Source organism: Engraulis encrasicolus, chromosome 13 (assembly GCF_034702125.1).
Source record: "Engraulis encrasicolus isolate BLACKSEA-1 chromosome 13, IST_EnEncr_1.0, whole genome shotgun sequence".
Lineage (NCBI taxonomy): Eukaryota > Metazoa > Chordata > Actinopteri > Clupeiformes > Engraulidae > Engraulis > Engraulis encrasicolus.
The window spans coordinates 47574202-47718380 of record NC_085869.1 but is presented as its reverse complement, the minus strand read 5'-3'; the positions used below and the strand labels follow the sequence as shown (position 1 = coordinate 47718380).

Sequence of the window (144179 nt, the reverse complement as noted above, 5' to 3'; positions counted from 1 at the left end):
CGGTCGATCACACACTGCATGTGTGTGCTAGTGTAATGATTGGATTGGACGCCGCAAAGTGAAGTGAGGTGAGGTGAGGAGACACAGCGGTCAACAGCAGCCACAGCTGACATGGAAAAGGTTCGCTCTAAGTGACAGCATCTCAGGTTAATTGACCACAGCATGGCTATATAGCCAATCGATTGCTATGGGGAGCCGGGACCTGGGGGCCGTGGGCTCCCCCATCCCCTTGCACCTCAACCCCCACAGCCACGGTGGCTACGCTTAATGATCACATTCCTTTGTGTGCGGTGGCGGCGGAGATCCGTGAAAGTCAAAAGGTCAATAGGGAGTCGATGGCAATGAGTCGATGGCCCCCGTCTTTGTCTCTAGCGCTGTCTTAGCAACTAAGGCGACAACAGCGTAATGCAGACTTTTTCTTATTGATAGAGAGAGACAAGGGGTGACTTTCAATTAGCACTGGTGATTTACATCCACAGGTTTTTTCTTTGGGGGGTTCTGGTGGTATTATGTCAGAATGCTTCTGGCATTACGATGTTAAGGGAGAAGACATAGGAGAAATGGATGGACATTTTAAGCACTGTATGCAGTGCTTAATTTGAGCCGGATCATGCCGGAACAGGATCCCCCACCTCGTAATTTTGACCCCCCTGTGTTCCGGGACTTATTATGGCTGATCCGGAACCTCGTGAATGAATAAAAAAAATATATAGAGGCTATATATTGTAACGGACTATCTCTGCCTCCTCAGGAGTGAGAGCGCAGTATTATCCCATGTTCGCTACATTTCCCATCTCACCGAGCAGCCTATAGGCCTAAATTGGGGTTGAGACTGTCAGGATCGCAACAACCACAAGCCGAGTGAGCAAGCGAGAAGGAACCATGAAGTGTGCACGCAGAGAAGACCACCATTTCTGAATGCTAAAGCCAGACACTGATGTGCGCTGTTCCAAATTGAGACCGAGCGCGCAAGTCTGCAAACAAGGGTTTGCAAAAGTGCACTACTGAAAAAATGAGAAAAGATGTTCGTTGTGTTGATCTAAGTTCTTATGTGTTGGTCAGTGTTTTTTAATTCATATTTGGAAAGGTAACGAGGCTAAACCAAAGACAGTCTTATTGCTGCCTGACGCCCAACTCATAACCTTTAAAACTTAAAAATACCCTACAGTCGGCTGCACCGTTACAATATGGTAGAGCTGAAGGCACGCGCACCGACTGAAAAAAAAACTATCGACATATTTGATCGTCGCGACGCACGGGCATGTAAGTTATAATTATTCGACATATTGGATTTCCAATGGAAAACAAAGCCATCTCACAAAACTAGTGTATGAGAGTGTGTTTGTCTGAGTGAAAGGGAGATGATTCTGAAGTGCTTTTGGGGACTTGTCTGCAAGCATGGAGGAGGCCAAGTTAAAATTTAGCAACATTCAAGACGAAAGTCGCGACCTCCCCACTTTATTGCAGTAGAAGTCCAGCGTTTGCGTGGCTATTTTGGTGGAGGAAGCACAATTGGTAGCCTACTGCTTGTCCCATACATTTAAGAATCATAACTATAGATCTACTAGGCTACATTTCCATCCCTACTATCTGACTAAATGTAGGCTACGTGAAGTTGCCCCTCTCTTGTTGTTTGTTCATATGCGCGATGAGATGGAAAGCCTGGCTGTGCCAAACATTGTTTAAAAGTTTTCATGAAATTTTGGTCGGCACAAGGTTTTGGACATACTAATTTCTAGTGGCACCTGGGCTGCGTTTGGTGCATTGATCAGTCATGTAGCCTAGCGAAAAAGACAGCCTGGGTGAGAGGATGAGATCTTCCTCGGCTGGCGAGCGCTCAGCATGTGTGCGCGCGCGTTTCCTTCTCTCCCAAGACCCGACAGTTGCTTACAAGTCAATTTGAGCACGAAAACAGCAAAGACAAGGTGATATTTCATTCAAATAGGGCCTACACGCTCCAAATAAAACATTGGTCGGAGGGATTTTCAACCGGACCGCAGCGCGAGCAGACAGTCAGTGTGAAAAGTCAAGTCTACGGGGAAAATCGCCGCTCGCTTACCATCAGTGCGCGAGCCCAGAAAATCGCAGCTCGCTTACCATCAGTGCGCGAGCCCTTGAAACAGTGAAGTGGCATATCGCAACAGCACATGCGGATTACCCAAATTATATGCAACAAAGTCGCCAACAAAGCGTGGATTTAACGTTTAATAGGCCTACGCCAACCTTGTGTGAATACGGGAAAGGATAAGAATTGGACAGCCATGCACTGTCCTTTCAATAGGTAGACTAGTAGAAGACCGCTTCGGTTTCTTTTCACCTCATGGGGAAAGCATAATTTCCATGCACTGCACGAAACTACTAAGCATAAAGTTAGCGATCAAACAAAAAAATATTGGTTGTTGTTGTCATTACAGCATTTAATAGGCTATGGCTGTTGTTTAAAATAGCCATTGGATTGCCAACCGTCTTGTATTAAGAAACAAAAGTAGGCCTATGGGTATGAGCTGACATGGGACTCAATGTCGTTAAAATGTAGGGAATTGCATCTAATTTTTCCCCGTTTTATTCGTTTGCGTAATAATAGTTTTTCTGTGCGTTCCGGGACCTCTGTCCAACTCATCGTCGATGTGATGTCATACGTGTTTTGCGTTCCGGTACCTTAAGATTTACAAATTAAGCACTGTATGTGTATGCAGGGCGGGCCGAGGCATAAGCGAACTGTGCGATGGCTTAGGTAAGATGTTCCTTTGTGATAAATGGCTTTCTGTTTGAGATATTTTGCTCCTAGAAGTGCATTACATGCTGGGTACACAATCTACTTGTAGTCTACGTAAATCCTTAGCTCCTACCCCTCACTTGTGCAAGGAAATTAAACTTATGATGCATCTGATGCTGAGCAGGTGGTGACATGGGGGCCCCGGATGAAATTTTGCTTAGGCCCCAATAAGGCTTGGGCCGGCCCTGTGTGTATGTCCTGTCAAGCTATGAACTTGTTTTTTCCCCCCATAATTGGAAAGTGTGAACTCAATGCTTCCTTCCCACTCCCAGTAAACAGACACACTGGTAACAAGACCATTCTTTTTTTGTTTTTGTTGTGGGCTCACATCATGCTGCAGACTACTAGTCAACACACTCAACACCTACTCAACAAGACCCAAAAGGCAGGCCCTAAAATACCACCACCACTCAGTCCCAACACCCAGCATTTTGTCTTCTCTCTCACAGTTTGCTATTTGTCTTTCTGCCTCCAGCGACGAGTTCCCTCGGGTCCAGATCTGGCACGCTGCTGCATCTCAGTAATTAGAGCCTTGGCATCAATGGCCCTGTGAAGAAAAGAGAGGAGAAGAAAAGAAAAGAAAAGAGAGGAAAAGAAAAGAAAAGAAAAGAAAAGAAAAGAAAGAGGCGCCGATGCCCGTCTTCCTATTTACACTGTGAAGGTAAAAAAGGGAGTGTACTGTGCCATGCGCTGCTACGTGTAATCCTGAAGCCACTTTGTGTCACGTATCACCACCACGGCTCAATGTTTGTTTACACACCAAGCCGTTTGCCTATAATGATCTTGAGATATGAATACCCTAGCACAGAAGTTCCATCTGGTGTGTTTGTCTTCTTTCCTTTCAGTGGAAATATAAAAGACACGAGAAAGTGACGAATAGTTGAAAGATGAAAAGAGATGAATAGGATGAGGTATTTTACAAGCCAGCAGTGCCTCAGTGATAGGTCCTTCATATCTTTGTCTATTTTTTTGTTTAGAGAGAGAGAAATACAATTTACAGTCAGAAAATTGGCCCTCTTATGTTGTAAATCTCAGCCACCCACCCACGTCCTGGGCCTCTGTTTTCCCCTTGTCAGATATGGGCTGGTACTGCTGGTGCTGTGGTAGTGGTGGTGGCGACCACCCTCTGTGCTAGCTCATTAGGCCCACTCACAGGGCGATGTGTGCAGTCGGACGGGCAAGAAGGAGAAGCCTGTAGTGGGGTGGTAGTCAGCTTTGTGTGTCGCTCTCGACGGGCCAATGCCTTGTGAATTGAAGAAATGTGGAGTGGAGGGGAGTGAATGGGCGTTTCATTTGCCTCCACACCACGGGTCCACTTTATCTTGTCGGCCGATGAAGGACAGGGAGAAAAGAGGGAAGAAAGAAATAGAGGAAAGGAAGGGAAAGAAAGATGGAGGAAAGGAGGGAAGCATGGGGGGGGGAAGGGAAGAAAGGGAGGGAGAGGGAAAGAAAGCGTGAAACATGGAGGAAGGCCGTGAAGAAAGCGATAGAGGGAAGAGAGTGAAGGAAAAGAAGGGTATGATAGATGGAAGAAACGGAGGGAGGAGGCAAGGCGGGAGGAAAAGAAGGAAGAAAGAAAGGGAAGAGAGGGAAGGAAAGGGGCGAAAGAAAAAGTCAAGGAAGGAATGAAGAAAGAAAGAAAGAATAAAGACAGAAAGAAAGAAAGAAAGAAAGAAAGAAAGAAAGAAAGAAATGAAGGAAGGAAGGAGGGAAGGAAGGAAAGGGGGGAACGAAGAAAGAAAGGAAAGGAGGTAAAGAGCAGCGCGTGGATGAGGCACTGGAGGGGCTGGTCGCATATGGCACGGGAGGAGCAGGAGGATTAGGAGGAGATAATGGCACGAGCACCAGGGATGCTGTCATGCACCGGGACTCACATGCTTTATGGAAATACAATGCGGGGCTGGGCCAGCTACACACAGACAGACACACCCAGGGAGTGTGTGCAAGTGTGTGTGTGTGTATGTATGTGTGTGGGTGAGAGAGAGAGAGAGAGAGAGAGAGAGAGAGAGAGAGAGACAGACAGAGAGAGAGAGAGACAGACAGAGAGAGAAAGAGAAAGAGAAAGAGACAGAGAGAAAATGGAGAAAGGGAGACATACAGAGAGAAGACTTAAAGAGAAAGAAGGAAACATATAAATAGATATACAGATGGAGGGAAAGACAAACAGAAAGAAAGAGAGAGAGAGAGAAAGAGAGAAAGAGAGGAGGAGGAGAAAAGATGAAGAGAACAATCCCCTCTTCTTTACGCTATTCGTCTGGGGATATTGACGCGGGCCTTAGCGTATTCAATATTGTGCAAGCTGCAATAAACCACACGTCCGACTCCTACAGTGTCGTCGTAACTTAAAGCACATCAGCCAATCCAAATCTCCGCATCACACTACAATGAGCTGTAAAGTATACCAGGGCAGACGCGTGGGCTGGTGGGAATAAGACAGCACGGAAAGCAGGCCCAGTCGATAGTCCATCACCGTGACAGATCTGGCAGCACGAAGTGAAAAGCAAAGACAGGAAGGTTTTTCCATTTTATGGTCCGTGAAGCGCAGTAAGTGGCTCGAAGACAGCCAGCTATAGCCAGCCGCTGTTGCTTGGACGTTTGGATACGGAACCGATCTGGGTGCTGTGTTTTTCTCATGGCGTCTGGTCCCCACAGTGGGTCTCTTAGGGATCAGTGACTTCCACAAAAGCTGATGTACATCCGAACTGATGTACATCTAGCAAACTCATGTACCATTAAGCGCAATATACCAAGTGACCATTTCACTAGACGCTATTTCATGTAAAAGTTGTACGTTGACAGTTCTGACACAATATTTAAAAGTGTATAAAGCCTGGCAGCCTGATATTATATTCTGACAACAGATAATCAGAAGAATCCAAAATCAGTGAGGCCTTTATTATGTACTGTAGGTAAAATGTCATGTTGCTTTTTCTAAAAATGACCAAAAATCTCCTTTCTCATGTATGCAGTTGTGCACCAAACAAGGCAGCACACACTCTTGCCACTCATAAAACCACTCATAACCTGGGCAGAAATGTATTAAAGTACACAACATGCCAAATGTACAGTACATACATCTAAGTTAAATAAATAACCCAAATTCATTTACAGGTGTGGTGGAGTGGGCCAAACGACAAAGTTTCTTTCCACTCCAGAATACGAAAAGTAATTGTTGTCTCTACCGAATATGACAGCAGTGCATTTTGATGACTACAAGATACCATTACAGCAGAGACACATGACAGACAAAATGCCAGCGAAAAAAAGTAAGAAACTGGTTGCAAATCATTTCCACAAACTTGTGTCCTTTCCTCCATCCATCGACTTAGTGCCTCATTTCCAACTTTCACAAAAGTACATTTTATATTGGACTTCCATTTAATATTCAAAATTCAAATGTGATATCAAAAATCACTAGTTGTCAGATCCACTCTGAATCATAGACAAATGTCCTCATGTGCCACCATTTTTCCAGATACAGTACATCACGTCATGTTACTGTAAATGTTAAATGACAGCCCAATATCACATTTTTTTTTTAATTAAATGAATGGCCAATGTCACATTTTTATGCTAAATGTTAAATAAATGCCCAATATAAAAACTAACTTTATCAAGGTAGTCCTACGAGGTCAGAGCACAGAGGAAAGAACACAACTTTGGTGAAATGATTTGCACACATTAGCCATGTGCTGATCAGAGTCTGGCTCATAGCCTATTGCATAGCTGTTCATTCACTGGTTTTGACAGACAGACAGACTGACAGACAGACTTGTGGTATAGTCCAACAACTTTGAAGGAGAGGATTATGCACATCCCAGGAAAAGGTGCAGGACAAAGGTCAACTGTAGTTTTCAGAGTGAGAAGTCCGCACACTTAGAATCCTTTTTGTTGTATTTTTTCAGAGTGAGAAGTCCACACACTTAGAATCCTTTTTGTTGTGTTTTAAATACAACAAAAAGGATTCTAAGTGTGCAGACTCCTCACTCTGAAAACTATAGTCCAACAACTTGCCAACACATAAAGTCCACACGCCCACATACTGAGGCACTAAAAGTTGAGGTTTGGAGTCTGAGCGTCTGGCATGATGGTGAGTCACAAAAGGCTTTACCTTTTCAACAGAAACTTCTGTTAGAGCGATCCACAGTCATGTTCCAAAACCGCAGCTCAGACTATAATGTCGAGCTACTGTTGAAGTTAACGGTTTGGGTGTCACCAAAAAGCGTGATGATTCTCTTTGGTACTGTACATATTTGAATACAAAAGAGCAGGGGATCTGCAAGGCAAATTGTACAGTACAGCATCCTAGAAGAGTGGTTTAAAAATCTACTGTTTTAGCAGTGCAATAAATGGAGAGCCTACGGCTTGTATGGCCCTGGGGACCAAGGTTCGAGTCCTGCCTGGAACATTTCCCAACCTTTCCCCATCTTTCTCTCCCATTTATTTCCTGTATCCATCCTCGACTGTCCTGTCTCAATGGGGCTAAAATGCCCCAAAACAAAAATATATACAGTACATATAAAAAAACGAATAAAAATCAGTGGAGAAACAGGTTCAAAATAAGGTTTCGATCACAGTGATGGCATGTCACTATTTTCTATCACACGTAAATGAAGACTGACTTATAACAACACCTCCGGAGTCCATGCCAGGTCTTCTTGCCAGGACTTGACTTTCCACCCGTTGTCTCTGATGTTTTTTGCTCAAGCTTGGCTTTAGTTTCGGCGGCCGGTCGGTCAATAAATATGCCAATACCTGTAAGACGTGGAGGAATTAAGACACGAAATTACTCCCACAGGTCGATGAGGTTGAGGTGACTCACATTCAGGTGTCCTGCAGTCCTTGAATCACACTTACTGCAGGCTCCATCCCAATATCACTCCTCCAGTGGATTCCTACATCCTCTGTGTCACCACTCTTCCCTTGGAAGATACACAGGAGGAGGATGGGGGAATGAAGCACCACACGCAGGCCCTCTGCTGCTACTGTCCTGTCACCTTTTGATGTATTGCAAGGTCTTAGATGAAGTTGAGCCTTCAATCACAAGGCCAGAGGCAGCATCTGGAGACAGATATTGAGATAAAGCCAGAGTTCTATTTTCCTCAAGTTTTACAAAATCAGGATGGATGTTTTCTCCCTTTTTTCCTCCATAGACGCACAAACCGTGCCAAGATCACCTTAGATTTGTCTTAGGCTACCGCCATGTTCTGCGGAGTTGTGAGGCTTTTTTTCTCTCATGAACACATTTAGGTCCATAACTCCCCACATGTAGACAATGTTGCCTCATGTCATGGTCTCGCTTGCCAGGCTACTGTAAAAGCACAGTAGGAACCACTGATTGTGTTGTCCCATGCTGTAAAAGTACAGTAGGATTGTGTTGTCCCATGCTTTCTTCACTGCACCATAACCGCTTCTCACCAGGTCCAGCTTGACTAACCTTGGAAGTCCCATAGCAGTCGCATCAAAAGCACATGGAACGGAGGAAAGAAGTGGCTCTTACATTTTGTTGTTATAATTCAGCACATAGAGAGAAGACCTTATCTAGTGTTGATTCTTCTCCCTTAGAGTTGCATTAACACCGCAAAATGTCCCGTGTTCTGTACCTCACATGACGATGCAGCTTGAGGTTTTGTTTTTGCGCGCCTCTGAGGCAGACACGGCGGCCAGGCCGGGCATCTGAGCCGGCATGTGAGAGTTCCTCTTGGTGGCCTTGGCCGAGCTGGACTTGGCGCTGCCGGAGGGATGGTGGTGGTGCTTGGCTTTCTTGTGGCCCTTGGTGACACAGGCCAGCGTGGTCACGTGGAAAATGTCCCTCACGCTGTTCTCAGACTGCAGGGCCGAGCACTCCAGGTACGGCGCGGAGATCTGCTTGGCCGTGCTTGAAGCCTACGGCACAGAAAGTGCTTGATTGTAAACACTGTTTAAATGTGCCTGCTGTTACATGGTTTAATCACAGTGTGACAAATGATGTAACAATGACTGTAACTTGTATTTGCACTGTACCTCAGGGTTGGGGTTAGGATTAGCAGACATGTCAAAAGTAAAAGTAGACGTAAAATAATATGCTACAGTCTCCTTCCAATAGCAGTTCACAGAGTAGCTGGTCTACAGTTACTGTAGGCTACTGTGCAGTTTCCGTTTTATAATCAGCAAATTGTGAGCAATTTGGATCATATTGGTGGCAGTTTTTTTCAGAAACAATACACTCTATCTATTTCAGTGGGACTGAAGGTTTAGGCATGTACAGTGTACAGTAAGTACATACCGTAATACATGTTGACTGATACATAATAGTTGTACTAACAATTACAACATGAAATAAATAATGCCATTTATACTGTAAGTGGGTTTGTAAGTGTTATTAGGCAATCTCTGAATGGTCATGGAACTAGATATTCCAAGCCAGTCATACTCACCTGGTCATATGATACTGGTATCTGTTTGTGATTTGAAAGTTCGACTAATGTGGACAGGTCCGTGCGAAGGTCTGACTTGCATCCAACCAGAAATATCTGTGTGTTGGGGCAAAACTCTGTCACCTCAGGCTTCCACTAGAGAGAGAGAGAGAGAGAGAGAGAGAGAGAGAGAGAGAGAGAGAGAGAGAGAAGTCTGTTTATGTTTTGAGTGAGCTTCAGTGGATTGTCCAAACGTGTGTCCTAGCTGTATATAAAGTGCATACCATCAACTAAATAAAATACATGCCGTTTAATGTAGATCGTGTAACCACGCTAACGAAATGAAAATATACGTAGTTAAAAGCACTCAACAGGCAGCAAGGTCAAAATACAGTGTATATCTAAAAGAACGCCAAAAAAATGGCCTATTAATCACACTTGATAGTGCTACATTACTTACAGAAAAAGTTCAGAAGTAAAAAAAATAACCCACAATCATTACACAAGCAACAAGGCCAACAGAAGTTCATGCCAGACATCTCCGTAAGGATGGGTTATACGGCTCTGGGTTTATGTAAAAGGAGGAAGCGCTACAGCCGTTGGAATGCTCACCTTCTTCAGGACACTATCCAGAGTCTCTGCCTTGCTGATGTCAAAACAGAGGAGGACCGCGTCAGAATCTGGGTAGGATAGGGGCCGAACATTATCGTAGTAGGCCGAACCTGTAAAACACGTTACACACAACACACAAGGTATTATTGCGAGGACAATGTGTTGTGTTTGACCAATTATGAGTGAGCCTTTTGGTACACACAGTGTAACATTTTAATCTGGACTTGAATAGATATACGTGTATTCAAAGTAACGTCCCTGTGCACAACCACTTGTCCAGGTGCTGGTGATGTGCAGTAAGAGTAATCCAAGTAAATGAAGGATGAATCACCGCACACTGGTATCTTTGCTGGTAGTTTATTTGGTGAACAACGCGTTTCGCTACTGCTTCATCAGGTTCACGAAACGCGTTGTTCACCAAATAAACTACCAGCAAAGATACCAGTGTGCGGTGATTCATCTTTCATTTACTTAGATATACGTGTATATTGTAACAGTAACCCTTTAAAGTAAAGTGTTACTGGAAATAAAAAGTAAAATCTGCTGCCACAAATTTGATCCAACCAGATCAGAATCAGCTGACTGTGATACAGGTTCACTGGTATGACAGCCTGTTTTTGGAAACATCTGCTCCCTTGACTTGTTCATGAATGAATCATGCTAGTGACTGACTAATCATTTTGTGTCTGAGCTTCGGCCCCACAAATGAACTCCACTGCTTACTCATCCCAGCAGAGTTGAGGTAAGGTGAGGGGGGAAACGAAACGCAGATATCTAAAAATCATTTTAAGAGGCTTAAGTCGTAGCGGCATGCATGACTGCCATATTAGTGTGATAACTTAGCATAACCCCAACTGAACTACGCTGCATTTGGAAGGACGTGACCTGAGTGAATGAGAATTTTCTGCACAGACACCTATAAATAAGAAGCCATAGTTACCTCCGCCAAGGAGGTTATGTTTTCAGTCGTCTTGGTTTGTTTGTCTGTCTGTCTGTCTGTCTGTCTGTTTGTCAGCAGAATAACTCAAAAAGTTATGAACGGATTTGATGACATTTTGGAGTTGTTGGAAATGACAAAAGGAACAAGTGATTACATGTTGGTGGTGATCCGGATCACAATCCGGATCCAGGAATTTTCAAAAAAGACTTTTCACCATTGCGGGATAGGGCGGGAACTAAAAGAAGGCAGAAAGGCTTGGAAAAAAATATGGTGTAACATAGTCAAATGTTCTATGAAACGATCGTATTCCGATTGTAAGCTATATTATATTGCAGGCATAGGATTCGACAGCGTGTAGATGTTATGGCATCAGTTACCCCATGGCCTTGGGGGAGGTTTGCACTCTGTGAGTGCTTCAGATTTAGTAGCCTAAGTGATTTTTGTGAATGAACCACAATAAAAAAAAGAGCTTTGTTATGATTTTAATGAGAAGGATGATGATTTGGCCTGTTCATTATTTCTCTCTCTCTATCTATCTATCTATCTATCTATCTATCTATCTATCTATCTATCTATCTATCTATCTATCTATCTATCTATCTATCCCAGATGACTTTGAGGAGGGGCACATTTTTGCCTAAAAGCTCATTGACTCAAATCAGTGAAAGGTGTTTGGCTGAGTGAGTGTTCCGGCTGCACCACCTGCATCACTTTAAATTATTAAAGCTAATGGGGGCCAGAGGGGGCCCGTGGCGATACACATTTAGCGGATGATGCTGTGCCCAATTAACCGCTGAGCTGTGCGGCTAAGTGGATGCGCAGCTGACCACATGAAAGGCCACAGCCTGTGAGGAGTACGGCACTTTAGCTCCAGCAGACCTACTAGCCTATACCACCACGTTTTATACACCTGATTATTTTAAAGGGTATTTTTAAAAAGGCATTCCTTTGACTACTGTAATTAGTAGACCTTGGCCTATGTCACCAATAATGGAATAGTGTGAGTATAGTACAAGGTAGGCTACTGTGGGGGGGAACAAGATGTTCAGTCTAAATTCCATCTCCTCTCACTGAAACACAAATTAGATTAAAAATAAATAAATAAAATAAACACACACACACACACACACACACACACACACACACACACACACACACACACACACCAATAACTACCCTAACCCTAGGCATATCCTAGCCTTTACATCATTTGAAATAACTGATGAATCTGCAGTGTTGTTCCGAATCCATTTACGCAATTCTGGTTTCTGAAATCCTGGCATTGTTTCAATACAATGTCGACAGGGGTGACATAGGCTACAACATACCTATCCTACATCACAAGCTTCAAAAGACAGTCTGCATGCTAAGAAATTGTTTTCCACACCGACCAATTCAGTTAGCAAATGTTTCAGCCACCGATGTGGTCCATCAAAGACCTGCTACACACATGGCTTTTACATTTCAACTATGCGCAACAGAGACAGTGAACCTACCTGAGGTGTCCCACAAACTAAGTTCAATTCGCTTTCCGTCGATGTCAAAGCTGGCAGTGTAGTTCTCAAACACTGTTGGCACGTAGCTCTGGACGTGAAAACAAACGTGAACACGTGAATTTATATTCGTCCCAATACATTGACTCAATGCGGCGTCTTTAGGGTAGGCTTTATTTATTAGGCTATACAATTAATGATGAACCAATGCACAGTTATAACGCACAGCAATATCCACACACGTACCATTTATAGTTGGCTATAGTTATAGACTATGGGATAAGTTTAAAAGAGTTTCATTAGGTTACTCCAAGATGTAGGCTATAATCCGAAACCACTGCATGCAGCATTCCAAGTCCAACATTCCGTGAAGGTCAAAGATTTTAAAGCGGTAGCTTACCTCTGGAAAACTGTCTTTTGCAAAGATGTGAAGCAATGAGGTTTTTCCACACTGACTGTCCCCGACCACCACAATTTTGTATTTGACATTTTGATTGAGGTCCATTTCGTGTTGCCTTGCTCCTTTTTTTTTTTTTTTTTTTTTTTACAGTGTCTCCGGTGCGCATTGACGACGCAAAGAACTCCAAAAAAATGTAGATATACAGTCAACGAGCGCCTCGTGCCAACCGCTCATATGGCTCTTGCTGGGGCAGGTGAAACCCTCGCGTGGTTGTCAGCAGTGCGTGAATGTCCGCGCCGCTCGAATCTTGTTTACAAATTGGCAAGGATTCAATTTTAGGCAGAGGACCAATCGCGTTTGAGTTACAGCTCTGAGACGTCAACCCTCCTCGCTCGCTGTGTGCGACTGACTGGACACAATAGATCTCCCTAAAAAGCAGGTGCCACACTTACGAAGAAAATCCATGCCATACATATTCGAAATAGCCTAAATGAGTATTGCGAGGCTTGCACTACATTTAGACACACATCTGAAGGGCAAAATCTTTCAAGGCAGTTGGTGTGTTCATACATATCAGTTTAGCAATCAATGTATATGTTTGCATGCGTGTCTACTGTATGTACGTGTGCGCGCGTGCGTGCGTGCGTGTGTCTGTGTGTGTGCGTGCGCGCAAATAGCCCCCAATACCTCTGTAGGCGATGGATGCCCCACATCTTACTATGATACATTTTATGATTAGGACGCATTAAATAAAACAAAGATAATACAAACAAACAAAAGCAAATAGGCCTATCATAACAAGCCTATGTCATATCCAAAGCATATTTTGTGACCATCCTCCAAATTATGAAGGATACGATTAAGACTTTAATCTCTGAAACGCCATATAGCATATCTGAGCTACTGTGGAGATGAAATCCACTGGGGCTTTCTTCTGCATGACTGAACTCCTCGGCCACCATCCATTAGCGCATGATTGCCGGTGGTGGTGGATGGTAGCAGATCCAGTGACGTCACTGTGGCCCCAGGCTGCATCTTCCCAGCACTCACAAAGTTGCAGTGTGAATTCAGCACTGAATAAAGACTGGGATCGACACAGAGAGTGTAAAAATCAGCTCGCTGAGTGTTGAAGTATCACTGCAGAATGTACGGATTGGGTTTATGTGCAACTGAGGTGAAATGAGAGAGAGGATCATCCCTTTAGTTCCACTGGGCCACCACATCCAGACAGACAGGGTCACGCCTTCTCTCTCTCTCTCTCTCTCTCTCTCTCTCTCTCTCTCTCTCTCTCTCTCTCTCTCTCTGATATGACTCAGTCACTGATTCATAGTAAACACATTAAAGGGAGAACAGCATAGAATTGTGTGTGTGTGTGTGTGTGTGTGTGTGTGTGTGTGTGTGTGTGTGTGTGTGTGTGTGTGTGTGTGTGTGTGTGTGTGTGTGAGTGAATCTCATACTTTGTACTGGTATAACGACAATAAAAGGCTTTGTACTTGTATTTGTATTTGTGTGTGCACACACACCTAACAACCATTTTGGGGGCCATACTGTATGTCCCCACTAAAGTAGTAAAATGGTGAAAAATTGTACTGTTTGGGGCCCACATTTTGGGCATCACAAATCAAATAACGTTTTTCTTGGTAGTTTTGTTGTTACTGGTAAAAGTAAAAGTATAAAAACATTCCCTCACTGACAGGTTAAAGTTAGGGATTGTTTTGGTGGGCACATTTTAGCATTCTTTAGCTATTGTTAGGTTTAATGAATGGAAGTCGATGGGAGGAACCCACAAAGATATTGGATTTGTGTGTGTGTGTGTGTGTGTGTGTGTGTGTGTGTGTGTGTGTGTGTGTGTGTGTGTGTGTGTGTGTGTGTGTGTGTGTGTGTGTGTTTAAGTAAATCTGTCATTGTCCTATTCTGACTGTATGTGCAATGTGTGACTTACAGATGAAAGCAAAGCTTATTGGAAAGATTATTACATCACAAATCTTGTGAAACTATTATGTTTGATTGAACAATTTTCTTTACCATCCACTGTGTAAAAAAACACAATCTCTATAAGTTGGCATTAAGCCTCCTCCTCGAGAGTATTCATACTCACTCAACTCTGTAGCAAACATCAATCTGCCCAAATCATGTCAGCAAATACTCTCTTCTCTCCTCCAGCACTCTCTCCGCTATGCAGCTCGGGGCTAGTAGTATTGGCTAAAAACACGTGCTTGTTGATTGCACCATCAGCAGTGAAACAAAAAAGCCTGCGGTCGTATGGAAGTAATGAACCTTTGAAGAAAATCAATTGCTTCGAAGTCTTACCTTCCAGCCAGCCAGCCAGCCGGCCAGCCAGCCAGCCAGCCAAGCAGTGTTTGATAAATCACACCATATTAGCTAGCTCTGATTCTCAACACCCAGACCCCTTGCATTGGTCGTGGATCTTTTGTCTCCAGGGCACTCCATTCAAAATGCAGCCAGGTCTCATGTCCAGGTGCACAACTCTGATTTTGTTTTATTTATTTATTTATTTTTAGAACAATGCTTTCTTTTGGAGATTCACATTAAGAGCCTTTAAAATGGACTAGGCTTATTGATGGCATTTTTAAAAGAAAGAAAGAAAGAAAGAGAAAAAGAAAAAAAAATTCAGGGTTTCTTTTTTTTTCAGTTTTCAGGGTTTGGATATCTGGTAGTAGGCTATGTGACTAATACAGTGGCCCACTTTCAATCATTCTGATGCAGGCCTATTGTATGATAGAAATCTTGGTTTATTTACTGTGGTTTCATTTTCATTCAAACGCTTTTGTCTTCACCATACGTACGCACGCACGCACACACACACACACACAGCACATCTTAGTGTTGTCTGGCATGACTAAAGCAGTCTTTATTTAACAAACAAAGCATGGAGGAGGACAGTGTAATTACTGCTATCAATGAGGCGGTCAGTGCAATTGATGCAGCCTGTGCAGATGCTCTTCCTTTTATTAGGTAAGCTTGAATCAAATGGCAACTACAATGATAGGCATTGCATTGATATCTGTATGTAAAGAAAACATCCTATACTCTATTCAAATGTTCAAAGAAGCACCATCATTGTACAAAGTAATTGGTCAATATAGTGTATGCAATTTACTTTTTAAATATTTAGATTTCAGTAGCAAATTAATATTTATTTTGTGTTTCTCTTTGTTTAAAACTATTGTCTCCCTTTCTGCACCAAAGTCTTCATCTTGCTGTGCTGTACAAACCAGCGATTTGTCACGGACAGAAGAGGACCCAAGAGCGCAAGTTCAAATTCAGAGTTCTTTATTGAAGGTTTCAGGGGGGAAGAGGAGTGAGATGATTGTGAGGTCTTGGGAGGTTCCGGTTCCAGGGGTGCTAGGAGTGCCAGGGGTGTCAGGGGTTCCAGGGGTGCTTGGGGCTCTGGGGTTTTTCAGGGTCCTGTGGGTTACCTGGGCTCCGGGGGTCACCAAATGTCCGGGGGTGTCCAGTCCAAGTGCTTAGTGTGTGTGTCCCCCAGTGATGGAGCGGCGTATCGGGCTGAGGGTGGTGAAGCGTCTGGGCTCGCTCATCTGGTGGTCGGAGACCTGGGGGAACACACACACAACAGCAATATGAATGGCAGGCAGAAGTACAGATCAGGGCTGGGCAAATATCGTGGTGAGAGACAGAAGGCAGAATCGAGTTACCGGAGGGGCTGAAGATCGGAGAGTAGTCGAGATCCAGAAGGCAGGTCGGGATAGTCGGGGCAGTAGAACAAGGAGGCAGTCAAGAAAGGATCGGTATCACAAACAGGAGTCAGAGCGCAGACAGGCAGGTTACTGGTCCGGGTTTGAAGACGATCTGACAGGGCTTGGCTGAAAAACAGGGCTTGATATACTGGGAGAGGTTAGTGGGGAAATGCAGTGCAGCTGGCAGAGTAATTAGAACATAGTGAGGCAAGGTGAGGATGGTGAGTAGGAAATGCAGTGCAGCTGGCCAGGTAACAAGAGCAGAGCAGGGCGGAGCCAGGTGGAGCTCGTTAGGCAGAGTAGGGAGAGAGTGAGCAGAGTGGCAGAGAATTGAATGCAATTAAGGTTGCTACCAGGGAGAGAGAGTGCTCATGACAGGACCCCCCCTCCAAGGGACGGCCCCAGAAGTCCCAAGAACAACATCATGCCGGGAGGGTGGAGGGGAGCAGGCGGCGGGTCAGAACTCCTCCGAGCGGTCCGAGTGAATATCCTCATCCTCAGAAGGAGCTGGAGGGTCACGGTCGGGAGACAGGACAGGCACTGAGACAGGAGCAGGGTCAGGCACAGGACAGGAAGCAGGGCGGGCAGGACGGCTAGGGACCCCTCTTGGACGGCCCCTACGGATTGCAGGCTGATCAGGATGTAGTCGGTGGAAGTCAGTGATGAGGGTCCGGTCCACTATCCTCCTGGCCGGGATCCAGGTCCTCTCCTCTGGACCATATCCCTCCCAGTCAACGAGGTACTGGAGACCCCTACCCCTTCGCCTAGAGCGGAGCAGCCGCCGGACGGTGAAGACAGGACCGCCATCTACGAGGCGCGGAGGAGGTGGCGCCGGAGCTGCAGGGACCAGGGGACTTTCATGGACCGGCTTGACCTTGGAGACGTGGAAGGTGGGGTGGACCCGCATGGAAGCGGGCAACTGAAGCCGGACTGCCGTTGGACTGATGACTTTCTGCACAGGAAAAGGACCAATGAAGCGAGGGGCCAGCTTTCGTGATTCAACCCGCAGCGGCAGATCCCGGGCAGACAGCCAGACCTTCTGACCAACCCGGTAAGTAGGTGCTGGGGTCCTCCGTCGGTTGGCACCGACGGCGTAGCTGGTTCCAGACTTCAGGAGCACAGTGCGAGCCTGGGCCCAAGTGCGGCGGCAGCGGCGGGCATACGCAAGAGCAGACGGACAGGTGGCATCCGCTTCCTGGCTGGCAAACAGTGGAGGTTGATACCCGTAGACACACTGAAAGGGGGAGAGCCCGGTGGAGGAACTGGTGAGTGAATTATGGGCATATTCCACCCAGAGCAGGTGTTGAGCCCAGGCCCGGGGATTTTGGGAGGCCACACACCTGTGCCTTCTCCAGCTCCTGGTTCATGCGTTCAGTCTGGCCGTTTGACTGCGGGTGGAATCCAGACGATAGGCTGGCGGTGGCCCCAAGGAGATGACAGAACTCCTTCCAAAAGGTTGCTGAGAATTGCGGGCCCCGGTCTGACACTATATCCTGGGGTAGGCCATGGATACGAAACACATGTTCCAAGACCACCTGGGCGGTCTCCTTAGCAGAGGGTAGTTTGGGAAGGGGCACGAAGTGGGTCATCTTACTAAAGCGGTCAACAATGGTAAGGATGACTGTGTGTCCGTCAGAGGGCGGAAGGCCCGTAACAAAGTCCAGTGAAATGTGGGACCAGGGTCTCTTGGGTATGAGTAGGGGTTGCAGCAACCCAGCAGGAGGCTGGTTGGGGGTCTTGTTTCGGTTACAAGTGGGACAAGCTCGGATGAATTCTCGGACATCCCGTCTCATCCGCTGCCACCAGAACCGCTGGCGGACCAGATGAAGGGTGCGAGTGATGCCGGGATGACAGGCCAGACGGGATTCGTGCCCCCACTGAATCACAGGTGACCTGAGATTTGCTGGAACAAACAGACGGTTGGGGGCGCTGGTGCTTGGGCCTGGCTGGTCCCGAAGAGCCTCCATGACCTGCTTCTCGATCTCCCAGGTGAGGGCCGCTACGACAAAGTGGCTGGGAAGAATGGGGGCTGTCATGGCGGTGGTCTCGTCCTTCTGAAACATCCGGGAAAGAGCATCAGGTTTGATGTTGCGAGATCCCGGGCGGTAGGAGAGCGTGAAATTGAAGCGCGTAAAGAACAGAGACCACCGCTGTTGACGGGAGTTCAGCCTCCTGGCTGTTTGGATATACTCCAGGTTTTTGTGGTCTGTCCACACTACGAATGGTTCCTTTGACCCCTCTAACCAGTGCCGCCATTCTTCAAGGGCGAGCTTGACAGCCAACAGCTCGCGGTTCCCAATGTCGTAGTTGCATTCGGCAGGGGTTAGCCGACGGGAGTAGAAGGCACAGGGGTGCATCTTGCCATCCTCAGCTGCTCTTTGAGAAAGCACTGCACCCACTCCCACGTCCGAAGCATCTACCTCCACCACAAACTGCCTTGCTGCATCTGGCATCTGGAGGATGGGAGCAGAAGTGAAACGTGTCTTGAGGATATTGAAGGCCTTATCAGCAGCTGATGTCCATTGGTACGGTTGTTTAGTGCTGGTTAGCGCCGTGAGGGGTGCAGCCACTGTGCTATAGTTTCTGATGAATCTCCTATAAAAGTTCGCAAAGCCCAGGAACTGTTGCAACTTTTTCCTAGACTCAGGAACTGGCCAGGAAGTGACAGCCGACACCTTCGTGAGATCCATCTGAATGCTGCCCTCAGTCACCACATACCCCAGGAATGAAACGGTCTTGGCATGGAACTCGCACTTCTCTGCCTTCACGAAAAGAGAGTTCTCCAGCAGGCGGCGCAGGACCAACTGGACGTGGTGCGTGTGTTCTGACAGAGTCTTTGAGAATATTAAAATATCGTCAAGGTACACGAATACGAACGTATTTAGCATGTCCCTGAGGATATCATTCACTAGGGCTTGAAAAACTGCTGGGGCATTGGTGAGGCCGAAGGGCATGACGAGATATTCATAGTGGCCGGTTGGTGTGTTGAACGCTGTCTTCCATTCGTCTCCCTCCCTCATCCGCACCAGATGGTAGGCATTGCGAAGGTCCAGCTTTGTGAATACGGTGGCTCCCTGCAGCAGTTCGAAGGCAGACGAAAGTAAGGGCAGTGGGTAGCGATTCTTAACCGTGATGTCGTTCAGGCCCCGGTAATCTATGCACGGACGAAGAGAACCGTCCTTCTTGCCGACAAAGAAGAATCCCGCTCCTGCGGGGGAAGATGACGGTCTAATTATCCCGGCGGCAAGAGAGTCATTAATGTAGTCCTCCATGGCCTTTCTTTCCGGGGCTGACAGTGAATACAGACGACCCTTGGGAGGTGCTGTGCCAGGTAGGAGATCAATCGCGCAGTCATAGGGTCTGTGTGGGGGTAGAGATGTCGCCTTGGATTTGTTGAACACCTCTTTCAGGCTGTGGTAACAGGCCGGAACATTGGATATGTCGGGGGTAGCGCTAGGTCTTTCCCGGTGAACGGGCAGGGTGGCCCCCCTTAAACAGGTCTGGTGACAACTCCTTCCCCACTCACGGACTGTTCCTGTCTCCCAGTCGATGTGGGGGTTGTGCTGACGGAGCCACGGGTATCCAAGAATGAGTGGTTGGCCAGGTGAGTGTAGGAGGTGAAACTGGATGGACTCCTGGTGGTTTCCTGACAGCAGGATTGTCACAGGGGTGGAGATATGAGTGACAGTGCCAAGATGATGCCCATCCAGGGCTCGTGCAGGAATGGGTTGTGTCAGTTGATGATGGTTCACGCCCAGTTGCCGTGCAAGCTCAGGGTCCATGATGTTTGCTTCGGCTCCGGAATCCACAAGGGCGGCCAATGTATGAGTCTTGTCAGAAAGCTGAAGGCGGAGATGAAGCAGGGTTTTTCGGATGGAGGGAGACTGAAGATTTGTTGAGCTCACCCGGATCTCCCCTACACCTGGTGAGCTGCGGCTTTTGCCGGACAAGTGGCGACACGGTGATTTTCACCACCACAGTAGAGGCAAAGGTTGGAGCTTAGACGGCGCCGACGCTCCTCGGGAGTCAGAGAGGCACGGCCAATCTCCATGGGCTCAGGCTGATTGAGTTGGCTTTGGGACTTGACAGGCAGGGGCTGGACAGAGGCGGTATCGACCCGAGTGCGGATGGCAGGTTGACTGAGACGGCCCCTCTCCCTCCTCCGGGTCTGTATACGGCGGTCAATGCGGACGGCAAGGTCAATGGCGGCATCAAGCGTTGAGGGCGGGTCATGGGGAACAAGCTCGTCTTTGATATAGTCCGCCAGGCTATGGAGGAAGGCTTGCACCAGTGCCTCTGGGTTAAACGAGCTTTGACTGGCCAGGGTACGAAAGTCAATGGAGAAGTCTGCCACTGTCCGATTGCCCTGACGGATGGTGAGCAGAGCTTGTGACGCTTCGGCTGTTGGCGAGCCTAGGTCAAAGACCTTTAACATCTCCTCCTCAAAGGCACTGAAGGAGGCACAGGCTGGGGTTTGCCGGTCGAATTCCGCCGTTCCCCACAACCGAGCTGACCGGTGAGATGTGTGATGACATACCCCACCTTGGCTCCCTCTGTTGAGAAAGTCCTGGGCTGTAGTGCAAACTGGATTCGGCAGCTGCTCAAGAATGGTCTTACTTGCTTCTGGTTGCCATCAAAACGTTCCGGGTTCCCAATCTTTGGTTCAGGAGTGTGGGGATCTGGTGGCAGCACTGCCAGGCCTGCAGCATTGGGACCTCGAGCGGAGGGATGAAGGAGTGTCGGTGGTACAGGAACAGAAGGACCAGGGGGGGGTGCAGGTGGAGTAGCCGGGTTTGAGAGTAGTTGCAGGGCTTGGGCTAGCTGTTGTTGCTGCAGTTGGAACTGTTGCTGTTGTAGCTCAAACTGTTGCTGCTGCTGCTGAAGATGTTGCTGTTGCTGCTGGATCTGTTGTTGCTGCTGGTTGAATTGCTGTTGTCGTTGGTTGCCTAACTGGAGAAGGGAAGCGATGTCGCCAGCCATCCGATTTATGTCTCCCTCAGAGCGTTCCAGTCGCTGTAGGGCAGTCATCTCTGGCTCTTCCTCCATAGTGGTCAGGGGGTGCGCTGGGTCTATGATGGTCAGATCGTTCTGTCACGGACAGAAGAGGACCCAAGAGCGCAAGTTCAAATTCAGAGTTCTTTATTTAAGGTTTCAGGGGGGAAGAGGAGTGAGATGATTGTGAGGTCTTGGGAGGTTCCGGTTCCAGGGGTGCTAGGAGTGCCAGGGGTGTCAGGGGTTCCAGGGGTGCTTGGGGCTCTGGGGTTTTTCAGGGTCCTGTGGGTTACCTGGGCTCCGGGGGTCACCAAATGTCCGGGGGTGTCCAGTCCAAGTGCTTAGTGTGTGTGTCCCCCAGTGATGGAGCGGCGTATCGGGCTGAGGGTGGTGAAGCGTCTGGGCTCGCTCATCTGGTGGTCGGAGACCTGGGGGAACACACACACAACAGCAATATGAATGGCAGGCAGAAGTACAGATCAGGGCTGGGCAAATATCGTGGTGAGAGACAGAAGGCAGAATCGAGTTACCGGAGGGGCTGAAGATCGGAGAGTAGTCGAGATCCAGAAGGCAGGTCGGGATAGTCGGGGCAGTAGAACAAGGAGGCAGTCAAGAAAGGATCGGTATCACAAACAGGAGTCAGAGCGCAGACAGGCAGGTTACTGGTCCGGGTTTGAAGACGATCTGACAGGGCTTGGCTGAAAAACAGGGCTTGATATACTGGGAGAGGTTAGTGGGGAAATGCAGTGCAGCTGGCAGAGTAATTAGAACATAGTGAGGCAAGGTGAGGATGGTGAGTAGGAAATGCAGTGCAGCTGGCCAGGTAACAAGAGCAGAGCAGGGCGGAGCCAGGTGGAGCTCGTTAGGCAGAGTAGGGAGAGAGTGAGCAGAGTGGCAGAGAATTGAATGCAATTAAGGTTGCTACCAGGGAGAGAGAGTGCTCATGACACGATTAGCCTATTGCCGTAATTCGCAATGATAGTACCAAACATGAAAATAGGGAGAAGGCCCATTGTGATACCTCGATTAGATGGTTATTGTAGTTTTATGAAAACTTTTATCACACCACCTGGGGCAAGCCTCTTGTGTGGATATTATCTATCTCAGAGTCTCTGCGTCTGCTGAGTAGGAACTGCATTTCCTCTGGATATTTTTTCTTCTCATGATCCAACTCTAGACTTCCCCGACCTATTATTGAACTTTTGGCTTTGCTCTTTGCCTCAAAGCACCCGGTGTCTCCTATCTTCAAAGTAAAAGACCCTGATGTGGGAGTGCAGCTGTTTTACGACAGGTCTGCATGGAGGCATGTCTGATTTGGCTGGCATTACCTCACTGCATACATATCAAACCATACGTTTTTTTCCTCGACTTGAGTGTTAACGGCAATAAAAGGAGCATGAAGGGGGATGAAGTTTCAGAGGAGGATGAACTCACATTGAACTCACGCGTTTACCTGAGCAAATAGTTTCAGTATAGTGACTGAGGGTGTTTAAAATCTATTGCCCCTGGGGGTTGCTGTGGTGCGATGCGCTTACACATCCTTGCCGTATATGGGCAGCATTGGCCACGGGGAAGCAGGTTTGAGTTTGGACTGGGTCATTTCCCTACATACTAACCATTCGCCATCCACGGTACCATCTACTATATACTGTCATATTATAAGCCCCCCCCCCCAATTAAAATTAACATTTAAAAATCAATAAGCAGGAAAAGCATTTCCTCAACATGGCTACTTATTTTTGCTAGCATATTCCTGTTCAGTCATGTCTCCCTCATTTGGACTACTTGCTCTCCTGCCAAAGACTTGATGCTGGGTCTTTCATGCAAGTTAAGAAAAACTAATGGAAATCCCTACACGCCACATAGCAAAGAAGCTGTCGTCTACCTATCAAAACATCATGTTCTTACAGTATATCACGAAAGTGAATACACCCCTCGCAGTTTTGCAGATTTTTGAGTATATCTTTTCATAGGAAAGCATTACAGAAATTTCACTTTGACACAATGATTAGTGACCTTTTAACAACATATTTAACCGCTTAAATTTCTTGTTCACTCAGAAAAAAATAAAATACAGCCATTAATGTTTGAACATGTGCTCACAAAAGTGAGTACACTCCAGATTAAAATCCGGTAGAGAAGGGGCTATGTTGGCTCGAATCGTCTCGAAATGAAACAAAATGAAAAGGGATGACAAGGGCAACAGCATCAGTGTGCGTTTCAACCTTTCTTTGCATTGAACTTTTAAATTTTGAGTCTGCATCTGGCTTAAATAGATTGGTGTGAGATTTGAATGCAATCCTATGGAGAATATCATGATCTGCTTCAGTAGTCACAGTGCATGTTGACATGCATGTTTCTTTTAGGTGTATTTCAGATTGCCAATGTTGACAGCATTCATGCATCCCCAAACCATGTCAGTCCCACTACCATGCTTGGCTTATGAGAGGATACACCTTTTTTGTAAAACTCACTTGGTTATCACCACACATGCTTGACACCATCTAAAGCAAATTTGTTTATCTTGGTCTCTTCAGATCACATGACATGGTTCCAGTGATCCATATCCTTGGTCTGTTCATCTCTCTTGAGACCAAGATAAACAAATTTGCTTTAAATGGTGTCAAGCATGTGTGGTGGTAAACAAGTGAGTTTTACAAAAACGGTGTATCCTCTCATAAGCCAAGCATGGTAGTGGGACTGACATGGTTTGGGGATGCATGAATGCTGTCAACATTGGCAATCTGAAATACACCTAAAAGAAACATACATGTCAACATGCACTGTGACTACTGAAGCAGATCATGATATTCTCCATAGGATTGCATTCAAATCTCACACCAATCTATTTAAGCCAGATGCAGACTCAAAATCTAAAAGTTCAATGCAAAGAAAGGTTGAAACCCACACTGATGCTGTTGCCCTTGTCATCCCTTTTCATTTTGTTTCATTTCGAGACGATTCGAGCCAACATAGCCCCTTCTATACCGGATTTTAATCTGGGGTGTACTCACTTTTGTGAGTACATGTTCAAACATTAATGGCTGTATTTTGTTTTTTTCTGAGTGAACAAGAAATTTAAGCGGTTAAATATGTTGTTAGAAGGTCACTAATCATTGTGTCAAAGTGAAATTTCTGTAATGCTTTCCTATGAAACGATATACTCAAAAATCTGCAAAACTGTGAGGGGTGTATTGACTTTCGTGATATACTGTATACAGTAATAGAATACATGTATGTGTGTGTGTACCATCCAATTTAGCGCTACATCTGCAAGTATACGAGCACTGTTGGCTTACCTCATGTTGATATGGACACTTATGTATCATATGGATGTTGTGTCAAATATTGCCATATCATTGTCACATACATTAATGTACTGTACTTCACCTTGAGACCTAATGAAGGATAATATACTGTATACATGAGAGGCGGAAACGGATTTGAAATCCTATAATGGAGTCGTTGAGTGTGTGGTTCACACGGGACAAGGAGACAGTAAGGGCCTCCGAGTTAAAAACGCAGGAGCCTGACCGAAATAGAAGTAAGCCAGAGCAGTTTTAGGGAGAGAGAGAGAGAGAGAGAGAGAGAGAGCTATACGATTACAGCTATTCAATTCAGCACAGGAGAGTGAGCAGTGGATGATGTTCTGACATGTGCTTGCTTGGCTCCAGTCAAAGTATCAAAGCCAGCCAGACAAAACAAACACATACATCACACATCATGTGCCAACTAAAGCCACAAAAGCTTTAGACTGAGAGTGCCCCCGCCTCCACTTTCCATGAAACACAAACCACTTCTTGAATTACAGTTTGTATTGACACCAGAGACAGGGAAAGACCAAAAAAGGAGGGGAACCGGGTCCAAAGAGCAGAGGCACTCTGAGATTTGAGGACAAAAAAGCCTTTAATATAACATGGGACAGGGAAAACTTTTGTCATTAGGTGTGTGTGTGTGTGTGTGTGTGTGTGTGTGTGTGTGTGTGTGTGTGTGTGTGTGTGTGTGTGTGTGTGTGTGTGTGTGTGTGTGTGTGTGATAGAGAGAGAGAGAGAGAGAGAGAAGCAGACACAGAACAAACACGCCAATCTGTTCAATGTCAGTCACGCTTGTCGTCCAACTGGCAAAGCAGAGAGCGGTCAGTGACCTGCCCAGTTCAATCAATCCATTTGATGATGTTGTGGTTTGGGTTTTTGTTTTGGCACATGGCTGGTTTTAACAGTGGTCTGCACCAGGGCTTGACATTAACTTTTTCGCTTGCCGGCCACTGTGGCTAGTGGTTTTTCAGAGTCACTAGCAATCCAGCTATTCTACTTGCCAAAAATTAGATTTTTTTTGTTTGTTTATTATGACGCTGTCGCTAACCTCAGAAGATGAGGTGCGAAAGCAAGAAGAGGAGTGCATATAGTAGCTTTCTACATGGAAATAAATCAGACGTATAAAAAACTGAGTGACTGAGCTTTCTCTTAAACTTAAATACAAACAATTGAAACACAAGGGGCAAGGTGCAGAATATCGGCTATTCCGATACGCCATACCATAGAATAAGCTATACCTGCCAAATTGGCTAGTGACACTGATCTTGTTACCAGCCACAGCCAAGTTTTACCAGCATTTGGCCGGTTGGCTGGTGCAAGTGTCAAGCCCTGGTCTGCACTATATGGACTACTATGGAATGTCAGAGTAAGTTTGTTTATTTGCCCCTGTTTTTGTCAAGAGGGAACCCCTGGGGCGTCGGAATTCAACAAAAGCATTTTCCTTCTTGACAAGAGAAAGACAGAGTATAGGCAAGACAGAGGTGTGTGTGTGTATGTGTGTGTGTGTGTGTGTGTGTGTGTGTGTGTGTGTGTGTGTGTGTGTGTGTGTGTGTGTGTGTGTGTGTGTGTGTGTGTGTGTGTGTGTGCGTGCCTGTGTGCGTGTGTGCGTCTGTGCGTGCGTCTGTGCGTGCGTGTGTGTGTGTGGTTGACAGTGTGTAGCAGAGAGGGCATTATAGGCCTAATAAGTTTGATTTTGTATATTAATATTGGTCACAAGGATTTATGTCCGGGGCTGAGTTGAGTACACAAAACAAATCACAGGTTTGACAAAGTGCACCCGCACTTCTCCTTCTTGTCAAACATTTCCAATTAGGCATGGGTAAGTGGCGAAGCCCCTTTATGAGCAGTGTTGACCTTTGTACATTTGTCATTCTGTGTGCAGGGCAACGTGAGCTTGGACACACACACATACACACACACACGCACACACACACACACCACGGATAAACTCACTGGCCAGGAATGTCACCGCAGCCGGGAGAGGGGCAACATTCCACAACAGCATTCCATGTGCAGCTGGCCAGCCGTACTCTCTGCTCCGAGTTCATCCCACCAGACACTCAATACATGACACATCAAGCCCCCACATGTGTTTACATTTATACTGGAGTCTTGCTGGCTTTCTTTTTCTCTCTTTCTCGCCGTGTTTCTTTTTTTATCGCTGTGTTTCTTTCTTTCTTTCAATCTTTCTTTCAGCTTTTACATCTTTCTGTCTTTGTTATATTATTTTCTCCCTCTAACTACCATATGCCAAACATTCAATATGGACTAGGAGTGAAATTGGTCATATTCCTATCAAGGTTCATGTGGTTGGTGGGAAAAGTACATCTTTAGGCATTATCATCATCCTGTAATGCCATTCCTGTTATACCATGATGTCATTCCTGTGTTATTCCATGATGTCAATCCTGTTGTTTCACGTGAAACCTTTTAGTTAGATACAAACATGATCATAACAGTTCCTGTAACTCCTCCTGACTCAGCTGACACATGAGCTCATCCAGGACACATCATCTCAAACGAAATGTACACGGGCTACTGCACACATGTTCAAAAATATCATCATCAAAGCTTTTGTGTTTGTATGTAAATAGAGATTTGACAGCTCTGTCCAATCAATATTCTATGACAGTGATTCTCAAACTGTGGGCGGGACCCACTGGTGGGCCCCCAAGGTATTTCAAGTGGGCCTTGAAATAATTGTCTAAAATCAAAATGATATTTGTGTGTGTTGCAGTTGATTATTTATTTGAGTTTTACTGTTTATGTGGTCAGAGGTGGTCCCTGAACATTTGTGAACATTTAAAGTGGGCCCCAAGTTGATAAAGGTTGGGAACCCCTGTAATGTTATTCCGTAACATTCCATCATACTAACTAAAGCCTTGATAAAACATCCAGGCATTAAAAAAAAAAAGAAAAACATTTCCCTTTGTGTGTTGCCATAACAGTTCTTGTAACTCCTGACTAAATTGTTCTCAGTTGTGAGAGGCATATGAGCTCATACTAAGGGAGTAAGGGGGGGAGGTCACCTTTGAAGTTGCCCCCAATTGAGTTCCAACAGCAGGCCAACACCTCACTGTCTCCCATCTCTCAGCATCCTGTGCATCCAACTGTAAAACATCAGTGTTGCATCATCTGCCAACATGGCAGTGATTACGCACCACATACCTCCTTGATTTGTCTGCTTCCGGCGGTGCTTTTCTCTGTAACTGTTGGGCTGTAAACAGTAATATAACAGGTGTAGGAAAGAAGACTTTGGAATAAACAAGACAACGAAAAAAACATGAACTGAGATGGCTGTAAGCTGGTCAGTAAGATCACTATGAAAAAAATGAAAGGTTCCTTGAAGAACTCTCAGTTGCCACTGTGGGGGGAACTCCTAAAGGCTCTATGATGATGAAGAACCCCAATACAAGGTTTTCTAAAGGATTCAGAGAATATTTAGGGGCTCTTAAACAGTGGCATGTAACAGGTCACTGTCAGCAGCAAAAGTGTAGGCCCTACCTTAACTCATTTTAGCTTAGGACACCCGCAAAAATGCCTGCTAAATGCCTAAGCCCTTTTTGGGAATAGGTGCCCTCATCCTATACAAATCTAAATATCTCATCCTTCAAAACACATCAAAAAATGAAAAGCGTTGCATTTAACAGCTGTGACCCTCCTCTTGCATTAGAATGTGTTCATTCAGCTCTAACATTCCTACATTTTTAATATTAAATCTAAAATCTATTGAGCCTCAATGCTGTGTCTATGTCACTCCAGGTGCATCCAGCATCAATGGGTTAACAGAGACCTGTGTGTCATTCATCTCCCTGGAATCCCTTCTCAGTGTATTGGAGGACTGGCTATATGGAGCTCCACAGCATCCGCCCAAAAAACGCTTATCTTTTTTTCCCTCTAGCTGAACTTTTCTGTGAAGCAGAGTCCTAAAATAACCTGTTTCTGGAGAGTCTACTCTACTCCCTGCTGTGCTGTGCTGTGTCAGTCAGTATACATGCTGCATGGATCTCAGCTATGTTTTTAACAACAAACAATGGGATGGTTTCTTTATTCAACTTCTTACTTAATACCTTATCTTCAGTTTTAGTTTTATTTCACTTTTGTATCGTCTTAGTTACTGCAAACATCATATTACCCTGGGGAGCATTTTAAAGTAGGTTATAAAAAAACTAGCCTACTTTAAAGACAAAATGAACCATGATAAACAATCAATGCAAACACCTCTGCCTTTATAAAAAACTTCATGATGCCAATGTGATTTGACTATTGCCTCTGACTTGCTTCCAATGTAACAGTTGAGCAGTGCAACACTCGAGTCATATGGACTTTGATTCAGGCAGAACGTTCCTTTATTCTTCTCAACCTCATTCTTCAAAGTCTCAGAATGAACACCAAACCAACAGCTTCAACCTCCCTGCGGACTGTTGGTCCACACTGAGACATGCCCTGTATGACAGATTACCCACCCAGTCCTCAACCTCATTCTTTGCAAAAAAAAAATGAGTCTCAGTATAACCACATTTTCTCTGAACAGTAAAACGACAGTCAGCGCCCATAACACTAACAATCAGTCCTCAGCTCACACTTCAGACCTTGCACCACCGCACGGACCAATACCATGGACCCACATGGCACGGCATGGGGTCCGCTTGCAAAAACATAATCTCGACCTTGAGGGAGCGAATCAAGCTTGTCTGTAATTGCGATCTGATTGTGTTTGAAAGGCAGCAATGAGTTGCCTGGCAGGCTGGCTGGCTGGCTGGCTCTGCTGACGGAGTGTGAGTGAGAGTGAGTGAGGTCACTGTTGTTCTAGCGACCCGCACCCTCTCTCCTGCGCGGAGTTAATGAGGCGCTGTAGTCACTTACTATAAACGTCCCGGCTCTGCTTGCTCTGCCGCCCCCATGCAGCCACCTGACTCCCCTCACCTGACAAATGGGCTGGGCTGCTGATGGAGATATGCCCCCCCTACACTGTGCTGCTGCTGCGCTGTGGCTGGGTGTATATAGTACAGTACAGCTGAATGGGGGGTTTGCTGAGAGCGGAGGTGTAGCCTAGGTGGTGGTCTGAGAGAGAGAGAGAGAGAGAGAGAGAGAGAGAGAGAGAGAGAGAGAGAGAGAGAGAGAGAGAGAGAGAGAAAGAAATTGAGTGTGTGAGAGAGGGAGATGTTTTTGTGTGTGTGTGCGTGTGCGTTGTGCGTTTATGTGTGCGTGCATGCATGGGTGTGTTTGGTGGGTTGGGGGGTCCTGCAAATGGAACCCATCTACAGTACAGTAAACTTGCCTCAGACTGTTAAGGTACCTACTTCTGGAATGATGTAATGTGTTTCATAGAAATGCTTTTGGCACCATTTGCCATAGATTCCCATGAATAAAATAGCCTCCAAAATAAGTAATGAATCTGTTTTATACAGTTGGTTTCACTGTATGTTCATGTCTTTAAATACATGCACTTCAATGGTTGGGTAGATGTCTCTCTGTTTTCAGTCTCATTCACTGTTCTCCGATGTGTTCAGGACTGTGTAGTCCAGTGAGACAACCAGAACCACTTTGTTGTGGCTTCCTCCCTGGTGGCATAGCACAGGCAGCATTCAGTAGTAGTAGTAGTTCTTCGAGCCAAACTCTAATGCCTCAACTACACCGATCAATACGCCCTGAAACGTGCAGCTCTCTCAGTCAGGAAGCCACTATACGGTCCATTCATTATTCATGTTAGAGAGCCTTAAATCACTGCTGAGTGATTTACAAAGACGGACAAATAGACAATGAGAGAGACGAATGAATAATTGACGAGGGAGGGGTGGAAGTTCTGGCCCAGGATGTCGGTTTCACTGCTGTTGTGTTTTGATGAATGGGGGTGGTCAGTACAATGAGGCATTAATGAACCTCCCTCCACCTGTGATGGGGAAAGACAACTACTGTGGGGCATCACAAGGATGGAGATGGTTCTATTCTACTGCACTGTGGGTTGAATTGGTACCTATAGGGTCTTTAAAAGAATGTTTGACCTGATTTTGGATATATTGCAGGCGGGTTGAATCTACTTGGGGGTCTTTAAATTACTTCAAAACTTCCTGTAGCTCAATTTACTGGCCAAAAACTGCTCTTGTTACCTACTGATGAAACCAACAAGTTTTCGGGCCTGCGCAGTCATTGCTCCCAAGATTAGAAAGTATTATATAGATTAAAAATGTTTAAATCCCAAAAGCAGAAACATAATTATGGCAAAAATGCCATATCTTTCTCATATCTCATTCATCTGTAGCAGTAATAAGCAATGAAATCACCCAGCATATGTCTGTGAAATAGCACTCTACAAAATCTACTTTCTCCCTGTGCAGTGCTCCAACTTTTTTTTTGGAAGTACAGGTACTGGAATGCTGCGGCTGTCACTTTACCTATCTAAAAATGAGATGTTGCCACATCAGAAAAAAAATGTCTGCATCAGCAGTCACACAGCAATGCTGAACCATAGCACCCTCTAAAGGTTAAATATGTCCTAACAACACTCAGAAAACATCGACATGCTTTAGAGCAGTGTTGGGATAGTCTTGGGACCCACAGTTAGTTGTCCATGTTCATTGACGTTATGTTGTGACCCAATATTTTGTCGCACCATTGGAATCTACAAATAATTATCAAAAATATATCCAAGCATTTGATAATATGCATCAGCATGTGCATTGTATCAATTAGTGGAGAGGATATATTCACCATGTTTCACTCTCTCTTTGTCTTTGACATCAGTCATCTATTCAATAGGCCTACCGCTTCTTCTTGTAATTTTGTGGGTGGCAATACAAGGGTCAATTCAACCATTGTTACACCACAGTGTCGAGACCCACCCAGGACACCTCTGCTAATGCACTTTTTACAAATGTACTTTCACTTTTACTAATGTACTTGTTGTTTTTAACAGAGACATTTCTATTTTCTTTAACATCACTTTTTTTATCTATCCTACATATACTTTTTAACCTCCTGGTCCTGTGTTGTATATATGCTGTCTACTGTCTTTGCACAATCTGTATGTTACTGCTGCAACAAATGAATTTCTCCATGGCGGGATAATTAAAGGCATACTATACTATATACTATATATATACTATACTTGGAGAGGAAATGCTGATAGTATTTACTGGATACCTGGAAAGACATGGCATCCATAAGCACTTGGAGAAGAGATGTATGGAGATGTATGGAGAGCATTAATACAATGTTCTATCTGTCTTTTGTTCTTTTTGTTTGTCTTTTTTACTTTCTACTGTGTTGCGGTATTTATTATTGTGATATGGATCTAGAGTCTAGAATTAATAATTGAATTGAATTAAAATGCCAAACAATAACCATAACAGTACCAGTCAATAACTTTGATACATATTGATTTAAGTGTTGTTGTTGGGGTTTTTCATTTGATCATTCAGTAGTAAAGGACTACCTGTATACTGAACAAGCAAAGTAGAATACATTAGTTTGTGTTACAACATCACCACCTAGTGCTCAGTTCTCTACACAGCATTTAACGGCAATTAAAATATGGCTAATGTGAGAATAACTTGAGATAATGCGTTTTTCTTGACAATGTTGAAGCGCTATACAAGGAGGAGTGGCTTTAAGCATTTTATTTTTTGTATTATTCATATCATGATTATATCTGAACAATGCACTGAATAATTAATTACATTCTACATCTACAGGCACTAGCAGACCCCTGTGCATCCATTGCAAGAATATTTTAACACATTATTAATTGAATAAAATATTTACATTAACTATTGTTTGTCCTTTTTTACATCATCCAGAGTAAAGAACCATTCCCAGCTCCTAGGTGATAGACATGTGATTTATTTTTCTTGCATGCAAGAGTGGTTTCCATACAATGATACATGATGGCATGGCAAGAGTACATTTATGACCTACACCCAGATTCATTGCTTTATTATAATTCTAATTTATTCTTAATACGTTGCTTACCAGAACAAGAGAACGATACCATATAAGGATTATAGTGTGATTACAGTACTGTAGTAAAACCTAACTCGGTACACATTTTCAGTGCAATACACAGATTAAGTTTAATAACAATTCTCCAAAGATGATTCCCTGTTATCTTGTGACTGAATCTAAATATGCATGGAAAAATATTTTCCCTTCACATTCACCATATCCTGATTTGTTTTGTGCCAAAGGCAATTACTTCAGGAGTCAATTCCAAGTTCAGAAAGAAAGAAAGAAAAAACATGCCACAAATTTGATTCCAGGCCTATCCAGAGACCACATGATAAGGTCCTTGGAGGTACAACAGGATCACATGGCCAGTCAGAGTTGGAACTGCCCTACAAAGGCAAAGTGCAGTAACTACATATTTTGTCAGCATTGAGTTCCAGCTGAAAGTGCTCTTCATTGTACCTCCTTCATCTTGTGACAAAGCCTTATGGCCCAAAGGTGTCCCGTTCCAGAGACATTGCCATGTCAATTTTGCTGTAAGTACAATAGCCAACCTAATACCAATACTTTTACGGCATTCTTCTCACGAGTCACTTTCAATGCTGGGGTAGTTGCTGCACTTTGCCTTTGAAGGACAGTATAAAGCACAAGTAGAAGTACAGCAACAAATGTAATTACTACACTAGTAGTATGATTTCACGTAGGTTCTGTACTGTTGTAATTATTATGATCATAACAGTACTTCTGTACTCTGCACATGGTCAGGTCCTCTGTGGTATAACAAGATCACATGGCCGTGTCCTCAGTGAAGAAGGCCTTGGCCTCGTTACCATGGGCTACATACTTGATGCTCTCCACCTCTCCTCCGTAGTTGCTGGGCTTCTGGAAGTGGATCTCCAGGTGGTCCTGAAGGTCCTCCTCCTCCATCACGTCCTGGATGCCCCTCAGCAGGATGGAGCGCACCGGCGCACCACAGTACGTCTGGAAGTGCATAAACACGCACACACACACACACACACCAGATATTACGTATATGGAGATTACACACAACACAGATAGCGGTATACAGAGATCAGAAACCTCAGCAAGATGGAGCGCACTGGCGCACCACAGTACGCCCTGGAATGTGTAAAAACAAGCACAGATATTATATACATGAGCTCTCTCTCTCTCTCTCTCTGTCTCTCTCTGTCTCTCTCTCGCACGCACGCACGCACGCACGCACGCACGCACGCACGCACGCACGCACGCACGCACGCACGCACGCACGCACGCACGCACGCACGCACGCACACACACACACACACACACACACACACACACACACACAGGACCAGATATACAGAGGACAGAAACCTCACAGTGCACCAGGGTGCTGCAGTACACACAGTACTACCACACACACAACAGATATTATATGGAGATCAGAACACTATACATTCAGTAGGCCTACAACACAATAGGCTTTGTACTATGGAGATCAGGACGTCATCATACATACAGTACCATAAAAAGTAGTCTAGAGCAGGGGTGTCAAACTCAAATTGGCAGAGGGCCAAAATCAAAATCTGGAGCGAAGTCGCGGGCCAAACTCAATATATATTTTTTACATAAATGGACTGAAATTGCTCGTGTTTAAACAGATTCCCGTCATAGTTCAAATGTGCCTCCACATATTCTGTTGCATTTGAGTGTGAGTTGTTTCAATGGCCTGGGCCCACTCATATTCTTGTGATATACGCATTTTCATGTTCAAATCTTAATACTACTTGTGTATGGGCCAACTGTAATGCACATTTGAAATGATCTCGCGGGCCAAATAAAATGGCTCCGCGGGCCAAATTTGGCCCCCGGGCCTGAGTTTGACATCCCTGGTCTAGAGGAACTTACCTGGAACTTTTTCAGCTGGTAGCTGTAGAGAGGCTTGACGTCCACCATCATTTCTCCCATGCCAGTGTCCAGAGGATGTCTCCGTTTCAGGGCCAATCTCTCAGCAACTGAGAAACAAAAAGATGATACCCGTTTACTGTAATATTGATAGTGACAGTGGTGTACTCAAGGATCAAGGCATCCAAATAATGAAATTTAAAAACAACAGAATTTAGGTCTAGAAAATATGAGCAATGTTTTGGATGGATATATCATGTTACATGAAGAGTTGATGAATATTTCTGAGCAGAAGTGCCCACTCAATATCTTGCCCTGTGCAGAATTCGTTTCTGATTTGTGATTCCAACTAGGGAAAAAAATCTATTGCTGGAACATCAGCAAGGCAAGAATAATGCGGAGAAAGCGTAAAGACGCATGGTTGCTCTGTTCCGCTGCTAACTGGAAACAGCAAACCCACAGTTGAAAATGCTTCAGATCCAATGAGTGCGTATACATGCAGTTCAGTATCCCGAGTTTGATCAGGATATTAAGTATGCCGAATTTGCGTTTGAGCATATAAACACTTCAGTATCCCGAATAAGCCCTTATTTGGGATACTGAGAAATCGGGATATGCTAGGTGGAGTATTCCGAAAGAAGGGATACTGACGCATGTAAACACCTGATGGGGTCATCAGCTCTGCATCTTAAAAATTAAAAAATAAATAAATAAATAAATAAAAAATAATAATATTGTTTAAGATGCAGAGCTGATGACCCCATCATCATTTCACTACAATTTCCATGTATGTGACAAATAAAAGTACTTGAACTTGAACTTGAACTTGAACCTTATCCCGAATACAGGGGCTTCCCACAGAACGCTGTTGCTGGTATGCAAGCTACACATATTTGAAGAGAATTCTATTACGGCCAAGAATGTAGACTGGGACATAACGTTCTGTGCTCATATAAACACCTTATCCCGAATATGATCATAACCGGGATATGCTGCATATTCGGGATACTGAACTGCATATAAACGCACTCACTAATTGTAAATGAATTGAACCCCTTGGTGTCCATTCTAATAGCGCTGCGTGGGGGAGGGTGATCTGAGCAGTTCCTGTGCTCCTGTTTTTAGAGACAGTTATTTCTCAAAGTTAAGTGTTCTAGCTTTGCTAATGCCTGGTAACGCTCATTCTTTGCTTATTTCACCAAAGAGTATCCAGTGACTAGTCCTCAGTGTAATTAGTAATTGGATACTAAAAATAGGCGCTGCTCACACTAGCAAGGCTAGAACACTTTACTTTGAGAAATACCCAGTCTGATCTACGACCACCTGCCAAGCCATTAGACCAGTGGTTCCCAAACTGAGGGTGGGGGGCACTGAAGGGGGGGTCGACAAAAGGGAAATTGGGACGGGAAAGCCACAGGTTGACAACTAACAGCTGATATAATTGGAAAAATGGAAAATCTTGCAATATTAATGGAGAAAACATGCCTAGGGGACATAGCCATTTACCTCCAGTGTTGAGGAAGGTGATCTGAGCCGTCCCAATGCTTCTGTCGTAAGAGACCCTCTCGACCTCTCCCCCTCCGAGGCTGGGCTTGGAGAAGCTGATCTCCAGCCTGTCTCTCATGCGCTCGTCTGGGAGGGCGGGGGGGATCTGAGTGACTTGCACAGTCCTCTTGGACACAATCAGGTGCACCTGCAGTGCACACACACACACACACGCACATGCACACGCACCAACTCGTTCAGTCTTTTGTCTAGAGTTGTGCTAAATCTATTGCCTATAGAGTTCTTTTCCCACTTAAACCACAGAGCAAATATTGTCAGTTTGGGAAAATTAATAAATAAATGCTGTACTGTGCTGCATTACCGCTTTTCAACGCTTTGCAATGAATGTCACATTCATACACTGCTGGCCCAGCAGTAGTACATGAAATGCATGTACTACATACAGTATATAAAGAAGTATATGAAATTAACTAATAACTAACATTGGGTTTACAGCCAGGGCTTGACACTGGCACCTGCCAACCGGCCAAATGCTGGTAAAACTTGGCTGTGGCTGGTAACAATTTCAGTGACACTAGCCAATTTGGCAGGTAGCTTATTCTATGGTATGACATATCAGAATAGCGTATATTCTGCACATTGCCCCTTTTGTATCAATTGTTGGTACAAAGTTCAAGAAAAAGCCAGTTTCTATTTGTTTGTTTTATTTCCATGTAAAAACCCATGCACTCATCTTCTTGCTTTAAGCACCCCATCTTCTGAGGTTAGATGTACAGTGTCATGATTAAAAAAACAAAAAGAAAACAAAAAAACAATTGTGGCTAGTAGAAAAACTGGATGGCTAGTGAATCCAACCACTAGCCACAGTGACCAGCAAGCGAAAAAGTTAATGTCAAACCCTGTTTACAGCAACAAAAGCAACCGGTGCTAACTAGGACTCTATGGCCAGGCTGTTGGTGGTCAAAGCAGTACCTCGAATTTGGCCGAGGGCTCCAGGTTCATGCAGAAGGGCTTGATGTCCATCTTGGCTTTGTCAAGAGACACGGAGCACTTGGCCAGGCGCAGGATCTGCTGAGCCACTGCGAACAGAGCAGAGCAGAGCAGAGCAGAACAGAGCTGGTCAAACTGGATAGATCAACAATAGACTACACTTCATTAGCCTGGGAAATTCCCATACTGCTTTGCATGTAGTGTTGGTTACAGGCAACATACACACAATGATGGACATTCATAGTGCCCAATAAACAGCCACGGACATTAGTAAACCACACCTCCCCAATGAAATAACGCCTTTCATTTTTTGGACGTCGCATTGTGATTGGTTGGTGCCGGTTGTGCCAATCTTACAATGAACAGCGCTACACCAACTTGCCAGGCAAAAACTGAAATATTTTACAGAAACATTTCTATTTTAATAGTTTACTAGGCTTATTATTTACCTTTCTCCTCCTCAAAGGTGATGAGCGCCTCCCCGCCACTGAGTAGAGTGCAGGGCCTTTGGGTGATGGTGAAAACCCCTTCAGTGTCACAGCACAGGCCATCCCTCTCTGCTTTCTCCACACCACAGAACTTAATGCGCTTTTCCGGGATCGCAGCTCTGATCTGAGGGAAAAACACGACCATCTCACTTTTACTACAAAAACACCAGTCAATACCAAAGTTCAACATGATATATTCAAAATGACTTGTTTTTATGACACCCTGTGGATAATGCAACCATATTTGGACTAATTTAATCTAATGAAGGGTCATTTTATGAATATGAGAAACTTGCACCTCCACATATTCACTGATTCCATATGTTATGGTAATATCTTGTCTTGAATAAAATCAACAACAGCAATGACGCCCCTTTGTCAGATGCTGGTTTAACCCATTGTGTCCTGGAGCGACATATACGCTGCATTCAAGTTCTTGAGATTTGGGCTGTTTTATTAAAAATGTGGGCATGTTAGAGCTGAATGAACACTATACTACTATACTAGTGCAAAATGAAGATTTTAAATGTAACCTATTTCATGTTTGTATGTGCTTCGGAGGCTGAGATATTTAGGATTTAAAAGGCAGAGGGCACCTTTTCCCAAAAAAGGTTCAGGCTAAAGTGTGTTAAACTGTACCTTAAACCTCCTCTGAAGGCAGTCTGTTTCTGCCTTCTTTGCTTTCCTTTCTTCACACAACCTCTCCAGGTTACTTCTCAAGTGAGCACTGTCCTTCTCAATGCCTTGGATTTGTACCTGTGTGGCATAGTATCACAATCATCACTATTAGAAACTTAGGTTCTGCTGACCATTCAAAAACAAAGAAAAAAAAGCAATTCTTGACATGCTTTAATAAATCATGTTAAGAAACACAGAAGAGGTTTTTTTAAAGAATGTGCCACTGACAAGTTGTGAAATCTTCATACAATCCGTTTTAATAATCTTCATTAGCAAATCACACCTGGCCTGTAGGCCTACAAGCCTACAAGATGCAGACACATACAGTAAGTATTATGGTCATATAGAACTCAATGAATTTTATCCATACCTCAATCTCCTTCATTTTGTTTGCGACTTCTAGAGCAAGTCGGCCCTGTGCATCCATGAGCGAAGTGACAGCACTCTGAGCTTCTTTCTTCCTCTCATCAGTGTCCAGTTTGTCCAGGGTCAGCCTTGACTTTTCATCATCTGCCTTCTCAAGCTTGCTCTGAATTAGAATGTGGAGACAGTGTTGTGATTTTAGCTATGGAAGACCATCATTAACAACAACCACCACCACCACCACAAACCAACTACCAAAGCAACAAGATATTGCATGAAGTTCAGGCTACTGCACCTTCCATTGCTCCAGCTCTGCCTTTGCCTGGACGAGAGCCTGTTCATCATCAGTGCAGAGAGGCTGAAAGAGGAAGAACAAAGACATACCATCAAGAGGCTTTCTTAATATCAAAGGGATTACATGACACAAAAAACATGCAGCCTATTATGCAGAATTGTCCGCAAGGGCCACTGCCGAATAGGCCTATTCGTTTTACAGTATGGTATCAGAAATATTTGTAGGTAGTCTATAGGCGGTAGTAGCCTACTAATTTGTCATGTCAATTAATCTACTGCATGGCCTATTCTAATCGATCTGTCACTCTCACTCAGTAGCCTACGCGCTAAAACGGGATGGGGGGGCGCAACCAATTTGACTATAGCCTACGACGTATGCCATCGATTTGATATGACCAAAGTTCAGCCTCGACATGTTGCGGCTTGGTAATTAACATAGCCTGTACACTACTAGGTAAAATTTGTAAAACGTGTAGTTCTAAGGTAGCCTATTTAATACTTGCATGTTTTTGTAATGTGTCTACAGATGGAGCAGCCTATAGGCTATGAAGTTGAGACGCCAGAGAGGGCTCGGGGAACAAAAGGAAAGAGGTCAGAGGGCTACGGAGAGAGTTCAGAAAATGTCATCACAAAAATATAAATTAACAAAAATCTATTTAACCAACAAAGTTCAAAACTGGCCTACCTGCCCGTCAATCGAAGGATCTGCCATCGCGAAATCGAAAGTAACCTTGCCTCGACGCGCTTGGACTGTTCACCCGATTTCCTTCTCGACGATAGCCTATGCCTATTGTAGAAACTGTTCGCAAATCAGACGAGTTTATTGCCTTATTTTCATTCCGATTGTTTCCGCGTTGTTGTTTGGTTGTTTCAGCTGAAGGACTGGCTGCCTCTGCTTCCGATAGATCACATGGGTTATCCTGTTCCTGAAGCAAAAGCGAAACTGTCAAGCTGACTGCAGGACAGGTTGGGCATTTAGGTGATTCCCGCATACTCCGACAACCAGCTTCCAAAGATCAGAAATTCAGCAAGGTGGAAAGAATACGGACGCATGTAGGCCTAAGTCCACCTGTTGTCCCACTAAACCAAACTCGACGGAAATGTCTTAGCATCAGAAATATTGGTGCGTAAAGAGACAGTTATGGCCGAAACGATACTAGAACTCGATGGTCTGCCAGACGAATGCTGCAAAATTGAATCAAAGTTGAAATTGCATTTCCAAAATAAAAGAAAATCCGGAGGACAAATTACAGAGCTTCGCAAACACCCAACAGATGTCAAAAAGGCTTTACTCGTCTATCTGGAAGGGGAAGGTAAGGTTCACAGTATTTTAATATTCTGCTGTTGTTAAGTTGTCGATCAATGTGCTGTTGTTGTGGCCTATGGACGCATTTTGCTAAGTGGCATTATGGCATGAGAGCCAGACAACTACAGACGACTCCTAATGTATTTTCAGACGCTAAGAAAGTAATTGAAAAAGGTGTGCACAAGATTAAGATTAAAGATTTTGGAGAAGTGACGCTCACGGTGAAACCCTATAATGATGAGGAGGACGTTTCCACGCCAGTGGAAAAGAAGCCCCCTCCTGTTGCACCTCGTCCCAAGTGGACACCTGGGTCACCAAAAAAGCCAACTACTCCCTCGCCGGGCAAGACGGTATGTAATGTAACCCATAGGTTTTTGTCACAATTTCAGGGTTGCTTTTGCTTTTACAATATTTAGAAAACTGGGTAGACGACCACAAGCTACAGTGTTGCACCCGTCTCAGTAGGCCTAGGAATCCATCACTTGGCCTAGGCCTACTTGGAATAAAATGGCATTTGGATGTGAACATGGGCAATTCGATCAGTAGCCTATCTTGTGCTTAAAAGCACCTGTCGTAATAAAAAAGGTCGTCAAACTTGTTTTTCACACAGCATTTGGAAGTCTTTCACTTTCTTTTTCTCTCTTCTCTTTTTTTGTCAATGATTGGCCTCCCACAGATGACCAAGGATGGCACAGGTATCATCATCAGACATTAGTAGCCTATTTTATTTATTAGTAGGCCTACATGAATATAAAAATACTAAAAAACAAAACAAAAAAACACACAAATACTCATATGCTAACATGCCTTCCAAATCACATTGCTACAGGCACACACAATCTATCAACACACACAAATAATACTTTCTGTAGATAACACATATTTGCTTTTGATATTTATTGCTTTTGGTATTCATGCTTCAGTATTGCCTTAAAACTGGTGAGTGTTGAAGAATGCATTTCTCTTTTAGTTATTTCCAACCTGATAATGTTGCATCATACTGTATAGGCCTACTCTATGGATGCCTCAAACATTTATTATTTATGGCGTTTTATTTTAGATTCTGCAAAGCTGCCTATCCAGAAGACACCCGAGGAACCGTGCCATGATGATGAGGTAATAACGGCCACTGACAACGTCAGAAGTCGCTATTTGTAGTTTTTAACATGGTAAACAGGCCCGTCACTAGGTTTGACAGCCAGGGGGACCTAGCCCCAGAGGAAGAAAATGTGCGCCCCAAAGTTTTTCAGCTCACCTGCTAAGGTTTTGTCTATGAATTCATTATTTTAAGAGCAAAGAAATTCCGCACACTGTTCATTCCACCAACAAACTTTAATACATTGTTTTGGTCATCCGACCTTCTTCATGTTATATTAAAGTTTGTTGGTGGAATGGACAGTGTGCAGGATTTCTTTACACTTGAATGACAACCCCACTGGGATAATATCCTACGCACCTGCCCACCTACAGAGGTGTGCAAAAGCGTTTTCTTGAGCAATTATTTTAACAGCACCATACCATACCATACATTTTTAAACACTAGTTACATTGATTTTTTTTTAAATTCACATTTTAATGAACATTCCTTATATGTAAGCTAAACAAAATATTTCAAAATCGTTCAACTGATGAATATTATGTACGGAAGTTTAAATGATTAGATAAAAATGCAGACAGCATAATTTACACAAGGACAAGGAACTTTAAGTAGTTACTAACTGCGCGTCTCCAGAAGAAGCAGTGGTCAGGAAGCGATTCATTCAAACAGGTTCCTTACTTGGAAAACTATGCATCCCCGGCAGATATTAGGTAATTTTTACTCCATTAGTTGCTATTTTAATCAGTTCATGTGTGTTTTCAAACTGTTAAGACAAATATTAAATCTCAACTATAATTTCAAGACAATGTCAAAAGGATTTATTACACGGGTATTGTGAGTGAAAATTGATACTTTGGGTTGTAGTTCAGCGGATGGGACACACAAAAGGGCCTTATCGTGCACTTTTGAGTAAAAGCATGAAAATCGGTACACATATCCTTCTTGATATGCTGATTAATGTTAGCGTTGGAGGCGTCACGAAAAATGCATCGTTTCCAAGATGGCCGCCGAATTCAATATGGCCAACCCATATTAATGAATCTACCTGATATTTGGTAGTAAAAGCATGAAAATCGGTACACATATCCTTCTTGATATGCTGATTAATATTATCATTGGAGATGTAGGGAAAAATGCATTATTTTCAAGATGGCCGCCAAATCCAGTATGGCCGACCCATATTAATGAATCTACCTGACACTTGGTATTAAAAGCATGAAAATTGGTACATATATCATTCTTGATATGCTGATTAATATTAGCATTGGAGGCGTTGTGAAAAATTTTGCATTTTCAAGATGGCCGCCAAATCCAATATGGCCCACCCATATTAATGAATCTTCTTGACACTTGGTATTAAAAGCATGAAAATTGGTACACATATCATTCTTGATATGCTGATAAATATTACCATTGGAGGCATTGCTAAAAATGCTGTATTTTCAAGATGGCCGCCACATCCATTATGGCCAACCCATATTAATGAAGCTACCTGACAGTTTGTAGTAAAGGCATGGAAATTTGTGCACAGTTACTTTTTTTATATTTTGATTGATAAAAGAACTCGATACTTTGCAAAAAAGTTTACATTTCAAGATGGCTGCCAAATCAAATATGGCAAACGCATTTTAATAAATCCTTCAGGCACTTTTAGTAAAACCATGGAAACTGGTGCACATTTACTTCTTGATGTGCTCATTAATATTAGAAATTGAGGCATTGTGGGGAAAAAACACATTTTCAAAATGGCCAACTAAGATAGTGTTTATAAGAAAATACATATTTTTCTACAAAAATATTTTGGCATTGCATATAATTAACACTCACAAAATACCATTGAAAAGGATTAAACATTATTGGCATGTTATCAAATGAAGTGATGCATATGTTATGGTTTTGCCCAAACTGTGTCTGCCACCACCACAATAGATTATTTTCTGTAATGTGATAACTTTAGAGTAGGTGCAAGAGTTTGCACCACCTCTTGTGTTGTACCTCTCTATAATAGGTACATGAACTTAAGCGTTAAAGCCTTACACTTTGAAGATTGTTGACTTTGTTTGCATTATAGGTTTTGTACAGATGGACAGATATGTATGAAATGTTCTCTGCTAATACTCTTCAATCGGTACACTGATTGCATTCTTGAGGCCTCAAATAGGTAATACGGCAGTAGCGTTATGTACAAATCCAAGGCTTTTGAGGGGCTTGTGGGATGTACAGCACCTCTAGCGCTTAGTGATAACTGCATAGGCCTTGTACAAATTCCAAAAGGGCCAGGATTTCAAGATTGCTAGACAGAAAGTTAACTTGATTTGTTAATTCATGGACATTGTTATGATTGCTTACTTTAAAGAAACTAATAGTTGATGACTACTTCTAGCTGCACAAGGTTTTCAAACTAACTGCAATCCTGCACCCAATGCAAGTTGTATGGTAAGCTTATATCTTGCCTGGTTAACACAAGTTGATCTCACAAGTGATATAATCTGGTGGTTATGCAATTTCTCATAGTAAAGTTGTGATTTACGATTGCCTATGGCAGTTTATAGGTCGTTAAGAATGTGGTATTTGGCATATGTGTAGCCCATATCCAATCATGTCAGTTGTATCTATTCAAACAAACTGCAGCCATCGCCTTTACACCCCTACTCTTTCTCCTGATTGCACCCCAAGATCTGTTACCCTCACTGAGGGATGGTTACATTTCAGATCAGAACAATTGTGTTAAGTAGTAGGATTTCACAGGCTATGGTATATACTATGGCCAACATCAATCAAACTGCCAATAATGCCTAATTAAAAGATTGACATAAACTTTGAATAAATGGTGAATGGCACAGTTGGAACATGATGGCCATCAAAAAGTCAACTCAGGGTATGTAAAATATAACTTGTGTGTGAAAAGTTTATGTGTACAGTATTAGGATTCATTTCTAGACCATGATAATGATGTGAAGATTTGGTGTGTGTGTGTGTGTGTGTGTGTGTGTGTGTGTGTGTGTGTGTGTGTGTGTGTGTGTGTGTGTGTCTGTGTCTGTGTCTGTGTCTGTGTCTCGCGTGACAACCGGTGCCGTACGGCAGTCTGCACACTGTGCACAGCTGGTGTGTGAATGTGTATGTATGCGTGTATGTCTTTTTTCAAAGCGCTTTGAGTAAACTTCATAGTTGTGATACTGTGCTACATAAATACATATTGCAATGTATTGTATTGTAATATGGGTCAGTCATATTTGATTTTTGTTCATGGCCCCTAATATGAATAAGCATCTAATGTAAAGAAGTAACTATGTGTACCAATTGTCATGCTTTTACCACAAATTACCAGCTAGTTAATATTGGCTGGCCATATTTGATTTGGCGGCCATCTTGAAAACATTTTTTTTTTCCGCGAAGCCTCCAATGCTAATATTAATCAGCATATCAAGGATATGTGGACCGATATTCATGCTTTTACCACCAAGTGTCAGGTAGATTCATTAATATGGGTTGGTCATATTGGATTTGGCGGCCATCTTGAAAACGATGACTTTTTTGTGACTCCTCCAATGCTAATGTTAATCAGCATATCAAGAAGGATATGTGGACCGATTTTCATGCTTTTACCAAGTCTTAGGTAGATTCATTAATATGGGTCGGTCTTATTGGATTTGGCGGCCATCTTGAAAACGATGAATTTTGCGCAACGCCTCCAACGCTAAACTTAATCAGCATATCAAGAAGGATATGTGTGGCGATTTTCATGCCTTTACTACCAAGTGTTAGGTAGATAGGTAGATTCATAAATATGAATTGGCCATATTGGATTTGGCGGCCATCTTGAAAATTAATACATTTTTCATGACGCCTCCAATGCTAATGTTAATCAGCATATCAAGAAGGATATGTGTACCGATTTTCATGCTTTTACTACAAAGTGTCAGGTAGATTCATTAATATGGGTCGGCCATATTGGATTTGGCGGCCATCTTGAAAACGCAGAATTTTTCGCGACGCCTCCAACGCTAATATTAATCAGCATACCAAGAAGGATATGTGTACCGATTTTCATGCTTTTACTCAAAAGTGCACGATCAAATCACCCATCCGCTGGACTATTGGAAGATTTCATCCGTGTAAGTAATTACAATTTTCTCGAGGTGTTAGTCACAAAGCACAATCCTCTACCTGTTTCCACCCGCATAACATATTGCTGTGCACCCTGCTTTTATTGCTGTGCAGTAGGATATAAGTGGCATTAAACACTAAATAAGCAAACAGGAACTTGTATTCAGATTAACTTGCCCTCTTGGTGGTTGGTATTCAGTGCTTTACTGTATTTATTTTTGGAAAAATGTAAAAAATAATAATAATAATAATAATAATAATAATAATAATAATTTTGTTATTTGGCAATTTTAGAAAATAAATACATTAATTTGACTTTTGGAGTTTTTGATTATTTTGACTCGGATTTTGAACATTCAAGAAGTGTAGACCAAGACGTTGAACTTCAACGTTCAACTCACTGTTTTCTCTTTTTCCACACAGCAACTACAGCCTGAAGGCCTCAACAGTGAGTGAAACATCCATTATCCAATAAGAAATGTGAATTCATTGAATTTGTGTAAATTAGAGTACACAGCATTTCGTGTATATAATATACTGTATGTATATTTCATTCTTCACTCAGAGTCAAAGAGTGAGAGCAATGCAATAACTGTGACCAGCACTAATGGCATTGACAAGGAGACCCTGCGCATGTATCTCGAAGAGTTCTCAGATCATTTTCACATTCAGAGCAAGGGAAAGGCACAGTGGATTGTGAAATTTGATGACAAGTCAGGTAAGCCTGCAACTCCTGACAACATATTTGGCAACATCACATGTGTTCATTCAGCACGAGTGAAAAGAAAATGTTTTTTAAAAACCATAATACTTTGAATACATTTCGACCGATGAGGAGAAGTTCACAGACTTGAAATCCTTCTTCTTGATCCCCAGAACAGTCTTTTTCCAAATGTGGGGACTTTATCTTAATCAGAACTCAAATCAGCCTTTGTCCTGCAAAAAAAACAAAACATCTGAACTTCATGACTTTTAACCTCCCACAGTTGTTCAGAAGGTTCTAGCAAAGCAAGAGCATGACCTGGGCATCTCAGTGGAGGTGTACGATGAGGAAGCTGTGCGGAGGAGACAGGACCCTCGCCGCTTTATCCTAAGTGGATTTGATGAGAAGTGCCCACTGAAGGTAGTCAAATAAATGCACATCATACTGTGTACATACAGTACATTAGAATACATGCAGGGCTCTAAATAAATAACCTGCCAAATGCTGTTGAAATTTCAGTTTGGCTGGTAGAAAAGACCAACTTAATAGCCACTTTGACCCATTCATTTGGTTAGTAACATCTACGAGACATTTTAGCTAGTGATGAAAACAGTTTATTTAGAGCCCTGAATATAGTATGTGCAGGTATACGTGCATACTTAACACACTTAACTGTATGCCCTTACTGCAGGTAATCAAATTATACATCAATAGCTGCTGTAAAGGACAGGAGAACAAATGGGAGAGTCTGGATGATGACAAGATACTGGTGACCTTCAAAGATGACATGGGTGAGGTCAAAGTATTTTGTTGTACCTGTACAATGACAATAAAGACAATCATTCACTACTCTAGCATTTGTGATTTATATACGTATATACCGTATCTTTGGGTCTGTGCACCAGTTTCCCTCTTTAATAAGTAGACAGAATGTAAACATTTGTAGAAAAGCTTTATTCTAGAGCAATAATGTAAAAGCATGGTTATCTATAGATGGTGAATTCTACATGATTTATAGGGATTATTCTGAAATTGTTGCCCATTATAAATAATCTAAATGTATCTATTATGAATAATCTACAGTAGAAGTTACTGAAGTATGTATCTGTCTGCCAGATGTACAATCCTTCCTGACGAGGTGCGGCAGCAAGAAATGTAAGGATGCGGAGATCACAGCCACGTGTGTGGAGCACACGGACTCAATCCTTGTCCAAGGCGACATGAGTGAAATTTCAGAGGACGCGCTGCTTTTGTACTTCAGTAACAGGAAGAGGAGTGGAGGAGGTGACTACGAAGACCACAAATGGCTTGAGGAGAAAAAAAGCCTTGTAATCACTTTCGAAGATTACCACGGTAGGTTTGTGGTGTTGTGGAGATTCCAGGAAGGTGTGTTGTGTTGGTCAACATGGCAATAACAAATGAGTATGAGTAAAATGTATGAAACCTTGAGCCACAATCAAAGCAGTACAGTAATAAAACAGTTCTTTTGATTTCGAGAGAAGTGACAAGCTCACCTTGCTTACTATTTCCTTGTGGACAGCTGTCTTGCTTCTGTTACGTAGAATAAGGGATTGCGCAATTGCTATCAAGTAGCTCAGACAGTAAACCATAGGTCAGACAATAGTCATGGGTTTTATGGTGCTGATATAATGTGTCCTTGGATGAGGCTTTTTGTAAATATTAATTCAATCCTGGAATTCTTCCATACAAAACAGTCCACAGCCCACAGCTCAGAATTCATAAGGGATCTGTTTAGTTCCAACAAATTGCGTTTGTGTGTGTCATTGTGTGTTGGTGTAACTGATTACGCTTGAACTGTGTATGTGTTTCTTTATACTGTACTTAACCGTGTGTTAATGTACCTACAAAAACTAACCCTACTTAGCATCTGCACTTGTTGTTCTGTATATTTCCTGTGCACTTTGTTTTTACTACTGATGTCAGCTATGATTATGTCCTCGATTGTAAGTCGCTTTGGTTTAAAAAGCGTCTGCCAAATGCATTGTAATGTAATAATGTACGTAATGTAATGTAATGATTACAGTAGTTGCTCATACTGTGACTGTGCTTCAACTATGTTACAGCTTGTCCTACAACTCTTGTCCTAATTGGTATTGCGGAAGTACACTTTCATACATTACAGTATATCACCCCTGTTGTAAATAACATCTGTGAATCTGTGTTCCCTTTCTTTGTACAGTTGTCAGCAAGCTAATGGAGAAAAGGCACAGCGTCTATAACAGAGATCTGACAGTGTCACTGTTCTACCCCAGTCTACAAAAGCCACTGGTGGGAATAGCCCCGTCCTCACTGGTCACCCCCTCCGACATCACTCTCCCCATCAACCCCACCCTGTATGATTACATCATACGCAACGAAGTGTGTAAGAAGGAGATGATGACTGAACTCTGTAAGCTACACAGCAACGTCGCCTTTGACGATAGTGCAGAGACGAGTCTCATACTGAGTTTTGATGCCGAGCCGCAGACACTGCTTGCCTTGAGGCTGGGGTCCAAGTGGGAGGCCGAAGCCAAGAAGGCAGCCCAGGTCCTTTTGGAGAAGTACAGCGTGAGCGAACTGCCCGTGGAGCCAGATGTCTGGACTCGGATCGAGGATGATGCGGTGAAGCTGAGCTCCCTGAACGCCACCGTGCGCTATAGGAAGGAGGCTGGCGAGGTGGTGGTTGTGGGTCTTCAGGGGGATGTCGAGGGTTGCGCAGAAGAGATCGGGAAGATCGCAGAGACTGCTCTCAATCAGCTGGAGGTGGAAAGGAACACTATCGAGAGGGAGGTCAAAGTGCACTCCAGGGAAGAGCTGGACTTCATATGGGAACGTTGGCACACTAAGATCACCAATGTTCACCGATGTGAACTTCTGAAGGATGAAACTGACTTGGCTTTTGTCCTCCAGGGATTGAGGGAGCAGGTGACGAAGGCAGAAGAGGTCCTGACCAATGTTAAGCAAAATGTGGTCAATCAGTCTCTTCAACTCGAACCAGCCCTTTTAGAGTTCATTATCAAAGTTGGTCCAAAGAAATTAGGAAAAGACCTAGCTCAAAGCAACATATTTGTTTCCTTGCACAGCCTAGAGGAGACGATTCAGATCATTGCAGATCAGGGGGATGTGAAGACGGCCGAAGACAAACTTGCTGAGATACTCAAAGAGGAAAAGATCCCTCTCAATCCGGAGCAGAGTATGGTCACCCATGGTGAGGACTGGAAAGACTTCTATGAGAGCCTGAAGAACGAGGTGAAATCCAGCAACAACATACTCAATCTCAAAGTTACAGAAGCTGATATCCAGGTCTGTGGCTATTCGGCCGTGGTGGCGGATGTGTCAAGGAAGTTGAAGGGATATCTGGAACACAACAAGCCAGCAACGGAAGAGGTAGCGTTGACGTCAGTGAGAGAAGTGGAGTTTGTCGACTCCTGCATGAACCTCTCCACAGCTCCGGAGCTGGAGCGTCTTTATGTGACCATATTGCCCAACTTGACTCAGGCCTCACCAAGTCTGAAGATCACTGCACCAAGCAGTTCCATCAAAGAAGCCGTGACTGTGGTGGAGAATAAAGTGAAAGCAATTGTGAAAGACACTTTCCGTTACCCCAAGGCAGGACAGTCCAAGGTCCTGGAGAAACACAAGCACAGCCTCCAAACTAAAGCCAAAGACATGGGCTGCAAACTCTACTTTGATAAGAAAGCGGCCTTTCTCCTGCTACCTCCTGTGGCTGCTCCTGCTACCAACCCTGCTGCCGCTCCTGTTGCTGCTACTCAACAATCTGTGAGTTCCCGCAAACTTCACCGTTTCTGGAATGCTACCAGGCAGCCTTGTATTCATGTCCATTATCTGTCATGGCATCAGAATGCTCATGCATGTAGTTTGTGCATGCTCTGATGGCTCAGACCAGAGGTGTCAAAAAAACAGGTTTCAAAACCCTGCCACAGTTTGTTTCCAACACAGGTGACGTCACTGAGTAACTGTGTACTCATTACAACCAGCTGATTCAGAGCTGGTTGGATCACATTTGTGGCAGGATTTTTAATTTCTGAACTCAGAATTGACACCTATGGATCAGACCGTGACTAACGTGGTTTGCTGTGCACCATAATCCCAGCAATGGCAGGAATTATTAACACCTTAACTGAGTGATGAACTTAAATTAAGTTGTCTTATGTGATTGCCCTAACTTGCCTACGTGAAAGCAGATCCGCTGACTTTTGCTTGTCTGTGTGCAGGCCGGGCCTGGAGGACTGTCTCCAACATCAAGTTCAGGAAAAGGTGACTTGAATAGTTTCTCATACATAGTGTATACAGTTTGTAATTTAAATGTTTTGGTGCTGTGACATAAAAGTCCATGGATCTCACTAAGTGTTCTGTTGTCACTGCATACTGTGTCTGCGATGGAGCAGTCATCATCAATGGTGTGCCAGTCTGCTTGAAGAAAGGAGACATAACTACAGAGGCCGTTGATGTCATTGTGAATTCCTCCAATAACTCTCTGGATCTTGACACTGGTAGGCTATCATTGATTTCTCCATAGAACTTTGTGGTAACTTGGAACACACGGCTCTGGGCTGTGTGAAAGAATTTGATTTGCAGTACAAGGCCTTTGTGTTCTCTTATAATTGAAGTGTGTCCTCCTTTATAGGTGTGTCCGGGGCCATTCTCAAAGCTGCAGGGAAGGCGGTGCAAGATGAATGCAAAGCTCTTGGTATGTATCATTGTGCATCATGTATCATATGTGTTCAGCAAAGTACTTTAAGTGTGTCATTGACGTTGTTTAGTAGCAGACGTCAGGGTGGCACAACCACAGCTCATGACACTATTGTATGAATTAAAAGATTTTTGGTTTTTACTTGATTATCTTAAAAGCATATTCCTTGCTTGTACATTAATTATCCCTTATTAATTAGTTTATTAAATGAACATTAGAGTGGTATTGCCTGTGGTTGTACAACCTGACGCCTGCTACTAAAAACGTCTATGACCCACGCAGGGAAGCTGTGATGGAGAGACCATCACTAGGGTTGTGGGTGTGATCTGACTGTCACACCAACGAGCCTGGCTCTTTGGTGTAGCGGTCAGAGCCCCAGTTTACTACCCCAGAAGGTCTGGGTTCGAGTCCCAGCTGGGCAACTCTACTCCCCTTCGCTACAAATGGTGTCAGAAGTGGGATGGCTACTGTGAGGCCATCGGAAGAGTACCCATTGTGTATGAGCTGTAATTCCATGTGAGGGACTCCCAGGATTGGTGACCCTGGGGTGAGGGACCCCAGTGATGGGTGAAGCATTGATGATGGGGCACACTGGATGGGAGAAGCATGATGGGCAGTTGCGTGAGGGACACCATAAGTGTGTGAAGCGCACAGGTGCGCTTCCCGAAGGGGAAGGCAGTGTGATGAAGTGACCATCACTAGGGTTGTGGGTGTGTTCTGACCAACATGCCAACGAGCCAGAGCCCCAGTTTAATACTCCAGAAGGTTTGGATTCGAATCCCAGCTGGGCAACTCTACTCCCCTTCGCTACAGAAGCCGACAGGGGCGGGCCAAAGGGGTCAGTCGTCCCGGGCCCAGAGAGAGAGGGGGCCAGGAATTGGGTTCTCATTACATTGTATGTATTGGCTCAGGGGCCCTTTTAGTTGATTCTTGTACTAGGCCTGGCCAAAGCTGTCAATGGCTTCTGAACTGTGATGCGTTTGTGTTTTCAATTGCAGGCACTCAACCGTCTGATGCTGTGGTCCTTACCTCTGGTGGAAACCTCTCCTGTAAGCATATTGCCCACACGACGGGGTTCAACACTGATGCTGACATTACATCCTCCATTGAGAAGGTTCTAGCGCTCTGTGAGAGAGAGACTACTTCTTCCTTGTCGGTTCCTGCCATCGGAACAGGTGAACAACATGCCAGCACTTTTAGAACCTTATAGTTGAGCATGGGGGATGTGTTCTCTCGTTTATGGAAAAGATAAAACTTCTGCATATACCTGTACAAGCAAGGCAGACATACATGCTCCATATATACGGCGACATATGACATTGTACATGTAATGTACAGTTCTGTGCTTACTTATACAGTTCATACCTTAATTGAAAGTAGCCAATTTCTTATACAAGATTTAATAAAAACTTAAACGCTCATAACATTTTATATATACAGTACGTATACTGTTTATATTTTTTTCATATGGGTGGTTATACATATCTTTGGTTTTACCCACAGGCCGAGCTGGTATTGGAAATAAGATGGCGCTCAGTGCTATTGTGAAAGGCGTGGAGAACCATCTATCTAGCACCACCTCAACCAGCATCAAGGCCATCAACCTAGTCGTTTTTGAACAGAACGTCTTTGATGCCTTCTCAGACTACTTCAAAAAGAAAAACACAAAGGTAGGTCATTCATTGGCACGTTGCTGTAAATGAAAATATAACATTCAAAAAGCACTAGAAATGCACTCAGAGAGTGGAGACCTCCGCCAAGGAAGATGTTAGAAAGCTTAGCAGTTAGAAGCTGTTAGGAGTTAGAAACTGGAATGTCAAAGTTCGCCCTGTCCCGCAATTCAATTTGCAGTCACTGATTTGTTGGCTAGCAATAGTGAAGAATCTCAAAAGGAAAAACTGGTTCCGGTGCATGATTTGGATCCCCATCAAAGTTTAATCACTTGTTCCTTTGGCCATTCCTAACAACTCCACAAAGTTTCAGCCAAATCCGTTCATACGTTTTTGAGTTATCCTGCTGCCAAACAATATAGACAGATAGACAAGACAGATAGACAAACCAACACGACCGCAAACATAACCTCCTTGGTTTAGGTAATAAAGTCCCTATACACACCAAATGTCCATTGTTTTGTCAAGCTAATGATGGGTTTTATTTTGTAGCTGCCTTCTGCAACAAAACACAGTCACCGTGGAACCCTTCCTGCAAATGAAGGTACTAAAAAAGCTAATAAAAGCCTACTATATTAAGATTAGTAACTTCTGAAGAACATAACCTTACTTTTGTTACCTGCTACATGTAATTATGGAATCTAATGTGAATATTCTTTCTAGTGATCTCTGTAAAAATATATAGGAATACCTGAATGCAGTTTTTATCTTTTGTAGTGATAATCAGTGGCGTGAGGATTCAAGTGAAGAAAGGAGACATTACCACAGAGTCTGTGAAAGCCATCGTGAACACCACCAACAGTAGCATGGACTTGAAAAATGGTACTTCACCTCTGGCCTATGTGCACGCACCATTGACATGAACTAGACTGCCTGTGCAGTCGCCTTCGACTGCTTAAGGTATATCCCCGAAACGCGACGCTTCCAGTCCCCAAGCATTCCTACCACTCCCGTCCACCTTTTCATAAAGGTATATGATAAATACAAAATATAAAAGAAATATATTTAATATCTATACATAGATCAATGACGTGCATAGGCTTAAAACCAAACGACTATTGTAGAAATGAAGCAAAAAATGTAGCAAATGGTAACACTGCTTTAATGATTCACTATTAGACTGGATATACCACATTAGATACAGTGTAATAACCAGTGTAAGAATATTTAATACCATGTAATTTCAGTGTAACACCATGTGCCAATTTTGTACTTACATCATGTATTTGTGAGTAAGTAGTATTACATGGTATTGCTACACTGGTATTACACTAGTATTACATGGTATTACATATTGTTACACTGGTTATTACACTGTACCTGGTATTGCATATTTTTACACTGGTATTACACTAGTATTACATGGTATTAAATATTGTTACACTGGTTATTACACTGTAGGCCTACCTGATATGGTAGATTCACTGAAATGGTGAACCATTAAATTAAGGAGTTACCGGGCAAATCAATCCACCCAGTCAGAAGTTATGGGCCAAATAAAAATTCCACCATTTTGAAAGTGTTGACCTCCAAACTCGAATCAGTTCATGAACCCACCCTGCAGCATTCACACACCAAATCTGGGACAAATCCATCCACCCGGTCAGAAGTAATGGGCCAAACAAAAATTCGGCCATCTTGAATTCGGCCATCTTGAAATTGTTGACCACCAAACTCGAATCAGTTCATGAACCTACCCTAGAACATTCACACACCAAATCTGGGACAAATCCATCCACCCGGTCAGAAGTTATGGACCAAACAAAAATTCGGCCATCTTGAATTCGGCCATCTTGAAAGTGTTAACCTCCAAACTGTAATCAGTTCATGAACCTACCCTGCAGCATTCACACACCAAATCTGGGACAAATCCATCCACCCGGTCAGAAGTAATGGGCCAAACAAAAATTCGGCCATCTTGAATTCGGCCATCTTGAAATTGTTGACCTCCAAACTCGAATCAGTTCATGAACCTACCCTAGAACATTCACACACCAAATCTGGGACAAATCCATCCACCCGGTCAGAAGTTATGGACCAAACAAAAATTCGGCCATCTTGAATTCGGCCATGTTGAAAGTGTTAACCTCCAAACTCTAATCAGTTCATGAACCCACCCTAGAGCATTCACACACCAAATCTGGGAAAAATCCATCCACCCGGTCAGAAGTAATGGGCCAAACAAAAATTCGGCCATCTTGAATTCGGCCATCTTGAAATTGTTGACCTCCAAACTCGAATCAGTTCATGAACCTACCCTAGAACATTCACACACCAAATCTGGGACAAATCCATCCACCCGGTCAGAAGTTATGGACCAAACAAAAATTCGGCCATCTTGAATTCGGCCATCTTGAAAGTGTTAACCTCCAAACTCTAATCAGTTCATGAACCCACCCTAGAGCATTCACACACCAAATCTGGGTAAAATCCATCCACCCGGTCAGAAGTAATGGGCCAAACAAAAATTCAGCCATCTTGAATTCGGCCATCTTGAAATTGTTGACCTCCAAACTCGAATCAGTTCATGAACCTGCCCTAGAGCATTCACACACCAAATCTGGGACAAATCCAAACATCCGTTCAAAAGTTATCGCGTTAACACGAAAGACCTTACGCGGCGGACGCGGCGGCGGCGGACGCGGCGGCGGCGGCGGTGCACGCAAAACCATTACATCCCCGACGCTCCGCGTTTCGGGGATATAATGAAGTATTCAAGTCAGTGGCACGTGCTAAACAATCAACACGTCAACACCTCACCTACAAACAGTTAAAAGCAGTCACAAAAAATTCTGAGCTGGGCTTTTAGCAAAGACATTCAAAAGAAATGGAAACGGAGTGTATAATAGAGTGAAAAAAATGCAATGTACAGCCACACAGACAATGTGACATTGTGTGTTTTGTCAACCACACAATGCTTCATGTGCATTAAAACTAAAATGTGCCCATTTGTTGGCAAAAGGTGCTAAATCTACATAGAGCACACAGGTCCAAAAACCAAGTAAGAGTTCAGGAAACATTGACCTTAGTTCATTCATATTCCCCATAGAAAAGGTCATTTCGAGCACACACACTCAAGGATATATTATTATCATTACATGATGTTCCCACACTATGTGCTGTTTTTCCTGTCTTTTAAGAATAGGAGCTGAGGCTGTTGGCGTGATGTAATCAGTTTCTGGTCCAGGTGTTCCACTTCCCAAATGCAGTGTGCTTGTCCTTGCTATACAGATATAGCCAGGCTGTGCCCTCCTATTGACGCAACACTTTCAGAGTTGCAACATGTCAGATCAAGAGCAATGCAAGTACTTTCTGAGTTCCAGAAAATACGGGAACTCCTCCCACTTTGTCAGTAAGCAAACAACCATAAGCAAACCAAGGGAGGCGGGTCAACCATTTCGTTTGGGAAATGTTTATTGTTATTTTCTTGGTCAGACCAAGTGTCGAAGAGTCTCAAGTCGATGATAATCAGGCTATATACAGATACTGAGTTTGGACAGATAATGGGTGGAGGAAATGTGGCGAGTGTTAATCGTTCCACAGAATGGACCTTTGTTCTGGCTCTCGATGTAATAAAACACTGTGAGCTGGCAAGCAAGCACTAGAACAAATGTCAGGAAACACTTTTACTATTGCCTGCACTGTTCTGAAGGCAAGGTGGAATAAACAATATCATCAACATTCTGCCACTAACTCTTAATTCTATTACTATGAAAATAGTTCAACAAGCAAAACATTTTTTTTCTTTTTCACTGCTGTCTGGCGCTGTGGTCTGGATGTTAAGTGAAATACAATTGGCCTGGCTTCTCACTTTCTTCTAATACTGTAAAGTTAGTTCTGTTACATATCTGCATCCTATTGTGGTGCGGAATAGTTCTGGGATACCTTATTTCACAAACGGCCAGGTATTGGAATGACCCTGTCTGTCTGTCCACCTGTCTCTGTCTGTCTATTTGTCTCTGTCTGTCTGTCTGTCGGTCTGCTCGTAGTGGCTTGGGTCACCTGAAGGTGGCACCAAAAACACATCTAATGCATCAGACGTTGTCACGGTTGCCATCTCCTGATAGCTCTTGTTTTCTATTGCAGGAGTTTCAGGAGCCATTTTCAAGGCTGCTGGGTCATCGGTAGAGCAGGAGTGCCAGAACCATGGTAAGCTGTCAATACCAATCGATGCCCCCTCAGGGATTCCACACACTGGTTCCATTCCACTGTTTTCAATACAACCCTGCACACTGGTGCCGATGTTCGTGGAAGTCGGCTGCCGATAAGGGGAGAGATCTATTTTCTTCGGAGCCGCCCATTGATTATCCATGCTTTGCTGTAATGAAATTGGCCATTCCTCTTTGCTATTGCGCGGCGACAGTGTGCGGGGGTAACCGAAATTGTCTGAACCAATAGTGGTCCGCAGTGCTGTCAGAATCAGTGTGCGAAGGCCCTTACACCTTCAGACACTGCCTAGTATATGTAGCCTACACTCAACACAGCCTGATTCCTGGCATACAGTAGTCCAGGCACTTAAACTGACAGAGAGAGACAGAGAAGAAATTAAATCCAGAAAGAAAGTATAAACTAAATCCCACCATTTCTTGAAAGCTTTACCTTAGACAGCCTAGCCTAGCCTTCGCTTTGATAGAGAATACAACACATTTATTGATGCACAGGGACATTCCTTTGAATAAATTCACAAAGACCAGATCTGTTGAATCCCACAATTATGATTATCGACAATATTATTAAGACCTTTAAAACTTTCGCTCTCTCCTGTGGTGTCCGATGAAGGCGGTCTCCAGGGACACGATGCTGCGGTGACCAGCGCTGGCAACCTGCAGTGTGACTTCATCATCCACATGATGGGCCCACACTCTGCAGCCGACGCCACTGCACGCGCGCAGAAGGTCCTGGAGAGGTGCGAGGAGAAAGGCATCACCACCGTCTCCTTCCCAGCCGTCGGCACGGGTAACAGGAGTTCGTGGTTATAATTATGTACTATACTAGATGCCAACCAATGCCAACTAGCAGAGTTTGGTGTAGAATTTTCGTAAACACCCCTCCTGAAGCCTCATACAGTATCGGTAGTGCTGGCCCATCGGTCTGAACCTTTAGCTCAGCAGTAATTGTGCTGTGCCTCCCATGCCTGAACTGGAGCGTCGACTTTAGAGCTGCATTGTTACCCATAACGTTGGCTTGAAATGGCTCCAAAAGTTTGGTGGCTGTCTTAAATGTACATTAAGTAATTTAATTTCACTTCATTTAATGTGAGATGGTAAGATTCTCTTTCTGCATTCTCCCTGGTGCTCTTGTGCTCCTGGTGAAGGTGGAGGGGGTGTGCAAGGGCAGGACGCCGTGGCTGCCATGCTGCAGGGCATGGAGGACCACTTGTCCCAGCGCCCCTCAACAGCCCTCAAGCTCATCTACATAGTCATCGACCGTGACGACATCCTCCAGGCATTTCTGCAAGGACTCAAGCACTGGACAGCCAACAAGCAGGTGGACCAAACACACTGACCTTTTAGTCTTTAGTAGGTCGATAACATGCCACTGTTCTATGAGGCAAGATACAAGATGTTTTATTGTCATTTGCACTCATGAATTTCATTAGTTGAGAATTGGAATGTTTTGCACACAAAAAAGAAAAAATGTAGTAAAAGTGTAAAAAAGGAGACGTGAATAAGAAGAATTCTGACATCTCTCTATAGTCTATGGTAGTTAAGCATCTTAATAACCGGATAGCGTGCTGTGCATTTGTGTAATCTGTAATGGATGCCAGCCAGCACAGTTCGACATAGAACATCGTATCGTATCGGTAGCGCTGAACTATGGGTCTGAACCTTCAGTTCAGCGTTATCATGCTGTGCCTCCCATTTCCGAACTGGGTTGTTGACTGGGTGGCGGGTTCAAGCCCTGAGTGGCAAACTAGTAAAAGGAATACCTCAGTAACATTTACAAGCTGTTCATGCAATGTAAGAATAATACGTTTTTGTGACTCGTGGTTAATAATGTATCGACTTTGATGGGCTGACAGGGGAATGGCGATGACAGCAGCACTGGAGGAGAAGACTCTGCTTCATCAGATTCATCAGATTCATCAGATGACATGTCAAATGGTAATCTAAATCAAAAATACTTAATACGTTTACAAGGCAATGTGGGTAACACTTTAGAATAACTACCTATTCACAGCTTTATAAACACTTTATTAACATTGAATGATAATTAAATATGTTAATAATTAACATGTAACATAGCATTCACAAATGTTTGTAAATGAGTAAGAACCAAACTATGACTGCACAGTGGAGTGGGAATCAACTTCTACTGTGTGATTTTTATGTGGTTTTATGCCTTCTGGTCTTTGGAGGAGAAACTTCCAAGACCGATGCGACTGAGCTGTGTCTGCTGTGTTAACATAGTATGTCTTGCCCATTTATAAACATTTGTAAACATTTTGTTGATCATTAGTTCATTATTTATAAAGTGTTTATTAAGATGTGAATAGGTAGTTATTCTTAAGTGTAACCGCAATGTGTTTGCTATACATCTGTAAGGTATTGATTGGGTGTGGTGTGTGGTGTTAAGATGCTTGTGTGTGCACATTGTAAATCTGAAAATAATTAGATGGATTATTAATAACAGCCAGAGGGTTCACTGGGGTTTACCTGATTTGTGTGAAATATGTGCATATACTGCACATTTTGTACAGTTGTGCGAAATCTGTGCTTTTTTCTCCCCAAACTCATTCACAGACAAAACGAGTGAAACAATGATTGGGAAAATTAAAGTCAAAGTGTTCTGTGGTGACCTCACAAAAGAAACGACAGACGCCATCGTCAATAGCACCACTACAAGTCTGGACTTGAACTCAGGTGAGGTCACGGCTTTTCTCTGACCAGGCCATGGTGTCAGTCATTTTAATAGATTCAAGTGTTTCAACAGCTTCCTCTTTTGTCTGACAATCAATCAATCAACCAATCAATCAAAATATAGCACATTATCATACATAAATGTCATTCAATGTGCTCAAGAATAGAGAAAAGAGAAAAAAAACTATATTGTGTTATAGATAGTGTGTAATTAACTATCACCAAAGGCAGATGAGAATAAAGTGTTTTTTAATTTCCTTTTAAAAACAAGATACTGTTTGGACAGGAAGTTGGTTCCAGAAAAAGAAAGAAACAACCATAAATTCTTACCATTTGACCTTTGTCATATCTAGGTGTCTCAGGGGCCATTTTGAAAGCTGCTGGACAGACTGTGGTAGACGAATGCACATCAAAAGGTACACATCCAGATCTGGATTACAGCTATTATTTTGTGACCATGATGCAATTGAATATGTGCTTTCAACCTCATTCTGGATGTTGCATTTAAAATATTATGTAAAATATTATTTAACATTGTGAGATTTGTTATAGAGAAAGTACACAACACCATCATGGCCTGGATGTACTGCTTTCACAATTTCCCCTCCTCTATGTGTTAAGGCACTCAGCCCAGCGATGGTGTCGTCCTAACCAAGGCTGGTAACCTGGCAACCAAACACATTGTGCACATGGTTGGTCAAACCAGCGAGAAAAGCATCACAAGCTCAACGCACAAGGTCCTACAGCTGTGTGAAGCGAGTAATATCAAATCTGTTGCATTTCCTGCACTGGGGACAGGTAAGCAAATGCTGCCACACCCTCCTGCAGATTTCAAATTGCAGTTAAACAGTCATATGTAGCTGTTTCAGTTTCCCTAAACATGTACTGTATATGGACACATTGGCCTTACTTAACGTTGAAGCGTTAAAGTTGATAAGTAATATGTAGTTTTGAAGTGGTTGAGGTGCTGTAAAACACTTTTGTGTTCTGTGTACTAGGCATGCATAGGGCTGAAATAAGTGGGAAAAGATTGGTGAGATAGAAGAATTCTTTCTTTGCTGCTATTCTCCTGCCCAACACCTCGGCCCATGATTTTTTATTTTATTTAATTTAGGTTCAACAAGGTTTACTGAGCGATGAAGTTTAAGCCCTCCTCAGATCACAGGAGGGGTGAAACATTGTTACCTAAATAGACCTGATTGAAAATCTTAAGTGTATTGCGCTTTTCCCTCTCCTTCATCTCTTGAGCCAGGTCACCAGAGCCTCCATTGCTAGTGTCACCAGCACCTCCATTTCTGTTGTGCTTCTGCAATCTTTCATAAGAACTTATCAACCTGTCCTATGTTTTTTATCTGTTCACACAGGTGCTGGAAACCTAGGAGCCACGCAGGTAGCACAGGCCATGGTTGAAGCCATTTCTAACTTCACCGTGGACCGTCCAAAAGCTGTGAAGTTGGTTCACATCGTCATATTCCAAGCCAAGATGTTGCCAGACTTTGTGGGGTCCCTGAAGAAGTTTAAGAAAGTGAAACCCACAGCGGCAGCAGCAGCGGCAGCTAGTGAGTGACACTGAAAAGGCTTCTGATCAGTCTTGTGATTTTACTTTTTACTTTTTAACTTTTATTTTTCTGGACATTGCACATTAAGGAACATATACATGCATACTTACACACATACATACATACATAGGTACGCGTAAATGTGCCAGATTATAGCACAATCGCTAATTTCTATCTGGTGTCCAAAATAGGACCATTTTTTTCCTGATAATTTTTTGTTTTGTTCATCGATTTCTTAATTTATTTTAGTTCACTGGGTAGTACGTCTCCATCCCAAACCCTGGTGCTCATAGGTGTAAGGCTGAAACCAACGTCACCTGCAGGCTGTTAAATGTCATGTTAGCATGACATACTGTAGACCCTTCCCAACTAGTGGTGGCAGATGTTAACTGCCAACTTGTCACAATAAAGACATCCCAAACAATGTGATGTTGACAGTCAAAGGTGACATAATTTACAGCATCACAATTAATGATAACAGTCATTGACATTCATTAATTTTCATGACCAGTATTATGTCCTAGTTATGATAATGTCAGTCTTATGGAGGGGAGTATCAAGCTAAGTGCTCCCAAAGTACTTTCACGAACCAATTTATGCAATTATGATGACTCCTATCACGTTAACGCCTTCTGAAGTGAAGTCTCAATTAATCACATAGTATGTATACTTCTCTCTATAAATCTTAACATTTCTTTGACACCCAACCTTGTGTGTTTCTTAGATACTAGCATTGCATCAAGCTTCGTTCATGGTCTGAGGAGAATGCTAGCTAGGACAACAGCTCCAGCCTCTCCTCCTCCAGCTGTGCCAGCCAATGTACCAGCCAGTGTGCCATTCCCCATCATGTCTGTCGAGGTTTACAGTACCTCCGCTAATGACCTGCAGCGGGTCGAGAAGATGCTGAATGACCTGCTGTCTGAGGAGTGCTACACTCAGGAGGTGACCTCCAAACACCTGGCCCTGTTCTCAGAGCAGGACATGAAGGCCATGGTGGCACGTGGTCAGAAGAAGGAGGTGCAGATCCTCCAGAGTGGCCATGATAAGCTCACCGTCTCGGGCAAGAAGGATGACGTGCTGACCACTGCGGTGGACATCCAGGAACTTCTCCTTCAGGTGCAAGAGAGGGCGACCCGAGAGAGGGAGGAGACGAGGGCCTACGAGACTGTGCAGTGGCAGATGGCTGACGACGAGGTTTGGAAACCCTTATCTTCCAGTGTCAGCTACGACATCGAGCTGGCGCACCACCGGAAGGAGAAGAAGGTGGTTTTGAAGGGCCAAAACGACACCTACACGGTGGACCTGGTGAAGAAGACCTGCACAGACAGCAAGGGGACCACGCGTCGCATAAAGCGAAGCCTACTTGGGGACTCAGACACAGGTGTGTAGTCCTCAGAGTTTTCTAGACCGGAACTACATTTCAGACAGCTTAAAGGGGATAGAGAATGGTTGAATGGGCTATTTACCCTTGTTCTGTGATGTGATATATAGCCAAAAAAAAAAAATTGGCTGGGTCTAAAATGTCTTAGAACCTTCATAAAGGGCTATGTGAAAACGCTGTGTATTGGTTGGGATTCAATATGCTTTGTTTGGCCTCAATTCGCTCACTTCTGTGCTTATTATAAATCCACCTAAATTATGACGCAGATTATTTGCCGTGCTTCCTGATTGGTTGTCCTTGCTATTACTTTACTTTACTTTAGATATTTTAATGTATATTGTCACTAGGCCTATGCCACTGTTGGGTGTACATTGGATAACCACTTACCGTATTCTCTGCTTCCTTGTTCTTTGTGTTCTTAGCTGTTGTTCAGTATCCAGCTACCTGGACCCCCATGGGAGGGAAAACTGATGACATTGTCACACTGTCACCCACTTCTGAGGAATACAAGAAAATTGAAAAGACGTTCCTCACAAGCAGTGTAAACTCCAATTCACAATCTCCTCAGAAGTATCAAGTAGTTCAGGTAATTCGTTGCCTATATCTGCAAATTATAAGTGTCACCCTTTTGAGTTGGTCGGTAGTGGGCCCACTGTGCCTGTGTTTAAAGGGGCATTCCACCGGTGGAGACATGAATATGTATTGAAAGTGGGTCATATATGTAGAAGAATATTAGCATGAATTTCTAATTTGGTGCCTTCTTGGCCGAGAAAAGGCAGAAAATGACTTTTTAGTGCTTGTGGATTTGTGACAACAATCCCCATAATGCATTGCAATGCTCAAGTTCCACAGGCCACACCCAGGCAGCTCTGCAAGTGACTTTCTGGAGCCTCAATGCCAGTGATTTCAAAAGCACTGGCACACTGATAGCTCTGTTAGCGCATTAGGTCCAACCCCCTATGGGCAGGCTTGAAAGGGTGGGAAAAAGGCTTGTAGTCTCAACAGAAATCCACCTCTCATTCACTTCCTCCTACAATGCTGCAAAATGACGATTTTTCATCATTGTACAGTAGGAGGAAGTGTTAAGAGGTGAAAACGGATTTCTCCTGTCTCAGGGGGAATTGAGAGAGTGTCGCACGACCATTCAAAAGTATGACTGGGTGTCTAGAAATGGAAAGCCTAATGCAAATGGATGGAGTGTCCCTTTAAATGTTCATTTTTATGACCTTGATTTATGGCGCTACAGATTGAGAGGATTCAGAGTCAGACCCAGTGGCAAAGATACGAAGTGTTGAAGCAAGCAATTAACAAGAAGCACCCTGCTCAGAAAGACAAAAACGAGCGCTGGCTTTACCATGGAACCACAAAGGACATAGCTCAGAAAATCAACACATACGGCTTCAACAGGAGCTTCTGTGGAAGAAATGGTACAATTTATACGTTTCACTTAAAAGTAAAACTGTCTAGAAGTAGTTGCCTAGTTGTAGATGTGAGGCATTGATCATTGAGTGAATTATAAGAAAATACAGCCTACTGCCTACTGCTTTCTGTAACAAACTACACATTTCATTTAGCACAGACAAAGCATGTTGTTCACTCCAGAAAAAAAATGAACAGTAATCAGTGTTGACATGCTTTCTGATTATTCAGTTCTTGTCTAGAATTTTCTTTTCAAAGCATTTGGAAGTTAACAGTGACTGTGTACTAACAATTAATCTTCTCTATTGCACAGCCACTGTGCATGGTTTAGGGACGTATTTCGCCAAAGACGCTTGGTACTCCTGTTGTGACACCTACTCTAACCCTGATGACCAAGGCCTGAAGTACATGTATAGAGCCAGAGTGCTGACCGGCTCACCTTGCAAGTCCAAGGGCAACATGAAGGAACCAGACCCACTGGACCCCAGCAACCCACAAGCTGGCCTGCACGACTGCGCTGTGGACAACCCACAGAATCCCTTCATCTTCGTGGTGTTCTGTGATGCAGGAGCTTACCCAGATTACCTCATCAAGTTTAAGAAGGCATGAAGATGTATAAAATATACATATATAATGACATTAACATGAATATTGCTCTGTTATCATGGGGAAACCGTTAGCAAACATCTTCTAGTACAGTTCAAGTCTTCAGGTTCAAGATACTTCAAGTCTGTGTATTTCCTAGATCCATGTGATGTCAGATGAAAGCCCCTTTAGGAGAACTTTGGTTAGGAGACCTTTGGAGAGAATGAATGGAGTTCCCTTGGCACTGTAGATGGTGGTAGTGCACATCTTATGCGAGCTGTCACCAAATTCCCCAGAAAGAAAAGAAGGAGGTGACAAAGCCCCCTTAGGAGACCAAACTTGAGCACATTCCTTTGCATTGGGTGGGTGGAGTTTGAATTATCTTGCTGTATTAGAAGATGTTTGACGTTAGTCTTCCAAGTGAAACCTCTAAGTGGAGTTATGTGCACTGTGACATCCTCCTCTTAAGATAATCTCTTTGCACTGTTCTTCCAGCCTTAAAGAATGTAGACTTGCCTTATTTGCCACAAATGTCTACACTATAAGTAACTGTAACTGTAACAATTAATAAACTTGCACATGAGCAATAACTATGTCTGTCTTTGGTAATGATGTGTGATGTAATGGTGATGTTGGTGGCTCATGTTTACACTAGGCCTACTGTATAACCTTTTTGCCATGTTTTACTTAAATTGGATATGTTAAACTGGAAATAGAAAATTATATTTCTGATGATCAAAATTTGGTGAACAGTGGTCACTAGTATCCTCACCTGAATTACACCAACACAACTTTTTATTTTTTGTTTTGAACTTTGTGGTGAAAGTGTCCGTTGACTGGAATCATGTGCAAAATAAAAAAATACTGTATAAACTCAGCTGTTTGCCAGAATGCTGATGTTATGTTAATTCTGATGAGATCTGCACACACACTCAAGAGGCCGCTGTAGGTTTTTTGAAAAACATATTTTAATTTCCATTCTTCTATTTACATAAGAATGCTAGATTACATTCTGTCATCATCAACTAATAGAAACACATTCTAATTCCGTGGCGGGCTAAACCAAAAGCTGGGAACCTCGATTCAAAAACTGCTGCTGCTAGTTTTTAGCAGGTCTACCACTTCCTATAGGTACATTTACACTTAACCATGTTCATGGAATACCCCCAAAGCCTTGTGGGGGTCTTCTTACCACTGTGTCCGTTGCATTTCGTTTTCTTTTTTTTATAATGTTTAGAGACAATCCCGGTTAAGAGAAGACACCACAGTCGGTGGTTGTCTACAAAGAGTAGCTCGTCCAGTAGATTGCTCACAAAGTGTTACTCGCTGATGGTATTTTAACTGGATTATGATATATTTTTTTTACTCATGCAGAGGAGTAGTAAAATGTCAAGCAAGGGTAAACCTCTTTCTTTTGAAATATTGAACACTCCAGTATTAATCAGAATCATAGAAATATTACCAATTATTTGTAAACTCATCACAAATGCACTAAGAGGGTTTTGAATCTGAACTCTTAATTTAATCCCAATCCCAAACATTATTCATTACCAGGGCTGTGATTATTGGTGAAATACTGAGAAAAGCTACCCATCTTTCTAAAGTGCATTTCCATTTGTAGGAACATTATAGTCTCTAGGCAATGGGTCCAATATAATGGGAGAATCGCTCGGAAGGAGATAAAAGCGTGAAACTTGGCACAAATTTTCATTAGGACATGCTCATTAATTCCAGGGGTGGAGCCACTCAAAATTCAGCGTCGCCTAGCAACGGTTGCTAGGTGAAGCATCTTCCCTAGCAACCATCATCAGAAATACAGTTCCCAGCAATTTTGAGGTGTTATGATGTCTAAATATTGACTCCTTGCCCTAATATTACTTAATATCAGGGGTGGACCCACTCAGAATTTAATGCTGCCCAGCAACCGCTACTAGGTAAAGCATCTTCCTTAGCAACCAGCATCAGTAGTACAGTTCCCAGCAATTTTGTGATTTTATGATGTCTAAATATTGACTCCTTGCCCTAATATTACTTAATATCAGGGGTGAAGCCACTCAGAATTTAATGTTGCCTAGCAACCGTTGCTAGGTAAAGCATCTTCTTTAGCAACCAGCATCAGTAATACAGTTCCCAGCAATTATGTGGTGTTATGATGTGTAAATATTAACTCTTTGCCCAAATATCACAAAATATCAGGGGTGGAGCCACTCAAAATCCAATGCTGCCTAGCAACAGTTGCTAGGTAAAGCTTCTTCATTAGCAACTAGCATCAGTAATACAGTGCCCAGCAATTTTGTTGTTATGTCTAAATATTGACTCCTTGCCCTAATATCACTAAAATAATGCATCATAATGCTTCAAATACTGCAATATGTATGACCATGACCTTTCATAATCAATGAACTTTCCTGAGCAACAAACATCAACAACACAGTTTTTAATCAGTTCTGTGGTATGATATATGTATCTTGACTTCGCTATATCACTGTATTAATACTTTAAAAGGTTATATAGCAAATGGGGCATTGTGACTCCTTTGGTGTCATTCTAGAAACCACAAAGCATTGCAATTATCTGAATAGTATTCTCACTTAAGTTCTTGAACACATTTGTAGTAATGAGGGGCTTTAAGTGTCACTTCAAGTCAGGCCTCTCTTTAGTTCACTGCATTTTACACGTGCCTACTGCATACTGATCTTTCAGAGCACAAAATTACAACTTTGGAAAGAAAGATGCCTGCATGAACAACATCATTTGCCTGTGTTGTGTCAAATGACAAAGTGATTATTGATATGCATACCCAGGAACTAATTATAAAATCCTAAATGGATTATGTGTTACAAATCATTTAGACAACTGTAACATGTTTTCAAAATGAATGGAGTCTGTCTACAATTATATGGTTTAATAGCAGCAGATTATAGTGATGAAATGCAAAGAAATGTTTTTCTCTTAATCAATAGTTGTCAGGTTAGCAGTTGGTTACAATCATGGGTACTGTTTGCCTATTACTGTATTAATATATAATTACTTTTTGTATATTCCAAATATCCAAATTTAAAATTAACTATGTATGTGATGTTACACTAGTCTGGACTCACTCATCATTCTTGTGATGAACAAAATTTTGCTTTGTGGATTTATAAAAGTACTCTAACTTGGACTGACTGAATTTTGCCTTCAAGTTACATTGTCTATGTATTGATGGTGTATGTGGGCCAACTGTAATACAAATTGGCAAAGATCTTGCGGGCCTAATGGCCGAAGTGGTTCCGTGGGCCTAATTTGGTCCCCTGGCCTGAGTTTCACATCCTTGTCTTAACTTAATTCTTACAGTATTTACACTGAAACTTTATCAAATGGAATAGAAGCGCTGCACTGTTTCTCTATCCAAAAACCTACTGACGTACCATTCTATCATTAACCTGATTATTGCCATGTGTACAAAATATACAATTTCACTGCCAAGTGCTTAGGCATCACATTGTTACGGTCATCTTTCTGTGCCAGTTAATGACAGTTCCTGGGGCTCAAACTCTCTTCAGCCATATAGGAAGGTGTGGAAAACACTCTTATTGACCTTATTGTTACTTAACCTTAACCTTAATGGGCTGAATCTAGACAAAAACAGTCAATCTGGGTTTGAATGAGTGCTTAAGCCACTGCTGCCTACACAGTATCAGTTGTGTTATCTTACCCTTGGAAATCCTATGTTGCTTTGCACATTCCAGTCTGAAAAGCTTGCATGGATTCTATCCCTCAGTGAGGCAACTAGATCTTGGGGGCCAATCAGCAAGTGGGGATGGGTGGAAAGATGATGACGTGTATTACAGTACTTGACAAACGGAAGCTTTCAGTTTGTTTCAATATACAGTAACTGACACAATTGGCTATGGGCTACATATAGACCAAATGATAACACTTAATGATAACAGCAAATAAATGGCCGTTAGCAATCGCAAACCACTCCTCTCTAGGAGTAGGCGGTCTACAGACCATATCTAACTTGTGGTATGGTCTGGTGTGAACCAAGCAAGCATTGTCTATGGTTATTATCTGAATTGTATGTGTTTTACTGTCAGGAATTTGAAAGTGTAATTCCTAAATGTTGTATGTTGTCAGACAATTGCCTTTTTATTTGGATACAGCAATAGCAACTGTAAAATTGTATGAGTGTTTAAACTCTCTTTAATTTAGATGAGCACAATACAAGAACGAGTTAGAATGGCAAGAATAACAAAGAGGAAATTATCTCCGATATTGAAGGTATATCAACTGTTTAACCATTATTGCAGTGATATTAGGACAAGTACTCTAGATTCATGACATCATGACACCACAAAAGTGCTAAGAAACTATCAGTGATGCTGGGTGCCAAGGAGAATGGTTTGCATAGCAACCATTACTATGCAACATTGAATTCTGAGTGGCTCCACCCCTGAAACTGATTGGAATGTCCTAATGAACAAGGGCAGACATAATGACACCACAAAAGTACTAAGAAACTCTATCCGTGATTCTGGTTGCTAAGGAAAATGCTTTGCCTAGCAACCGTTGCTATGCAACATTGAATTCTGGGTGGCTCCACCCCTGAAACTGATAAGCATGTCCAAATGAACATGGACAGACATCATGACACCACAAAAGTGCTAAGAAACTCTATCCATGATGCTGGTTGCTTAAGAAAATGCTTTGCCTAGCAACCGTTGCTATGCAACATTGAATTCTGGGTGGGTCCACCCCTGAAATTGATAGGTATGTCCTAATGAACACTTGTGCCAAGTTTCATGCTTTTATCACCTTGCGAGCGATTTTTTCACCCATTGCCTAGACCAGTGATTCTCAAAGTGTGGTCCAGGGACCACTGGTGGTCCGTGACAGAGCTCAGGTGGGCCGTGAGGGGGATTCTACATTTCCAAGACAAGCTAGCAGTAGGCTATATTTGTAGCAATAACAAGTATACAAGTGAAAGCATGTGATCTGCATCGAAATTAGCAGTGTCAAATTAGCACCCGTCAACTGTCAATTCAGTTGTCAGGAGGTCCCTGAACTTTTTGGGGGGATAAAGTGGTCCTTGCCCTGAAAAAGTTTGAGAAACACTGGCCTAGACTATTAATGAATCTATGGGATTGTAGATAGCCATACAGTTTATGTTTTCAACAACAATATTCTCTCAGTGTGTTGTGACAACAACAAAATAAAACAATAACATAAAAGTGTCTCCACTCTGTGTTCATGGGTTTCTGGTTCATCAAGGGCGCACACCTGTTGGTGTCCACTGTGTTATGCAGGTTACTGATCAACCCAAGTAGCCTGCTGTTACCTGGCCTGGGGATTTTCCAGAATACGACTTCCAGGGTAAGCAATCTTGTGAGTTACATTAGGTTACATTAGGCCTACATTACATTACACTTAGCTGACGACTACATGACATTTAGCTTCAAAGTGATTTGGCCTACATGTAGGGCCTTTTTAAATTATTATCTTTTAACAGTAATTCTTTAGTAGGCCTATTCTTTAATATAGGGTACTGGTTGCAGTCCCTGGAGCAATTGGGGTTGCTGGCAGCCAATCGAAGGATCTGTAGACATCGGGTACATTCCAATTTAATTTAATTTATTAGTTTATTTTTTTCACTTTTATTTCATTTTCAAATGTATTCTACTTTTTTTCTATTTCTATTTTATTTTGCATTTTAATAATTATTGTCCTATTGTTAATTCATTGAAGCTTTGTTATACTTTATCTACTGTTATCTATCTGTTTTGATTGTAAAGTGTCCTTGGGTATCTTGAAAGGCGCTAAAAATAGCCTAAAATTTATGACAGCTGGGAAACTTTATTGTTTTCTCTACTGAGGAGGGGCCAGGAGGCGGGGCGAGGCCACAAGCACAAGGGGAGGAAGCAATCTCGCATATTGGAACGCGGCCACTATCTTTCAAAGGCACGACTCCAATGTAATGTCCTCATTTGCAATCGGGATGGTGAATGAAGAGCAGTCCCCCATAAAAGTTGCGGATAAGCTGGCTGGCATCGGGCAAAGTTTAGCGTTTTCTCCTCAGAGGTGGGGTGTCAGCAAAACGAGGCCACAAGCACAAGTAAAGGACGGGAGTCTGCGTGTTGGAATGAACTAGAGCTAGAAATCGAAAGTAACTTTCATCGCCCTCGCTTCGCTTGCTTGGAGTGTTCACCTGATTTTCCTCACGATTCCAAAAACACAGTTGATATAGCCTATCAGAATTATTACCTTATCTTCATTCTAGTGTTAGGTTATTGTTCCTTCTTCGGACAGATCACATGGGTTTTCCTAAAGCAAAAGCGAAACTGTCTGTCAAGAGTCAATAAGGTCAGGTTGGGACATGGTCGAACAGCTGGCAGCTCAAAAAGATCAGGACGTATAGCATACCTGCTGTCTCACTAAATCAAACGCGAAGCAAATGCATTGGCATCAAAATATTGGTGCATGAAGAGACACACACAGTTATGGCCGAAACAATATTAGAACTCGGTGGTCTACCAGACGAATGCAGCAAAATTGGACAAAGGTTGGAATCATACTTCAAAATTAAAAGAAAATCCGGAGGAATAATAACAGAGCTTCGCAAACATCCTACAGATGACAAAAAGGCTTTACTCGTCTATCTGAAAGAGCAAGGTAGGCTAAGCAGCACCATGGTGTTCTAATAATCTGCCGTGCTTGATATTTCAGTTGGTCATATAAGCACCATATTTGGTAGGCTAATTGATGTCCAGTGTAGGGGAGACCTAGCCTGGGAGTACCCATGCTGCCTTGTGCGTTCTGATTTAGTCTGGCATTTGCCGCCAGACAAGGGGAGACCACCTGTGTGAAGTTGGCACCCCTTATGTTGAAAATCTGATTTAAAGCATTTTGGTTCGATTGTGCATGTTTTGTGCACGTTTGTGCAGGCAAAATGAGCGTTTGTGAACAAACCCTCTTTAAGATATTTACATTTTAAAGGGACACTGTGTGAGATTTTTAGTTGTTTATTTCCAGCATTCATGGTCCGTGTATCATCCGATCATTCAATTATTCCATTCAATTTTGCAAACGGAAAACTAAATAACGACTCCATATTTTGTTTTCCCGTTTTTCCATATGGCCAAAAAATGGGGAGTTGTGTTGATTTTCCTTTTCCCAACTCAAAACAGAACAAGTAATAAACGAGAAAACCAAAACGAAATAACAACTCTGATTTACGATTATTGGTCCCATTTCCCGCGGTGCTTTTCTATTGCTCGCCTTAGTAAGACAAGATAGGCCTAGTGCACAAGTGGCTGCCAAACGCGCTGCTTTACGCATTTCCCCGAGGCCTATAATCAGCCTGCTGATGCTCCTACTCCACAGAACATATTTCTGTCCTACTGGTAGCCCCTTATGTCGGTGCCTGTGGGTGGTAAATATAGCCTAACTCCTTTACGCACTGTACTGTGTCCGGTCCAGTATGTCTACCCCATAGGCTAACTACATTAATAATTGTGACTATCCAATGGGCTAAGGCTCCTTCCACTAGATCATGTTATTATTACAGGTGGAATGAAGTTTTGACCATTGGTGCGTGAATCGGAAGAAACTTTTCTTCAATTGCTTGGTACCGTCTACGGATAGCCTATTCCTGGGAACTGCCAGCGAGGTCTACTCCACAGTTTAGGGTTGCTATTTCTGCATGCCACATCAGCATTAGGCTACTACTTAAGCTACTGTAGGCGAACATTTGTGAAAGGTGCTAGACGTCTCCATCCGACCGACCTCTAGGCTACCTCTATCTGTCACCTCCCTGGTTTTGGATGCGTTACGCATGGCCCCATTTAAACGTGGACCTGAAGTGTCTTTCCATTAAGGTGATAGGCTACTATCCCTCGCTCTGACCACTAACCTACCCCACCAGTTGGGTGAGTTACATGATACATGTGCTGTCTGTCAACCCAGACTGCGCGCAATTTGCCCCAAATGGCACCATGGTCAACTTGCATCTCGCGGTACATTAGTATGGTCTCGTTGAGGCGCTAGAGCCTTGTGATATCACAAGGCGTCATTGGGACATTGGGATATTGAATGAAGAAATGTCCTCCAACATTGTTCTGCCTAGGCTGGTAGGGTGGACTGTTTTCTCCACGGAAGCGTCTGCGAAGGGCCATTCCACAAGTGCAAGTCGATAATGGCGTGTATTACATGCACTCTGTCTCTCACGGCACGTCAGTCCGTGTGTGACCTCGGGCACAAACGCGAGATGCAAGTTGACCATGGTGCCATTTGGGGAAAATTGCTTGCAGTCTGGGTTGACAGAAAGTCACATGTAACTCACCCGGCTCGCTTGGTAGGGTAGGTTAGTGGACAGAGCGAGGGATAGTAGCCTATCATCTTAATGGAAAGACACTTCAGGTCCACGTTTAAATGGGGCCATGCGTAACGCATCCAAAACCAGGGAGGTGTTCCATGTTATGACAGATAGAGGTAGCCTAGAGGACGGTCGGATGGAGACGTCTAGCACCTTTCACAAATGTTTGCCTACAGTAGCATAAGTGGTAGCCTAATGCTGATGTGGCATGCAGAAATAGCAACCAGATACGCCTAAACTGTGGAGGAGACCTCGCTGGCAGTTCCCAGGAATAGGCTATCAGTAGACGGTACCAAGCTAAAAGTTTCTTCCGATTCACGCACCGATGGTCAAAACTTCATTCCACCTGTAATAATAAAATGATATAGTGGAAGGAGCCTTGGTGACCTTATGGGGTTGGTGACCTTATGGTCACTCAGCACCCCATTAACCTCCAAATGACTCGGAAATGGTTGGACTCATTTGTGCTTCGTTTGTGCACATTTGTGCACGTTTGTGCAGGCAAAATTAGCGTTTGTGCACAAATTCCAACGATTCCAACCATTTTTGAGTCATTTGGAGGTTAATGGGGTGCTGAGTGACCTAAGGTCACCAACCTCTTAAAATGTAAATATCTTAAAGAGGGTTTGTGCACAAACGCTCATTTTGCCTGCATCATCGTGCACAAACGATGCACAATCGAACCAAAATGCTTTTAATCAGATTTTCAACATATGGGGTGCCAACTTCACACAGGTGGGGAGACCAGGGTAAGTTGAGCCAATTACATTTTTCGTCACAGCCAAGTGAAAGGCGTAACCTATTTGTTTAAAATCTTCACATCATAGGTCTACTATTTCAAAGTGTCCTGTTGCTATTATACTATTGTTGTTACTATTACTTGTTATTTATAGGTGTGCTTGTATCACCAACTGAAATATTGTCTGACTACTCCATCCTACTATAATGGTATTGCAGGCTACATTTAGGCTACATGAGACATTTAATTCTGAATTAAATGAAAGATCAAAGTAAACTCGATGGAACTATTTTTTTCTGAATTATTAATTCGGAATTAAGAACGTCATGTAAATTTAGCCCATAGAAGCATTATGTTAAATTGTAGTTATGGCATAATAACCAGAAACAAACAACATATGTCTTTTCAGATGCTAAAAAGGTCCTTGACAAAGGTGTGCACAAGATTAACATAAAAGATATTGGAGAAGTGGAGCTCACAGTGAAACCCTATAATGATGAGGAGGACGTCTCCATGCCAGTGGGAAAGAAGCCCCCTCCTGTTGCACCTCATCCTACTGTAAGTTGACACCTGGTTCACCAAAAAAGCCAATTACCACCTCACTGGGCAAGATGATATGAACCCCATTGGCCTACAGGCTCTGTCACAAGTTCAGGGTTGTTTGCTTTCACAATATGTAGGAAACTGCTGTAGACAACCACAAACCTACTGTAGTACCTCAGTAGGTTAAATCACCTGAAATTACATGTAAATGAAATTTGAATGTGAACTTGGGCTATTGGATCAGTAACTTGTACTTAGACGCACCTGTCCTATAAATAAAGTTGTTGAACTTGCTTTTTTGCATTTGTGTATGAAGTTCCTTGGGTATAATTAGAGATGCTCTGATCAGCATTTTTTGGACCAATGCTAATGACCAGAAATCATGATCTGCCGATCACCGATCACTGCCGATCACAGAAATTGGAATCTTATGGAGTTTTTTTAATAGCCTTAATTAAACCTATTGAATACCATCTATGCTCCATCTCTATCCATAAACCAATCAATCAATCTTAATGTCCATATTTAAGCTTTCACAATGCATTACTATAATTATTTTTTATTTATTTATTTATTTTTCAGAGTAGTGTTGTAATATAGCCGAGGCCTACAGTAGCATATTAATCAATATACTGTTGGCCTAATATGAAATAAGTTTCTGCATAGAATTACAAAACTATTTAGAATTGAATGGAGCTGAAGCAGATTAGGATAGTCTATGTTCAAGAAAAAAACCTTGTCACTTGAGATAATAATGATACATTGTTTTTCTATAGAGCTTTTCAAGACTAAGACACTTTACAGACCATATAACATAAAACCAAAAACATATACAGACACTCAGACATACAGAGACTCAATGTACAAAACAGGAACACAACTAAAATAGACGGCTGTGGTGTGACATGAACAGGCAACATAGTCTGTGAGCCAGATGGGTTGGCCGTTACCGAAAAGGTGGCAAAGTCCACCATACCTTTTCTGAAAACTTGGAATCTCAGCTTTTCAATGATGTATGATGGCCATCTGACAAGAGTAGCTGTTGTGAGTTATGTCTGATATAACACTCACGTTCATTTCACGTGAAATCAGACACTGACACCGACACAGATTTCAATCATACTTGCTGTGCCTGTTTAGTAGCAAGGTAGCACCCCAGAACTGCATTTGTGTGAATCTGACAACAATATTAAGGGAGAAACAGACTAGCAAAGGTTTACATATGAGGGTAGGACACTATACATTCAGCCTTGATTATATCAGTCAGTGTAAGTCACAAAAATATGTCTGAGGTGTTGTTTGAAAGCTCTGTTCTGGCTCTACAAATTACACAAACAGCATGGAATACAACAACCTTCAGAATATGAATTATGATACATTGAAAAAAATGAATATCAAAAAACGTATATTTTTAAATGGCCAGTTTCTTGTCTGAACATAGCCTGTAAGGTCAGAAACAACACCTACAAATGGGGTGATAATAGGAAGTAAAGGTTGAAATGAGTTGTAATAAAGTAGTAATACAGTAGTGTCAGGGACAGGACTGGACTGGCCATTTGGCATAACAGGCATTTTCCCGGTGGGCCCTGAACCCTCGTCGGTCCCTATTCAATGTACTCAAAAACTACACAGCTTCTGCGCATTGTCAATGGACACAGTGAACGCTAGACCTTTTTCAGCATTCAGAGATGGCAGGGTTGAAAGAATAAGCTCAATAAAGGATTTAAAAAAAATTGTCAAGCATTAAAGGGTATGTTGTAGCTGTATATGATGTCAACTAGTGGCTAGCATGTGTTGAGGAATGTATGCGGAGCACTGGAGAGGTGAAACTGAACTTCCTGCATTTCTCATGGACAATCTCCATCCTTCACATATTCCGATAGACATGTCATGTGATATCACTATGGTATTACCATATTATTACTAGGTGATCTGTATGATGCAATATTTTTTAGTCCCATCATCTCTAAAATGAATAAAGAACCAAACACCAGCATTTCAGATGTTGTTCATGACATTGCAGGTTACTTTTAGACAAGGAACTGGCCATTTTAAAACATAAGTTTTTTTATATTCTATTTTTAATTTTTCAATTCATCATAATTCATATTCTGAGGGTTGTTGTATTCCATGCTGTTTGTGGAATTTGTAGAGCCAGAAAAGAGCTTTCAGATAACACCAGAGACAACTTCCTGTGACTTACAGTGACTGATATAATCAATGCTGAATGTATAGTGTCATACCCTCATATGTAAACCTTTCCTGGTCTGTTTCTCCCTCACTGTTGGTGTCAGATTCACACAAATGCAGTTCTGGGGTGCTACCTTGCTACTAAACAGGCACAGCAAGTATGATTGAAATCGGTGTCGGTCGGGTCCCAAAGTGTCTGAGTGTCACGTGAAAAGACCCTAAAACGTCCCCCTTCTAAGCAAATCATTTGTTTAAAGCATACATTCTGAATTCTTAGGGTCATGTCAGTATTTTAGTATTAAGATTGTGTTTCTCTGATACTCTCTGGTGGCACAGCATTAAAAGATATAAAAGGAATTAGGCGGAAATGGCAGAAAATGTGTGTGATTAAAGGTTTGAAGAGCTCCAGGGTTGGCTGTACATATCCAAAATGTCCACAAAAGGGCTTAAATGAAAGCCCAGAGTCCCCCTTTAACATGACCATGTGTAATAACTCACAACAGCTACTCTTGTCAGATGGCCAATTTAGCCATCATACATCATTGAAAAGCCACCTTTTCAATAACGGTTTCCATATTTTGAGGCCCTAGCTCACAGTCTAACAGGCACAACACATCCTGTCTGTAAGGAAAGCCCCTCCTTCTTTCTCTGTCATCAACGTCCTCTCCCCTCTTTTCTCTGTTGCCATTAAGTGTTACAGCGACTATGCAGAATACGATTGTTCATCACACCTGGCTCAACTTTACAGGCTCTCCTCCTGTCCCACCTTTGAGCCAGTGACTTGGTCATCATAGCCCCCCCTTCTCCAGACGCACCAGGGTTGGAGCTGAGAGGCCTCAGTGAGTTGTCAAATGGGCACCCTCCCTCATAAGCTTTTTGCCGATTTAGTCCCACAACGCCTCCAGGGGGCTCAGCGGTAGAACCAGCCTCCTGGAGCTACCCCCACCTCCGCCACTCAGCTCAGTAGCCCCTTACTGACATAGACCCTATACTCTATACCTCCTGACACCCTACTCTAAGTACAGTGGAATCCGCTTATAGTGGTCACGTTTGTCCGAGCCAATTTGAACACTGTAAGCGGTTGATTACTAAAACCGGATTTGTATTATTTCACCTCTTTTTTTGTCTCTTGAGCGATGAGAAAGACGAGGCTTATATGCATTTCAAAGCATAGACCACGCACGGGTCGTCATCTCTTATGATGTGAAATAAGTTTGTAAAGTTCCCATTCCACAAACGTTTTCTGGCGAGTTTCTGCACAGTGTGATCCAGGTTATGCATGCAAAACGCCGCTAGACTGGGCACTTAAAATTTCTACACCGATAAATAGCACACTGTTGCATAGCCTGCTGTACAGTAGTAGGCCTAGCCTAGCCTACAATGTGATTTTTTTTTTGACACAGTTTTAAAAAGCCACGCTATAAGAACTGGTTGGAATTGGGGAAGTAGCGCTGGGCTTGCTGGCATAGGAGAGATAAGAAGGGCGAGGGGGAGTGGGAGGGACTCGTGGGGAGACGCAGCCTGGAGCAGTTTAAACACAAGGTAGCCTCCTGAGGAATGCCAAGCTTCGCCGAAACATCTCCTTGGCTCGTTTTTGGTAATTTTTCATACGTCTCGAAGAGCCTATGTTTTTCATTCCCAGAATATGAGAGCCATGATTCACGTGCTTGCTGCCCGGTGTCAACTCGTTAGGCTACGTTGGCTAGCGAGACAGAGGCATGTTTGCACAGCCTCATCACTGGAGAGGTTCTATGTTTGCCGGCATGGCTCGACTAGTCCCCACTCACTAGTCGAGCCATGCCTGCAGTTCACTAGGGTGCTGTCGGGAGAGCGCAGCCCATTCACTGTAGGCTATGGAGTGTGCACTCCTCGGTTGGCGCCCCTAGAGTAGGCTACAGTAGGCTACCACCCGGAAAAGTGGCGAGTGGAGTCTCGCGCAGTAAACCTCTCTGGCATAGGGCAGAAGCAGACGTCGAGAAAGGAATCGCGGGAGTAAAAAATTAAATACATGTAGCTACACGGAGTTTTTCAATAATTTTTGCACATGTTTACATTCATAAAATGACAAAAATGAACATTATAAGCGGATTTTTGATCATTGTAAACGAATTATTTAAACAGCATTTGTATAGAAATGATTCTGTCCCAAGCTTTTTGATCTATATAAGCGGTTGATTACTATATCCGTGACCACTATAAGCGAATTCCACTGTACTTGGTTTTCCATTCTCCTATCACTTATCACGGTTCAGCCACATCCACCGGGATGCCACCTCCGCCTTCTTGGTCATGCTACTTATAAGTTAGTTTCCTAGCCAGTCCCTCAATGTCGAGTTATCCTACCGTCTGCCAGAGTGAAGCCCTGCGAAGCCACAACAACCCACTTCACCGGCAGGTTCCAGGCTTTCCAACTGTTCTGCTGGCAATCAAGGATGAGGGCCTGATATTTCCTTCACTTGAACTCATGTGCCTCCTCTATTGTCTCTTCCCATGGCATGGTTAATTCCACCTGTCGACCTGCTTGGTGGCTTTGGACCAGAGAACGGCTTGTGGTCGTTATCTCTTCGGGGAACTTCAGCTGCATTTGGGCATGCACGCATCTCCCAGTCATCTGCTGTAGTCAAGATACTTCTCGCTGTTGTCTGTGGCACATTGGTCTTTCCTGCCCTGAGAAACTTGATGTACTGTGGTCCTTTAAACAGTTTTTTCTGCTTCTTCATGGCCTGCTCCAAACCTTCCACCAGCTTGGTCAAGACCTGGTCATGTCTCCAGCGGAGACATCTGTCCCATCAGCCAGGTTTGAACGGCATAAGGAGAGGACATGTTCGAGGTTAGCTGGTTTTCCACAGAATGTGCAGCCAGGACTTTCTGCTACCCCATATGTGCAGATTTGATGGTGTTGGCAGGACGTCGTACACAGAGGACAGTAGGAACTTGACTCTGTACTATAGGGTGACCAGACGTCCTCTTTTTCCCGGACATGTCCTACTTTTGAGACCTAAAAAATGTCCGGGGGGAATTTCAGAAATGTCCGGGAAATGCCTGAAATATAGACGTAATTCATCTGCATTGTAATTTTCACTCCGCTCCATTTTACTCCACTCCAGGTTTCTCTCTACCGTTAGTCGCAAATTAGTAACGCCCTTCTCATCAAATCTAGCCATTTCGCACCGTGTGTCCGAAAGAAGTTGGGGACAAGCCAGTGCGCCCCATGTTTACAAGCGAAAGCGCATCTGTCCGCCGGTTCTACCGACGGCAATGCCGATAGAAACGCAAATGCACGTTCGCGGTGGAGTTGGGGAAAAAAATCCCGCGTGTGAAGCCAGGTATGAAAGTAACCTAACACAGGAGCAAGCCTAGTAACACCACCAAATCCATGATTTAGGGAGGTACAAGTTTTGTTACACCTTGTCACAAAACTTCTTTCATGATCTGACATCTCCAAGTTATTTGCAAAAGCAATTTCTCAGAGCTAGGACACATTCCTGAGTTAAGAAATTAAGCTTCTTCTTCATCAGCTTCTTCTTCTGTCTATTGCCTTTGCAGTTATTGATAACGCTGTATGGGTTAGCTTATTAATGGTAGGTAAAACTCCAGTTCCTCTCTTAATGGCTGCAGTGCCTATTGCTAATCTATGCGCACCATGCCACTACAAGTAGCCTAGCTAAGTAGACCTAATGGATGACAGTGGAGGGGTAAATTGTGAGGTGTCTTATAAACATATACAGCCTAAAATGTAGACTAATAGCACTTCATTATCAATTCAGTTGACAACCACAAATGTTGTGTTTTTCACATTTAGTTTGCAATGTTATATAGCCTAATGCCATTCATCTCTGTGGGGAATGGCTGAGATGGGCCAACATGATGGTGAATCTATTTTTAAAAACCTAATGCAGAAATTGGAATAGGCCTATGAAATTGAGCTGCATTGTTATGCTGTTGAGCTACTCCAATATAGGCGTTAGGCCTACTATCTAGGATTGTAACAAAGGCACACTCTGCATCATATGATCACACAAATTATGTGATAGGCCTATAGGCCTAACTGAAGAGATTTTAATTGTCATTTTTAGTAGACGAATAAATGTGCACGCCAAAAAGTTCTAGTGGCATTTAAACAAATGACCATTTTGGATGTGTTGATACCGATACTTTATAGGCCTACTATCATGCCTGGCCTCATACCCATTTTCATACCTGTAGATACACAGATACACCGATGACCCCCCCCACACACACACACACAAAAAAGTGTCCTCCTTTTCATAAACCCAAATCTGGTCACCCTACTCTGTACCCCTCCATGTTCCATATGTCCTGTCATGTTAGTGTCCTTTCTTGCACCCCCTCCCACCCTGTACAGCTGCCTTGTTTGTCTATCGTCACTGCCTTGGCCTGTCTGCTCTCTTCTTCTCCCCTGCAGACTTTCTTCTGCACCATACCCTGCCCATACCGGCACCATACCTCTTTTGGGGTCGCTTTTGCCCAGCTTGCCCTTGTAATGCATCCCAGACCCAGCCTCCCTTGAGCCACCGTGCCAACGATGTCGGGCTGGTGCATGCGGTCTTCTGCATCTCTCAATGCCTTATTAGCTGACCACTTACTGCCCGTTTTAACTTCAGTTCCTGCTTGGTGAACTTTCTCGTCCTTGCTGTCCCTCAACATCATTGCCTGGCGTGTTTTCGCCACCTTGAACTCCTCTAACACTGACGTAACTGGCATTTGCAACTTGCTCCCAGTGCTGTTAAGTCCAATTGAGCAGAAACGTCTTGGGACACCAAGCCATGTCCTCAGGTAGGAGCCGATCCTAGCCTTTCCGCTGTGGACACAGGGACCTCGTACTCAAGTAGTTGGCAGAGCACCCTTGGGAGGGCCCTGTGCTGATACCCCCAGGCCTTGTATTTTCCAGGTAATCCGCTTTTGTCCAGTGCAGTCATCCACTTATCCACTTGAATGAGTGACTCTTTCACACTCTCCCCGTCATTGAGGCCTGCCCAGAACCACTTGCCTAAGCTCTTCACAGGCTTCTCTCGAAATGTTGGAATTGTGACATCCTTCATGTTGAAGCGGATACGATACTGGACTCATCCCTTCCTCAGCACTAGGCTCCTGGATTTTGCTGGTTTAAACTCCATTCTTACCCAATCAAGGAGTTCTATCAGATCCTCCAAAATCCATCTCCCCTCTGGTACTGACTTGGCTGTAATTGTCAGGTCATCCATAAATGCCCTAATGGGTACCTGCTGGACGCCACTTGACCGTATCGCATCCCTCAGTTGTTTCTCAGCTGACTTTACAAGAAGATTCATTGCTACTGAAAGCAGGACCACAGATATTGTGCAGCCGATCACAATCCCCACCTCTAGCCTTTGCCAAGTGGTGGTAAAGTTCCTTGCAGGAGAATTGTTGTGGAACATGATAAGTCCTTAGGGCTGTTTCCACTAGCTTGTGGGTGATTGTACCGTAGGCGTTTGCTAGGTCAAGCCAGGTCAAGCCTTTTAGCGTCCTCTTCTATGATCTTGGTGACTACAATGGTGTCCAGGAGTCCTTTCTGCACTGATGTGTTCATATATCCAATTTCCAGCATAAAGGTTGTCAGTATCTTTGCCAGGATCCCCAAGAAGATTTTCTCTGAGATGGTACGGAATTCCTTGATGTTTGAAGAGTTTTCTCCTTTTGGAATGAAATAACCATCTGCTCTCACCCATTCCAACAACATCCAGAGGCCTCTCCTGAACCTTTCACAGCTTTTATACACCTTATATGGAATACCATTAGGAACAGGAGCTGATATTCCCCTGGCCTTTCTGATGAAATAATTCACTTATTTCCAGCTTGGCTCACCTGCCTTGAAAGGGGTTGTAGGTTCAGGTGGTGGGATGATCTTCTCCATCAAGTTTTCCTCTCTCCTAGGGTCGCTATGGACTTGATGCAGGTAGTGCTTTACCTCGTCCTTTGTTTCCTGCATCTAGCCTGAGCTCTTCTTCCCTTACAGTTTGGATAGGTACTTGAATGGATTTTTGGTGAAGTTCACACTTTCCTGCATCTAACGTCTCCTGTCTCGACGGTGGCACTCTTTTCGCAGTGCCTTCATACGCTCCCTTAGATGGGTTCGGATCTCTGTGATCTCTGCTTTTTCTTACTCCTTAGCTTTCCGGAACGCTTTCTTTAATCTCAAGTCGCCAGTTAAAGTAGTGATTTTCTTCAGTCGCCGGTTTTCCTTTGGCTGGGAGCTTGGTCCTGTTCTCACCTCCGCTTTCCCAAACTGCTCGATCCCCATACTCCAAATGATTGGAGACATAGCCTTCAACTTTCTATCCACATTCTCTGTGCTTGATGCTTCCAACTTTCTCTCGACATCCTCTTCAAAGGTCGCCCATTCCCTTCGTTCCCTTGAAGCTGGCCACTTCACCTGTTCTTTCCTGGCCTCACTGGTGCTGTTGTTCTGAATAGGTCTTGTGACTTGGTTGGGCTCTGCTTGTTCTGGGTGCCTCGCCTCCTCCTCTACATCAGCAGTGTTTGTCCTGTCACTCTCGTCGTCCTGTGCTTGGAGATTCTGTGGACTGTGGATTGGCTCCTGCCTCAGCCTCTAACCAAGTTGCCCTGAGCGTTGCGCATGAGTCGTGAGCTGCAGGCACTTCATCTTTGCCTGATGTATCTTTACTCCCCTTTGGTATTTGCATATCCTCCCACACCGGCATACTCGGGATGGGCCAATCTGTTTCGTTGTTGATTGGTCGTTGTCTGGTGTCGAATCAATGGTCTGTCCGGTGGGTTGATCATCCTCCTCCATTCTCACTCGACTGGCTGTCAATTACAACTTTATAAACAACAATGTTGACGTTTATGCTGACATCATGAAGTTGTTACGTGCTGCCTGAGGCAACTACCATACAGGCTATTAGCCTACTCAAAATAGCTAATTGATGAGTCTTTCGCAAAGTACAAGGATCAGGTCAACTTCGCATGGCCCGGAAACTTAGACCAGGTTCATGCGGATATGAATGGTGAAACGAAGGGGGAAAATGGCGAAAAGTTAAAAGGAAGTAAAGATGCCTTCTTTTGGTGTTGAGTTTGAGCTATGCACAGAGCCAGTGCCAGATCCAGTCGGCACCTCTGGGCTGCCCATGAAACTGCTGTTGTTTTCTCCTCCGTATGCTCCGCCCGCTGGTCGTGCGGTGCCGATCACTGCCATTCATTAGACATAGAAGAACCGTTAGATCAGCCACTAGATACAGGGGGTGGAGCATATAGAGGAGAAAATGGGCAGTTTCATAGGCGGGCCCAGAGGTGCCGACTGGATCTATTGACTATGTGCAGCACCATTTAATATCTTGTGATCGCTTTTTTGATTGGCATGTTTTTCCAATCGCGGATCAGGCTATTTTTAGGCAATATCGGCCGATCATGATCAGCAGCTGGTCGATTGGAGCATCATTAGACATCATAATATTTTCACTTTCCTTTTCTCTCTTCTCTTTTTTTGTCAATGATTGACCTCCCATAGATGACTGAGGATTGCACAGGTATCATCATCAGACATTAATGCTTTATTTATTAGTAGGCCTACATGAATAAAAATACTCATATACTAACATGCCTTTCTAATCACATTGCTACATGCACACACACATCTATCAACATATTAAATACTGTAGGATAACACATACGTATTTGCTTTTGATATTTGTTAATACGCTTGCCCTTTGTACTTTGTACAAAATACTTGTGCTTGTACTTTGTTTGAGGAAAGTTTGAACTCTTTTGGGCCACCAACAGGAAAATTATTATATATTATTGTTATATAACTTTTGATTCGTAGGTCCTACAGGTATTTTCAAAAACTTTATATTCCTAGAATCCTTGGGCCAAGATGAATACAATGCACCCTGTGATGTAATTTTCTGCCAGGATAGTTTTCCTGCCATTTTGAATTTTGTGAAAATCAATAAAAATGCCGCCCAGCTCACAATTTTTGTCCGATTGTCACACAAATTTTATTAGGGCATCTTACAGATACAGCTTAGATACAGCTACCCTGAAGCTGGACCAATTGGTTGAACCGTCTTTGAACAGGAGCAAATCGAAGTTGGCAGCAAAGATGCGAAACAGGAAATGAACTTACATCGTGGTAACGCCTACTCCCATCAGAACTGAATTGAATGCATATCATCTTCCCTATCCCCAGAGGATACATACCGAATTACTGCAATTACGAAAATGTGTTTTGGCTCATATGGAAGACGTCAAACAGGAAGTTATTTCATTTACGACTTGTCGGATCACAACCAAATTGAATATACATAATCGATATTACCCCTAGAGGTAAAACAACAGACTGAGTGAGAATTGGCCACTGGGGGGTGCCACAATTGGCAAAAATGTGTTTTGGCCATATTGAAGAGGCCAAACAGGAAGTTAGTTCATATGTCAGCAACACCCACATGTATCACAACCAAAATGGTATACACATTATTGGACCAAGCCAAATCTTGGACCTTAAGTTTTCCGGCAATTTTGAATTTTGTAAAAATCAATAAAGATATATTTTTTTTGTCCGATTGTCACAGAATTTGTTTCAGGGGCTCTTCACTCTGATATACAATACATCTACCCTGAAATTGCAGGAACGATCGATTGAACCGTCTTCGAACCGGACTCAATCAAATTTGGCGGTGAAGACTTCAAACAGGAAGTGATCTCATATCTCGGCAATGCCCACTCATATCTCAACCAAAATCGATGCACAGAATCTTCACTATTCCCAGAGGATACATACCGAATAACGTGTGAATCGTACACTGAGGAGCACTACAAATAGCAAAATTGTTTTGTGGCCAAGATAAGCCAGCCAGACAAGAAAGAAACGTTTGATGGCATTTTTTTTTGTCAAAAGGTTGTAGCCACGCCAGAAGTTATAAGCATGGACAAAGGTTTAAGAATCATTCAGTTACCAACATAAAGCTTGACCTTTAAGGTCACATTTGTAGAGCAAAAGGTAAACTATGGTCGATAACAGTTTTAAAAAATAACAAGTCCGACAGGCGGACAACAGATGCGTCCGTCTATGCCCGTTCTGAACCTTTTTTGCCCAAACGCCCCCTTGGCCTCCTCAAAACCTGTCAAGGCAATTTATCAATAAGCCTACCATGTACTGTATAAGCCTGGATTTGAAAAAGTACCATAGGATTTCAACAGTGTTGGGCAATTTACTGAAAAACTGTAATGCATTGCTGATTACATGTTACTGTCTTTTCAAAATAATCCCTTACACTACATTTAGCAATGTGGGGACCTAAGGCGAATTTAGCTTAGGGGGGGCCATCGGTCCATCCCATATCACATTTTTTTTAACATAAAATCTCTATTTTTGTTAGGCTATTTTTTTTTTTTAAATCACTTTTTTTTTTTTTTTTTTTTTTTTTAATTACAAACATAAAAAACAGGCAAACATTACAACCCTTTCTGGACAGATTTCAATGAATAGGCTATTTGCAATTTTGCATAGGCCTACATTAAATAAACTAAAATGTGAAATTCTCTTTTCACTTTAATATGAGAGCAGTGATGTCCCCCCCTCACTGAAGTGTTATTTCATGTGTGAGCATGATGCTGTCACCTATTTGAAGTGACGTTGATGTTGGATTTCATGGAATACTTTTAAATGCCGCTTTGGGAAGAAAACAGAGTAGGCGACAGGTGAACTGTATTTCTGTCAAAACAGTGGTTTGCAGGCGTTTGCGTTTTCACGTGGATATTGTCTTCGTGGACCGTAACAGACAAACCGTAAGTTCCATAAACTAATCAATGACACATTGGCTACGTATACATGATGTTTTTAAGTCCGATTTAATAAATGCGATTTAAATAGATCGGATTAAGAGTTATTTTGCGATGTGTATACATGGCACTTTCACTTAAATGCGATTAAACGTCTGGGGAAAATAAAGCATTGCGATTGGACTGAGGACGCACGTGCTGAGCGAGCCAAATAAGGCACGGGGGCGTGGTTCAATGCCACCGAGATGCAGGTCATCTTCCCCACGAAAATCGTTGCCTCAGGCGGACTGAAATCACAACATTTCCCCCTTTCTCCCTGGATCATTTACAATGCTACATTAGCTACCCTGTTAGCATAGAAAAACGAGTGGTCAAATGGTAATGTGGAGTAACTTTGTTGTGCTTCATTACTTCGTGGGGCACTTTTACATCAATATATGGAAGCCACAACATTTATAGTCGCTTAGGGACTTTAAATTAAGCAAAACTTTCATGTGAAAATCAACAGGAAGTGCCGCCATGTTTTTCTCACTGGCAAAGAGCACGGTTGGTTTGCACGCATGAGCTCCAGGCCAAAACTGAGCGACTGCCACCTTGTGGACACAAGAGGGAATCACAGGAGGGAATCACAATTCAGAAACGCATCACGGGAGGGAAACACATCACGGGAGGGCGGACGGACGGACGGAGGGACGGCCGGACGGACGGACGGACGGACACCAAAGCCTCTTATAGAGATGCGTGGGACGCATCTAAAAATATTAAATATATATATTTCGGTAGCTCATATCTTGGCGATTCCTTGACGGATCAAAGCAAAAATTATTACACATGATCTGCACTGCCCCCAGAGGTAACGCTACAGGCGCTACAATTAGCAAAAAATTGTTTTGGCCAATATTGTATGCCAAACAGGAACTTACCTCCTATCCAGAGAAGATGGTTAACTGTGTGTTGTCTATGAATGAAGGGCAACACATGCTTGAAGGGCAACTAATGATGAAGGGCAACACATGCATGGGAGGGCAACGAATGCATGATGGGCAAACATATTCTAGCATTTTCAGTGAGAAGATGCAATCTAGTTGCTTTTCATATCTATGCATGCTTCAATATTGCCTTAAAACTGGATGGATTTCTCTAAATTAGTTATTTACAACCTGATCATGTTGCATCATATAGGTCTACTCCATGCAATGGATGTCTCAAATATTTATTAAATATGATGTTTTGTTTTAGATTCTCCAAAGCTGCCTTATCAGAAGACACCCGAGGGCGATGTGGAAGCGTGCCATGATGATGAGGTAATCAAACCACTGACCACGTCAGAAGTCAATATTTGTAGTTTCTAACATGGTAAACACATAAAGTTAAGATTATTTACAAAATAACCAACCACAGCAGTTCATATGAATCAGGGATGTTTAAAGTGTTGATTTTCTTTATGGCATAATGTCTGTGATGGTTCAACTCACTGATTTCTCTTTTTCCACACAGCAACTACAGCCTGAAGGCCTCAATAGTAAGTGAAACATCCAATATCCCATCAAGAATTTGACTTCTTTGAATTTATGTTAATTAGAGCACAACATTTGGTGTATACGTATAATGAATAAAACGGTATGTACTTCAAAAGAACGTTTACCGCACACTTATTTGACTTTTTGCTCGTTTATTCAGCGCGAACAACGCATTTCACCTCTATGTGTCATCAGGTTCGCTCAATGCCTGAGCGAACCTGATGACACCTACAGTAGAAGCTGTGCATGGATCTTTGAACTGTTGCAGTACACTGTATGTATATTTCATCCTACACTCAGAGTCAAACAGTGAGGCCAATGCAATAACTGTGACCAGCACGGATGCCATAGATGAGGAGAAACTGCGTTGGTATTTCGAAATATTCTCGGATCATTTTCACATTCAGAGGAATGGAATGACACAGTGGATTGTTAAATTTGACGACAAATCAGGTAAGTCTGTTACTATAGTCTTAATTGTCAACATCACATACGTGTAGGCCTACATTTCTTCAATTGGAAACAAATGAAAGTGAAAACAAATGAAGCTGCGGTGATAACTTTTACCTACAGCAATATACAGAGGTCCAAAGCTTTTACATACTTTCTTTCTTTAAACATCAATGGGAATGTGCAAAAATGTTCATCTTCCCTGATTACTTTCCACAGATGTTCAGAAGGTTCTGGCAAAGCAAGAGCATGACCTGGGGATCTCAGTGGAGGTGTACGATGAGGAAGCTGTGCGGAGGAGACAGGACCCTCGCCGCTTTATCCTAAGTGGATTTGATGAGAAGTGCCCACTAGAGGTACAACAACATGATACAATACAACATGTACTGTATATAGTGCAGTATCACAACAATGAAGTTGTCTCAAAGTGCTTTCCAAATACACATACATTCCGACCTTTACACAACATCTCTGGAGGCTGCCGTTCAGCACCAATTTTCAGGGGTTCACTTGAGAAAATTCACATACACACATACAGTACATTCACACCCGTAATAATAGTCCTGAAAGGATTCCCCTGGAAGCCACTGTAATCTGTATTTTCATAACATCAAGATCTAGCCTACTAGCAGGCTGTGTAGTTCTACTTATCTGAAAGGTGTCAGCAAGGGAGGGGGCCCTGCCGTGGACAACCGGTAGGGCACTCGCCTGCCATGCGGCTGACCCAGGTACGATTCCCGGCCTGGGTCCTTTGCCAGCCCTGCCCATCTCTCTTTCCTACTCTCTTCCTGTCATATTCTCAACTGTCCTATAAACCATAAGGGCACAAGCCATTTTAGTCCAAGGCACCTGCAACAGACGTTGCTAAATGCCTAAGCCAAATTCAAATGGTTTGAATTTGTCTCCCAAACTGCAGATGGTCCAGTTATACATCAACAACCGCTGTAAGGGACAGGAGCACACCTGGGAAATCTTGGATGATGGCAAGATACTGGTCACCTTCAAAGCTGGCATAGGTGACTGCTTCAAAACTTCAGCATTTGTGATTATATTTGTATATACTGTAAATACAGTATTTATATTGAGAATATAAATATTTGCATAGTGTATTCACGAGAGAATATGTGAGAATAATGTGATAATTGATAATTAATAGTTGATTATTTATATATCAGGATATTACCTAAATGTAGCTATTATGCATAATACGTAAAAGCTACTGAAGTCTGTGTATACTTGTCCTCCAGATGTACAATCCTTCCTGACGAGGTGCGCCACCAAGAAATATCAGGATGCGGAGATCACAGCCATGTGTGTGGAGCACACAGACTCAGTCCTCGTCCAAGGCGACATGAGCGAAATGTCAGAGGACGCGCTGCTCTTGTACTTCAGTAACAGGAAGAGGAGTGGAGAAGGTGACTACGAAGACCACAAATGGCTTGAGGAGAAAAAAAGCCTTGTGATCACTTTCGAAGATTACCATGGTAGGTTTATGATTTTGTGGAGATTCCAGGAAAGTATGTTGTGTTGGTCAACATGCCAATAAAGAATATATGAGTAAAATTTATGAAAACTTGAGCCACAATCAAAGCAATACAATAATAAAACAGCTCTTTTGACTTTTTAATCACATGTTTTACTGCAGAGAGAAGTGACAAGCTCACCTTGCTTGGTATTTCCTTGTGGACAGCTGTCTTGCTCCTGTTACATATAATAAGGGATTGCAAAATTGCTATCAAGTAGCTCAGAGACAGTATACCGTAGGTCAGACAATAGTTAGGGGTTTGGTAGTGCTGGTGCCGATATAATGTGTCTTTGGATGAGGCTTTTTGTAAATATTAATTAAATCCTCAGAATTCAGAAGGGATATGTTTAGTTCCGAAGAATTGCGTTTGTGTGTGTCATTGTTTGTTGGTGTGAGTGAATACAGAATTCACTCATACTGAGACTCTACGCTACGTTACCACTTGCCCTACAACTCTTGCCCAATTGGTCTGCGGAAGAACACTTTGATACCTTATTACCCCTGTTGTAAATGGCATCTGTGGATCTTTGTTCTCTTTCTTTGTACAGTTGTCAGCAAGGTAATGGAGAAACAGCACTGCGTCTGTAACCGAGATCTGACAGTGTCACCGTTCTACTCTGGTCTCCAAAACCCACTAGTGGGAATAGCCCCGTCCTCACTGGTCACCCCCTCCGACATCACTCTACCCATCACCATTACATATAATAAGGGATTGCAAAATTGCTATCAAGTAGCTCAGAGACAGTATACCGTAGGTCAGACAATAGTTAGGGGTTTGGTAGTGCTGGTGCCGATATAATGTGTCTTTGGATGAGGCTTTTTGTAAATATTAATTAAATCCTCCGAAACACTCAGAATTCAGAAGGGATATGTTTAGTTCCGAAGAATTGCGTTTGTGTGTGTCATTGTTTGTTGGTGTGAGTGAATACAGAATTCACTCATACTGAGACTCTACGCTACGTTACCACTTGCCCTACAACTCTTGCCCAATTGGTCTGCGGAAGAACACTTTGATACCTTATTACCCCTGTTGTAAATGGCATCTGTGGATCTTTGTTCTCTTTCTTTGTACAGTTGTCAGCAAGGTAATGGAGAAACAGCACTGCGTCTGTAACCGAGATCTGACAGTGTCACCGTTCTACTCTGGTCTCCAAAACCCACTAGTGGGAATAGCCCCGTCCTCACTGGTCACCCCCTCCGACATCACTCTACCCATCAACCCCACCCTGTACGATTACATCATAAGCAACGAAGTGTGTAAGAAGGAGATGATGACTGAACTGTGCAAGCTACACAGCAACGTCGCCTTTGACGATAGCACAGAGACAAGTCTCATACTGAGTTTTGATGCTGTGCCAAAGACACTGCTTGCCCTGAAACTGGGGTCCAAGTGGGAGGCCGAAGCCAAGAAGGCAGCCCAGGTCCTTTTGGAGAAGTACATAGTGAGCGAACTGCCCGTGGAGCCAAATGTCTGGAATCGGATCGAGGATGATGCGGTGAAGCTGAGCTCCCTGAACGCCACCGTGCGCTATAGGAAGGAGGCTGGCGAGGTGGTGGTTGTGGGTCTTCAGGGGGATGTCGAGGGTTGCGCAGAAGAGATCGTGAAGATGGCAGAGACCGCTCACAATCAGCTGGAGGTGGAAAGGAACACTATCGAGAGGGAGGTCAAAGTGCACTCCAGGGAAGAGCTGGACTTCATATGGGAACGTTGGCACACTAAGATCACCGATGTGAACTTCTCCAGGGATGAAATTGAATTGGCTTTTTTACTCCAGGGATTGAAGGAGCAGGTGACGAAGGCAGAAGAGGTCCTGACAAATGTTAAGCAAAATGTGGTCAACCAGTCTCTTCAACTCGAACCAGCCCTTTTAGAGTTCATTATCAAAGTTGGTCCAAAGAAATTAGGAAAAGACCTAGCTCAAAGCAACATATTTGTGTCCTTGCACAGTCTAGAGGAGACGGTTCAGATCATTGCAGATCAGGGGAATGTGAAGACGGCCGAAGACAAGCTTGGTGAGATACTCAAAGAGGAAAAGATCCCTCTCAATCTGGAGCAGAGCATGGTCACCCATGGTGAGGACTGGAAAGACTTCTATGAGAGCCTGAAGAACGAGGTCAAATCCAGCAACAACGTACTCAATCTCGAAGTTACAGAAGCTGAGATCCAGGTCTGTGGCTATTCGGCCGTGGTGGTAGATGTGTCAAGGAAGTTGAAGGGTTATCTGGAACACAACAAGCCAGCAATGGAAAAAGTAGCATTGACGTCAGTGAGAGAAGTAGAATTTGTCGACTCCTGCATGAACCTCTCCACAGCTCCAGAGCTGGAGAGTCTTTACGTTACCATATTGCCCAACTTGACTCCAGCCTCACCAAGTCTGAAGATCACCGCACCATGCAGTTCCATCAAAGACGCCGTGACTGTGGTGGAGAACAAAGTGAAAGCAATTGTGAAAGACACTTTCCGTTACCCCGAGGCTGGACAGTTGAAAGTCCTGGAGAAACACAAGCACAGCCTCCAAACGAAAGCCAAAGACATGGGCTGCAAACTCTACTTTGATAAGAAAGCAGCCGACATCCCCATTGCTGCTCCTGCTACCAACCCTGCCCCTGCTCCCCCTGCAGCTGCTCCTGCTGCTGCTACTCATCAATCTGTGAGTTCCCGCAAACTTCACCGTTTCTGGAATGCAGCCAGACAGCTTTTCATTCTTGTACATTATCTGTCATGATATCAGAATGCTCATGCATGTGGTTTGTGTATGTTCTGATGGTTCAAACCAGAGGTGTCAAATCCATTTGCAAAAACCCTGCCACAGTTTCTTTCCAACACAGGTTACTTCAGTGTTTAACTGAGTACTCATTACAACCAGCTGATTCAGAGCTGGTTGGATCACATTTGTGGCAGGATTTTTAATTTCTGAACTCATAATTGAGTTCAGATGCGGCATAGTCCCAGCGGGAGCGTACCTATGTTCCCCGGGTCCTATGTTCCCCACGTCCTATGTTCCCCAGCCTTTGTATGGGACCGGGGAACAAACGACCCCTTTTCTGAAAAAGGGTTCTATGTTCCCCGCAAAGGGTTCTATGTTCCGGTAGCGGGGAACATAGGGAACATAGGGATAACCCTGTACCAGCAATGGCGGGAATTGTAAACACCTTATCTGAGTGGTGAACTGATAAAGTGAAGTTGTCTAATGTGATTGACTTGACTTTCCTACGTGAAAGCAGATCCACTGACTTTCTCCTGTCTCTGTGCAGGCTAGGCCAGGAGGAGGACTGTCTGCAACTTCAATTTCAGGGTCAAATTCAAGTTCAGAAAAAGGTGACTTCAATAGTTTCTCATACTTTGTACATTTAATGTACATTAATTTTAATGTTTTGGTGCTGTGCCATAAAAGTCCATGGATCTCACTAAGTGTTCTGTTGCCCTGCGTGCCCGCTGGAGCAGTCATCATCAGTGGTGTGCCAGTCTGCTTGAAGAAGGGGGACATAACTACAGAGGCCGTTGATGTCATCGTGAATTCCTCCAATAACTCTCTGGATCTTGACACTGGTAAGCTATCATTGATTTCTCCATAGAACTTTGTGGTAGCTTGGTGCACACAGCTCTGGGCTGTGTGAAAAAAATGATTTGATACAAGGCCTTTGTGTTCTCTTTTATAATTGAAGTGTGTCCTCCTTTATAGGTGTGTCTGGGGCCATTCTCAAAGCTGCAGGGAAGGCGGTGCAAGATGAATGCAAAGCTCTCGGTATGTATCTGTGTGCTTGTGTACTGTGCATGTATGCATAAATAGGTAGCTAAGTACTGTAGCTAAGTGCTGCATGTGTGTCATTGACGTTGTTTAGTAGCAGATGTCAAGGTGGCACAACCATAGATAATGACACTATTGTATGAATTAAAAGATTTTTGTTTTTCACAAGATTATCTAAAAAGTATATTCCTTGCTTGTACAATGACCAATTATTAATTGGTAATTAATTATTGATGTATAATTATTAATAATCAATGAGTTTATTCAAGAAACAGAAGAGTGGTATTGGCTGTACCACCTGATGTCTGCTACTAAACACGTCAATGACTCACACACAAAGTGCTATTGCTATGTAGCTTTCTGTCCATCTTGTGAACTTTGTTTTCAATTGCAGGTACTCAACCGTCTGCTGCTGTGGTCCTCACCTCTGGTGGAAATCTCTCCTGTAAGCACATTGCTCACACGACCGGGTTTAACACAGCTGCTGACATTACATCCTCCATTGAGAAGGTTCTAGCGCTCTGTGAGAGAGAGACAGCTTCTTCCTTGTCGGTTCCTGCCATCGGAACAGGTGAACAATATTTAGAACCTAATGGTTGTTGGGGGGGGGTTCTGCTCATATGGAAAAGATAAAACACTGTACGTATAAGTAAAGCAGACATACGCGTTCCATATACTGCAACATGAAGACATTGTACATGGCCCATTTCTTATATATGATCTGATAAAAACTTTTAGGCTTGTAGGTTTATATATATATGAGTGATTCTACGATTCGGCTGCGCTTTTAAGTCCATGGATTTTATTTGCCAATTCCACTAACTATTAACTGCATCCAATGAAGTTTTGGACATTAGCACACATTTATCTTTCATATAATACAGAAAGTGTAGACATTTCATTATTTCCCTCAGCAAGAATGAATATTTAATACTGGTTTTGGGCGTTTTCATGCCGTCCTGTTTTCCCAAATGTCAGATTCAGTCTTCATATTAGCATGTAAAGAAACTTGTTTTGCCCAAGACGATTGCAAATGTTGATTCACAGCAATCATCACAATATGACAAACTGTCAGAAAGACCACTGTCCTTTCCATTATACATGAAATTTGCCATTTTGTGTGTGTCCACGAAAACTGTGTTAACCGTGTCATGGTCTGAAACCCCCTCCATAAATCAGTAATGGTTTGGTCTTAGGCCATACGAATAACATCACGTGATGTCATAACCTCTTTGGCAGGATATGGGAAGACTTTTTGGCAAGTTTTGAGCTCCATCCTTCCATAATTTAATCAATTCTTTTTCATGTTCTCATAGCGGGAAAATTGCCTGTCAACTGTGTTATCAACATATTCATAAGAATCTGAATTAGAAGTCACATGTTTAATAAACACATATAAAGCATACAAATACATGAATTGATTAAGGTGTTGTGGTGGAACTTCTGAGGTCCTCAGTTAGCACAACACCAAAAAAATGGCTGAAATGTCAAGCCGTGTTACCGTCAATGGTGTTACAATTAGCTATGACAGTTGAGGAGGAGTATGTTTTTGCCAATTTATCTCCATATTGACAGACAAACAAACAAAATAATTTGTGTTCTAGGGAGATGGGTTTGTCTGCTCTGATTTTTCTCCTAAAAAAGTGCCGACTTGTTCCCTGCACCGCTGACCGTAACACAGTTGAGTAACACGGTTGACTGTTTTGAAAGTGTTTTTGTGCTATTGATCCCTTATGTGTTGGAAAAATCCTATGAACAGACACTAGGGATTATCTCTGGAGAAGGAAGTCTTGTGTAAGGAGGGTGGCTAAATTCAAATCAGACGTTACAGGGATTTATCCTACTTATGAAGCTCAACATTCACATTTTCTATATCAGTTGCACAGATTAATGACAACATTATTGGTAAGGGACATAAGCACCTTCAAACGTATGTTGTTTCAACTCTGTAGTATTTTTATATATGTTTGAAATGACAGTATTTGTCCATAACACTGTTGACAAAATAATCAAGCAAATGTTCGCTTTCATTAGAGTATTTATCAAATGATTTAAGATTAAGCTTGGCAATTTGTTTGTTTGGAAACTTAAATATATACACTATGTAAACATCTAGGTCATTTAGTTGAAAAAAATACTGATAATTGACATTTTGCTTTTGCCAAAAGCGCAGGCGAATCGTAGAATCACTCATATACAGTATCAAGTCAAGCCAAGTAGGTTTTATTGTCAATTTCTTTACATGCACTGGTCATATAAAGAATTTGAAATTACATTTCTTGCTTTCCCATACAGACATAGACTAATCTAGGTAAGGACATAGACAGTATAGACATAGACAGTACTTATACATGGACTTAAGACAGTATGGACATAGACAGCGCTCATACAGACATTTAAAGTGCAAGACTGGACAACAGAAGACTTGTAGAGAACATACATTAAGTATGTCTCGTAAGTGAGTACACCCCTCACATTTTTGCAGATTTATGAGTATATCATTTCATAGGAGAGCATTAAAGAAATGTCACTTTGACGCAATGATTAGTGACCTTTTAAAGGCTCTCCTATGAAAAGATACACTCAAATCTGCAAAAATGTTAGGGGTGTACTCAAGAGACATACTGTAGTAGTGTGTGAGTGTGTGTGTGTGTGTCTCTCTCTCTCTCTCTCTCCCTCCCCCCCTCTCTCTAGTTCTTTCTTTCTTTCTTTCTTTCTTTCTTTCTTTCTTTCTTTCTTTCTTTCTTTCTTTCTTTCTTTCTTTATTTTTGGTGGGTGGTTATTCCTCTAAATCCTGTTGTCCTGCTTATGTACTTTTTTTGGTTTTACCCACAGGCCGAGCTGGTCTTGGAAATAAGTGGGCGCTGAGTACTATTCTGAAAGGCGTGGAGAACCATCTCTCAAGTACCACCTCAACCAGCATCAAGGCCATCAACCTTGTTGTTTTTGAACAGAACATCTTTGACGCCTTCTCAGACTACTTCAAAGAGAAAAACAAAAAGGTGAGTGATTCTTTGGCACGTTGCTGTAAATGAATTAATAACATTCAAAAACCGCATACACACAAAATGTCCATTGTTCTGTAAAGCTAATGGTGGGTTTTATTTTGTAGCTTTCTACAACTAAACACGGCCACCGTGGAACCCTTCCTGCAAATCAAGGTACTAAAATAACTAATACGAACATGCTATAGTAAGATTAGTAACTCCTGAAGACCATAACCTTACTTTTGTCACTTTGGATAAAAGCACCTGATAAATATCCCGTAATTTTATGTAATGCGAATTCCTAAAACTAGAGCGCTGTAACTGGTCTACCATGCTTACATGTAATTATGGAATCTAATGTGAATATTCTCTCTTGAGATCCATGTAAAAATATAGGAATACCTGAACAGTTTTTATCTTTTGCAGTGATAATCAGTGGCGTGAGGATTCAAGTGAAGAAAGGAGACATTACCACAGAGTCTGTGAAAGCCATCGTGAACACCACCAACAGTAGCATGGACTTCAAAAAAGGTATGCCATCTCAGGCCTGTGTACCACATCAACGCCTTACCTACAAACAGTCAAAAGCATTCACAAAAAAATCTGAGCTGGGCTTTTAGCATTCCAAGACATTCAAAAGAAAAAGAAACCGCAAAGTGTATATGGAAAAAATATGAAAAATGTAATGTACACCCACACAGAGACACTATGACATTGTTTTGTCAAACACACAATGCTTCTTATGCATTAAAAATAAAATGTACCCATTTATTGATAAAAGGTACTAAATCAACATAGAGCACACATATCCAAAAACCAAATAAGAGGTCAGGAAACGTTTACCTTAGTTCATGTGTATTCCCATAGAAAATGCCATTTCAAGCACATGCACTGAAGAAGGTAGTAGATAGATTATCAGAAGTGACCGAGTGAGCGGAACCACCTTCTCTTTAGTAAAGTGGAGTAGTAGAGTAGAGTAGAGTAGAGTAGAGTACTTTTATTAATCCAGATGGAAATCAAAGTGTCTGTCAGTTTACATAAATATACAAATACAAAACATACATATAGACCTAATACATATTTTTGTACATTGCAGTACACATATAGCACATACTTGAATACAGCACTCAGCCTTACAGCAGTTCACATTACATTATTATTGAATTATGCTTACACACATTATGTATATGCTGCTTTTGCTGTCTTTTAAGAATGAGAGCTGAGGCTGTTGGCATGCTGTAATCAATTTCTGGTCCAGGTGTTCCACTTCCCAATGCAGTGTGGAGAAAATGTGGGGAGTTTTATCATTGCACAGAATGGACCTTTGTTCTGGCTCTCGAATGTAATAAAATACTGTGAGCTGGCTATCTAGTACCAGAACAAATGTCAGGAAATCCTTTTACTATTGCTTGCGCTTTTCCGGGAGTCTGGTGGAATAAATGATATCATCAGCATTCTGCCACTAACTCTTAATTATTATATCCCCGAAACGCGGAGCGTCGGGGATGTAATGGTTTTGCGTGCGCCGCCGCGTCCGCGTCCGCCGCCGCCGCGTAAGGTCTTTCGTGTTAACGCGATAACTTTTGAACGGATGTTTGGATTTGTCCCAGATTTGGTGTGTGAATGCTCTAGGGCAGGTTCATGAACTGATTCGAGTTTGGAGGTCAACAATTTCAAGATGGCCGAATTCAAGATGGCCGAATTTTTGTTTGGCCCATTACTTCGGGCCGGGGGGATGGATTTGTCCCAGATTTGGTGTGTGAATGCTCTAGGGTGGGTTCATGAACTGATTAGAGTTTGGAGGTTAACACTTTCAAGATGGCCGAATTCAAGATGGCCGAATTTTTGTTTGGTCCATAACTTCTGACCGGGTGGATGGATTTGTCCCAGATTTGGTGTGTGAATGTTCTAGGGTAGGTTCATGAACTGATTAGAGTTTGGAGGTCAACAATTTCAAGATGGCCGAATTCAAGATGGCCGAATTTTTGTTTGGCCCATTACTTCTGACCGGGTGGATGGATTTGTCCCAGATTTGGTGTGTGAATGCTCTAGGGTGGGTTCATGAACTGATTACAGTTTGGAGGCTAACACTTTCAAGATGGCCGAATTCAAGATGGCCGAATTTTTGTTTGGTCCATAACTTCTGACCGGGTGGATGGATTTGTCCCAGATTTGGTGTGTGAATGTTCTAGGGTAGGTTCATGAACTGATTCGAGTTTGGAGGTCAACAATTTCAAGATGGCCGAATTCAAGATGGCCGAATTTTTGTTTGGCCCATTACTTTTGACCGGGTGGATGGATTTGTCCCAGATTTGGTGTGTGAATGCTGCAGGGTAGGTTCATGAACTGATTCGAGTTTGGAGGTCAACACTTTCAAAATGGTGGAATTTTTATTGGGCCCATAACTTCTGACTGGGTGGATTGATTTGCCCGGTAACTCCTTAATTTAATGGTTCACCATTTCAGTGAATCTACCATATCAGGTAGGCCTACAGTGTAATAACCAGTGTAACAGCATTTAATACTATGTAATACTAGTGTAATACCAGTGTAAAAATAGGCAATACCAGGTACAGTGTAATAACCAGTGTAACAATATGTAATACCATGTAATACTAGTGTAATACCAGTGTACAAATATGCAATACCATGTAATACCACTTACACACAAATAGCCTACATGATATAAGTACAAAATTGGTACATGGTGTCACACTGGTATGACGTGGTATTAAATATTGTTACACTGTTTATTACACTGTACCTAATGTGGTATATCCACTGTAATAGTGAACCATTAAAACAGTGTTACCATTTGCCCCATTTTTTCCTTCATTTTCACAATAGTCATTTGGTTTTAAGCCTATGCACGTCATTGATCTATGTATAGATATTAAATATATTTATTTTATATTTTGTATTTATCATAGACGTTCATGAAAAGGTGGACGGGAGTGGTAGGAATGATTGAAGACTGGAAGCGTCGCGTTTCGGGGATATACCTTAAGCAGTCGAAGGCGACTGCACAGGCAGTCTAGTTTCACTATAAATATAGCACAACAAGCAAAACATTTTTCTTTTTCACTACTGTCTGGCACTGTGGTCTGGATGTAAGATGAAATACAGTACAACAATTGCCCTGGCATATCACTTCACATCACTTTGCCATTATAGTACTGTATGCATCCTATTGTGGTGAGGATTCTGGAATACCTCATTTTCACAAACGGTAATTATTATTTATATAGGGATGCACCAATGTGAAAATGTTGGCTGATACATATATCCGATATTGACATTGCAGCTTTGGCCGATATCCAATATTAACCAATGAGAAACTCTCAATCTTGCTTTCCCTCAATGGTGCTCGAGACCGTTGTTGCTGTATCAATATGATATGCGGCCGACCATTACTGTGGCGACCGTACGTATCTTATCCAATGACAATGCAGCAAGATACAGTAGGTTGAAGAGACAAGTGGGCCGGCTCCCAGAGGCCGTCACATGCCCAAACAGATACAGCATGGTGAAATCCCCCTCATCTTCGTCACACTACACAAATTGCAAATAGACTGAAACATTGGTATTAACATCGGCCCAGTTTAACCCATCGGACGGATGCCCGATATGTTAAGAAATGTCAAATATCGGCCGATACTGATATTAAGGCCGATACATCATGCATCCCTAATTATTTACCTTCTTGAAGGGGGGCTGGGCCAGGTATTGCAATGACCCTGTCTGTCTATCTGTATAGTGTCTCTGTCTGTCTGTCTGTCTGTTTGTCTACCTGTGTCTGTCTGTCTGTCTGCTCGCAGTGGTTTGGGTCGCCTGAGTGTGTCGTCAAACACACATCTCATGCATCAGACATTGTCAAGGTTGACATCTCCTGATTGCTCTTGTTTTCTATTGCAGGAGTTTCTGGAGCCATTTTCAAGGCTGCCGGCCCATCGGTAGAGCAGGAGTGCCAGAACCATGGTAAGCTATCTATGCCCCCTTAGGGACTCCGCACACTGGTTCCGACATAGTGTGGAGCACTGCTCAGCCAAAATTCCATTCCACTGTTTTCAATACAGTCCCGCACTCCCCGGATAACGGCTATAGGGGAGAGCTCTATTTATGTCTAGCCTGGTTCTTACCAGACCTCTGTTTGTGTGTGTGTAGCACTGGGGCCCCCTGGTGGCTCTCAACACACATGGAGGGCTGAGAGCATGTAGCAGGATTCCATTTCTCCAGTCAAAATATAATCAGAACATTTATTGCTTCAATATCAATGGCAGCTCGCATTGAGGAATCACAGGACATACCTTCGCCAGAAGGTTATGTTTTGCCCGCTGTGTATTTATTTATTTATTTGTGAATATGTTTGTTTGTTTGTACTTCGTATAACTCAGTCAGAACTGAGCCGATTTTTATGAAATTTGGTGGGATGATTGGTCATGACCCAAGGAACAATCGATTAGTTTTTGGGAGTGATTGGGTCAAAGGTCAAAGGTCAAGGTCAAAATGTTTGTTTGTACTTCGTATAACTCAGACAGAACTGAGCCGATTTTCATGAAATTTAGTGGGATGATTGGTCATGACCCAAGGAACAATCGATTCGTTTTTGGGAGTGATTGGGTCAAAGGTCAAGGTCACGAAAAGGTCAAAAACGTAAATTGAGCCGATTTTTATGAAATTTAGTGGGATGATTGGTCATGACCCAAGGAACAATCGATTAGTTTTTGGGAGTGATTGGGTCAAAGGTCAAAGGTCAAGGTCACGAAAAGGTCAAAAACGTAAATTGAGCCGATTTTTATTAAATTTAGTGGGATGATTGGTCATGACCCAAGGAACAATCGATTACTTTTTGGGAGTGATTGGGTCCAAGGTCAAAGTCAAGGTCACGAAAAGGTCAAAAACGTACATTAAGCCGATTTTTATGAAATTTAGTGGGATGATTGGTCATGACCCAAGGAACAATCGATTACTTTTTGGGAGTGATTGGGTCAAAGGTCAAGGTCAAGGTCACGAAAAGGTCAAAAACGTAAATTGAGCCGATTTTTCTGAAATTTAGTGGGATGATTGGTCATGACCCAAGGAACAATCGATTACTTTTTGGGAGTGATTGGGTCAAAGGTCAAGGTCAAGGTCACGAAAAGGTCAAAAACGTAAATTCAGCCGATTTTTATGCAATTTACTGGGATGATTGGTCATGACCCAAGGAACAATCGATTACTTTTTGGGAGTGATTGGGTCAAAGGTCAAGGTCAAGGTCCCGAAAAGGTCAAAAAAACGTTTTTCTTTGCCAAGCACTATATGCCAGAACAACGTGTGCATGCTGAATTGAATAAGAGGTCAAGACTGGGCCAAAAATGTAATATTACGATATTCCGGTCCGATTTAAATGAAACTAACACCAACATTTGGAGAATGTTATGCCCCATACTCTGAAGATGGCCAGAAAAAAATAAGTGGCGTAGGCGAAGGTTTGCGCTCTACCGAGTGCCCATTCTAGTATAGACTGCATTGATGCTTTAGATATCAACAGAAAATGTTTTTGAAGGAATTTGTTGATATTGAAGCAATACGTTTTCAGATTATTTTTTGACTGGAGAAATCAAATCCTGCTACATGCTCCCAGACCTAGTAGCGGAGCTCACGAAGCTGTGCGGAACTACAGGTCGGGCAAGAGCCAGGCAGATTTATTCATGTCCGCCCATTGATTATCTACGCTCTGCTGGGATAAAATTGGTCATTCCTTGTTATATCACATTGGTGACAGTGTGTGGGGGTAACCTAAATTGACCGGTGTGTGGAGGCCCTTACTAATCCAAACACTGCCTACAGTAGTAGACTGTGGGCTAGATATCGTAGCTCCTCTAGAAAACAAGTTTCGTTCTCACTCTCGAGTGGCAACTTGATTTTACTAATATAACCTCCTGACAGTATGTAAAGCAATATTCTGGCTGTTGCCACCCTGAAAAGTTGCAGGTTGATATTAAAAAATAGCTAAAATAAAAAAGACTGATGATGATGTCACATAATGTACAGTCAATGGGAAGTCTCCGCCCATCAAAGTTGAAAAGGGGATATTTATCCGCATATCGGGCTTTTTTTCATAGGCAGATAATTCACCTAATCATAGGCATATCATACCTGACCATTTTGCTGTTACTGGAAAAAATAACACAGCTTGCATTTCTTTACTGACACATATTTTTTTGGCGAATTCATCTACCCAGTCACCTCATTGCTCTATTGCAGTGGTTCTCAAACTTTTTATGTGAAGTACCACCCGAGAAAATATTGAGCTCTCCAAGTACCACCTTGACAACCAACATTAGAATATCGCAGCAAAGGCCTTCCATATTCACTTTTGCCAGTCAATATTGGAGAGGTTCATAACGGCATCAACAGCTACGGTCACATTCAGTGCAAGTTTGTTTTTAAATTTCTTGCTTGCCTATTATTCTGCATTATGTTTTCAGATTCATACAGTTCACTATAACAAAATGTGAGACCAAAGAGACATTTTCGACTGCAACAACTTGATCAGCCTTCAAATCAATGCACAAAAAAATTATTCTTCCAAGTACCACCAGAGATGTCTCAAGTATCACCAGTGGCACGGATACCACAGTTTGAGCACCACTGCTCTATTGCTTTTAGGGAACAGACCTGTCCTCTTTTTGACATTTCTCTCTCGTTGCCTAATGCAGTGTTTCCCAACCAGGGGTACGTGTACCACTAGGAGTACGCGAGCACACTGCAGGGGGTACTTGGAAAAATGTAATTTTGACAAATGTATGGAGCTTAGTTACATTGGGATAGAGAAAGTGATATAGAACTTGACTGGGGGGTATTCATGGCACAACGAAAATGCTTAGGGGGTACACAAGACAAAAAAGGTTGGGAAACACTGGCCTAATAAAGTACGGACAACCGAACACTAACAGCGAGAAAGAGCACTTCTGAAAATTTGAAGGAAAATATTTTTTGCATGTACACAACAAGGGAGCCCACTTACCCCCCATTCTGCCCCGTCGTCGGTCGGCTAGTTTTTGTTGTAATTTTTATATATCAATGTGCACGTTTCGAGGATGGCAACAGCCAAAATTTTGATTAATGGGTTGCCAGCGGGGTTATATAAGCAAAAATAACGTTGCCACTCGTTAACACCAACGAACTGACACGATATGAGGCTGGACCCAGCACCAATAGTATACGTTAACTCAACACAGCCTGATTCCTGGCATAGTCCAGGCCCTTTAACTGACAGAGAGAGACAGAGAAGAAATGATATCCAGGAAAAAAGTATAAACTAAATCACACTATTACTTCAAACTTTTACCTTAGACAGCCGAGTATTTGCTCAACTCAGTCAAAGATGACAGATACAGTAGACAGGCAGAGAAGATAACACATTTATTGATGTCACAGGCACATTCCTTTGAAAAAAAATCACAAAGACAGTATCTGCTGAATCCCGCTATTATGATGATTATCATTTTGACTTAAAAACCTTTTAACACCTTTAAAGGTGCTCTACACCGTGTACAATTTTTGGTGGTTTATTTTCAGAATCTATGCTGCCCATTCACAAATGTTGCCTTTTTCATGAATACTTACCACCACCATCAAATTCCAAGTATTTATTGTAACTGTGAAAATTGCACTTTCCATACATAAAAAGGGGGATCTTCTCCATGGTCCGCCATTTTGAATTTCCAGAAATAGACATTTTTTGCTGCAAAACTTACTGTACTTTGGTCATACTAGTAAATATTGTTTTTTTAATTTAATAAATAACAAAATTTAGCAGTTGGCAGCACAGTTTCAATGAGCAGCGTAGTTACATTACATTACATTACATTGCATTTGGCAGACGTTTTATAACCAAAGCGACTTTCATAGCCAACAATTACTAGCAAATACAAAGTGCACAGGAAATATACAGAACAACATGTGCAGATGCAAAGAAGGGTTATTTATTTATTTTTTACTATAAGAGACACACACACACACCCATACACACACTTCATGTCAAGAGTCTGGCCTGGGGCTACATCAGCTCAAACATTAGCCTAGTAGATACTCATGAAAGAGGAAAGTCTTTACTTGCTTCTTGAAGACTGCAAGGGATGTGCTTAGTCTTGCTGCCTCTGGGAGACCGTTCCGCCACTTGGGTACAACAACAGAGAACAGTCTTGACTGGGAGTACCTAGAGCGACTAGATGGTAGAGCCAGACGGCTTGTGCTGGAGGAGGGTAGTTGCAATACCTCTGGCCACATCTTACACAGTGCACCTTTAAAACCTTTGCTCTCTCCTGCGGTGTCCGATGAAGGCGGTCTCCAGGGACACGATGCTGCGGTGACCAGCGCTGGCAACCTGCAGTGTGACTTCATCATCCACATGACGGGCCCACAGTCGTCAGCCGACGCCACTGCACGCGTGCAGAAGGTCCTGGAGGGGTGCGAGGAGAAAGGCATCACCACCGTCTCCTTCCCAGCCGTCGGCACGGGTAACAGGAGTTTGTGGTTATAAATGTTGTGCTGTACTATACTAGCAACATGTGAGATCAATCAAATATGTGATTGTACAATAGACTGGTGTCTAGCGGACCCTTCCCATTATTTTTTTGATATCTGGAAAACTACAGCTATTTTTGGAATACTTCGTCACCATTATGCAGTGAGAAAATGAATGGAGAATTTTGGTCAATTCCAATATGCAGCTGCATATTAAAATGGATGTCTCTCTGGTACTGACAAGTCAAGGGCAGCTTGAGAAATACAGCCGTATGTTAAAATTGGCCAAAATTCCCCTTTTAGAGCTGCATTGTTACCCATAACGTTGGCTTGAAATGGCTCCAAAAGTTTGGTGGCTGTCTTTAATGTACTGTTATTAATTTAATTTAATCTGAGAGATTGTAAGATTGGTTAGAGTTGTACTCTTAGGATGATGGTGATGAAGACAGAAGCTATACCTTCGAAACATCTCGGGCAAAAGATAAAACTTAAACATGTTTGAAGTTACAGACCTAAAACTACTTTTTAAGATTCTCTTTCTGCATTCTCCCTGGTGCTCTTGTGCTCCTGGTGAAGGTGGAGGGGGTGTGCAAGGTCAGGACGCCGTGGCTGCCATGCTGCAGGGCATGGAGGACCACTTGTCCCAGCGCCCCTCAACAGCCCTCAAGCTCATCTACATCGTCATCGACCGTGACAACATCCTCCAGGCATTTCTACAAGGACTCCAGCAATGGACAGCCAACAAGCAGGTGGACCAAACACCCTGGCTATGTTTCAAATGACACACTTTTGCCAGCGCACTGACAGTCAGTGCACAGTGCTGCACACAGTGCACTTAAGTCTTTAGTGCATAGTGTTGTGGAAAAAATTGAGCACTATGCACTGTGCCCTTGCTGGAAGTGACTGCTGAGCATGGCATTAGCTTGCCAAAATATGAGTTGGCTACTGTTTACAATGCACAGCGTCTGGTGCTTGTATTTCCATGTCCTTCACCCCAAAGGACAACACTCACACATAATACTTTGGTTGGCATGAAAAGGTTGGTGTCCCATCAACATTACTTAGATAATTAGGAGACTGTTGACCAAACTCTTGAATGCCACATTTCCTCCGTGTCATTGTCAACATGGCCGCCGTTTAGTGCGTGCAGTGTCCATCATTCAAGCACTACATTTTTCCGTCATTGTTAGGGGATCATCCTGGCACTTTCAGTGCACTGGCTCAACTGAAATTTTCATTGTGAGCGCCCTAGGCACTGAAAAACAGTGTCCGAAGTGCACAAGTGTGGCATTTGAGACTCGGCCACTGACTTGTTAGTCTATTGTAGGTTGATAGTGTGCCACTGTTCCATGAGGCAGGACAAAAGTGTTTTATTGTCATTTGTACACATGCATTTCTTTAGGCAAGAAACGAAATGTTTTGCGCTCAAAAAGGAAGAAGATGTAGGAAAAGTGTAAAAAATAAGGAGAAGTGAATAAGAAGAATTCTGACATCACTGTTCACTTGTCTGTGGTAGATAAGCATCTTCATGACCTGATAGCCTGCTGTGCATTTAATGTTCATGTAATGCAAAAATAATACGTTTTTGTGACTCCTGAATAATATTGTCACAACTGTGATGGGCTGACAGGGAAGTAACGATGACAGCAGCAGTGACGATGATTCATCAGATGACAGCCAAAATGGTAAGAATAATGAATGTTCAACTCAAGAATACTTACTAATAAGTCCACAAGGCGAGTTTGTTATACATCTGTAAAGCAGATCTACTCTCCTTTAAATGCTTGTGTTAGTTGCTTGTGTTAGTTAGTATCAGCTTAGAGGTTGAATTGTATTAGCGTAAGCAATGGGTGTTAAATACTGGAAGAATCGCTCACAAGGTGATACAAGCATGAAACTTGGCACAAGTGTTCATTAGGACATGCTTATCAATGTCAGGGGTGGAGGCACTCAGAATTCCATGTTGCCTAGCAACGGTAAAGCACTTTCCCTAGCAACCAGTATCAATTATGCCATTTCTGATTGATTTTGTGGTATGAAGGCATCTGTGCCCTGAGACATTGTCCTAAAATCACTGTAGCAATACTTTATTTTTTATTTTGCAAATATGTACCATAATGACCCATTATGATGTAATTTTATCCACCCAAAATCATTGTTATTATGTGAATAATTCCATGTTAAATGATAATGTCTTTTTAAAATCATGTCAAGTGAAACTGGCTTTACAAATGTCTCTAGGCCTATCTTTATATACATGTACCAAATACTGCCAACTGACCAGGCAAAAAAAAAAAATCAGGAAGAAAGAATGCATACAGTATAGTACATGATACATACAGTACGTGCTGTGTTGAGAAGTGTCATCTGACAGTGATCCTCATGCTTACCCCAGTATTATTCATTATTATATCCAAAACTAAATGGACTAATATATTTAGGATGACTGTAAAATTCTTTCAACCTAAAGGGCCTAATGTCAAGTTAAAGATAAGTTACATTCAAAACAACAGATAGTATTTGGAATGCAAAGACATGTGTTTCTCTCTATAAGCTTACTGGTCAGGTTAATAATATTACACCCCTCTACTGAGTGTATATTGTATTTACAAAGTTAAAAGTACCAAACCTTTCATTTCTATATAACACTAGGCTATAATATTTCTACTATCGATTACTATCGACTATAGCTAGACAGAATTTAAACATTTTCAATTGGCAGAATTTCACTGCCAAAGGCATTGTTTTCTTACAGTCAGCTTTGTGTAGTCAGTGCTTTTGAGATGCGCATAAACACATAGTCTTGACATCTGCTCTATCAAGAACACTTCAGCAACTCTGGACAATTTGCACTGGTTTTAGGCAAATTTGACCAAAGAACCTTCCACCGTGCTGAGCCAGTCCATCCCCACTCAGCCAGAGAGGACAACTGCTGATACGACACTACATGCCTGCATAGCAATAGCCAACTGCCCTCTTGATATGCTGTGGCAGAGAGTCTTGGTGAGTGGGAGTCATTGGATCGCAACTGTTTAGAGAAGCCTTCTTGAGATAGAATCACAGAACTCACACCTTGACCATCTCTTAGGGAGGTGTGACATTAACAACTGTAGAGAAATATATGAATCCTCACTATACCCTACCTCAAGAACTGAAGATGATACTTATGCATTATGAATGTGTATTCCCTATGTTTGTCTAGTAATTGATACAATAAAGATGTTTGTGTCACAAGTCTTATTTTCTCTCGCTGACCCATGGGCACCGGAGGAGGTGCGACAGGCAGCAATGCCCAGCAAGTATTAAGTTAACAGCTACCTGTACAATTCTGATGAGGAGTGAAATGTTCCTTGAGCATTGTTCAAGAGTAACCCAGTCATAGATGAAGGTGTTTAAAGACCACACACATTCTTCCCAAAACCCTCACCATTTTGCCAGATTCACAAACATCAGCTATGGCAAAAGACTGAAATTGGTTTCCATAGTGTTCACAGTCTGAGTTCCACAGCTAATAGTCTGAATGTATTGTGAGTAAGTTTGCATGCATGATGAGATATGCTTATGCTATATGCTTATGCTATAATTACAGTAATATCAATGGTACACCACTGACCGCTCAGCACCACATAGACTAGCCTAGTTTGAAATGAATATTCTTCCCCAAAGCTGTCACTAAACTGAACTTACACTTACTGGAATGTATTCATCTACAGTATAAAGGACTGTGCACCTTGTAGGGAAGCTCAAATCTCAGTATACTTTGTATAATGACAATAAAGGCTTTCTGTTCTATTCTATTCTATTCTAATACCATTGCTCTCAATGCGACACCACACAGGATGCCCAGAACCAGAATATGAACTTGTTATATTTCCAAGTAGCAGAATTTCAATGGGCCCCAACCTGGCCACCCCATGGTCAAAACTGTCCTGATGTAGAGGAACCAACTTGGATTGCTTTCCTTTCAGCTTTCCTCTCTTTGCACAGCTCTCCATCTTATGTATGGATCGAATGTTTGTATGAATTGAATAATATTTTGTTTTAATTTACAAAATACAACTTTTTGTAAACCAGTTTGTATTTTAATATTGTAGCACCCAACTTATATAGTGATTAATAAAAGGCTACCAGGCCATGTCATGAATCACTTCGCTAGGTTACAATTTACAACACAGCACTGTCCTAACTGTGTTCATGTATGCTTTTTGTCTTACCAAAATGTTCAGTTTTTTACCTCTGAATTGTCAGATGGCTTTACTAGGCTCATGTATAAAGATAAAGACAGGCCTGATGTGCACTGAGACATATAAACCATATTGAGACATTATGTCTTCAAAAAGTAAATTGAAGTGTAAATTGTATTTTTCACATAATTGACTTAAATGGAAACAAAATTACATCAAAGGGGCCATTGTCACACGTTGCTAATGTATAACCTCTTGAAGGATTCATGTAGTGATTTTAGGACACACGGTCAATATTCAAACATCACAATACCACATAATTGCTCGGAACCTGTTTTCATTGATGCTGGTTGCTACTGTAAGGAAAAGGGTGCATATTTGTAATATGGAACCTTTCTCAGCATTGCTACAGTGATTTTAAGACAATGGCTCAGGGTACATATGCCTTAATACCACAAAATCAATTAGAAACTGCATAATTGATGCTGGTTGCTGAGGGAAACACTTTACCTAGCAACCGTTGCTATGCAACATGGAATTTTGAGTGCCTCCACCCCTGACATTGATAAGCATGTCCTAATGAACACCTGTGCCAATTGTCATGCTTGTATCACCTTGTGAGCGATTTTTTTCACCCATTGCTTGTACTATATGTGTACGTAATCTGAAAATAGTAAAATGGATCATTAATATACAGCCACTGAGGATTCACCGGAGCTTACTTGATTTGTGTAAAATATGTGCATACACTGCACATTTTTACAGTTGTGCAAAATCTTTTTTTCTCCCTAAATTCATTCACAGACAAAACCGGTGAAACGATAATTGGGCAAATTAAAGTCAAAGTGTTCTGTGGTGACCTCACAAAAGAAACGACAGACGCCATCGTCAATAGCACCACCACAAGTCTGGACTTGAACTCAGGTGAGGTCACGGCTTTTCTCTGACCAGGTCATCTTTTCAGTTGTTTTAATAGATTTGGTAACACTTTATAATAAGTACCCCTTTTTAAGCACAAGTTAAGCCTTAGTTAAGTCTTATTTTAACATTAGTTAACCCTTAGTGAATCACAAGTTAGTCATTATTTCAGTATTATTTCTCATTACTAAATCATTAACTACTACCGTTAGTAAATGGTTTGTGTGTGCTGATGTAACTGTTCGCTAAGCAAAGTTAAGCCTTAGTCAAGCCTTATTTTAACATTGGTTAACCCTTAGTGAATCACGAGTTAGTCATTATGTATTTCTTGGTAATTATTACATACTGTTAATTAATGATTTGTTTATGGTGATTGAACTTTCTGCTAAGCATTAGTAAACCATCATTAAAATGTCAGATAACCCTCCTTTATTTATGAAAAAAATACATGATCTCTTTGTTGTCTCCTACCACCTAACCATTAACAAGTACTATTAGGCATGTATGGTAATGGTTTGTAAACTCTTGCTTTAGCATCAGTGAAATCTTAATTAACCCTTTTGTAATGGTTAGTGTGTGATGACTGGTAACATGGCAAACGGTACGTTGAAACTCATGTGACTGCCCCTCATGGATGTTTCTGGACATTAACAAATGACGTTGCTTATGCATTATCAAGGATTTATAACCCATTACTTAAGTATATCTGGGGAACTGTTCTAAAGTGAAAACATGTTAAGGCTTTACAACACATTAACAAATGACTTGTTAAGCATTGCTTATGGATTATCAAGGAGTTACAACTCATTACTTGAGGTGGTGGCAGCTCAGGTGGTAGAGGAGCCATTCAGCAACCCAAAGATTTCAGGTTTGAGCTCCGCTCGGCCTGTCTCAATCGTTGTGTCCTTGAGTCCAAGTTTCTCCTGGTGGCAGAGTGGTACCTTGCATGGCAGCCTCGGACACCGCTGTGTGAATTTGAGGGTGAATGTGAGGCATACACATACACATAGTCCATTTACCATTACTTAAGCATATCTGGGGAACTGTTCTAAAGTGAAAACCTGTTAAGGCTTTACAACACATTAACAAATGACTTGTTAAGCATTGCTTAAGCATTATCAAGGATTTATAACCCATTACTTAAGTATATCTGGGGAACTGTTCTAAAGTGAAAACCTGTTAACCTGTTAACAAATAACTTGTTAAGCATTGCTTATGGATTATCAAGTTACAACTCATTACTTGAGAAACATCCATGAGGGGCAGTCAGCTGAGCCTCAACTTACTGTTTGCCATGTTACCAGTCATCACACACTAACCATTACAAAAGTGTTAATTAAGATTTCACTGATGCTAAAGCAAGAGTTTACAAACCGTTACCATACATGCCTAATAGGTAAGGGTTAACGTTCGGCGAGAAGGTCGCTACCGTGGAATAGCAGCACGACAGAGAGAATCTTTAGACCCCGACGCGGAGCGGAGGGGTCTTGTTCTCTCTGAAGTGCTGCTATTCCACAAAGCGACCGACTCGCCGAACGTTAACCCGCTTATTATATGGATATACTTAAATGATTCACACATGGCCGGGACATTTATTAGGCCTATTTAATGTTAAGTTTATTATAGTTTTTCATGTCAAAAGATTGTTGCTGCGCAAAACAAAACAGTGCCGTTGTGGAACACCGCTAGGCAACAGCTAGGTAGCCAGGACAACAGGTGTTGTCTATCACAGCAGCTGATTAGAGTCTTGTTGAAAAGTCGCTTTAGCAGTGAAAAGTCTTGTTGCCATTGACAGCGGTCTGTTATAGACCAACCCGTCCGTTATCGAAAAATAACAGACGTGCGAACGTTGGGGAGCCCCGTTGAAATGAATGGAGCATTCGACCGATGACGTCACAACCATATAATAATACTTGTTAATGGTTAGGTGGTAAGAGACGACACAGAGATAATGGGTTTTTTTCATAAATAAAGGAGGGTTATCTGACATTTTAATGATGGTTTACTAATGCTTAGCAGAAAGTTCAATCACCATAAACAAATCATTAATTAACAGTATGTATTTATTACCAAGAAATACATAATGACTAACTCGTGATTCACTAAGGGTTAACTAATGTTAAAATAAGGCTTGACTAAGGCTTAACTTTGCTTAGCGAACAGTTACATCAGCACACACAAACCATTTACCAACGGTAGTAGTTAATGATTAAGAAATGAGAAATAATACTTACGTTATGACTAACTCGTGATTCACTAAGGGTTAACTAATGTTAAAATAAGGCTTAACTAAGGCTTAACTTGTGCTTAAAAAGGGGTACTTATTATAAAGTGTTATCATATATTTGAGTGTTTTCCAACATCTTCCTCTTTTGTCTTTAAAGAAAGAAATACAGCCCTAAATTCTATCCATTTGACCTTTGTCAAAACTAGGTGTCTCAGGGGCCATTTTGAACGCTGCTGGACAGACTGTGGTTGAGGAGTGCAGATCAAAAGGTATATGAGCTAAATCTGGATTACAGTTATTGTTGTATGACTACGATGCAGTTGAATATGTGCTTTCAACTACACTCTAGATGTTGCATTTAAAATATTATGTAAAATATTATTTAACATTGTGAGATTTGTTATAGAGAAAGTACACAACACCATCATGGCCTGGATGTACTGCTTTCACAATTTCCCCTCCTCTATGTGTTAAGGCACTCAGCCCAGCGATGGTGTCGTCCTAACCAAGGCTGGTAACCTGACAACCAAACACGTTGTGCACATGGTTGGTCAAACCAACGAGAAAAGCATCACAAGCTCAGTGTACAAGGTCCTACAGCTGTGTCAAGCGAGTAATATCAAATCTGTTGCCTTTCCTGCACTTGGGACAGGTAAGCCAAACACTGCCACCTTCCTGCAGATTTCACATTGCAGTTACAAACGCAGTCATATGTTTCTTTCCCTTAACATGTATGTGGACACATTGGCCTTGTTGAAGCGTTAATGTTGATATGTAATATGTAGTTTTGAAGTGGTTGAGGTCATTTAAAAGACTTTTTTTTATTGTAAATGTTTTGTGTGTACGAGGCATGCATAGGGCTGAAAACGTGTAAACGAATGGGAAAATATTGGTTGAATAGAAGAATTCTTTCTCTGCGGCCATTCTCCTGCCCCAACACCCCGGCCCATGATTTTTGGAGAACCATTTAGGTTCAACAAGGTTTATTTATTGATTAAGTTTAAGCCTTCCATTACCCGAAAAAATTAAAATCTTAAGGGTATTGTACTTTTCTCTCTCCTTCAACTTTTGACCCAGGTCGGCAGCACCTCCACCTCTGTTGTGCGTCTGCACTCTTTCCTTAGAAGTTGTCAACCTGTCCCATGTTTCATCTGTTCACACAGGTGCTGCAAGCCTAGGAGCCGCGCAGGTAGCACAGGCCATGGTTGAAGCCATTTCTAACTTCGCCGTGGACCGTCCAAAAGCTGTGATGTTGGTTCACATCGTCATATTCCAAGCCAAGATGTTGCCCGACTTTGAGGGGTCTCTGAAGAAGTTTAAGAAAGTGAAACCCACAGCAGCAGCACCAGCAGTGGCAGCACCAGCGGCAGCGGTAGCAGCAGTGGCAGCACCAGCAGTGGCAGCACCAGCGGCAGCGGTAGCAGCAGTGGCAGCACCAGCAGTGGCAGCACCAGCAGTGGCAGCACCAGCAGTGGCAGCACCAGCGGCAGCAGCAGTGGCAGCACCAGCAGTGGCAGCACCAGCGGCAGCAGCAGTGGCAGCACCAGCAGTGGCAGCACCAGCGGCAGCAGCAGTGGCAGCACCAGCAGTGGCAGCACCAGCGGCAGCGGCAGCACCAGCAGTGGCAGCACCAGCAGTGGCAGTGGCAGCAAGTGAGTAGGTCTCCATTCCAAACCCAGGTGCTCACAGTTGTAAAGCTGAAACAAACATCACCTGTAGGTCATGCTGTTAAATGTCAAGGTGCCATTACATAGACATTCCAAACAATGCGATGTTGACAGTCAAAAGTGACATCATTTACAGCATAACAATTAATGATAGCATTCACTGACATTAATTTCCATGGCAAGTATTTTGTCATAGTTATGATAATATCATGTTAGTGTTATGGAGGGAGGTGTGAAGTGTTCCTGAAGTACTGTTACTTACCAATTTATGGAATTATGTTAACTTCAGCAATTTCAACATGCAGTTGTAATGCTCACTCTACCCTGGACTTGTCAGTACCTGAGTTTTTTTGGTCCTTTAACGCCTACTGAAGTGAAGTCTCAATTAATCACATACTACAGTACGTATGTGTACTTCTGTCTAAATCTCAACATTTCTTTGACACTCAGCCTCTTGTTTTTTTAGATACGCTTGCATCAAATACGCTTTCATGGGTTGATATCATGAGAAAGGAAGCCGCACTGCAATCTAGGGCATCACAGGCTACAGCCTCTCCCCCTCCAGCTGTACCAGCCAGTGTGCCAGCCAGTGTGCCATTCCCCATCATGTCTGTCGAGGTTTACAGTACCTCCGCCAATGACCTGCAGCAGGTCGAGAAGATGCTGAATGACCTGCTGTCTGAGGAGTGCTACACTCAGGAGGTGACCTCCAAACACCTGGCCCTGTTCTCAGAACAGGACATGAAGGCCATGGTGGCACTTGGTCAGACGAAGGAGGTGCAGATCCTCCAGAGTGGCCATGATAAGCTCACCGTCTCGGGCAAGAAGGATGACGTACTGACCACCGCGGTGGACATCCAGGAACTTCTCCTTCAGGTGCAAGAGAGGGCGACCCGAGAGAGGGAGGAGAAGAGGGCCTACGAGACTGTGCAGTGGGAGGTGGCTGACGACGAGGTTTGGAAACCCTTATCTCCCATTGACAGCTACGACATCGAGCTGGCGCACCACCGGAAGGAGAAGGAGGTGGTTTTGAAGGGCCAAAAAGACACCTACACGGTGGACCTGGTGAAGAAGACCTGCACAGACAGCAAGGGGACCACGCGTCGCATAAAGCGAAGCCTACTTGGGGACTCAGACACAGGTGTGTAGTCCTCAGAGTTTTCTAGACCGGAACTACATTTCAGACAGCTTAAAGCTTTTGCTATTTTGGGCTTTGAACCGGATCAAGGAACGAAAACGAAAACCAGGAACTTTTTGTATTTTACAGGGAACAGAAACGAAACCGGAAACGTTATTATCTTTTATGTTCTGGAACAGAAACACTTATTTAAAAATAATGGTAACCGGTTAATACCGGTTCATACCGTTCCTCAAACAAAAAAAAAGTAATTATTTTACTGTGCACGTTACCATGACGGCTGAGGTTCACGTCCTGTGTGACATCAGACATTCTCTGACTGAATGGAGAGAGAGCTGTAGATTACAAAGTCTCCACTCCACATCTTAAATAAGAGAAACCACTGTCATACAAAAGGGCAGAGTTTCCATTGCATCATTGTAAGATATTGCAGAGAAGCGCGTGTAAAGCGCACCGAGAATGTTCGAAGTTATTGGGCATCCATGGCCGCTTCAAATATGCACAAACTCATAATGTCAGTGTGGAGCGCACATTTTCATCATTGAGGTTTATTCTCCGCTTAGGTCGTCCCAAATGACAAAATTCTGGAGGATATTCTTTTCATCCGCTTGAATAAACAGTTTGGAAGTAGGCTGACTCATTTGCACTTCCGTCTTTCTTGGTTAATTAACGTCAGTTAGGCCTATGGGGAGTAATCAGCTGACAGGAACGAAATTAACCGTTCCGGGAACAATATTTTTTCGTTCTAACCGGTTCGAGAACGTCAATTTATTGGAGGAACGCATAACCGGAAACGTTATAATTCTGTTTCTGTTCGGAACGGAACGTTTGGAAAAAAATAACGGTTCAAAGCCCTGATTTTAATGTATATTATGTCACTATGCCACAGTTGGATGTACATTGGATAACCACTTACCGTATTCTCTGCTTCCTTGTTCTTTATGTTCTTAGCTGTTGTTCAGTATCCAGCTACCTGGACCCCCATGGGAGGGAAAACCGATGACATTGTCACACTGTCATCCACTTATGATGAGTACAAGAAAATTGAAAAAGAGTTCCTCACAAGCAGTGTAAACGCCAAATCACAATCTCCTCAATTTCAAGTAGTCCAGGTAACTCGTTGTCTATATCTGCAAATTATTAGAGTCACCCTTTTGAGTTGTTCTGTAGTGGGCCTACTGTGCCCGTGTTTAAATGTTCATTTTTATGACCTTGATTTCATGGCACTACAGATTGAGAGGATTCAGAGTCAGACCCAGTGGCAAAGATACGAAGTCTTGAAGCAAGCAATTAACAAGAAGCACCCTGCTCAGAAAGACAAAAACGAGCGCTGGCTTTACCACGGAACCACAAAGGACATAGCTCAGAAAATCAACACATACGGCTTCAACAGGAGCTTCTGTGGAAGAAATGGTACAATTTATACTTTTCACTTAAAAGTAAAACTGTCTAGAAGTAGTTGTCCAAGTACGTGTAACCCTTTGTAGGCCTAATGCAGTTGTGTGAGGCATTGATCATTGAGTGAATGATAAGAAAATAGAGACATACTGCTTTGCCTACTGCTTTCTGTAACAAACACATTTCATTTAGTGCAGACAAAGCATGTTCTCTCCAGAAAAAAATGAACAGTAATCAGTGTTGCCATGCTTTCTGATTTTTCAGTTCTTGTCTAGAATTTTCTTTTCAAAGCATTTGAAAGTTAACAGTGACTGTTGACTTCTGTACTAACAATTCATCTTCTCTATTGCACAGCCACTGTGCATGGTTTAGGGACGTATTTCGCTAAAGACGCTTGGTACTCCTGTTGTGACACCTACTCTAACCCTGATGACCAAGGCCTGAAGTACATGTATAGAGCCAGAGTGCTGACCGGCTCACCTTGCAAGTCCAAGGGCAACATGAAGGAACCAGACCCACTGGACCCCAGCAACCCACAAGCTGGCCTGCACGACTGCGCCGTGGACAACCTACAGAATCCCTTAATCTTCGTGGTGTTCTGTGATGCAGGAGCTTACCCAGACTACCTCATCAAGTTTAAGAAGGCATGAAGTAGGGGTGGGCAATATGACGATATAAAATGTGAATCGTGATGGGGCACCTAAGTCTCCACCCCTTCCGGGCGGCTTCTGGGGCTGGCAACGGAAAAACTTTTGACTGGGCTGTAATGGACTGATCAAAGCTATTTTCCGACCCACCTCGCATTTCCCCGTCGATCACACATATGCTGTGCCTCAGAATTAATAACAACCAATGGTGTGCTTGTTGACTTCACTTGGCAAGCGCTTTTTGAGTTGTGAGTGTGCAAAAATATGTAATTATTTGGACTACACTACAGACGTCGCATGTCCGACGTGCAGCCACTTAAGCCACGGTGCAGCGGTAGGGTTGGCTGTGCCTCGGTTCACGTCAGATATGCGAGGCGCAAGTGTAGTCTCCAACACAGTTTTGCACAAAAGCTAAAATAACGTTTCTTGCGTGCCGAAAATGAGTGGTCTTACGACGCAAATCCAAACCTTTCAAATTCACTGTCATCATATGTGAAATCCGGAGCACATGCCAAACGGGATGAGGATTTAGCTTGACTTGCTCCATTGACTCGCACTCAAAATTTTGCGAGCTCCTGCCCCATGTATCGGAAGTAGAAGGGCGTGACTTAGGTGCCCCATATCGAGCACAAGATCGTCTCGAATCTGCCAAAGTGAAGAAATCGGATTGATAGTCTTGCAGTGAGGGTGTTAACCAGAGCCATCTAATAACAGAGTTGCGCAAACCGGGGACCAGGAAGTCGGTTGGTGATGTGATTCGTGTAGATTAAAATGTTTCTTAACAGTAAACTTCTGTTCGTTGGAAACTAACACAGAACCATCACATACCAAACAAAGATTAAGTACAAACAAATTACATGACCTTTACCACATTTTCTGTGTTATACCGCCACCTCCTGGAACTAAGTAACTTCTAATAGAACTAAAGTCAATGGGGATTTCCATGTTAACTCTCCGTGAGGCTCCATGAGAGCCGCCATTGCTGTGGAAAGATTGGTCCATAGAGGTCTATGGGAGTGGCGTAACTCTGTTATTAGATGGCTCTGGTGTTAACTATCAGCATCAAAGTGATGTTTACTTACTTGTGTTGTTGTCTTCACTTTTAGGGCGCGATCACACAGACCGCGGATTTCTGCCTACAATCTGCGATGCGCGTCCAGCTGATTAATCAGAAATGACCACACCAAGCGCGGATCCACTGCCTATTCGAATGCGGTGACTAGGCAACGTAACGACAACTGTCACTCGCAACGTAGCCTAATCGATGGTGTTGTGTCATTAATGTGAAAACATAGGCCTACACAAAATGCTTTGTCCATTCATCTATGTAAAATGAATAGAAGACAAGCTCTTTCCTTGCTCTCCTAATGTTGGATAGGGAATCTGATATGAATGTTGATAACGGTCTCCTATCGAACATCTGGAAATCCGCCGCTGGTTTTCCGCCTTGAGTTGAACTTTTTTCAACTCGATCCGCCCGGCGCGGAGAGGCGGAGAATCTGCAACCCGCCTTGCGCTGATATCAGACGCGTAATCCGCTCATTTTCATTGACAAACAATAGAATACATCGGCCTCCTACTGTAAAATCCGCGTTCTGTGTGATCGCGCCCTTATTCTTTGCATTACTGTATTCTATTTGTGCACTTTATGAGAGTGTCATCAGTTTGTTAACATTTTATTTACTGCAAATTACAAATTGCAAGCATATCAAAATAGATTTTTGTTGTTTTTATTTTTTGGATGGAAGACTGTGATTAAAAAATAAATAAATAATCGAAATCGAGATTTCATGTTAAAAAATCGTGATATGACATTTTTGCCATAGAGCTCGAAAGTGACGTCACTTCCCCCAATCTCATGGGACCTCAACGGCGTTTTTAGCCGAAAATCGTAGCATGTAATCCAATGGCGGTATTAACATGATATTTCGATCCCCTTCGAGTTGTGCCACGAGCTCCATATATGTTGTTTCTGATATTTTTGCTTAATTTTTCGTACGAACCCCCAAACTTTTTAGAAAGCTGTGTTTCTTCACATTTTTCATGCCGACGGCCTCGGAACAAAACATTGATACTTCTGCATGAATAATCTTTATCTAGCCTCTTAAACAGCATATTTGTAGCCCAGCGCATATCATGACTGAGATCAGAAGATATTTACTCGCTACCATGTTGTTAGATGGTCAGCTTAGGTCCCGTGAAACGCGGAACTAAGGGGCGGAACTTTCGAGCTCTTTATCGCCCTAGCCTCGCGACGCCATCCTCTGTACTCCACCCAAAGATTTTGGCTCCACACATCGTCTGGCAAAAGCCTCGAGCTCGGTTCTCTCAGTGTTTCGCCAATCAGCAAACAGTTGAGAGTGGTGACGTAGAACTCACCCGCGAGCTCCGTTACTGATTGGTTAAGGTAACTATATTCACACTTTCGTTTTGTTATTTGTATGCTTTAGCTACGCTATAACATAACAGGCATGCACAATATGGGTTTTAATTGAGTTTGGAACTTCAATTAATTTAAATGACAGAGTAAAATCAGACCATCTCCCATCGTCCACAGAGACAGATTCCTCATGGCTTTTGCCAGACTGATTGACGGAGTCAACAGTCGGCTATTCGCCCAGGCTAATATCGCCCACCCCTAGCATGAAGGAGGAACAGATGGAACAAAATAAAATATACATATATAATAACATAAATATGAATGTTGCTCCATTATCATGGGGAAACCATTTGTCTTCCGAGTGGTACCTCTAAGTGGAGTTATGTACTGTTAAACTAATCTCTATGCACTGTTAAGCTTGCCTTAACTAATGTAGGCTTGCCTTATTTGCCACAAATGTCTACACTATAAGAAAAGTAACAATGAATAAACTTGCACATGAGCAATAACTATTGTGTCTATATTTGATAATGTGTGGTGTAATGGTAATGTTGGTGGCTCATGTTTACACTAGGCCTACTGTAGTACCTTTTTACTTAAATTGGATACGTCAAACTGAAAAAAAAGAAAATATTTCTCATGATCAAAATTTGGTCACTATCAAAAAGTGGTCACTAGTATCCTCACCTGAACTACACCAACATAACTTTTTTTGATTGTTTTGAACTTTGAGATGAAAGTTTCCTTTGACTGGAAATCATGACATCATGTACAAAATAAAAAAAAATACTGCCGTTTTTGCCGGAATGCATGATTTCTGATGACACACACACACACACACACACACACACACACACACATAAAATCAAGAGGCCGCTGTAGGTTTGTTGAAAAACATCTTTTAATTTCCATTTGTCTAGTTACATAAGAATGCTAGATTAGATTCCGTCATCATCAACTAATAGAAACACATTCTAATTCCGTGGCGGGCTGAACCAAGAGCTGGGAACCTCGATACAAAAACACGTGCTGCTGCTGCTGCTGGTGGCCACCGCCTCCTAGCCTAAGAGCCCTTGGTCAGGTTTGTCTAGCGTAACGTCCCTCTAAAAGTCACAAGAGAGTGCTGCTCCCTCCCCGCTCGTCTCGTTCCTCATCAGAGGGGGTTACTCCAAGAACCTGGCTCAGGAGTAAACCAGCTTAAGTGAACCTTGAGGTAGTGGTAAATTGTCTAATACAAGAGCCTGGAGTTCACATTTGTCCGCATTAGTCCTCATCATGACACGTGGGCAATCTAATAGCAGGTCTACCACTTCCTATAGGCACATTTAGCCAGGTTCATCACTTAACCATGTTCATGGAATACCCCCAAAGCCCCAGTGGGGCGCCTCCTAACCACTGTGTACGTTGCGTTCCTTTTGTTTTTTTATAACGTTAAGAGACAATCCAGGTTAAAAGGAGAAGACAACATGGTCGGTAGTTGTCTACGAAGAGTAGCTTGTCCAGTAGATTGCTCACAAAGGGTTAACTTGATCAAGCTGATGGCATTTGAACTGGATTATAATTATGTTTTACCCATGCAGGGGAGAGTAGTAGCCGAGGGAAACGTCAATGGACACCAGTTACGGGGTGTGACATCACACCATCACCACGTACCCCCACCACCCTCTTCCTTCCATTACAAAAACAAAATACAAAGCAAAGGCCAGAACTCAGTATAATCCACCATTCGGATGAACACACACACTTACATACATACATACATACATACATACATACATACATACATACATACATACATACATACATACATACATACATACGTACATAGATACTTACATACATACTTACATACACGCACACAGATATACACACACACACACTGAAAAGATGCAAACCGTATCGTAGAAGAGAGAGAGAGAGAACTGAAGGATGGCGAGAGCATCAAGGAACGGTATGAGGAGGAGTTTCTGTTGTTGCTGTGTGTTGTTGCTGCGGTGTGCTGCGTCTCCTGGTGCTCTACATCTGCTGGGTGGAGTTGCCGTTCCAGGTGTTCTGGTCGTCCTCGCTGTCCTCCTGCGTCCGTAGCCGGTAGATCTTGCCGTCCTTCTTGAAGTCCTCTGGCCGCTTTTCCAGACCCCTCTTGCGGATGGTCTCCCTGGGGAGAGCAAGAGGAGACAAGGAAATGTACCTCATGAAAACCTTTTTTGCAATTTCCAACATACAGTATAAGTCACTATTTTTTTTTCATCATGCTTTGATCCCTGCGGCTTATACCATGATGCTGCTACCTTTTTTTTTTTTTTTTTATAGATTTTTACATGTGACAACCATAAAGTGGACACCTGCGGCTTATTAAAGAGATGCAGCCTATATATTGTATGTATGGCTATTTCTTCTACTTAATTTGACTGGTTGCTCCTTATATTCTGGTGCGACTTAAATGCTAAAGTCTATGGTACTAACACAGAAATGGCAGTTTTTTGTTTTTTTTGTCTGAGAACCAACTCAGAAACAGACACCAAGGGCTAAAAATTACCATCAATTTCTAATTACACTGGGGCATCTACGGACATGTCTATCCCCAAAGTGATTCACAATATCTCAGGGTACTGGTTACAGCCCCTGAAGCAATGTGGGGTTAGGTGACTTGATCAAAGGGATGAGATTTGAACCTGATACCTTTCCATTTCCAAGACTGGCTCCCTAACCATCAGACCATGACAGCTTCACCATCCACTTTCTTTTTCTTGACCTACAGCTTACATGGCCGAAATACGTTGGCTTGTGTTATGTTTATGTATTCAACCTTAGCTGTAATGAATTTATCAAAATCACAACACCACCACCTTGAGGCATCTACATGAACTACATCATGGTAGTGACGTATTTCTGCGTATCATGACAGCTTGCTCTGGACATGGTGTAAATACATAAGGCTTGTGCCTGTTGTTTGGTTGTCTACTTCTGCATGCTGACCTCTTGGGCTCCCCGGATGTGGAGGCGTTGGAGCCCTGAGGGGCACGGTGCTGTGGGGGGCCCTGTGCGGAGGAGGCGGAGGCTGAGGCTGAGGCGGTGGCTCCAGTGGCGGCTCCTCCAGAGGGGGGCGGGGGACTGCTGAACAGGAAGCCACTCAGGAACCTCCAGACGGCCAGCAGCGGGTACAGGATGGTGCCCAGCAGCGCCCACAGCCCACCGTCTGACGAGTGCACCACCGCGTTGGCCGCCCTGCCCGACTGCTGAGGAGAGCGGGAGGGAGAGGGGGAGAGAAAAGAGAGAAAGAGAGAATACTTTATAAAAAATCTTGAGACATGACAGTGTTGCAACTGTACACTGTCCCTTACCCTGTCCTGGTTTAAATTGCTCCTTGTAAGTCGCTTTGAACAAAGGCGTCTGCTAAATGCTAATGTAATGTAATGACAGCTGCACCAACACTGCCTGATTGCTGAGGGGGTATAGTTTCATGTGTTGTTAAAGAGAGAGAGGTGTTTTTTAAACTTCAATTACTTTTATGCTAAAAAAATCAACTGTTCACTGGGGAATGTTGATCATGGAGGAGTGCTGCTTCACTTTTGTCTCTTTAGCAGGTGCTCTTTGGCTCAAGGAGATAACATTTCTAAAATTATGGTCAGACTTCAGTTGTGGCTGTCGATAAGGTCTACCAATCTTCAATTACTTTTACATTTATTTCCAAAAGGTAGCTATGGAGAGTTATTATATTTTGAAAAAGATTGCTTTCAATCAGAATTTCAGATTCCAAAATGTAATTTTCCCAAAGTGCTAAATTACTTTTGCTTGTGCCTTCAGATTACAGCATGTTTTCTTTTCTACTGGACAACCTTCATTTTCACCCGCATTTGGCTGGTTGGCGGGTGTTACTTTAGAGCATTGAATGTTGCCCTGAATCATCGCACCCTTCCTGTTCACACCCATCCTGTCATTATTAATTTGTCCTCATTGGCAGTTGTGAGGAATACTTGTAATCCAAAAGGTGTTTTTCCTTACTGGCAGCAGGACGATAGAGGCGCTTGGGGCGAGCTCCAGCTCCTGTAGCGTCTTCTCCAGGTCCTCTCCCTTAAACTCCCTCCTGGGGAACATGGTGGCCAGGGAGAAGTGGCCATACCTGTTGCCCACCTCCTACAGTAGACAGGAGGAGCAGAAGGAGAGATGAGAGAGAGATGAAAGAGAGAGAGAGAGAGAGAGAGAGAGATTAATAATAGTACCGGCAGAGACGGTTAATTCTGAATTAGAATTAAAGAATCTTTGGTACTGGTAGTTTAAACTTTTCAAATGAAATGCCGTACAATCACACAAACATGAACTTCTATACGAACAAGTGTGAAGGAGATGGTGAAATTGAGGAAGGAGGTCCATTTTAGGGCTTCTTGGGCTACCCAGAATAGATCAAAATTACACCCAGTATACAGACTTCAATAACAGCATTAAATTGCCATCACGTATCAAACAGACAAAGTAAGATGAGAACAGAAGGAGACCAGTGTGTCCAGTGAAGTTTATGATAAAGTTGGTCACCACACTGCCAACTGTGTACTGCAGACAGATAGGCTTTATTCGCTCTCACCACAGAGGTGCAGTCGCCGCAGCGCCTAGAGGAACACCCGTCAACTAGGCCTGTAAACAATATCGAACCGAACAGACGTACCGTACCGAAAAGACCTGAACCGAATCGAACAGTGCTGCACCGAAAGGTTGAGTAAAAGGCTCCTCTGTTCATGTTTTCATATTATGCTGCCACTACATGCAGAGGCTTGTGCAGAACCCTGAGAGAGAATGCAAGAAAAAAACAGGTGTAGAGGCTTGTTCTTTGTGAAACCTTGAGAAAAAGTGCTATTTCTTACACTGATGAAATCTCCGACCCAAAGTAGCAGGTTGAATGTATTTCCTTTTTTTTGCTTGTATTTTGACAATATTTTGGTGAAATAAACAACATGCTATGTTCCCATATACTGTACCGAAAATGTACCGAACCGTGACCCTAAAACCGAGGTATTTACCGAACCGTGAATTTTATGTACCGTTACACCCCTACTGTCAACCCACCTGTACATTTCAATACACAAGGGAAGGGTGGGGTGGTTAGATATGGACCAGACAGGTAGACAGGCTGCATTACTCAAATTATGAGGCACAAAATGGAGACATAAGTTAAAAAACAAACCTTCAGCAAACATCAGCACATTTAGACTGGCATAGCAGAGGAGGGAGAGAGAGAGATCAGAAAGTGCCTTCCACCTCCGCCGAGAGCCAGAGAGAGAGAGAGAGAGAGAGAGAGAGAGAGAGAGAGAGAGAGAGAGAGAGAGAGGTGGAGTATCGTGGGCATGGAAACATACTTGTGCTGCAAAATGGTGAGCCTCCTGCAAGAGCGCGTCTGATGAGAACTGGTTGGTGAAGGAGGAGCCGTCTGGCAACCGGAACTGGATCCTGGCAATGGCACTAGAGAGGGAGATGGGAGGATGAGGAGAGGGGAGGAGGGAGTGGGGGAATAAAGAGGAGATGAGATGGCAAGGAGGGAGGGAGAGAGGCAGACAGAGAATGTCAAGTGTAATGTAAGGTAAAGTAAGGTGCAATGTTAAGTGTAATTTAATGTAGTGTAGTGTTCATACTGCTGATCCAAAACCCTGGGGTAGACTAAGGTATGCTGTGTATTTGTATTTGTGTGTGTGTGTGTGTGTGTGTGTGTGTGTGTGTGTGTGTGTGTGTGTGTGTGTGTGTGTGTGTGTGTGTGTGTGTGTGTGTGTGTGTGTGTGTGTACACGTGTCTACTCTACTTAACCCTGTGCTAATGTACTTGTAAAAAACCCTACTTAGCATCTGCAAATATTTTTCTGTACATTTCCTGTGCACTTTGTATCTGCCAATGATGTAAGCTGTGACCATGTCCTCTATTGTAAGTCGCTTTGGATAAAAGCGTCTGCCAAATGCAATGTAATGTAATGTAGTGTAGTGTGGTGTAGTACCTTCTCTCCCGCTGTGTGTGCTCCTTGCGGGCCTCCTGCTCTGCTTGCCGGGCCTGCAGTGCTGCGATGCGGGCCGCCTCCACCTCCTCATGGTTCTGGGCGTAGCGGGCAGCGCGGTCCGCACGGTCCTGCAGGTGCACACATCACATTTCACCATGAAATAAAGCTGCTTTATCAGTCAAGTATTTACAGTAACTCTTCCTTCACTTTAACTGCGAGTTATCAACCCTCTTCAGATGCCTATTTATCACCATCTACCCATCAATCAATATTTTAATGAATCAACTTGTTTCAAAGTCCACGTCAAGTCTGCATTTTCATGCACTTATAATTCTTTTAAAAATATATTTTTTAAAAACATTTGCTCCGGTGTCCTCTGTTCCGTTTGAGTCATTCTACGATCATTGTTCTTTTTGTTTTCGTTTGTTTCTTTTATAATGAATGTGAGAATAGCCAACAGCATATTTAAAAAGGTAAACATTAAAAAGTTAACACTGCGAAGACACTGTGTACGCAAGGTTATCTTTTAACTCTATTGGCAGTCACCGTGGCTGAGGTTGAGGCACAGCTATTTCAGCCTCACAAGATCAAGCTTTTAGAGAACTACACTGTCTCACTCTAGTTAAACAGTGGCTCCAAATATGCACTATTGTATATCAATCTTTTAAAATCATTTAAACCATTAATAAATATTGGTTCACTGCACTACAATAAGGCTACACAACATTGCATCTATAGCTACAGATTGAATAATCACTGAAATATTTCTCAGGTCCATCTGCAGTGGTTGCATGTATCTACCGGTACTTAAATTTTCTATGAATGATTTCAAAATCAGTACAACTGGATTACACTAAACATTATTCACTTTATCAGGATAATCTGCACATTTGCAGCTGCAATTAAGGTGTGGTGGTGTACGTCTGCTGAAAGTGATTGCAGGGTTTCCCCCAGTACTTTATAGTTAATAATACATATCTTAATACATATATACAGTATGTAGTTTTTGAATTTGAAAATAGAATTTGTTAGCTTACATTTGCTTTTGAGGGGTTTTATATCATATTCCAAGTCAAAAGCACAACATAGTCTTAATAGTGATGATAGCCACATGTCTCTGTAAAGCCCGAGTCATCTTGACTAACAAACATGCTGCCAGAAACAGTGGATTGGCACCCACCCACACACCACACTGCTGTGCAGTGGTTGGAACAGTTGATCATTTGCATTGCAAAGTCGCCCCATCTCGCTCTCCCTGATTTGTCTTCTTTATAGCACTGACTCAAGCAGCACTGTAGGTGAACAAAATGACTGTGAACACTTGGTCCATTGTCCACTGTGGTCCATTCTTTCTCTGTTCCTTTGTATGACCCAAAATGTTGCTGAAAAAATGTGTACATTTACTGCGTTTATCAGAACTACTACTACAAATACAATTGCCTTTGATACCTACAATACACATTGGCCAAGCTAATGTTTAAAACTGTGCTGTACAAATAACCTCACTTATATAGTTTAATATAGACTGTAGCCTGTTACACCGTAAGACTGTTTTGTAAGTTTGCAAATTGGCGAATAGGTACACGGTTCTCAGTCGGCCTGAATGCCCCAATAGAGGCCCTGGTGAGAACCAGGCTACTGTATCTGTACTTACCAGAGCGATCTGCTGCTTGACGCGGTCGCGGGCCGCCTTCTCTTCTGCCTTCTCCCGGTTCCTCTCCTCCAGCATGCGCTTGGTCCGGTCGTCCTCATGTTTCCGCTTGAAGTCCAGCATCTCCTTCCCCATCTTACGCCTCTCCACCTCCTTACGGATCTCAGTCTGCCATATTGAACAGCAACAGCACATTATCATACACAATTGTCATTCAATGTGCAAGAAAAATATTGTACTGTAGATAGTATTATCTAAAAGAGACGGTAGATAAAAATCCTAACCAAAGGCAGATGAAAATAAAGATGTTGTTAAAACATACCATTGTCTGGGCAGTTCTAGTTTCAACAGAAAGCTAGTTCCAGCATTTAGCAGCACAATGGCTAGATGTCATTTCAACTTGTTAATCTTGATATTTATATTGAAGGAAAAAGTGTCAGCACACTTCAATCCTTTTCTATTTTTAAATAGTCAAGCCTCTGGTCTCAAAGACCTTCCTCAGGGCACAGGATTTCATTCTGCCCGCGCAGAGTGAGAACACACTAGGCATAATAGCACAAGCATCAGCAGCACCACAACCAACACCAGGTCAAAACGCATCTCTAAGACCACCCACACCTCCACCCATGCTTTTAGATGAGGATGAACTTCACCCTCATTGCACATGCATAAATGCATAAATGGAGAGGACTAGCGGTTGTATCATGGTTTCATTGTGCAGCCAGACATCTACTTTCTCTATCATTTATATGCTTTTGTCCTGCACCTGGCATCAACGAGGAAGGATGTGCACACATCTACTTTGTTAGGAATATGTAGAATACATGTAGAAATGGTTTAACATGTTATCACGGGTACACAAGTACCTGTGTATGCCAATGCAATATTTTTTGAGTCGGTCGTCCTAACCACTCACCTCCTCTTCTCCTTTCTTCTTCTGCTCCCGCCTCTCTTCCAGTTTCTTGGTTAACCTTTGGGGCAGATGGATATTAGTTAGTTTGATCATCATCAGGCTGACGAACATCATTGCATCAAAGAAGCACCCTTTCATTTCACTTTGTTTAGAAGCTACTTTGCTGGTTGCTGAAATGACGTTTCAATGTTTCATATACAGTTGTGCTCATATGTTTACATACCCCAGCAGAATAAACGCTTTCTTCGCGATTTCTCACAAAATATGAAGGATTACACAAAACCTTTTTTTTCACTCATTGCTAGTGACTAGCTTAAGATATTTATTAGCAATATTCTGTGTTTACTCTTTCAAAAGCATGATCACAACCCAAACTACCCAAATGACCCTGTTCAAAAGTTTACATACCCTAGTTTCTAATGCTGAATATGGCCCTGTTTAACATCAGGGACCGCTCTAAATTGTTTGTGGTAGTTGTGGATAAGGCTCTTAATGTTCTCAGATGACAAAACAGCACATTCTTCCTGGCAGAATGGTTGTTTCCTATAATATTTTTGGGTGTCTTGCTGGAACCTCACATTTGAGGTTTCCCCTGAATGGCTCAATGATGTTGAGATCAGGAGAGTGAGACGGTCGCTCAAAAACTTCATTTTATTCTTTCTGAAGTTAGTGACGGGTTGATTTGGCTTTCTGTGTTGAAATATTGTCATGTTGGCATGTCCAAACAATGGACCATGTGCAGTTTCAAGGCTGATGTGTGTCAAGTTTCCTCCAGTATTTTTCACAGGGCAATGTATTCATCATTCTGCGAGTATGGATCAAAAGTATAATGCATTTGTAACTCGAATGTCCCCATGAAATCAGTGGTCCATGACCATGTTTCACAGAAGGGTATGGTGTAACTTTCATCATAGGCTCCATTGACTGTTCTCCAAATGGTACTGTTAATAGTGGCCTAAAAAAGTTCCATATTGATCTCATTTTTCCAAATGACTTTGTCACAGGCATTTTGATGCTTCTCACTGTGCTATTTGGTGTATCATATGCAAAATAACATGTTTGCATTTTTGTGGTAATGGCTTTCTCCTGGCAACCCCCAACAGCCCATCTTTCCTCAAGTGCCTCTTTCCTGTACAGTTTAAAACATTTTTTCATGTTGTCCTATATTTCACCTGAAGTTATTTTTTGGTTGTCCTATGCCTCCTGAACAATTTCCCTTGCAATGATCATTGCAATGCAATGATTCCCTTGCCCATTGGCTTGATTCCAACCAAACTCCTCATATTGCATTTCTGAATTGAAATTCCAACGGTGCCAACATGACAATATTTCGACACAGAAAGCCAAATCAACCCGTCATTAGCTTCAGAAAGAATAAAATGAAGGTTTTTGAGCGACCATCTCACTCTCCTGATCTCAACATCATTGAGCCACTCAGGGGAAACCTCAAATGTGAGGTTCCAGCAAGACACCCAAAGATATTATAGGAAACAACCATTCTGCCAGGAAGAATGTGCTGTTTTGTCATCTGAGAACATTAAGAGCCTTATCCACAACTACCACAAACAATTTAGAGCGGTCCCTGATGTTAAACAGGGCCATATTCAGCATTAGAAACTAGGGTATGTAAACTTTTGAACAGGGTCATTTGGGTAGTTTGGGTTGTGATCATGCTTTTGAAAGAGTAAACACAGAATATTGCTAATAAATATCTTAAGCTAGTCACTAGCAATGAGTGAAAAAAAAGGTTTTGTGTAATCCTTGATATTTTGTGAGAAATCGCGAAGAAAGCGTTTATTCTGCTGGGGTATGAAAACATATGAGCACAACTGTACCAGCACATGTATACTTTCTTCATATAAGTCTCCATCATGTTTTTGTCTTCCTGTTTCGGTCTTACACCTGCTGTATGTGAATTAGTTCACAGAAACACATTGTTACTGTACATCCGTCCTTATTTTCCGTTACCTCTAAATACTTTCAAGTTCAAAATTCAAAGACAAAAATCTTTTAGAAGATACAAGTTGTCTTGTCTCCCAGGGGGTCGCCAAAATACAAACAAGACACCAAACGCATACAGCCAGACACACAGCACAGCTCTTCATCACCACCCATAACCCAAGCCTGTCCCATCTCTTCCTGTGTAACAATACACCAGCATAAATACACTGTTCCTAAAGAGTTAGGGACATTTGTCTTTCTGGTGAAATGTCCGGATAAACCTGGGAAAAAAAGCCTTGGCTAACGTGCACAAACCCTCATCGTCAACCTCATCTTCCGAGCACAGAGACACATTAGCTGTTACTTAATACTAATTTACTTGCTCATATATTTTAATGGAAGCCAAATATCCCTTGACATACAATGGATATATTGTTTTAAACCATTTATATTCTCATATACTATTAATATTATTATTACTACATTACCCTTAGCTGACGATTTTATCTGAAGCAACTTAGTTATCTACAGGGTACTGTTTGCAGTTCCTGCAGCAAAGTGGGGTTAGGTTCCTTGCTCAAGGGTACTTCAGCCATGAACGGAGGTGTAGGGAGAGGTAAGGGTGGGATTGGAATCCGCAACCCTCTGATCTTCAGTCCAACTCCCTAACCGGCTGCCCACAAACCACAAATACACTAGGGTGATGCCATACTGCTGAAGCTGAAAGCCATCGGTAGGCCTACTGACTTGATTGTTGACACCTAGGTCAACCTGAGGAGGAAGAATAGTTGTATAATGTAGAAGTAGACGTAGTCTTGCAGGTGCAATTACAACACAAGAGCTATGATATTACATGGCTTCAACTTTGTAATATCATAATACTAGTGTTATAATAACATCTGTAAGAGTACTTCTACTTTATACAATTCTAGGGTGCATTTCTCTAAACCAAAGTTGCTAACTTCAGCAGCTACTTTGTTGTTTTCAATGCGATTTCCCATTGGTAACTACCCAAGTTTCTAACAGGCTAACAACTACGCTTTGGAGAAATGCACCACTGCGAAGAAGATATTTATTGCTCACCTGTCCACCTTGGCGTCCAGGCCCTCCTCTGACTGTGAGGCGAGGGACACGTCATCTGAGGACAGGCTCAGGCTGCCCTCGTCACCGGGTGTCAGCGCTCCCACGGCCCCGTTCTCCTCCACCGGCCTCGACAAGCTCTCTAAACACACCGGGCACACATTAACTCATGTCTAGTCAGTCTTGTTTATAGACCAATTAACTTACCAGTCCACAACAAGTCAGGTCAACATTATAACCAGCACATTTGACACAACAGTAACTGACACACAGTGTATATTAATATATAATACAGTACTGTAATAATATAGTAATACAATAAAGTAATATCAATTAAAAAACAACTAATACACGGTGCATGTGGTTTTACCTGCCCAGTTCAACCAGGTGATGATTCAATCAGGCAGTCACCTGGATGAATTGGTAAAGCCAGGTAAAATCAGATCATTTGGAATGTGTGGCCCTGGATCGTAAACTAAGCTTAATGAATCCAGGCTGCCCATCACCATCTCTGGTACCTTTGGATGTGGAGACGGGGGCGGGCTCCTCTGAGCTCTCCATGGGGCAAGTGGGCGCCTCAGGCTCGGGCTCAGGAGAAGCTGGCGTGTGCTGTTGGGGGGAGGGCTGGACCTCTGGCGCTGCCGCTGCTGTCACCGCCTCTGTGCTGGTCTGAGGGGAGGGTTCTGCATGCATTTCTGTCTCGGCCGCGTTGTTGTTCGGATGAGCTGCCTGCTGAAAGTGCATCTGGGCAGTGGAGGAGAAAAGAGTTGAAGGTTAAAGAGAGGGCATCGAGAGCGCTTAATGGTCCCAAGAAAAAAAAACAGAAAAAAAAACAGGCAAGCGTCCAGGAAATAAATCCACCCACACCCGCACTTCAAGCACGCTGCCAGGTATGCTGCCTGCCTTCGCACCTCTCTCCCAGTGGACTTATTTACAGCGATGATACTGGAGGAGGAATGAAAAAGGATACTGAACACTTTCAAAATGATGATTCATGGGGCAACTCCTTGAGCAATGCTGCTAGGCACCAACATGAAAGTCTACTAAAATTGTGTCACAACAACCTGAATGCCAATGATATCAGTTTGCATGATGATTTAAAAAAAGTGGGCAAAAAATGTGTTGCGTCACATCAGTTGGAAAAGAACCGAAAAATCATCAATTTGACCCATTTCTCTGTATTGTTGCTAAAAAATGCAATGATTCTAGTTATATACAAGTGTCTCTTACTAGGCCTTGCATTACTAACAAATGCATTGGTGTAAGTACTGTGTATGTCCTTCCTCACACTCATAGCTTTCTAAAGAGGCAGAACATGTTGGCTGAATGTGTCATTGACATTGAACAAGCATAATATGGGTTTTCAACACACATCTTAGTCTAAGATGAAGGTAAACGTGTCATTAAGTGACTGAGCCTGGCAGCCACTTTTCTGCCTTGGCATGGCACTCCTCCTTGCCACAGTGGCTCAGGGTTTCCCCCCAGAGCTTTAGAGTTACTAACACAAGGTGTCCACATTGACACCAAAACACCTCCCACTTTAACCAGGAGGGAAATCGAAGAACAGGTTAAGTGATAAAACTAGGGATGCACCGATACCACTTTTTTGAAAACCGATACAAGTACGAGTACATTAATGTGTGTACTTGCCGATACAGAGTACAGATACCGATACCTTTTAACACCAAAATACAATGAAAATGACCTTGACCTTGTTTTTTTCCACCTGTGATATTTGTATTGTCCATTTCCATGTAGATTTAAATGTTAGTAAATGTATGAGGTGGCACTTTTTTCCCATGCTGCTTTCAGATTTGTCCACAGATTTAACAACATTTTGCATTGTTTTGTGTAATAGCAGCATCATTCCTGGTATCGGCAAGTGCTTGACGAGTACGAGTACGAGTATAATGAGCAGTATCGGGTGCCGATACCGATACCAGTATCGGTATCGGTGCATCCCTAGATAAAACAGGCTAAGATGACCTACAGAGAGTGGTTAACCTGCTAGTAGATAGCCTGAAGGGATCATCAGGTTAAGAAAATGAGGACTCCAATCCCTTCTGTTCACTGATTTAGTACTGGCTCCACGTTATCTCCACATGGTGCAACTGTGGCTCAATGAGCTAGAATGCGATACCATTACAGCGGCGACACAGGTTTGATTCCTATGCCGGTTCTCTCTTTCTCTCCAACTCATCTCCTGTCAAACTCTCTAACTGTCCTGTCCTGAATGCAACATAAAAGCCCAAAAACATTTTTTTAAAGAAAAAAATTAAAAAACATGGAGCAACTGAACCCCCTTCTTGGAATTACCCGCAATCCCTGATTAAGATTTTGTATTGGGGATATACTTTTTCAAGTTACTTTACAAAAGCATAATCTAATGATGTATCAGATGTTTCATGTTGTATTTCTTATCAAACTCCATAACATAACCTTTCCAATCATAATCGTAACATTGACTATAATAATGGCAAACCCCCAGCCTTTACAAACAAAATGCTCTGCGTGAAACACAGATCACCATTCTCAGCACATCATTCTCAACAGTGGTTCTATATGAGTGGTGTGATACTCAATATGAGGACAGACCTGTTTGACTTTCTGTATCCTCTTTGTTAGTTCCTCTGCAGACACACTCCCAGCGACAACCTCCAGAGGAATCCCATTCTCTCCAATGAAGAAACTGGATGGGATGCATACCACAGGATCTTTCCACATAATAACATTAAGGAGAAGAACTCAAGTGTACATGGGTCAAATTAATAAAACCTTTTTTAATTATTTATTTTCTTCAAATGCTACTATTACTATGTCAGAACGATAAAGGACTTTTAGAAAAAGCACAACAAAATACCTCCTCTTAATGTATGTTCTCTACAAGTCTTCTGTTGTCCAGTCTTGCACTTTAAATGTCTGTATGAGCAATGTCTACGTCCATACTGTCTATGTCCATGTATGAGTACTGTCTATGTCTATACTGTCTATGTCCTTATTAGTCTATGTCTGCATGGGAGAGCAAGAAACGCAATTTCAAATTCTTTGTATGACCAGTGCATGTAAAGAAATTGACAATAAACTTGACTTGACTTGACTTGTCAGTGATGTTTCAGCAGTAGCACACGGCCGGGCGACACAACGGCAGCCAGTGCCACTATTGTATGGACTTTTGTTTTGTTTGCTTTTAGTGGACTATCTAAGAAGCATATTTATTGCAGCATATCAACCACCAACTAGTAATTAATTCATGGGCATTAGATGTCGTTTAGCCACCTGACAACTGAGCCCCCCAAAAAGTCTTTCAGCCACATGCCAACAGACTGATACTGAAAACAGACTCTGAAACTGTCAGTGCATTTCAACACACGGACAGTGAAACCAGTTAATGAAACCATCACATCCAAAATAAGCAGCAGCACTTGGTGGAAACTGACACCACCTGCCAAAATCTCAATATGAAAGGATACATATTTGGGAGAACTGGACACACGTCTCGCTGCAAGAAAAACAAAATCATATTAGACACCATTACAACACATTAGGGGAAAAATACGTCAGAGTAATATTCGATCAAAAACTGAGATCCGTATGCCTACCTCTTGGCGTCGATTTTAATTGCTACGAAGGAGTTGTTGGATGCCGCGGCGACTGCCTCATCCTCCCAGCTTGACATCATCTGTTCTGACAGTTCATCATCTCCTGATAGAGCAAAGGTAAACGAGGGAGACAGAGATCAGTAGGCAACAGAATCAGGTGTACGGGCTCTCTTTGGAGTCTGATATTTAGTAAGATAGATGACACAGACACAAAGTTTCGACATTGCAGTCAGCTGATGTGCAATCCAGCTGGCGCACTGAGCCATGTGAATTTAATGTACAACGCTAGCTTTCGTCTACAGCATCATCCAGCTACCAAGGTCGACACAACCTGACGTTACACACGAACAGTTACCTATACCCATTATTTTAAACTGTAACTAAAGGCAAATATTGGGTAAGACTGGCGTCGTTATCTGCCCAGATGACACGCAACAGTTCGTTTCGTTTCAGTACGTCGTATGCTGTCTGACTGTAGAGCTAACGCCATCGATTTCGTTCAGCTAACTCAGTAGCTAGCAAGGAATAACTCACTTTCGTAAGATGACAAACCAAACATGGCACCCCTTCAAATGAGGGGAGTGAGGAGAAAGGGATCATTTCAGGATATAACATTAAAATAACATGTCATCATATCATAAGCAGTCGTTAAGCAGTGGTTTAATGCCACTAGCATGTTACAATTGCTAACCCCGTAGGCTAGGCCCTGTCACTGTAATCCAAGTACCTGGACATGACAAACAAACATTACTCAATTAGGTAAAGACCCGTACCTGTTATAACGACGACGAATACAGAATTCTGCTGTTTGGCACTGGCAATAGCAGCTGGTATTGAACCCTCGAACCACAACATCTCAACAGAAATTGGTAGCTATATCTATTTACTGTGAGGCAGTTGCTGAATGCATCTATGCTGTGGTGGGCAGCTAGCTAGAATGTTCAGTCTGTAATCATCAAGGAACTGGTAGCAATGCATGATGGGAGTTGCAGTCTGTGCACCTGTTCACCTGAGCGCTGAGTATGCTTGCAGTGGGACATTTATTCAAGGTCTCTCAACTGCCTAAAAACATGCAACTGTCTTAAATTATCATTCTTATATCATTATATCATTTACATCACTTTATTTGCCAGATTTGACAGAACTAGTTATTTATGCAGATAGCTTAATGTTATGTTAGGCCTAGAATTATGTTGGGTAAATGCTCATAGGCATTTAGGCATATTAGGAATGGGAAGGCATAACACGAGTGAAGCCAGGTTAGGGAATATACTTGCCTTGACTCACACATGAACTAACTGCCATCCCCAGGGGTGGGGAACCTATGTCTCGAGGGCCATTTGCGTCCCTTGACGCCGTTTTATCCGGCCCTCGATGTAATTTTAATGTTATGCAGCTTCTCATGAAATATGACATATTTTGTGATAGAATCTTAGAAAATACATTTGCAATGCAATTAAGTTATATTCAGTTGACCAGCAGAAGGTGGCTCCCTTCAATATAGGCCTAAAGTGCAGGGTGAAATCCTGGTCTGTGCTCATAATACGGCCCTCTGAGGACTTTTACGGCCCTCGGATACATTTGAAGTGGCCCCTCTAATGAAAAAGGTTCCCCACCCCTGCCATAACCCATAGGTTTCAATATTATCGGTCCACCTTTTGCAGCTATTACAGCTTCAACTCATCTGGGAAGGATGTCCACAATGCTGAGCAGTGTGGTTACAGGATTTTTTGGCCATTCTTCAAAAGCACATTGGATAGGTCACACACTGATGTAGGCCCAGAAGGCTTGGCTCTCAGTCTCTGCTCTAATTCATCCGCACCGGGTTGTAGGCCTACTGGGGTCAGATTAGGACTCTGTGCAGGTCAGTTAAATTCATCCATACCATACTCTGTCATCCATGTGTTTATGGAGCTTGTTTTGTGCACTGGTGTTCAGTCATGTTGGAAGAGAAAGGGGCACATTCCAAACTGTTCCCCCAACGTTGGGACCATGGGATTGACTCTCATTTGCTACGTTTACATGACGTTTCTAATTCCGAATTACCGTATTGGCCCGAATATAAGACGTGGTTTTTGTTCTAAAAATAGTACTCTAAAAAGGGGGGTCGTCTTATTTCCGCGCGCTAGAGAAAAAAGTAAAAAAATTTTTTTTTTTTTTTTTTTTTAACTTAACCTGAATTCGGCCATTAGCCTATGCTTCACAACAATGCCACAAAACTCAATAATGGATGGGTTAAGAGATTGTTTTGTCCATATCAAATTTGCAGATGCTTGTTTCGTTATGACAGTTGCACCGCACGTCTATCAACTGTCAATGTCAACGCGATGCGGACGACAGTGCAAGGGGGAAAAAAGCTTTGGTCGTTCTCTCTGGTCAGCCGATAACGCCACTAGAACTAAAGAAATGAAGGGTGATTTGACGAACAACCTGTAGGCTAAGTTTTGGATGCTGTCATAAGCCAATCAATGGTCATCTGTGTGTGCGCGACAAAGCGACGATATGCCTCGCAACGATGCAACAACACAGAATAATGGTTAGGGCAAGAGATTGTCTTGTTCATATAAAATCACTAGGAGTTTTACCCTTGGTACGAAATGAATATCAATCGGACTTTTAATGTCAACGTGGTCCTGATAGGCAGCGCATGGGTTTCAAGTGCAATGCGTCAATCTGCCTTTGGTCACGTTTCTACAGTCCAACGGAAAACTTTGGATGCATAAAATGAACGGCGATTTGGCGAGACTTCTGCTGGTTAGATATTGCTGTCAATTAAGCATTTCGCAAAATCTGTGCATTGCACAATAGATTGCCTATCTCTACTGGACTGGTTGCCTGCCTGGCTGGCGCAGACTCTGAATGTAGGCTATGTTGCGTCGCACTTTAAACAGGCGGGCCCAGACGGCTGTAGCCTGTTACGGTGCCTATTGGCGCTTGACAGGTGAAGTGAGTAAAGAAAGGAAAAGGATAGGAGTAGCCATCTGTGGTCTTGGAAATTCCATGAAAATTATATTGTGAAATTTGTTCTTTGTAAAAAGCCTCAGATTTTCCAACAAATTAAAAACTGCATTTTGAGAAAAGTTTCAAATGTGAAACAAAATTAAGTCTTCAAAAAACTTTTTTCCCCAAAACATGAGCCTGAAAATGGGGGGTCGTCTTATAATCAGGATCGTCTTATATTCGGGCTAATACGGTAATAATTCCAAATTAAATAGTTCCATCGAATTTACTTTGATCTTTCATTTAATTCCGAATTGTCACGTGTTTACATGATGTTTTCAGAGTTAATTCAGAATTAAAATGCCCATGTAAACAAAGCCATTGTCTGCATTCTAATGACAATTTGCTACTCTTCCCTGTTTTCATACAGAACAGAGGAAAAGGGCCTTTGTTTATCTCTGGTCCTACATCATGGAACAATGTACAGAAGGACTTGAAAATTAACGGAATTGATTCCATTGAGTGATTTTAATTCCAGCACTAGAACACTTGAGGCTGAGTCCCTTATTTGTAATTGTTTCAATTTGTTTGTTATTGTTTTACTTGATTTGTTATTTTAATGCAACTGAAAACTGATATTTGAATTGTTTGACTCCCTTGGAAATAGATTTGTTTCTATCTGCCTGTTGAAAAAGGTTAAATAATAAGCTAAAAAAAATGTTTTGGTATCGTGAAGAAACCTGAAGGAGCAGGCCCCTTCCTCTTTCAACATGACTGTGCTCAAGTGCATTAAGCAGGGGCCATGACAGAGTATGGTATGGATGTGGTGTATGTGGAGTGTGGTGTGTGTGACCTCACCAACGCGCTTTTGGAAGAATGGTCAAAAATTCCTACAAACACACTCCTGGGATAGCTGTTAAATTCATATATGAGTCAAGGCAGGTTAGTGAATACTTTTGGTAACATAGTTTAAATAGATATGTTGAAGTTTAAACGAGTGACCAAGCGTGTGCAGATGAGAATATTACTAAAACAAAGCTTTTTATGTGTGCACCTCGCATAGACTGCAATCCACCAGCAGAGAGCGCCAGTATCCTTCTTGTGAATTTTCTCTCCTACCTGAATGCTGCAGGGTCTGCTTTGACAGTTGTCCTCTATTCATATTCATGAAAAACACCAAGTGGTGGACCTAATGCTAAACCTGTGTGATGTGCGTAGATAGTCCAATCTGGGGTGGGTTTTATTATTTGTGTAATGACATTGTTTATTAATATATATGTATATATAGTATACTCTGAAATATCCTGTCACAACCTCTAGCAAATAAACAGATGCATAGGCCTAAATAAATGGGGGAAATGTAATAAAAACAATGAAGAGCCCGAATTTAAATATTATCCTGCCAGTTTCAGTATTGCTTATATATTGTACTGTATACACACTACACCAGGGCTATTCAAATGGCGGCCCTGGGGGCCAGATGCGGCCCTTGGACAGCAAGGTTCTGGCCCCCAACAAGCCCCTTGAAATACAGATTTTTTTTTCGGAATTTAGAGATAAAAGTATGGGTTCCTTTATCGTGCTGAAACGGGACACGGGACATTAAAATGCAGGAAATTACATCTGAGAAATGCAAAACTTTCTGGGGGAGGACCCCCAGACCGTCCACTTCAATGAAGTGTCAAATATTTATTTTTGATGACAGTCGGCATTCATAATACATATATAGTTCGGCCCCTTTACTAGGAAAAATTTGAAAAACTGGCCCTCGTTGACATTTAATTGAAAAGCACACATGTACGCACGCACACACACACACACACGTGCGCACGCGCACGCGCACACACACACACACACACACACACACACACACACACGCGCGCGCGCACACGCGCACACACACACACAAATACGTGCGCACGCGCACACACACAGTCTTTAGGCTCTGGGCTTTCCGACACTGAATTGAAGAAAAAAAAGATATAAGAGTCTGAAATACAAAGTATCCCAAAAAAATGTGATTAAATGTTTACTGTATAAAATTGGGATTAATTTTGGTAGTGCTTTCAGGAGTGAAAGCACCCCACCACACACACACACACACACACACACACACACACACACACACACACACACACACACACACACACACACACACACACACACACACACATTTAAAGTACTAACTATATGTTTGCCTTATGAAATGATTTAATGGGTGCATATAAAGCATGTTTAGAATGAATTTCAGAAATGCATGGTCACTCTGCAAGCGATGCTAAAATTCTTCCTTTTGGTCAAGGCGCTAACTCTCATTTCAGGGCAACTTTAAAAGAGCTTATTCAGGTGAACTTTGAGGTCATGTTATTGCCACTTCCTTCCAATTTTGCTCTTTATTATACTCCAGTCAAGAAAGGCACATCCAAATCGCAGGTGCAGGACAAAAGGGTCATGCAACTGTTAAAATAAAGTTGAATGTCCGCACACTTGCTCCTGTTTTACCCCTCCCCCCTTTCCCTTTATTATACTGCAATTAAAAAAAGAATAGAATAACCTATTGGACATTGGCTTATTTAAAAATGGCCTGAGTTTTTTCAACAGATTCCGTCCACATATACAGTACAGTGTATCTGCAGAATGTGTCATAGCAGTAGATGCTAGATTGTAGTTTTTAAGTTTTATCCAAGATTAACCATCTTTTCTTATTATGTAGCACATAGCCCCCCCAGGTTATTTTTTATTGTGTAGCCCATTTATATGGACCCAATTCTTTGGTTTGTGGGTTCATGGTGAACTAATGTAGGCTAAAGTGTTCAACACTTTGTTTCACAGGGCCCCACCCACAAACAATACAACCATTTCAGAGTGACCCAAGAATTAGGGAGATCGCCAGACACACACACACACACACAACCTGAAGAGAGCAGGAACTGCTCAGTTTCCCAGGTCTAGGTCGAACCTGGCGTAACGTCCCAGATGTTGACTTAATTAGGCGTTGATAATTCTGCGGCAGAGATCAGCAAGCCCTCGACACTGTGGCTGGATGCGAAATGGGGCTCAGTGTGAATGTGCAGATGAGTAGATGAAGCCATCCATTTTCTGGAATCACCGGCTCCCTCAGGCACATCACACGCACGCAGGCAATCACACGCACACGCGCGCGCACACCCAAAACCACAAGGCAGGTGCAGAGATTTTTCTTGCGGTAAATTGCTTTGATGTTATTAGAGAGGGAGGAGAGAGAAAGATCTAGATGAACTGTGGGGCATTTCACAAGATGAGGTTGGAGGGAGGTTAACGTTGCAGACAAATGGTCCAATAAAAGGGGAATTGAGATAAATAGCAGCTACTGAGACATTAGGTAAGGCCCTGGATAAAATTGACTCTCCCTTTCGCTCCCATGCAAGACCTGTGTCTCCAAGTCACCATCTGCGGCATGTAAGCCTCGCGTGAGCTGATGAATATGCTGTAACAGCCACACAGCTGAAACAATCTGTATGAGGGGGGAAAAGAAAAACGCTTGGCTTGCTGTAAACATTTATTGGTTTTTCCAACGTAAATAAAAATGACTCGTGTTTTGCAGACACAGACACAGCCTCTCAGAACGCGCACACATTCTTTCAGAAATAAAAGGAAAATATATATTTATTTATATATATAATATATCTTTAATATCTCAAATTGTATAAATGTGCAAACTTTTTCCAGTGACCCAGAAGATATATAATTTATAAAGACCTCATAGTGAAGTTTTTGACACAATGTACACTGTATAAGGGTGGCATATTTAGGTTGCTGAAGGGAGATTGAAACCGCTGTAAAATTACCAATAATATGTGCAACAAAAGAGTTGATGGCTTTTGTGAAATGAGGTTATTTATCGTCTGCTCAACACAAGGATTTTGGCTTATGTTTGGGCATTTTTTTTTACAAACATTCTTTGAGAAACGAAACAATCATCCATTCAACAGTTTTTATATAAATTATTTACAAAGTAAAAGAAAAGAAAAAAATAACACGGTGTGGGTCTTTACTGTAAAACAGACACCGAGGTGTCTTCGCTTTCTTCTGTGGACAGGAGAAGAGAAGGAGACCTCTGGCAGAAGGCACGACAGTAGAGACCCCCTTATGTGCAGCTGTGGAGGCTACACTGTGAACACTGGCTAGTTGACATGGCCAAGTTATGCTCAGAGCACCCTGTGGATGTGAAAAAGCGAAGGTGGCAAACAGTGAAGGGCAACTTGGATTCAGACAATCCAGTACCACATACCGGTATTCCAAATGACCTGGTTTTACCTGTACAATTAGGCAATCACCAGGTTGAATTGGATAGGTAAAACCAGGTCAATTGGAATATGTGGCACTGTATTTGGGCTTCTCAATCCAGGTTGCCCAAGGGAGTGGAGTGGGTTGGATGGGGGTAGCTAAACAATCAACAATTAAACGAGGTTCCATGTTTGAAAATGTATTTCACAAATAAAATCTCAAAATAAAAATGGCTCCTAAATAACATTACAAACAAAACAATATCATCACACAGGCTGCCATTTGACACATTTGCTATCATTTCTCAGCAGAGAGAGCCGACAGAATTTTAGATTCATTCAAGTTTGCTGCTGTTTTCAAAATGTTCAGGTGGGTTTCGTTGTTCCTTTTTTTTCTCTAAGTGAGTAGAAGAAAAGCTTAACCTCTACACACATTTATTAAAAGATTTAAAAAAATCAAAAAGGAGCAAAACGAAATTATGAACTTATCACAGGCTAATGTTCAGTTGATCAGGACATAGATAGTCATGGCACTAGGGGCATCTTCAGAGCAGAGGGAGGGGCTCTGATGGCTGCTGCGAGATTTCATTTGTTGGGTGAGCGTGTGATTGCTGTCACTCAAGAGGTGCAGAGGGCGCCATCTCACTCAAGGAGCCTGCTTAGCGATGGAGAGGGTGGTAAGGGGGTACCAGTTACGAGGCTCCCTGTGCCCTATGCCCAGAGCCAGTCTGTAGGAACACAGTGATGCGTGATGATGATGATGCCGCACCCCCCCCCACCCCCAGAGCCCAGAGCACGGACATGTAACCCCAACATGAACCTCTCCCGACTGGATCACTCTCAGAGGTGCCCAGAGGTGAGGAAAGATGGGCTGGTACACTGAGCGCCACCATAGTCCCCCCTCCTTCTCTCTCCCCTTCCTCCTCTGTGGTACCGTGTTGTAGGTGCTGTAGGTGGGTAGTGCCTGCCCCCCCAAGCTGGCTGGCAGCCGGCCTGTCCACTCCACCAGCCCTACCACCACCACCAGTGTTGGAGCGTGTCGGTCGGCTCACAGCTCCCTGAACAACGGGTCGGCCGGCGTCCTGCTGCCTACACCTGCTGGCAAGTTCGTCACCTCCAGGACTCGCTCACTGGCTACACGCACAGGCACGCGCACGCGCATGCACACGCACACACACACACAGGAAAATGTCAAGGGATGAACTGTAATGAGCACCACCAAAATATTCATAGGTTCATTAAAACCGAATCACACTGACAGCAGAAGCACGTCCGCAGCTTGAACCATTACCTGAGTCACCTACACTGAGTTCTGTGGAGAGCGCCTTCCTCGGCTGCTTACGCCCGCGCCCTCCTCCTGGCCGTATTCCTCCATGACCCTGCCGACAACACAACACAACAGAACCTTTATTATACTCACATTTTACAGGCCCTCACATATTATGGGTCAGTGACATTTTGTTTAGTGGCAGACGAGACGTCAGGTGGTACCACCACAGCTAATGCCCATACATTAATTGGAAATGAATGTACATGTAAGCTTCTAAGATAATCCAGTAAAAAACAACAAACAATTATTTAATCCATACAATATTGGCATTAGCTGTGGTTGCACCCCCCTGACATCTGGTACCACAAAAACGTCACTGGCCCACATACATAATGTATCTACCATGCTATATCTAGAGGTGGTCAAAGCAAAAGTAGAAGTTACTGTGGAATAACTCGTGTAACACCTTTGCAATATCATGTACTAGTGTTGCCGCTAAATCATAAATGTACCTCTACTGACTAAATCCCATTCTCTATCTCCTTGTAAGTAAATGTTTAATAGTGACTCAGTGTGATACATTGCTAATACATGCAACGCACGCACGCACGCATATAATATAACTAAATGGTGTAATACATTTTATGACACTATTTTTTTATATTATATGCGTGCCATTACTGGGGGTGAGAAGCAGCTCTGAGCGTGCTCACCTGGTGGTTGGAGACAATGGGTGGGGCGTGGAGGAGAGCGGGACGGACTTGAGGGCTGTACTGGAGGGACTGGCCAAGCAGGGGATACCTGGGGTCTGATGGGCAGAGAGAGAGAGAGAGAGAGAGAGAGAGAGAGAGAGAGAGAGAGAGAGAGAGAGATGACCTTTGACAACTGACCACTTACAAACTCCTTCAACCATATTTTTCAACGAAAACGTGTTGATTAATGAAATAATTTTCAGAAAGGGTGTAGCAAACAGACACATAAAGATTGGGTTTATCTATATCTATATCTGTATTGTGGCAATTAAGAGTGTCAAATTTCAACTCAAAACTGCTTACAAGCCTAACTACCTACCCAACGAGGGACAGGGAGAAGAGCAGGGACACCACCTTACCTTGGCCTGGAGCGAAGGGTCTAGAGAAGTGAGGCATGATAGGAATGGCGGGGAGGCCGGGCCGCATGCCCTTGACGTTGGTGAGGTGGGCTGGGGACGGGGACTGGGAGGGGGAGGAAGCAGGGCTTCCCAGCTGGGGGCTACTCTGTAGTGGGGTGGAGGGAGGAGCAGGGTAAGGATAGTGTCAACATCGGAAAGACAATCACTATGTTTACATGATGTTTTTAATTCCGAATTAATCATTCAGAATTAAATAGTTCAGGCGAGTTTACTTTGATCTTTCCTTTAATTCTGAATTAAGAGGTGTTTACATGAAGTTTTCAAAGCGG

At 42.7% G+C, this 144179-nt stretch overlaps 6 protein-coding genes and 1 pseudogene across 7 annotated transcripts; 3 read left to right on the top strand and 4 right to left on the bottom strand.

Moving 5' to 3' along the window:
- Positions 1 to 5650: 5650 nt before the first annotated feature.
- On the bottom strand, positions 5651 to 12908 carry LOC134461836 (rho-related GTP-binding protein RhoE-like). The gene is made up of 5 exons (XM_063214676.1): positions 12617 to 12908; positions 12220 to 12307; positions 9784 to 9893; positions 9193 to 9327; positions 5651 to 8662 (listed from the first exon to the last, which is right to left on the bottom strand). Exons 1-5 carry the CDS (start codon positions 12719 to 12721, stop codon positions 8381 to 8383), a joined length of 720 nt encoding a protein of 239 aa, XP_063070746.1. The 5' UTR covers positions 12722 to 12908; the 3' UTR covers positions 5651 to 8380.
- Positions 12909 to 32467: 19559 nt separating this feature from the next.
- Positions 32468 to 39566, bottom strand: nmi (N-myc (and STAT) interactor). Its single transcript, XM_063214088.1, has 9 exons — positions 39477 to 39566; positions 38793 to 38855; positions 38505 to 38663; positions 38096 to 38212; positions 37418 to 37580; positions 36951 to 37057; positions 35979 to 36165; positions 34476 to 34582; positions 32468 to 33566 (listed from the first exon to the last, which is right to left on the bottom strand). The coding sequence occupies exons 1-9, from the start codon at positions 39501 to 39503 to the stop codon at positions 33372 to 33374; spliced, it is 1125 nt and encodes a 374-aa protein (XP_063070158.1). The 5' UTR covers positions 39504 to 39566; the 3' UTR covers positions 32468 to 33371.
- Positions 39567 to 39931: 365 nt separating this feature from the next.
- On the top strand, positions 39932 to 65030 carry LOC134461276 (protein mono-ADP-ribosyltransferase PARP14-like). The gene is made up of 29 exons (XM_063214086.1): positions 39932 to 40104; positions 40248 to 40447; positions 40774 to 40792; positions 41158 to 41213; positions 45727 to 45751; positions 45869 to 46021; positions 46290 to 46426; positions 46698 to 46797; positions 47123 to 47359; positions 48207 to 49786; positions 50242 to 50284; positions 50416 to 50520; positions 50655 to 50717; positions 51719 to 51895; positions 52224 to 52390; positions 52883 to 52934; positions 53108 to 53212; positions 56477 to 56539; positions 57170 to 57346; positions 57705 to 57877; positions 58413 to 58494; positions 59134 to 59253; positions 59604 to 59666; positions 59872 to 60048; positions 60615 to 60809; positions 61534 to 62190; positions 62613 to 62776; positions 63437 to 63617; positions 63923 to 65030. The coding sequence occupies exons 1-29, from the start codon at positions 39933 to 39935 to the stop codon at positions 64216 to 64218; spliced, it is 5739 nt and encodes a 1912-aa protein (XP_063070156.1). The 5' UTR covers position 39932; the 3' UTR covers positions 64219 to 65030.
- A 5284-nt stretch (positions 65031 to 70314) lies between these two features.
- LOC134460584 (uncharacterized) lies at positions 70315 to 90389 on the top strand. Its single transcript, XM_063212961.1, has 11 exons — positions 70315 to 70848; positions 73699 to 73847; positions 83533 to 83551; positions 87045 to 87109; positions 87303 to 87327; positions 87626 to 87778; positions 87995 to 88131; positions 88692 to 88791; positions 89023 to 89259; positions 89849 to 90030; positions 90375 to 90389. The coding sequence occupies exons 1-11, from the start codon at positions 70677 to 70679 to the stop codon at positions 90387 to 90389; spliced, it is 1254 nt and encodes a 417-aa protein (XP_063069031.1). The 5' UTR covers positions 70315 to 70676.
- Positions 90168 to 116729, top strand: LOC134460583 (protein mono-ADP-ribosyltransferase PARP14-like). The gene is made up of 20 exons (XM_063212960.1): positions 90168 to 91951; positions 92556 to 92619; positions 92746 to 92850; positions 92984 to 93046; positions 93444 to 93620; positions 95885 to 96051; positions 96162 to 96210; positions 96463 to 96567; positions 99952 to 100014; positions 104364 to 104540; positions 105124 to 105296; positions 106178 to 106232; positions 109536 to 109655; positions 112083 to 112145; positions 112352 to 112528; positions 113040 to 113249; positions 114109 to 114684; positions 115633 to 115751; positions 115914 to 116094; positions 116452 to 116729. Exons 1-20 carry the CDS (start codon positions 90389 to 90391, stop codon positions 116727 to 116729), a joined length of 4485 nt encoding a protein of 1494 aa, XP_063069030.1. The 5' UTR covers positions 90168 to 90388.
- A 3260-nt stretch (positions 116730 to 119989) lies between these two features.
- On the bottom strand, positions 119990 to 135213 carry ubxn4 (UBX domain protein 4). 2 transcript variants are annotated; one of them, XM_063214084.1, is made up of 13 exons: positions 135038 to 135213; positions 134265 to 134367; positions 134136 to 134164; positions 133261 to 133379; positions 131184 to 131409; positions 130669 to 130807; positions 127648 to 127702; positions 126735 to 126899; positions 125081 to 125208; positions 124455 to 124557; positions 123109 to 123240; positions 122083 to 122342; positions 119990 to 121261 (listed from the first exon to the last, which is right to left on the bottom strand). In XM_063214084.1, the coding sequence occupies exons 1-13, from the start codon at positions 135117 to 135119 to the stop codon at positions 121123 to 121125; spliced, it is 1680 nt and encodes a 559-aa protein (XP_063070154.1). In that variant the 5' UTR covers positions 135120 to 135213; the 3' UTR covers positions 119990 to 121122. The 2 variants fall into 2 exon arrangements, with proteins under 2 accessions (XP_063070154.1, XP_063070155.1); XM_063214085.1 differs by having other exon boundaries at positions 122083 to 122339.
- A 5516-nt stretch (positions 135214 to 140729) lies between these two features.
- LOC134461273 (R3H domain-containing protein 1-like) overlaps positions 140730 to 144179 on the bottom strand; it is a 66515-nt pseudogene continuing 63065 nt past the window's right edge.

Excerpts from the sequence above, each read along its gene's own strand:
- LOC134461836 (XM_063214676.1), bottom strand. The coding sequence starts at position 12,721 with ATGGACCTCAATCAAAATGTCAAATACAAAATTGTGGTGGTCGGGGAC. Across the intron at positions 9,894-12,219 it reads TAGTTTGTGGGACACCTCAG|GTTCGGCCTACTACGATAAT; the intron begins GTAGGTTCACTG and ends CGTGTTTTACAG. Across the intron at positions 8,663-9,192 it reads TACCAGTATCATATGACCAG|GCTTCAAGCACGGCCAAGCA; the intron begins GTGAGTATGACT and ends TCTGTGCCGTAG.
- nmi (XM_063214088.1), bottom strand. The coding sequence starts at position 39,503 with ATGGCAGATCCTTCGATTGACGGGCAG. Across the intron at positions 38,213-38,504 it reads ACAAAATGAAGGAGATTGAG|GTACAAATCCAAGGCATTGA; the intron begins GTATGGATAAAA and ends TATGCCACACAG. Across the intron at positions 37,581-38,095 it reads GCCTTCAGAGGAGGTTTAAG|ATCAGAGCTGCGATCCCGGA; the intron begins GTACAGTTTAAC and ends TTTTTCCCTCAG.
- LOC134461276 (XM_063214086.1), top strand. The coding sequence starts at position 39,933 with ATGGCCGAAACGATACTAGAACTCGATGGTCTGCCAGACGAATGCTGC. Across the intron at positions 46,798-47,122 it reads GACCTTCAAAGATGACATGG|ATGTACAATCCTTCCTGACG; the intron begins GTGAGGTCAAAG and ends TCTGTCTGCCAG. Across the intron at positions 52,935-53,107 it reads AACCCTTCCTGCAAATGAAG|TGATAATCAGTGGCGTGAGG; the intron begins GTACTAAAAAAG and ends TATCTTTTGTAG.
- LOC134460584 (XM_063212961.1), top strand. The coding sequence starts at position 70,677 with ATGGCCGAAACAATATTAGAACTCGGTGGTCTACCAGACGAATGCAGC. Across the intron at positions 70,849-73,698 it reads CGTCTATCTGAAAGAGCAAG|ATGCTAAAAAGGTCCTTGAC; the intron begins GTAGGCTAAGCA and ends ATGTCTTTTCAG. Across the intron at positions 88,792-89,022 it reads CACCTTCAAAGCTGGCATAG|ATGTACAATCCTTCCTGACG; the intron begins GTGACTGCTTCA and ends CTTGTCCTCCAG.
- LOC134460583 (XM_063212960.1), top strand. The coding sequence starts at position 90,389 with ATGGAGAAACAGCACTGCGTCTGTAACCGAGATCTGACAGTGTCACCG. Across the intron at positions 113,250-114,108 it reads GGCAGCACCAGCGGCAGCGG|CTGTACCAGCCAGTGTGCCA; the intron begins TAGCAGCAGTGG and ends CTCCCCCTCCAG. Across the intron at positions 114,685-115,632 it reads ACTTGGGGACTCAGACACAG|CTGTTGTTCAGTATCCAGCT; the intron begins GTGTGTAGTCCT and ends TTATGTTCTTAG.
- ubxn4 (XM_063214084.1), bottom strand. The coding sequence starts at position 135,119 with ATGTTGTGGTTCGAGGGTTCAATACCAGCTGCTATTGCCAGTGCCAAA. Across the intron at positions 131,410-133,260 it reads GGATACAGAAAGTCAAACAG|ATGCACTTTCAGCAGGCAGC; the intron begins GTCTGTCCTCAT and ends TCCACTGCCCAG. Across the intron at positions 126,900-127,647 it reads AGAAGAAAGGAGAAGAGGAG|ACTGAGATCCGTAAGGAGGT; the intron begins GTGAGTGGTTAG and ends TCAATATGGCAG.